Here is a 144179-nt window from a genome sequence, read left to right on the forward strand (position 1 = left end):
TATTGTATAAAATGTAGTGGTGAGTGTTGTAATTATCTCCTGTAATGAACCTGAGAGTGAATGCTAAACTGGATCTCAGGGCCTAAATGTGGAGACAGCATCATGTCTATAAAATCAACGTGATATCATGACTTCGTGTAAACATACACACCCACTTTCTTAAGCCAAGTGGCGTGTTATCTGTACGCATTTTGAGCTATCCACGTGTACTACGTGCGGACGTAAACATAAGTGGCATGTTATCATGTAAACATACACGCCACTTTCTAAAGCCAAGTGGCGTGTTATCTGCACGCATTTTGAGCGCTGTATACAGTGGATGGGTTGGGTTTAGGAAAAGAAGAAAGCGACGGTTGAGTTTAGGAAACGTGACACGTGGGACACAATCCTCGCTCTCCTGGGTGAAAGTCCTGTGTTTGACCCATCCACCACCTCGACTAACCTCCCTACGTGGATTTTCGCCCTTTCATACTACTCGCTACGGCGTAAATTCACATTCACGCAATCGCAAGGTAATGTAAGTCAATGGAGGCCAAACGGCGTTGATAAACACGCTAAAAAGCGAGTATGCGTCTCGATAACATGCCTATAATGGCATACGAATTGGTGTGTCATACATACGCCACTTCATGAGATCAGTCTGATAAAATTACCTTCTCATGAGACAGGATTGAGAGGAAAACTCTTTCAATAATCCTCTTCTTACAACTCAGAAGGAAGCTGCTTCTGTTTCTTTACATAAATGAATGAATGAATTTAAAAAGATATGTAAAAATGCCCTTATACCTCAAGGCTATAGGCTCAACAATGAGAAACCCTCTTGTCTTGTACCTTGAGCTTTAATAACTCTCTCATTACCACGTCTCTAAGTATACAGTATGTACATGTTGCCATTCCTTCAGACAGGTCAAAGGTCAGGGTCAGCCATGCTGTAGTGTCTCTGTAGCAGTAAGGGGGACAGGACCCAAAACATGTTAGAAATGTTGTGCAAATATATTTCTGAAATCACAATCCGCACCATTTCTCTATATCTCTGTATATGGAAAAATGCATAAATGTTGTTTTATTTGCATTAATTTACCATTTTAAGACTAATAAGAGCAACTTGCAGTGCTTTAGAGGAAAGTTGTACTTTTACAGTGTCTAATTGAATAGAACAGCAGTACAGTATAAAATAGTATAATCTGTATGTGTCCTTCTATAACCTCTTTTTGAATAGCTACAGTCATGTGAAAAAATTAGGACACCCATGCTAAAGTTGACTAAAAAGAGGAATAAAAAATCATCTTTTGGAAATTGATCTTAATGCCTTAATTAAAAAAAAATGAGGAAAAATCCAATCTTTAAGGACACCAATTTTCTTTGTGAATGAATAATGTATCGTAAATAAATAAATGTTCTTCCTTAAAATACAGGGGGCATAAGTAAGTACACCCCTATGTTAAATTCCCATAGAGGCAGGCAGATTTTTATTTTTAAAGTTATTTCATGGATCCAGGATACTATGCATCCTGATAAAGTTCCCTTGGCCTTTGGAATTAAAATAGCCCCACATCATCACATACCCTTCACCATACCTAGAGACTGGCATGGGGTACTTTCCATAAGATCAAACCAGCTATTAGGCTAACTGAAATAAAACCATGCCAGTCTCTAGGTATGGTGAAGGGTATGTGATGATGTGGGGCTATTTTAATTCCAAAGGCCAAGGGAACTTTATCAGGATGCATAGTATCCTGTATCCATGAAATAACTTTAAAAATAAAAATCTGCCTGCCTCTATGGGAATTTAACATAGGGGTGTACTTACTTATGCCCCCTGTATTTTAAGGAAGAACATTTATTTATTTACAATACATTATTCATTCACAAAGAAAATTGGTGTCCTTAAAGATTGGATTTTTTTAATTAAGGCATTAAGATCAATTTGCAAAAGATGATTTTTTTATTTCTCTTTTTAGTCAACTTTAGCATGGGTGTCCTAATTTTTTCACATGACTGTATCTTGTGTGGCCTGTGAGAAAGACAGGAATGTGGACTTTTAAATGTACAACCAGCATTCTGTATTGACTCTAAAACTATATGGTACAAAGTACATGGAGAGAAGTCAACTACAACTCCTAAGGAGCACCTCAACGAGAAACATCCAATCATCAAATTTAAACTCTGTTGCGTGCAGGCTGAAGCTAAGGATCTTAAAAATAATCCATTCAGCAGTTTACATCAGTGGTATTTTGGATTCTTTGTCAATGTAGGTGAATCCACCAACTATGATGCAGTGTTTTGTTACAGATATCAAAGTTTTCTACTGCTCTGATTCACAGCAGCTGAACCTTATTGGTGTTATATTGGGAACAATTTGCCATGCCAAAGTGATGGACAAAACCAGAGGAATATAGTTAATGTTGGATATTATTAAAAGAAAACAAAAAAATGTGGTTTAACACTTTTGCATGCACTATATATCCTTGTCACATTCTCATCAGGGGCTGAGCCCCCCTAACAAAGTCTGATCCTAGAATCGCCCCTGGTACCGGTATCGGTATTACGTTTTTTAAACGATACCCAGCCCTACCTACAGGCACATCTTTTGTGTTTTTAAGTGTGTTTATAGTTTGTAGTATTTAACGTGAATGTAGGCACAAGGCAGCCTAAGCTTTGGAGTGTACAGTTGACCAAGGGTGTCAGAGTGTGTGTTTAGCTGTGATTGGTGCATTGAGGGAAATAGGTGGTGCTTTGGAGGAACACTGCCTGGTGTCGATACATATATGCTGACAAACTTACTTTACACTACTTTTCTGACTACTGCTCTCGCTGTTGAAGTTCTCATGATTGGACAAATATGAAATCATTTCTCTCTGTGTTAAATCAAATAGATTGCTCAATACATTTGCCAATGCATTGCTAAATCAAGACCGGAGTAATAACAAGCTGTGCTGGATTTTCTTGCCTAGCACAGATTAGATCAGTGCCAGGGCCTGATGGTTTGGTCTTTCTTAGAGCTCCAAGTATTTGGCTTTTACCACTTGGACTACGTTTAGGCCCTCTCCCCAGGGAACAGTCCAGTTGAGGCCAAGCAGAGTGGAGGGCTGCAGGGAAAGTCCAAGTTCAACACACACACACACACACACACACACACACACACACACACACACACACACACACACACACACACACACACACACACAGGTCTGAGCACCAGGAAGTACAGACAGGAAATGACCTGGGCCTTTGGAAGTCATTAAACCCTTAATCTGATACCACAGGGATAGGACACACTTCAGCAGCTCCCATCACACACTTCTGTGCATATTTTATTCAATCTTTCCAGTGAATGTTTTCAGTTTGTAATTTATTTATTTTTTTGCTGCATAGCAGCCTATATTTGTTTGATTTCATTTATGATGATGTATTGTCTAAATAATTAAATCAATTTATGTGTTTTATCTTTTTAAAATCTAGTCCATCATAGCAAACTCAGATAAGAATGATCTTGTCAACATATTTCCAACAGAGAAATTATTATAATTATGACCATCAAATAAAAACATTTTCCATGTCTTGTCTTTTTATTTCTTTTTGGTTGTTCTGTTTGACAACAATGTTATTTCTGTCCACTTGAAGTCACTATATGACACATCCCCCCATCATGCACATCAAACTAGTAGGACAGTGAGAGGTGCAGTGCACAGGTAAGGCAAAAGGGGGGTGTTTGAATTTTTAAACATATGCCATTTTAGCACTTTAATTATTGAATGCTCCTACTGAGCCGTGAATAACTTGTGCATAATGCAGACCCAGAGAAATGTTTCAGCACCATATTTTCTGAGAGATTTTGCTCATGTCTGTACTCAGTGTAGTGCTCATTACAGTTTCCTGAATAAGAGCAAAAAAAACAGTCAGGGATTTGTGGCGTCACAGGTGTTTGAAAGTCAGCAAAATGTTTTGTCAACATAAAAATAAATTAATGGAAAAGATGACCTTGACTAAAAACTGACTGATTCATTCATAAGGACTCCTGTAGTTAAGAAAATACTCATACAAAAGCATGCTAGCACAGAATACAGACGACACACAGGAGAATCCAGATTCCATTGATGTCCTTTGCCTCACCTTAGACCCACAGATTCAAACAACATACTTCCCTACTGTAATGGAACATTTTATGAGAAAAAGTGCATGAGGCTGAAAACTTCATCACTGTATTTCAGGTTGGGGCAACTTAGACTCAAACATGTGAATGCCTCATTCTCAATCACTAGTTCAACAATAACGTGTACCTCCGCTGGCTTTGCCTTTAAAGGGTAACAGGGATCTGTTGGTACAGAGTGTCTGTGCATGCACTAAGTTCTTATAAACAGTCTGACACGAGCTAATGTTCAGTGTATCCTGGGGCACACATGCCTTCTGTAAATTGAACCAAATCTGTTTTGCTCTAAACAAAAGAGGAGTCAGACAAAGCTAATCATCTAGTACTAGGGAAATGCAAGTACAGCTTTGATCCAAGAAATTGAATTTTTGTAATTTTGTGCCTTCAACTATAGCAATGAAATCTAGGGTTTCGTGCTAAATTAAACACACGTGCTCTCACTGTGCCAACTTTAAATCTCTGTTTAAACAATGTCAATCAGAGAAATCCCTATTATCAACAAAGCACTGCATTTATAGTTTAATCCAATCAAATGCTTTTGTTGAGCTGCTGTTAACTGACAGTTTTATATTTGTGTCAATTTCCATGGCAATCTAGTAAACATATTTAGGGTTTGAGTACTTGACAGACTAAGAGAAAGTGACATGACACGTGAACATTAAGAAAACAAAGGAAAACGTGGGGAGGATAAAGTGCTCTGACAAACACAAGAAGTGTTTGCATTGTCACCGCCATCAGTTAAGTCTTAAATGTCTCCCTTTTCTGGGGTAGCACCTTGTGGGTTTTGGGGCTTGGAAATGCTTAGATTGTAGAAAATATGAATATGGAGAAAAATGCATTAAAAAAAAAAGCAAAGTTTGCTTTTTTACTCAGGGAGGAAATATGAATTTATAATAGAAAGGTGATTTACACACTCTGAGAGGTATAGGGCCTTGCACTTTCTTTTCTTTCAGTCCACCTCTACAGCACATCTGGATTTGTGAAGCTGATTATTAATTTTTTACTGCTACAGGCTTTAACTTATGAATGACATGATGTTTTGCTAGATATAGCTGCTTGGATCTCTGAAACTATAACAGGGTGTTAAGGTATTATCGAGTAAGACGTATTTCATTCCTGTGGTATGAGGTACATCTTTAAAATTCTAAACTTATAGCACATATTGTACTCTGCAGAGGCTCATGAGAGGCAAGGATCATGTACGATTTTTCCCTGATGTTTACAATGCTCAGGCTTAACCAAATGACAACTGTAAGCTGTTAGAGAGGTTTCTCAATTTTGTCAGTTTACTTAAGACAGCCTTTCCTCCATTAAATGACGTCAAACAGTCACTGGGAAGACTAAATAGGTATTTTAAAGTCTGTTGCCGTCTACACAACTGTCCTAACGCAGTTTTTAATGGGTCCTCCTCCCCAGTTGATGAAGAGAAAGAAGTGAAGGGGCGGATATGCTTTATATTCTCAATTTAAGAGGCAAAAACGTTGCCTTAAAAGTCTCTTTTCAGTTTATTAACCATGTAGGTGTTATTGATAGAGAAGGGAACAGGAGTGGAGAGTGAGAGTTTGTAAATGGAGGCCTCAATCTGCCTGCTTCCTCTTGAGAGACCACACACTTTTTAGATCACTTCCTCCTTCTCTCTGGTCCAAGGACAGCCTGACGTGTGCCGGCGCCAAGCTCTGTGATGGCAACCAGGATAAACGGTACAAACAGCGGGGGATACATGGCAGCTTAAAAGCCTCTGTCCCAAATAAAAGTTACAAAAAAACAGAAACAGGGAGAGGGGCTGTCAGAATCTAGAGATGAAGACCAGCCATGTGAGATGCGAGCTGATTGGACAAAGCCAGGATGAAGCTGAGTGTGCTTCTGCTGCTTCTCGGGGACAGGAAGTCTGCTGTGGTGTCCTGTCTTCTCTCTGTCTCTCACTCTGTTTAGGTGCCAGTCTGCTGTCTTTGTCTGAGACTGAGCGCCAACCCTCCATAGGTTAGCCAACATTGAGCTGAAATCTCATTCTCTCCTTTTCATCACAGAGCTAAATCGTGTTTTATGGTAAATCACCTGACAAGTGATTCCGAAAAACTGACTTTTAAGAATGTGTTAAGTTTGGAGGATTTGGCCCCAGGAGAGGAAAGTTGACTTGCATGCTTCACTGAAAGACCACAGCTGTTGGCTGATTCTGAGTGGTACCCTAAATTGTTCCGTAGGTTTTTATCCTTGATGATTGTTTGTGTCTGGCATTTGAAAGACCAATAGCATGTACTTCAGATTCCTCTGTGTATGAAGTCCTCCCTAAGCATTCTCCAATAGCATATTTACAGTATATCCCAGGAGAATAAAGTGGTCTGCCAGCCTGCAATGTTACTAAATTATTACATATAACTTGGAATCTGACTTTTTCTGTCCTAATTCTAATACCTAAATTTAGGGTGCTCACTTTTTTTTTCTTTTTTTATCTATAAACCTCACTGCCTGGAATTTATTTGGATAATTTATATGTAAGGTAACATAAGACTGTAACGTCAAAAGACAAACACTTCTCTAGAAATGGTGACGTTTGTACACCATACACCATCCTTTAAGCCTTGTCGATTATACAAGCAGCTCAGAACAACTGACAATTATGTTTCTTGTTAGGCTACCTCTTATGATAATGTCTTTTAGGTATGAGGATGGGTTGGTTTGTGTCCATGTGGCGAATACCAATATTCTTGATTCCTTTAGCTCTGTTTTTGTTCTCAGCCAACTCCTGAGGGAAATATTTGGCTCTTTAGCTACTAAATGCTCCATTGTGTTCACCAGCTAGTTGCTAACTTTCTTTGGTGCTGAGCAGGTAGAGTTTAGTTTTTTCCACTGAAAACAGTTACCTGCTGCTGCCTATAACAATGCTGAGAGCAGTGAAAGCGAACCAAAGCAGAAAAGTTGTCATGTGTTACATTGTTGATATAGAAAAAAATGCCTATTTGTTCTAGACAGTGATATTGTATACAGTATATTGTTATAATGCATGATTTTACCACATCCTGTAAACATTTGTGTGTTAACCAGGTCTCAGATAATCTATCAATCACGTTTTGTTGCCACGAAGTTAAAACGTGTGTCTCTAAAAGGTCAACAGCTCAAAGCCCAATAAAAGCATGCTTGTTTTTAGCTCGACAGTCATTTCAAGCTCAAAACAGTCAAAACAGTCAGACATCTTTGACTCCAGTTGGCTTGGAAATAGTTTCATCAGTCATGGGATTGTGTCATCCCATGAAGGTCCTTGTGATCTTTCAGTTGAAGTAAATCAACAAAACTTGGAGTTGCACAGTTTCTCCCGACAGTGATGATGGTTGTTCCCAGTAATTAGTTATTTAAACATACAGAACAAGGCAGAAGTATGTTGCAGTCAATAAGAATCTGTTTGATTGTTGTTTGTGATTATGCTCTTGGAAAAGGTTGTCCATTACCCTCATCCTTTTTTCCCGACTGGAAAGTTGCCGTGAAGCACTGTACCCATGACCCCCTGTTTCCCTAACAAGTGAATAGAGCCTAAGGATCTGTTTCTGGGCCTGAGCTCTCAGCAGCATTCCTCATGTTTAGGAAAACATGTAAACTGACGTCGAAAAAATAAAAGTGAGCAGTTAGCTCCCTTGGCCTTTCTCGGCTAGCCCAGATGCCCATATGAAAGCTGACTTTTGTATGCTGGACAACTCTCATACCAGGTGGACGGCCGGTGTTTTTCCTGGCATGTCTTGAACAAACACAGACCAATTACACTGGGCTGCCTGGTGTGTCAAACCATGATCTACAGTTTTATTTTGCATTATTTGAGAAGGCTTAGGAAGTAAATCTGTACTCCACCAAACAAGAGAGACAGAGATATATAACACAAGTTCCTGCAGTTTTCCTGGGTTAGCATAAATCCCAGGCTCAAGCAGATATCTAGTGTCTAAGACAAGCAGCACGTCCCACGCCAGCTAACTGCCACATGGTCTGAATGAGCTGCGGTGGCAGATCAGCTTTGAAAACTTTGATATGAAATATTCAAAACTCATACGTGCAACTTTCCTAACTCCCCTGAATATATATGCAATAAAATGTGTGGCGCCTTTCCCACTCAAACCTTGGAATTGCATTATTCATCTTAGGCAGTGTTTCAACTTTCTCTCTTTCTCTGCCCGCAGTGCTCCCACCCACACCAGTGAATTAAGTACCCGTCTTCTAATTCAATCCCAATATTCTTTCCCATCATTCTCCAAAAACTGAACCCTACTAGTGTGCACATGTTCTGTCTGTATGTGCACGATGGAGACATATACAGTAAAAAACATTTTATTTAAACATGCAAGCAGATTGAGATTATATAATGAGTTTGTCCATAACAAAATGTATAATTTTATGTTATGTTGTTGTAAAATACTGTCCTGCACCTCTGAATGTTATAATCTTATATATTATAATATTGGATTATTATTACCAACACATTAATTTGTAAGCAGCATTTGACTGTTGTAGTTGGTAGAGGTGGAGCTAATTTGAACTATTTTGTGAACTGTTGGGTAGTTTATTCTATACAATACATCACAGTTTATGAGCTCATTGTTTGTGTTTAGGTAAAATCTTAATTTGTAAGATAACTAGATACTATGGCTGTCACATAGCCTGTATGTAATGGTGTTGAATTCTAAAGTAGAATGAAATGAAAATTATCAAATAAAGTTCAAATACCTCATAATTGATCACAAGTACCATGGTGCATTACACCACTGACTTTTTGCATGCGTTATGATTATGGGCAGCCAATTTGACCTTTTTATAAAATAACAACCATCAATACATGAAGATTTTTTGTAATTGTTACTTTTATTATTAGTTTGTTTTCTTTAAAAGCCTCCTGTGGACAGGTGTAGAAAATTTGCATGTGTGCTAAAACACTCAAGCAATGCATCTGGTTCGTCGTGTAATTGTGATGTCCATGTCAAATAAAAATCTAATAATACAAATTCTCCTGAAGCAGTTTTGTGCACTTTATTTATTTAGTTGTTCAGTAATGTTTTATACAAGATTTGTATTTGAAGTCCGTTAAAGATGCAAAAAATGAGCAACGATTCAGCTCAGTGGTTCTGAATCAAAACCAAAACAACTATTGGCAGTCTCTGTACAAGCTTATTTTTTTATGGCGTCAGCTTTCAAAAATCCATCTGCTAAACCCCAGTATGTGTTTGTTTGTGTTAATGTGCATGTACTGTATACAGACTCACACTGTTTTGGTATGACATTTTAGTACCCTTCTTTTAGATACAGTATGTTACAGTCTGCCATGTCTAGAGCATCAGCAGTTTTATTTACCAACAAACACAGGAGGAAGGTGGCAGATAGAGCCTTTCCTCTTCAACAGTAGACAGTAGTGAACTGTAGGCAGTGGATTCTTTTCATTATTGATTAAAATGCAGATCAATTTCTCTATTAATCAAGACATTGTTTGGTCTTTAAAACATTAGAAAACTGTGAAAATCCTAAAGCCTTCCTAAAGGCCAAGGTGATGTCATCAGTTGTCTTGTTTTGTACGACTTACAGTCCAAATGCCAAAGATATTCAGTTTACCATCATGTACGACAAGGAAAAACAAGTCCACACATTTGATAAGCTGGGATAATCAAATGTTTGTCAAGTTTGCTTGAAAACTGACCAATCGGTCAGTCAAAAATTGGTGCAGATTAATCTCCTGGTGATGGATTAATCGCTGAATCATTACAGCAATAGATCACATATTCTTGTATTTGTCATATTACAGAGCGCAATTACTGTTTGCATTGATAATACTGACTTTGTCTCATCATCTTTGGCTTGAGTATTTTATGTCAGTAGATATATGATTTATAAAATTGTATCTAGGCATCTTAATCCTATAGCTCTCTTGTGCTAGTGAATCCCTTGATTGTACAGTACATGATTTGAATTGGAATATTGATGGGAACATTTTGGCGGATGTTGAAATGATTGACCCAGACTCATACATAATGTAGCTGGCTCTACTGCAGGTTCCTGCTCCATTTTTGCCCAGATTGTGTAATACAAGATAGTACGGACTAATTACAGTTTGAGTAACAATGTCAGGTCAGATCCATGTTTCTACAGAGAAAGGAAGCTTGTTGATTCCTCTGGGTGTCCAGCCTAGAAAGCCCCTATTCTGTGGACAACGGTGTGTGAACACACATGGGCAGATGAATGACTGTGTCAGGAAGTGTGTGCACGTGCATGTCTGTGTATATGGTGGCAGTGGCATATGTCTGTGTGGAGATGGGTGTCCACAGCTCCTCAGTGGAAACTTGGCCATGAGCCGACCATTGCCCATGAGGACTGGTAAACACGCTGCGATGGATCTCACTCTGCACACAAGTGCCAAACACAATGTAAACTTGTTTCCATCACTCCATTCAGCCACTCGCTCTTCTTTTTTCCTTCTGTTCCTTAGTCTTTCAACTCCGAATCACGCTGTATAACATTACAATGCCTGCCAAAGTGTGAACAGACAGCGAGCTGCTCTTGATGTTATAGTTCAATTTAAGATTATTGAAAGCTATTTACAACCAGATTTGCCTGAAGTGTAAATCAAGTGTAAGGTATGTGATCAGTTCATTTTCATATCAGATATGAGTAGAGCATAGGGGCTGCAGGCTGAAGTGGTTAAATGGTAAACAACTCTGTAGGACATTCACACTTCCTGAGTATACATCAGATCTGTCCGCCACACCCAGAGGCCAGCGTAGGTCTGAGCGAGGTCACATCAGATGACCCCCCCATGCAACATCCAAACCAGATGTCTGATGAATTGCTCCTCATAAAAGATTCCTCTTTTACAATGGACCATGACATTGCCAAATAGGGTAAGACGGTAACGTGCATTCCCCAGACGTTAAAATTCTTAAGGGTAATTCAGAATGGCCTCCAGTTGTGTTTGTGGAGACAACTGAAACATTATTTTTTTCACAGTGATCATGTCTGGAGGTGCTGTGTGCAGTGGCTGCTGAGGACTGCAATGATTTATTTACATCTGGACCATAAAGTGATGCTTTTCGTAAGGGGAAAGATGCCGGTTATGATGAGTTTCAGTCTTCCTGGCCATTGACAGTTTGCAGGAAAACAAGGACAGCTGTTGGCTTTCACAGCTGATAACACGGTGTTGTTTCAGACATTCCACATCTGGCAGAACTGTAATTTTTGTTTTGTTTTCCAGTTTATAACATAATCTGCATCATTTTATATTACATTACCACCAGGGGCGGACTGGGACAAAAATTCTGCCCTAGCAATTCCGTCCCTTACCGGCCCAATTTCAGACGGGGACGTTATTTGCTTTATAATCAGGCAAAAATCAGGCTCACGTGAGTCGTGAGATTATGGCACCAGCAGCATGAGGCGCATTTACAGGCTTTCATAATGAAATAATACACACACTGGAGCAATTCATAAAACCTTCAACTAAACTATCTTAGAATAAAATGGAAATGCTTGCATATTTAAAACATATTATTACATACTTAAACACCCAAAACACCAAAGTGCGAAGACTTTTATTTTGAAAGTAGAAGCCCGAGGGCACCAAATGGGAGGCTCCAGGCTGCAGCCGTACAGTCTTACATATTTTTGTCAAACCAGTGTGAAACGCCAGTGTTGCCACATTTTTCCAGTCAGTCCGCCTATAATTACCAGAACAGATATAGTAGTGAAAGTAAAAGAGGACCAACAATGTCACAACACGAGTGCACCACAGTATCCTACAAGACAAATGGATGCTTGCATATCCCTGTTTCCTGGCTGACTTCAACTCTTTCCTTTGTCTTGCACATATCTTCTGTTTGTAAAGAGGAAATGTTTCTGTTCTTGTCATCCATGAAATAAACCAGTCAGATGAAGCAGTATTTTTTCAACTCTTCCAAAGAAGTTACCCATGGGCTTTGATAAGGTGAAAAAAAAATTGCTCACACTTGGAGTTGGCAGCTGTCCTGTGTGATACACTGCATTGAAAGGGCTGTCTGGCACTCAGTAAGCATGTGCTGAAAGGTGACGGACAGGACCTGGCCTCCTCCTGCTCCTATCGCTCCCTGTTAACGCTTCTTCTCCTGCCGTGCTTCCCACTAATCACAACTGACAAGGGATACACAGGACTCTGTCTACACCAATGGATAGAAAGAGTCGTGCTGACCTGTCTCAGCCTGGGGGAATGAGCACAGGTAGGGAGAGGATTGAGGGGAGGGGCACAAAAAAGCCCAAGATTTCAAGTACATCAGCATTAGAGTGCAGAGACATGTGTCCTGCTAAATATGCTACTTCTTGGTTTTGAAGACTGCAGGATTTCCATAAATTAATGAAGGACGTGGGGCTGCAAAAACAAGATCATGGCATGACAGAGCATTCTCTATTACAAAGCCGTAGAAAGCTCTCATTTAGATGCTGTGAGAAGACCAGTGAAAAGCTTCAGAGTTGTTCAGAAATGTACAGTATAAAAGTGTGTGTGTGTGTGTGTGTGTGTGTGTGTGTGTGTGTGTGTGTGTGTGTGTGAGAGTGAGAAAGAGAAAGAGAAAAAGGAGTTACAGAGTCGAGAAAAGAACAGACTACATGCGCAGTATGTATGTCAGCTTTTTTGTGTGTGCATCAGCAAATGTGAGCGAGATTACATGTGCTTGTTTAGCTCTAGATGTCTACTGTATATATGTGGGTGTGATCCCATGAGAGCGTTACATCTGAGGGAACAAACGTGTGCACCCTGAACTGTGAACACATGTACTGTAGTCATGCACACGGAAGATCTGCATGCTGAAATATTGATGGAGACCTTCCACTGTTACGCAAAACATCATCAGTGACACTTAAAGTGGGATGAATATTTCAATGACCTGGTGGAGCGGGGACATTAGGAGTCAAGCTGGAGGGCAACCACAGGACTATTCTGGGAATTTTACAGCAAAACTGTTTGCATGAAGAGGTCCCATCAGCATCTAGACACTTCTCCCTAGTTAAAGATGTATTCATGTCAAGGAAGTTTAAAGCCCTCAGGTTGGCTTGGCCACCAGATGCACAAATCAAAATGCACCCATTAAGATAAAACATAGCCTAAAATGTACATATGTTACAAAATACACCACATTTATTCCATTCAGAGAGGAACTCACAGGGGAAATGTAGGTCAACCCCATTTTATACAAAGAACCTGTCTTTGCTGCTGTTTAAAAACAACATTAGAATACATATATGTTTACAAAAAAATAAGGTATTCAAGACAGGAAACAAATCTAAACATAAGATCTAATGAGGACAACGCCTGCTGGGCTGGGTGAGGAAATATTTAGGGGTTTCGCTGCTGCTGTAATGTCTTGCTCCCATTGTGGAATCGGAACTCGGGGGTGTGAATGAGCTGAGACTCGCGGCTGGTTGGAGAGCTGGTGACAAGCACTCCGGATTTGCCCCTCAAACGCCTAGCAATAACCTGACCGTGACTCGCTTAACTGCTTAAATTCCTCAGCAGCGTTTATCCTCGAAAGTAACAGAGGAGCCTATATTATTTCAGGAGAGACCGGAAAGTTGCCAAACAATGGACACGGAGAGCGCGTTTTATCGCTGAATGTACACGGACCGGGACTGATGTATTGCAAAGACTGCAGCTGCTGCTGCTGCTGCTGCACGGACCGGGCCGTGGAGTCACTAAGCGAAGGGAAGCGAGGACAGCAGAAGTCAAAGAGACGGCGCTCAACAAAGGAGAGCAAAGCAGGACGCGTGTGTGCAGAGAAGCAGTGCCCTAGATCTGAATAACATCTTCGTTACTCTGCCATTCAGGCTTCTTTCATGCTGTTTTGGACAGCTGTTTCTCAACCCGCACCTGGAAAAACAAAGGGAATGCATTCAGTGGCAGCACATCTCCATGCGTAAATGGAGACGCATCTGCGCGCATTTGCTGTACTTTTTCATTATGCGTACAATAAATTATATTTGTTTTGTCACTAACTCATGTCACGTCCCATGACAACACTGGTATATATGCGTTATAGACTTCCTCATACTTCATATCTGCCATGAGTGATGGCGATGCCTGCAGAATCTGACAGAACCGGTGCGCAGAGCAGCACTCATGAAAAAAACTTCAGCGCACCGGATCGCAATGGCTATGTAAAAACATGTGTCATCCCACTGTGCCGTGACCGAGATTACGAGTCGTGGGTGAGGCTAATGTTCACAAAAATATGGAGTTCCCAGAGACTCCGGAGTGCGGTGTGTGTGGGGTCGCTTTCGGTTTTTCTCGCTCTGCTGGTCAAATGTGCAGACTGGAAAGCTGCAGCCAGCAGCAGCGCTGACAACAGTCTCTCGCATTCATCGTCTCCACTTCACTTCGTTTCAGGCTGCGCTGCGGAGCTGTTGCAAACTTGCTGGAGTGTTGTTTCCCCATTGTTTACCCTCGTATGTGCCTTCTTTTGGGTCGGTGTCTACTTAATCCGCTGCGGAGCTCTAATCCAGACCGCCCTCTCCCTCCTAACCTTGTGCCACCTGGGCGAAGCAGCGGCGTGGTCTCTCCTGGACGGGACAGATGAGCAGCTGTTTTCATTCACGACAGCAGCCGTGGTCGTGCTCATCTGCGTGGCCACCGGCGCACTCATGGTAGCACGGCTGAATCAGGGCATATCTGTGATCGTTTTCATTAGCCTAGTCAGGACTATTTCACTCTTCTCACTGCAAAAAGTGCGGGCCACTTGGAGACCGTACGTAGCGTACCTGGTTGGAGTGCTGGGCATCCTGCTGGCGAGGTATGCTGACAAGCTCCTTCCCAACCAAGGGAGACACAAGGAGGGCTGCACCCCTGTGACTGGAGCCAGGGAAGAGATCCCTGTATTTAAAAGGCGCAGGAGGTCCAGTTCTGTGATAGCCTCAGACATGGCAAACAGTCAGTCCAATAGTAAGTCACATCGCCGGACCTCTCTGCCATGCATCCAGAGGGACCAGGTAAGAAGTTTCTGTCCCGTTCAACTTTTCTATTTCTGGCTTGTTTTTCTCTTCCAATGATGCATGTTGTGTTTGAGGCAAGGGGAAGGGAAGAATACAGGGTTAGTGTACTTAAATAAGGACTGTTGGCCTTTAATGACGCTTATTAGACTTTTCAGTCTCAGTTTCATTATTATTATTATTTTTATTATTATTATTATTATTATTATTATTGTTATTATTATTATTATTATTATTATTATTATTAGTAGTAGTAGTAGTAGTAGTAGTAGTAGTAGTATGGCAATGCATATACTATTGAGCGTTACACTTTTTTCATGTATGACATACCTGTAGTGTAACACATGCCAACAACAATAATAATACATACTTATAATTATTATTATTATTGTGTGTTTACATGTCACGCTCCTGTTTTACATTGCAGTGTGGATATTAGAGTTTGCTAGAGTGTGATTTCATCATTTCTTGGTTGTTGTTGCTCTTACCTGCACAGGACATCTTTGGGCTGATAGCTTGTTCTGTGGAGCCACTTGCAGCCATTGGCAGGCAAACATGGAATTATATTAATTTACAATATTTATTTACTCAGTAACATTGTTATATAATGCTTCATTAGAAGATTTTTAAAATAAAAAATATACATTATCTTCTACTAAAATTATCAATTAAGCCACATTTTCCTATTTAAACATTGCTCCTGTCAGACCAAGGGATGATTTATTCATGTTGATGTATACAGTATAGTCTCAAGTGTAGCTCTTGTCATTTGAAAATAAAGTACAAAATTTGGTATTTTGTTGCTGAAGTGATGCTATTTTAGAACAGCTTTCAAGTGCTGATGAGAAAGAGAAGCTGAGGACACAATGTCAATGATTCATCTCATCCCTAATTATTTATGTCAAACATTCTCGCAGTTGATCTCTGAGCCACTGCCACAAAACTGACAAATGCATTATTATCTTTCTGTCCTGGACTTTAATACCACTTGCTCCTCATCTCTTATTGGGGCTTGCTGTCCTTAAACTCCAGGAATGTCACAGCTCTGGCTTTTGAACTTCCTCTGATACTGATACACATGCATACCTGTGTTAAAAGGAGATGGTGGGGCTTCATTCAAGCGGACTTATATCAGCTCCTCAGCCCTCCTTTTGGAAAATCAATGAGCATGCTGAGCATGTGAATGGGAAACAGACTTTGGAGTGATCAAAGCTCTCGTTGTGACCTGTGAGTGCGGTGAGGTTGGGAGATGAGAGGCTGCACTGTCGGCCCAGCCACTTGAAAGATGCCCTCAGCTCTCAGGGCTAGTTAGCGTTGTAGTGTGCTTGTTTGTTTTTCTTTGTGGTGACACTCACACACTCCAGCACACACAAATCGGATATGAAAAGACTCTTTTACAGTTTATACAGTTTACACTTTATTCTGATTTAGGTTTGATGTCCCAGCTGAAGCTTATTAAAGTGTCAATCATTATTTATTTGATATGCAGCAGTTGGTTTGCTGCAGTGATGGAGTGAGGATGTACACTTTGTTTTTCGAATCAGTAATGAGCTAGAAAATGGCTGGCCTTATAGTTTACAGTGAATAGTTACTGTATGGCTATAAAAAGCATGTGCACAGATGGCAGATTATTTAATACTCATCTGTATTCTGAAGTGCAATGCTGCAAATGATGGAAATAACTTTTTTCTTATAAATATTATTTACATATACAAAGAGAACAATACATTTTGTTTATATATTTTTGCTGATGTTGCATTGGATAATGAAGTTATAACTTCTATCTAAAATCTCATACCAGTGATTATGCATTCAAAACAAGAAGGAAACTGAATATAGGTGAAAGAACAACATTTTTTCTCACTTCACACAGTAGTGTTTTCATTATGTTAAGAGTTAACATAGGCATAAGATAACAAGCTGTAATAAAGTCCCTTTTTTTCATTTGCAGCAATGCACTTTTTCAAAGACAGCAAATGTGAGAGGGGAATGCCATTATGCCGTTTGGATTCAGACTCTTCCACTTTAAGGGATTCAAGATGGAGTTACTCAGAGAACAATAAAAACAGCCCTAAAATCAAGACATTAATCGTAAACAGCTCCCATTGATGCAACTACGGCAATTTACACGTTTTTGTCTGTTTAGAATTTTTTTTTTCTTGCAGTAGTGTGCCAATAAAAGCTGAGTAGGATGGAACTACCCCACAAACAAAGTAGACAATATCATGCAAAGATGCAAACATTTACATCTCTGACTCTCCTCTGCTCTGTCACCTCGGCCAGGCTGGAGCCCTCTGCTGAGAGATGATCTCTATTACATGTTTCTGTTGTGGGACATGAAAACAGCAGTGTTCAGACTGTCCTGATAGTATGTGAAAATTAAGTTAAGATTATAATAGATTTTCTGTAACAAAGTGCTACGATTCGCTCCCATCACTGGCGTTGGTGCTAAGCAGTTGAACAGCCATGGCCTGCCTGTAATTGAGACACACATGGCGTACATATGCTGTCTTAACTGTGTCTTGTCTGTGTGGTCTCTAATGTGTAAACAAGCCAATGCTGACCCTCACTAGTCATCACCTTGCACACACGGGGCTCTGGCCTCCCTAAGGGGGGTCAGACACACGTTCGGGGGCCACAATGCAACCACCACATGGTGTCGGGAACAGCAGAGATGTCAGGCAGCATAAAGTGTCTACCTGACTCTGCCTGGAGGACAACATATAGGCTGACTGCATGGCAGTAACATAGCCATGATTTTCTAGTTACCGCTTCTCAGTTAGATGACCTAAAGAGGTAGAATGATGTTGACAGTTCTGCACTTTTTCTGTGTTCAAATAGAGTTATGATGTTTTAAAGAAGCTGTAAGAGCGCCATGGCAAGGAGCAGATCTGCACTTTGTTGACGTGACAATGTTTGCATTAGTGCTGTGGGTCTGAAGTGTTTGAAGAATAGTTTGAGGTTGGAAGAAGGATTACAGTTGATACTTAACTTTGTTTTTCTCAGGAAGCTTCTCCCACAGACCATAGATTCTTATATAAAGGCTCTTCAGATTGATAGTCACTGTGTAAAAACAGTTTATTCAGAAAATAAATAGAGCAAAGAGGAATCCCTCTTTCTCTTCTTCCTCACAAGCCTTAAAGCTGCCATGTTGCCCTCCACCGCTCTGCCAAAGCCATGCTCCGAGGCTAAGCTTCACTCTGCACAACTGTAGATTTCATAAACAGCCATTTCCCTCCTTTTGATTACAAATTGGCCGCCAGCATCTATCAGCTCACTAAGTAGGTGCATTTTGCAACGCTGGGGTCGTCCTTTCCATCATGAGCGTAATAAAAGAAAGTCATTATCAGCTGATCTGATAGCGGTTAGCGGGGGCCTCTGCGGGATAGTTCTTCTTCTTGGGTTAATACAACATGACAGGCAGGTCTTCTGTATTTCAGCTGGGGATATTGAACTGGAGGAAGAGGTGTGGACTTGTGGTGTGGATCGCTTTTCACTGTGTGTAAGGAAATTTGAGTCCAAGGCTCTCCTGCGGCAGACATCAGCACTGTCATAGAACTTCCTCTCCTCTCATGCAGAGGAAAGCAGTCTGCACTCATCAAATGTTTTTAACTCAACCTACCTGATCAAAGTTTGAGCAGAGCTGATTAGCCAGGAAGGGGAGTGGACATTAATGAAACACTTCTGCTTTTCAGATGAATATCTTTAGGAGGCGTCAGAAGCCACTCCCTTTTCTGTCAGTAACTCCACCCCTCTCCACAGCACTCTGCTCTCTGTCCTTTTACTGACACCAACACAAATATTATCCCAACCAGAGGAGGAAATTCTTTCGTAACTTGGATGATAAAGATATTCTTGAAATCTATGGTAATGACTTCCTGTGGAATGGGATCCAAACACAATTACTGTTGCTGTTGTAAATGTTTCCTGTTACTCTATTTTTGCTGCACCATCCATAATTGAATTGTGTTTTGGATGGAGGAGGTTGTTGATAGCCTGTATGGCAGTGATTTACCACTAGGCCACTGCACACTCATCCCAAACAGCTTGTTTGTATTCTAAACACATAGGCTCGTGGGATATGGGTATTTTTTGTACTTGTTTTTTGACTGGACTGGCCTCTGGGTTAGAAACGGTCTCATTGAAAGCCTCCCCCTGCGTTTGGAAAGGAAGCTGATATCCGCATGGGGTTGTGTGTCTTGTGATTGGGCGATTCACTTCACACTTTCAATCCCCATTCAGTCTCAGTGTATTAGCTGCGCTGTGCGTGTGAGGAGGCAAGGGGTGGAGGAATTGGGGTAGGAATAAAAGTAGGTCATTCAAGGGTTTGTTTAGTAGCCAGGCAAAACAGCAGGCTTACTCTTACCCCCCTGAATGGTGGAAGAGTCTTGCGTTTGAATGATGCAGTGTAGCCACTTTTATCGCGCTTGCGCTCCAGATTTGTATGTGTTACCTCTGTAATATGTTGCCTACACAGCATGAAGCCACATTACACTGGGTTTTGGTGTATGCCGGCATAAATAAGAGCTTCTTGCCCACATGTTTTTGTCTCTTCAAACAAACAAATTCTGCATGCCAGCTCCCAAATGTTTAAAGGATATTTTTTTATGTAATTTTTTACAGGCGAACATTTCAATCTGTTATGATAACATTGTACTCACCAAAGTAAATGTTAAGATTTGGTAACGAGGCAACATCACGACAGCAAAGTGTGATGGGGCAAGAAATGAGCGGTCAAATAATTGAGAGGTTGTAAAAAATGAACAGTTTAGCCAGATAATGTAAACCACTGTGAGAAAAAGTGAGCACACCTGAATTGCTGGAAATAATCTTAGTACGGTAGAACAAAGAAGTTGTCTGTAAACTGTGATAAATGTTTACAACGAACAATTTGGGTAATCATTTTACCATTAGCCTCTCTTCCAAAAAAAAATCTAAACTGGGGGTTTGTTTAAAGGAATAGTTTGACATGGGAAATACGGTTGTTAACTGTTTGGAAAACAGGTTACAGTAAATATGAAGCTACAGCCAGTGGCTGATTAGTTTAGCTTAGCATGAAGACTGGAACAGGGAGAAATGGTTAGCCTGGCTCTGTTCTAAATTATAAACACCTGACACTATATAACAATTAGCAGGCTAGCTGTTTCTCTATTTCCAGTCTTTATGCTAAGCTAAGCTAATCAGGGGCTGGCTGTAGCCTCATATTATCATGACAGAGGTATCGATCTTCCCATCTAACTCTTGGCAAGAACTCTAATAAGAGTATTTCCCAAAATGTAGAACTACTCCTTTAAAACCTGTATGATCATGTGACAGCTTACTGCCCTATCTGTACTCTTTTAGTGCTCTTGTTTTTTTCCTAGATCTCAGCAATTAACTGTGTGAGAGGCAAAACTATGAAAATAAGACCCAAGTCGTAATAAAGCAGAATTACCCTTTAAACTCTACATTATATGGCTCACCCATCTGTGTCCAATTCCTTCATTACCTTCATTTACAGCAAAAAGAGTAGCTTACATCCTGGTTCTTGCCCTGTGTCTCTGATCACCTAAGCCAACCAAACCAGAGGTCCAGGACTAAGCAGAGTGCCCCCCTTTCCTCCCTACCCCTGGCACGACCACGTTTTGGCTCCCTACTGATTACCATGGAAATTATGGAAGGACGTCTGTGTGAGCATGTGTGTGCATGTAAGTGTGTGTGTGTGTGTGTGTGTGTGTGTGTGTGTGTGTGTGTGTGTGTGTGTGTGTTGCCAGCAGCTTGATGGCTGCCAGCTGCTGCAGGCTGAGAGGTTGAATCCGCTCGTAGAAACAAGGAGGGCCTCAAACCACAGACACAACCCAACGCAGCTGGAACTGCTAGACAGGCACAGGCCTCCAGTCCTGACACACAGCACACATATTAACACCTCAGGATCCTAATAACTGCCTCACATTTGAATAGAATATTTGAATCTAAAGTGAATTATGGATTTTTTTGTGTGTGTTGAAGGGTAGATTACACGCTGTACTTTCTTCTTCTGCTGTCTGTTCTAGACTAAGACAATTATGTCACTCAAGTTTTCTGTGTTACCATAAGAGACCGACTATTTCAGTGATGGAGGTGAACAGAATGTTCCTGGCACAAATGTGTGTGTGCGTAGAGTATGTGTGTGTGTATGTGTATGTGTGTGTGTGTGTGTGTGTGTGTGTGTGTGTGTGTGTGTGTGTGAAATGTGTGTGTGCGTAGAGTGTGTGTGTGTGTGTGTGTGTGTGTGTGTGTGTGTGAGAGAGAGAGAGAGGCAAAGAGAGATAGAAGAGAGAGCGAGAGTATGTATGTGTTTGTGAATAACTGATGCATTTGCATATGTGCATATGTTAGGTGTATGCGTAAATAGGCCTGGGTATTGTTTGGATTTTTTTCAATACTATAGCCAATATGATTCATGAGTTTTGGCACCGTTACCAGAATGATACTTTTGTTGATGCATGTTTTCTACATAACTCTTTTTGTTTGTTTATTAGAAGCCAACATTCTCAAATGTTCAATGTTTTCAAAACCAAAGCAGAAAAATAGGTAGTAAACACATGAATAAACCAAAGCTATGTGCAGACGTGTGACATTTGAAAGTCCCCTACGACAAACAGTTCTGACTTTTGACTACTATTAATACTACTAAACTACTATTTACTATAAATAACTATAACAGCTTTATCAAATAAAATGTTTAAATGTTAATAATAATAATAATAATAATAATCCACACTTTGATATGAATGGTTCATAGGGCCCAGGTGCTGATAGAAGGCAGGAAAATGCAGTTTTCAGACAGTCAATTTTAGAAAAATTATAGAATTACACAGAAACTATTTGTCTGGACAAACAAGCAACACAGACAGGGACTGCAGGAACTCCCTACAAAAAGTTACATCCCTAGTGACAGAATATTCCGAATATCAGCTTCAAATTATGGTTGTGTATGTTGTGCAGCACCGGAGGAGGTGCTGTAGCTTGTCACAGGTGGTCTCTCCCCGCTGTTCTTCTCTCTGTCTTGATGCCTGTGGCTTCCTCATTTTCACTGGAAGCGCTTGACAAGGTTGTTTGATGATGAAATAATGCTTTTTCAGCTTGTTTCTAGTTTACTAAAACAAGTTGAATAATTTCATTCTTAAATAGGTACATCTTTAACTCGCCCAGGTAATTCTAGTGCAAATATGGGACCGGATCGGATAGAGAATAGGCGAAAAAGCTTTAAAAAAAGGTAATCAGACAGGATTTTGTATGTCAAACATCTCGCTCCAGCCTGTGCCACCTATGAGCAGCCATACAAGAGGCTTGCTAAAATAAAATAAAATTGGTAAAATGAACCAATGTTTTTTTTTTTGGTATGACTCATATTGGTCAATACCAAAATGGACTGAAGTTCAATTCCCAGCTCTTTGTGTAAAACAAGCACTTGTGTTTGCAATGTTGAAGCAATGTTTCTGCTCTTTAAAGGATGTGCAGTTTAATGGGTGCCAGTACATATCCGGTAGGACAGCACATCACTTTGGGGAACTGAACGCAGCACGTTTGGCTTTCATCTCTATTTATCCTCTTGAAGGCCCTTTTCAATCACACGAGGAGCCCACCTTTAAGACAGTGATCCCTCACATGAGGGGACATTCCTGTGCTTGCCCCGGCGCTAAATGAACTGGAATGTGCAGGTTGAGCAGACCCTGAAGGACAGGCCTGTGGGCCCATTCACCTAGCCCTCCCCTTCCCAGCCCTCCTCTCCCCGCACACCCTGACCTGAGCCAACACCACCATCCTGGGCTGTCACCAGGTGTGCAGCTGGCCTCTGCCGAATGAATAGACACTCTCACATCGCCCCGGGAAGTGTGTGCTCGAGTGTGTATGTGTGCATGTTTGTGAGAGGGAGGTAGAAGGAGAGAGGGGGGAGAGTAGTTCTAGATGTAAATAGCTGCAGTCAGTAGAATGTGTGAAAAACAAATGGAAGAAACAACTGTTAATTTCCCCTCTTAGAGTGTTCATGTGCACATTTGGGCGGTGTCCCAAAAATTGATTTCATGGCCTTTGATTGGTGTCAGGGTTCAGAGAGGAAGTGCAGCGAATCCCTCAGGTCCAGTCTGGCCATTGTGTCTCCACTAGAAACAGACCAGGCCACAGTCCCTGCTGCTGCTGCCATCATTCATTTAACAAGCAGGAACATTTTGAACCCTCTGACTGGGGCTGTCCAATAAATCCAAACATGGTCAGCTATTAATTGATTATATATTTCAGGAGCATGACAATGTAGGCTGTTTTCACTGATGCATGATTGTATTTATTAATCCACTGCCTGGTTGGTTACTTATGGCTTTAACTGGACAGGCTATTGCATACATTTTATATAGTATACATTTATAGACACTCACAAAGCATGTTATATCTCATCAAGGTCAAGCTCATTTGACCACTTATTATTAAGCTTATTTAATACGTCACAATGCATTATATTTTATAAACTGATCGTTTGTTTTGTATAAAAGCTTGATCTGTAAAGTAACAAAAGTAGCTCTAAATTAAACATAGTGGGGTAAAAAGTACAATATTTCCCTCTGTCAGCAGGCTGCATGTCTGTCTAGCTCCATGGCGTGGTGCGAGGAAATGTGTTATTGTAACCTCTGCCTGGTAAGCCCTCCCCGTCCGTCCAGCCCGCTGCCTCACTGGCTCGCCATGGGCCTGTCTGTCCCTGCAGCCAACAAGGCTTCTGCTGTTCCCTGCTCAATGCCATGTTTTACTCTCTAAATATGTTAGAGAAAAAAAAAAATCTGTCTGTACATCTGTCTGTCAGTCGGGTTATTTCACCCCTTGCAGCGGCGAGAGTCTAAGGCTTTGGGTTAAGGGCTGTTTTCACACAGTCACTTTAAATAAGTCCGATATTAAAAGTGGAATGTATAGCTGTAGTGCTGTGCTGAATTTGCATGATGGTATACAGTGTCTATATGATTTAGATTTTTATGAACACACCATGGCGTGTACGAACAAATACCAATGTTGGAATGCTGGTTATGATGCTCAGTTTAACAGTGTGGAGCTATTTCTGTACCACTTCGGTCACATTTCTTAATCCACTCTGCAAACAGAAACAGCTTATGGTCAGCTCAAGTAAATTAGTTATTTTTAATTGAAAATAGCAATACATGGGGAAAGAAGTAAAAAATGAAATAGCAGTCAGTTGGTTTTAAAAACATTTTTGATCTGCCATTCTAGTGTTGCCTATTTATCGGTATTTGTTAGCACCATTCTTCGTAGAAAGATGCATGTGTGTTGGAAGTTTGCGCATTATCACTCATTAATGTGGGACACAAGAAAAAGTTTGGAAGAACTTTTTTTCCCTTCAATTTGCAAAGCACAATGAATATTTCATTTCATTTTTTTAAATGGCGTCTCAAGTTGACATGCACTTGTAAGGTACATGGTTAGGACAAGAAATCAAGAGAGTCCCGAAATATTCCCACACTTGCGAGAGTTTAACACACTGTATTATTCAGTTTGAAAGTGTCCATCCCTGCTCAGTTGTTAGAGAATTGGTGAGATGAAGGCAGGAGCCATGGCTAGTCCTCAGTCCTTTCTCCCAAAACTTAGGCCCTTGGCTTTTTGTCCGTGAGGAGTATGATGAAGTGGTGACCCCGTCCAGTACGTCTTTTCTATACACTGTAACCACTTGCTGACACACGCACACACACACACACACACACACACACACACACACACACACACACACACACACACACACACACACACACACACACACACACACACACACACACACTTTCCTGCCTTCTATCAGCACCTGGGCCCTATGAATCATTCCTATCAAAGTGTGGATTATTATTATTAACTTTTAAACATTTTATTTGATAAAGCTGCTATTGTTATTTATAGTAAATAGTAGTTTACTAGTATTAATAGTAGTCAAAAGTCAAAACTGTTTGTAGTAGGGGACTTTCAAATGTCTGCACATAGCTTTGGTTTATTCATGTGTTTACTACCTATTTTTCTGCTTTGGTTTTGAAAACATCGAACATTTGAGAATGTTGGTGTTAAGGTTCAGTTCTGACCCAAAACACAGAGATAAACATACAGGACAAGTAATTCAGTTTTAAAGGAGTCTTTAATGACCAGATTATACTAATATACCAATGACGGTTGAGTCAGGGCAGGGAAGCTCCTGGGCTGGTCCGAGGCTCGAGGCGGGCTGACAGAGGATAATCCAGGTAGGTCCGGGACACGAGGCGAGCAGGCAGAGGTGAGTACACTCAAGTACACAGGGGGAATCCCAGCGTGGATGACGAGACTGGATGGTGTGAACTGGAAGCACAACAGGAACAGCGGGGAAGGCAGCAGGTCTAGAGCGGAATCTAGATGGAGAACACAAAGTAAGTAGGAGCAAGTATAAGAATACTTCAGGACTGCCAGGAAACACTGCACCAAGTTACCATATGGATTGTTGTAACGAACTGGCGCTGATGAGGTGATCAGCCCGGGTATATGTACTGCTGGGTTGAATCGTGGAATGCGCTGTAGCTGAGCAGGTAGTTGTGCAGAGATGAACGGCCACGCCCCTTGACCTACTTTCCTCAAACCACTCCTCCAGCAACCTCCAGGTGACAACCAACACAGAACAGACAGACACATAGGGAAAAGGGGAAAGAACAGACAAACGGGACGGGGGAAAAACAGCTGACCCATAACAGTTGGCTTCTAACAAACAAACAAAAAAAGAGTTCTGTAGAAAACATGCATTAACAAAAGTATCATTATGGTAACGGTGCCGAAACTCATGAATCATATTGGCTATAGTATTGAAAAAAAGGCCTATTCACGCATACACCTAACATATGCACATATGCAAATACTTTCAGTTATTCTAAAACACATAAATACTCTTTCTCTTCTATCTCTCTTTGCCTCACACACACACACACACACACACACACACACACACACACACACACACACACACACACACACACACACACACAAAGCAGATAGGCTAGTCAAGATCTCATTGATTTGTTACTGCTATACTCTGCATTGCCTAGAGACACTAAACAATGTCGGGGCTGACGTGTTTTTGTGTAGGTGACATCCGTTTATACTTGGCCACAATCGATGGCTATGAAGAGCAGGCTCTTCTATGCATATATGTGTGTGTGTGTGTGTGTGTGTGTGTGTGTGTGGTCAGACAAGTCTTGTGTGACAAGATAGTGGGCTGTTGGATCCAAGCACCCCTTCCTGCCCAAGATAGCTAAGCTCACCAGTTAATTACTTTATGTAGTACAAGCCCTAGACGCTAGCCTGACAAGCCAGACCCACATCAAGATGTTGGTTCTGGGAACTCACCATTGGCAGGGCTCAATCCAAGGGACGGGATAAACGGTTGTCTTTCAAATTCCCTCTGCACTCACAGCCAACCAGAACAACGCTAGTTGATAGATTAAACTTTTGCCGTATCCGGTCGGCAAAACTCCGAACACATCTTCCTTTTTTTAAGAATGACTTCAGTGTTTAACTCAAAGTCTTCCAGAGTTGCGGCCGAAGCCAATTCGAAAGGCCGCTGTTCGCCAGCAGCAGCAGCCATCTTCTTTGTTTTCAAGTAGCAGGGAATTCACGTGGAACCGTCGCAACTCTGGCGTCCTTATCTTAAGCCCGCCCACCGACTCTATACACAGTGTGATTGGCCTGACCAGAATTTGGTTTTTCCAGCTTGCAAGCCAACGGAGAGTTGCTAGACTGACCCTGTCTGAAAATTACATTTGACCTAGACGCTGGTTCAGGTCACATCTTTGCCTGGAAAACAAGACGTGAGAAAAGACGTGCCATATAGAATGAGCCTCGTTGATAACGTAATGACATTGTTTCAGAAAACTTCAAATGGAACCTCCTTTTGCAGCCCTTCATCCACCCAAATAACACATGTTCTTTAAGAGAGGGTGAATTCAAAATGGGACTCACAACAATGAGATTGAGGTTAGAATAGGCGTACTGAGCCTTTATTTTATTGGTTATGTGCCTGGGGCTGCCTCAGGTTTCTCTCTACCTCCATAATGTTTTCCATTAGCTGCTGTTCCATTCATACTGTCGCTGATCCCTGCGTCGTCTCCTCCGGGACCGGACAGCTTAAATGAAATCTGTAAACCTACTGTAGCACACACCTCTTCTCTTCTCTCTGTTTTTTTTTTCTTTTTCCCTGATCTGTTCTCTCCAAGGACAGTGGAAAGAGTGTCAGGTCTTTAGGCTCGAGGCAGTTTAGCAGCCTCAGATCCTGTATCACAATGATGGCTCTGAGACCACATTGCAGATTCAGTCTTTTGTAGAGCAGTGCTACCAACATTGTCTGTCTATAATTCTGCACTTCTCTTTTACCTCACTCTCTTATTGGTCTCCTTTTTGAGCTAATGTGAGATGGTTTGTTGACATTTTTTATCCAGTTTTTTCCCTCTGTGAATAATCATCCCTTTACCTTGTGTCTCGCCGTCACGGTCAGACCCACTTCAGTGTTAGGATTTAAGAATTGTGAGAGGTTTGGCAGGTGATTCATCAAGGCTTTTGCTGAGAGCATTTCCATTATAAGGACAAGGAATGGCATGTGGTGGTTTTGGCAATGCTCCACAAACTGGAGAGGCAGAAGGACTTTTGACGTCATCGGGAAACGTGACCCACTTCTCAAGAGGCAAGGAGCCTTGAGCTGGTTGAGCAGATGTTGCACAGATGAGCCTGCGCGCACTCACATACAAAACACACACACACACACACACACACACACACACACACACACACACACACACACACACATACATATGCACCTACCCTGTGTGCACACTTTATACTCTGCCTTCATTTAACACTAAAATACCTGCAGATAAAGAATCAATGGCACAGGATCTTTAGCCAGGTCTAATTTAGGTTTGTGGTTGTGCACAGGCGGGAAATGATGTGGTCGTCAGCATGACAAAAGGGAGGGTGTTAGTGGGTAATTCAGGTCATGTCAGGTGGGTTTTCTTTAAACGAGTCTCAGAGAGGTAGAAAGGAACCTGACGTAGCATCTACAGTATGACGTTCAGCTACATTGCTCCTGTTATATAAGGTGGATGTAGGAAAGACGAGGTGATGTTGGGCCCAAGAGAAATGCTAGTTCAGTTCTCCACTGGCTCCATCCTGCTCATCAGCCAGGGGCAATCTCCTCCTCCTCTCTGCCATCGCTCTGGTGCTTTCAGACGTTACATAATGGCTTTTCATTTTGGTTTGTCAGTTAGTTAGACGTGTTACAGTGCAATAGGCTCTCTTTATCTCTCTGCTATTTGCACCTTTTATTGAAAATGTAAAGGTGCCCGTCATATATTTGTTCCAAGAGATTGGGTAGATCGTGCAGCTCCAGGCTGTCAGGCCATTCCCACTGGAGCACCACAAAATGCAAACTAAAGCTTTCAGGGCTGTCTCTCTTGCTACTTTTCTATTATCTTAATTTTAAAGCAGCTGAAATCAATATTTTATTTTACTAACCAGGGATCACATGTATGTGAGACGTGTCCCTTGTTGTTATGAACCCACAGAAAATGATCCTTCAACTTTGCAGTTCCCTTCAGTTCCCCTCCGTGAAACGTTTTTGGTTTTATGACCCAATACTTTACTGTTTTGGGTCACTCTCACAGCTCTCACATTGTTGTTTTCAGCCGCAGCAGGCAACTGTTTTCATGGGGAAAGCCTTAAAAAAAACACTGTACATTACCTGCTCAGCACCAAACAGCAGACAGACAAAGTTAGCAACTAGCTGGTGAACACAGTGGAGCATTTAGCAGCTAAAGAACCAGATCTTTTCCTCTGGTGTTGATGGAGACCAAAACAGAGCTGAAAGAAAAGTGAATATTGGAATTACATTCTTCATTTGAACACAAACTGACTCCAATAAATGCTAATATTGCTCCTTGTCTGCTCAATGTTTAAAATAAATACACAACCTTTTCTAACAATTTGACATATCAATTTAAATAATGATAGGATGTCACTGCTGTATTTACAGCTAGTTTCTGCTGCCCCAAGTGGCCAAAAACATAGCAACTGCAGGACTTTTTCCCCCTGCTTTGTTCCTCGGCTTTCCTACTGTCAGTTCATTGGTTTTTCATGTTCCACCATGTGAGTCTAAACTCGGTCCCCTGTGGGACATAATAATGTTTCATCTAATCTGATTTCACCTCCTATACCGTAAACCTGATACACACATCACAGTTTGTGGTGTAACCAATCCTCTACATAATTTGTGGTAATGAAGGAAAAAAAACTGGCATTTCACAAATTTCAGTTGATTAAATCAAATCGTGGATACAGTTCACATATGTTCACAATGCTTGCAGCAATTCTTCGTTGGAGAAAGTAGTGGCCTGAACGGACCACACCTGCAAAATGAAAGTTCATGTGATTTGTTTATGAACATCACAGGTTTGACTTATACTCTATATAAACAACTCATTTTAGGGTATTTTCCCTTGGATTTTTCTTTGTAATCATTTGGAGCGCTTTTGATAGATATTTTAGGATTTCATCTCTGTTGCATATAAGTCTCTCTGTCCATAATGTGGTCAGAGCATTTCTCCATTTAAAAAATTTGCATTTCCGCGCTATATGCCAAACTGCAGCTGGCAATCACATCCCAATTTCTGAGAGAAAATCTGCAGAATGTCCCGGATTTATGGAAAAGGGAAACATCATTGACTATTGATTTCAATCATAAGCTTGGCTGTGTGGTATTTATATGTTGATATTGTTTAGTTTTTAATCTAGCTTCGTTTTGGCAGCCGTGTCCTCTTCCTTTGTTATTTTTTCCCCAGGGACGAGTCAGAGGCTATATCGCTTCAGGCAGATGTTGGGTCGGGCTTATTTTCTGTGTTCAGAATTCAGCCAAAGTCCAGAAATCAAAATGGTGGCTCCTCCAGTGAGAGACTGCTCATGCTCTCTATGATGAGCTTATTATTTCTGAAATGTCAGTGGTAATGAAGATTGGTCACCTTCAAGAAGCAACCCAATTTACTGTGACTGAGGTCTTTACGTTTCTCGTCACGCCCTGCTCTTCGCATTTGTATACTCTGTTGCTGAGGCACAGTGAGCTGAGAGCAGACCAGACAACATGCTTATAAAGATTATTCCTGCTTGATTTCACATGTGCCGATATTGTTGCTTGACAGCAGGAATGCAAGTGAAACACACATTCATGAAACACACACACCTGCGCAAAAGGGAGCCGGCGCCTGTGATGTTGCCACAGATGTAATAAGCACTCATTCATTTCCACGTTGGCGAATGTTAAGACTGATTCAGGGGCTGGTAGATGAAAAGGTCAGCGGGCTTGTTTTGAGTGAGTGTAAGATTTCCATCATCACGCCGCACGCTCTGCCAGGCCCAGTCCAAACTACACAAACAGTGTCTCTGAAGCCCTTGACAGCCCCGATTCCGCCATTAAGTCAATAATCTGCCCTCACTCTCTCCTTCTCCTCCTCCTCTCTCCTCCCCTCAGGACTGACCTGCTGTTAGTTTACATCCTTCCTTTTTTACTTACCCTCAACAACGCTTGTCCAAACAGCAGCAGAATTTTCCCCCTTATGTGTTTCCCTTTCTCCCACTGTGCCATTTTCTACAATTCTTCCGCTTTTTCTCCACTCCGCACTTCTCATCACCGAGCACCTTTCATTGTTTCCAGACAGTGGTGAAACATATTGAAGAAAATGTGTGGAACGTTAGACTCTGTGCACACACACACACACACACACACACACACACACACACACACACACACACACACACACACACACACACACACACACACACACACACAGACAGAAGTAATTGTTCCAGGAAAGTGGCATCTGTGCAGCCCATTAGACAGGGTTTCAGTGGACCTGTGCGGGCCTTTTACATATGGTGGTCAGCTGCTGGAAAGGAACTGGAACCAGGGGTCACATTTGAGAGAAAACATTAGGGGAGATGATGTATCATGTTGGACACACACACACACACACACACACACACACACACACACACACACACACACACACACACACACACACACACACACACACACACACACACACACACACACACACACACTTTTCAAAGTCCTGTAGTGTCCTTCACCACTTTCCTGGTAGCAGTGCTTTGGCCAAGGCGCAGGGCCTGGCTGCAGGTTGGAGCAGATAGCTACCCTGCAGGCTGCAAATAAACCCTCACTCTCACATATTTGGAGCCTCAACAAATTCTAACACTCTTCTCCTCCTGGGTCACTCCTTGAATCATAAGCCCTGAAAAGTTTGACATTTGTTCATGAGTAAAGGGTGTGGGAGAGAGTGAACTCTGAGAGGCCTCATCAGTAGCAACACGGTTATTATTGCAGAAAAAGTCAACCCTACTGTGATGGCTGCTGAAATGGTTCTCTAGAGTGCAGGTCTACTTGACTTTAGTGAGAGAAGAGGAGAGACTGAGGAAGACAAGAGTAGAGTGGGAGAGTGGGAGAGTGTTATGCAACGATTTTTTGGGAATTAAAGTAAGGAGGGGTTCTTCTCTTTAGCCCCTGCAGCTGTGATTCATTAGTATATTTGTGTTGCTAGATCTGAGTTGACTTGACCATGGATGGACCCAGGCCAGGCCAGGCCAGAATACTTCCTAATGGGACAACTGTTCTGCCCCCGTATCTTTGAACTTTTCTAACTGTTTTTATACCAGAGTGCATAGAGACATTCCAATTAAATATGTAATGAATAAAGCGTGATTGTATTGCACTGTATTTATGACTTATAGTTGGTTTTCATTTTCTTATCTATTGAACATGAAGCTCCTATACGTTTTATGTATATTTTGCTATATATTTTATTTGACATATTTTACTGCACCGGCAAACTGGTGAATATGAAGAAGGTTTTTGGCACTCAGCTGAGTTTTGTTTAGGTGATTTGATGTGGTGTTGGTGTCAGAAAACGTGCCCCTTGGGGCAAATTTTGATTTGTAATAATGGGCTATATGAATTAAATTGACTTGATTTCCTATGAGGCCATGAGTTACCAATGGTGATATTACAGTATTTAGCTGAGCAGATAATTTTAGATTGGTTAATATGGTAAAAGACTAACAATAGACATATAACAATAAACACAAGAATCCTCATTCAGTGTTAACGTAGCCAACATTTTATTCATTGCTGCCCGTGATCATGATGATAATAATTACAGCTTTCCCTCTCTGGGGATTAATGTGGGGTGAAAAATGTACAAAAATATTCCCCACAGTTAGGGGGGCTTAATATTATGGGGGCACTGGCTCCCCCTTAGAACCGCCATTGAGACACAACATTTGACATAACTTCACATAAATTCAGTTAGGTTGAGTAGTGGTAGTTTGAGTACCTTGAATCATTTTAATGCCATGAAATTAGAATAGATTGACCATTTAACTTAATATGCTACATTTATAAATGCAGTTGAAAGCAATATGATCACATGCTATGTGGTTATACTTTAAAGAAGTTAGTCAGCAATAAATTACATTTGGAAATGTAACTCAATCACCGTTTCCAATAATTTTTAGAGAGTCTCCCACGTTTTAAAAGTTATAGTCAGATAATATTATTAGAGCAAAGTTTTAAAGAAACCTGTTCCTTCTGGGTGGTATGCTGTTGGTCACGGTGATATTACCAGAGAGGTATGGCCCTTTGGAAGGATCCTACTTAGGTTGTTTGAATAAGTGTCAGAGCACCTGGTCAGAGCCTCAGGCAGCGGATGTGGCTGCGCTTGCTGCATGAATACGAGACTCATTAAGTTCACTGGCCTGCCAGGTGGACTACAGCTTCTTTTAGCACATACACACATTGATGTATACATGTGTGCTTTCTAATTGTTGCACAAATAAGACACGTTCACACACTTTGCAGGGACAGACAGAGGGAGGGAGAGCTATTGGGCTTGTAATCAGATTAACTAAGATATGGTATCATTGTAACCAAATTAGTGATGCTGCAGAGTGTAGTATATCAGGTTTTAGCCGGAGCTCCGTCACATTTGTGGCAGAGAAGTGACATGGTGCAATTGTGCCAAATGCAATAACTGAACTTGCGTCATGCACATTAAGGACAGTCGAAAATATAGATACTGCAGAAGAAGATAGACTAACGCTGGATGAAGCTCACACTTGTAACTTCATGTACAAACAGAGAGAGACATATACTTCTAACTGGAGCTGCAGTTACAATCCGCCTTTTGATCAGTGCTAATCTGTCCCACTCACTGCAGACCCTTTTTTTTAAAAGAAAAAACAACAATGAAGAGTGTCATTACAAAGAGAGGCATCAGTTATTTTATGTGTTTTTACAGTAAAAATGAAACTCAAAGTTGGAATAATATTGATATTCTGGCAAGATATTTGCTTGTAATTATCATATTTAATATTTTTTATCTCTGTGTTTATTATGAGCATTGTATTTAAAAGACGAGTTACTTGAAGGCCGTCACATTAATGTGAAGGCCACAGCATTGATGTGGTTGAGCTTAAATATGCATCTTGTTCGCCTTATTGAGAGCACTGTAATACATTGGTTTGGAGGTGGGATTGTTTTGTTCCCCTCTCAGTCCAGGACAAAAGAGGTAAAACAAAATGGTACAACCACAATAACCAGCAGCCTCCCTCAATTTTCAATTATAAATTGTATTAGGGAATTCACTAGTGAGAAGCAGGGTTGAGCATCCCACGCCTAGATGGTCATTTAACGAGCTTTCAACAGCAAAATATGTTTTAAAAACCATCAGTGACACAGCATATGAGAAAATCATTACTTTTCAACAGCAGTAAGTTTATGTCCGGAAAAAAACTTTACATAGCCATTTATCAAGATATCATACATGTGCAGCTGTTTTAATTTTGTGCACTGTGCATCAGAAAACATTATTTTTCTTGACACCAGAGATACACAGTAGACATTTGGGGTGAAAACTAAAATATGATCACAGCTGAAACTACTGGAGCTGGGCTTTATGAGATCTGGGGACTCTCGCCCTCTGTCTGGACCTATCTAATGGTCTTTGTGGTGGGAATGCGTACGGCCCTAGTATTGAAGTCTGGATCACGTTTCTCTCGGCATAGCCTATTCTTCTCTGAGAGGCCCGTGGTTCTTAATTTCCAGAGTGACTGTTTATCCACACTGTTTGCCTGGATCCTTATCAGCCCTAACAGTGTTTTAACTCCCAGTGGAGAATGTGTGGGAGATGGCGAAAGGAAGTGTGTGTTGTGACGCACAATATTGTACATGTCAGCGTGCATGTTTGATGTACTCTGTCAGACATGGGTCAGAGTGTGTGCAGAACATGCAGATTCTGCCAGCGATATCCTGGTTGTGGTTGTGCCGATGAGGTTGTGTTTGCGCTCCACATTGTCAAGAGTCAGACTTGTGGTCTGCAGTCATCCAGGGGACACTCGCGTTGAAGTTTAAGTGCTGAGCAATGAGTGTTCAGGTTATTGCTTCATTCCTCAGCACCAACGTTATCAAGCAAATTGCATGTTTTGCATTCCAAATCAGGAGCCGAATTTACTGAGTCTAGATTGTAAAAATGTTCATGCAGTTTATCATAAGACTGCCTTTTATTTAAGGTGGGGCTGCTACAATGAGTTGGAAGTTTGTGTGTGTATACGAGTGTGTTTCCATATGCTTTTATTTGTGTGTCTAGTGTATGCGTGTGTGAGTGCGTGTGCATATGCAAGCATGTGTGTAACCTGAGCTCTGGCCATCTCCCTGTGTGTGAGTAATGGTCCCTGTTTTATTGGCCCGCTCCTCAACAGACTCTATGAGTAATCACATAATGCCTGCTCTGACGTCAGAGCTGTTTCCATGGTAACACAGTGCTCCCCACTCTTGGGAGGTACGTTCAGTTTTTTTCTTTCCCCCACATCTTGTCCTATGTGCGCTCAAAGCTCCGGCTCCGGATGAAGACATTACTCCTCGAGCTAAAATCGCCTCCCCCTAATCTATAGTTTCACAATGTGCTCGTATGATTAGAGGCACACACTTTGCTCTCTTTTACCTTCCACTTCTTTATTTCATCCCCATCTCTCTGTGTCTCACTATGAGCCTCTCCCTCTCTTACTTCACTGTCTCTATTTTAGTCATCCTCTCTTCTTGCCTCCCAGCTCTGTCTCTTTCATGATTAGCCCCCATTTTGCTCCATGTCTTCTTCCTTCCCCTATCCTTTCTTCTCTTCTCCAAACTCTGTAATGTCCGACAAACCACCTCTCCTCTTTCTATGCCAGAGTATTCATTTTTCTCCCTGCCTTTCATGCACTGTTGAATTTCACTGAATGGCCGACCCCTCTCTTTTCTACAGGCTCTTCCTATTCACAGTTTTACCTTTTCCTTTTTCGTTCCTCGCTCTGGTGAGAGGACAGGCTCGGAAACGTACTTCCTTGTGTATCCATGCCTACATAAGATTAATGCAGCTCCCGCCATCCCCCAGGGGGCCAGAGGACAATAAAGCAAGTTCAGGTTTAGTTTATTACTGAACAGAAAAAGGTTTATCGTGACAAATTATCACTTGTCTAATTTTATGGTTGCTGGAGTACACAGATAATCTATTCATTTGTTTGTAATAAGTTTCACATTAAGTCAGATATGTTTGGATGTACCAACCAGTGTATATCTGTAATTGAAAGTTTATCAAAAGCTTTTGAAGCATCAGAGTTCTTTAGAGACTGACTTTTTTTCAAGCCTGAAAACCATCAAAGTGTCAATAATCAGGCCAGCCTCAATCTCTAGCTAGCAGTGACTGTCTGGCTAGCCAAACACTCACACAGTGAAGCCGTTAATGGCTCTGTGTTATGTCTGTTGTCATTGCTCAGAGAGACCGGGGCTGAAAGCATTACACTGCCCATTTCCAACCCATTTCCTTCCCGTATTGAAAGTGGTGTATCGCAGCTCAGGAAAGAGGTATTGCTGTCTCCCAAACCAGCGGTGATCTACCACCGCCGCTTTTTCATGTGGATACTCGTCTCCGTCACTCATCCAGTCAGGAGTGTGATTGGTGGCTAATAATGAAGACTGGCTGGTTGTCTGGGTGATGTGTTTGAGTCTGAAGCAGAACCACTATAATAGACTGTGTCTCTTGATAATCAACAGGGCTTGCCTCACACAGGCGCCCGTCTTCATTTTCCTATCAATTAGACCCCAGTGGAAAACAGGCCGTCTGACACAGGTGCGTGTATGTGTGTGAAGTTTCTGTGGCTGTGTGTGAGAGAGGAAAAAGAGGCAGGCAGAGGAAACACGAGGGGTAGTTCATGAGTGTGTGTGATTCTGTGCGGTTTGCCAGAAAGGCAGCCTTACCAGATGACGGCCATAAAAAAGTGCTGCCTTACAGCTCAGCCCCGAGTCATGGCTGGGTTTCTGGCTGACTTGCCCTTGACTTGTTTCTGAGGCCCAGGGACAGTCAGAGCCATAGCCATTAGTGCATTGTTGCATGTGACTGGAGTTTTGACCCGAGAGCCTGGCAGCACTATCGAACCATAACCCAATGAGGCACAGTTGAGGGCATTATTGCCTGGGGCGAGGCCCATTCTGCCAACACAGGTCCCTGGTTTTGCACAGTTTACTGTAGCACTGACAGCTTAGCAGAGGGATCGAATCCAGCCAAGGACGAGGACAAGGTGAGCATAAGAGCCAGGTGGGGTGGATTTACGCACTGCAAAAATGATTGGAAAGTGGGAGAATCATTGTCAAAGAAATGGTAGTCTTGCATTGATTGATCATTGTGTCAGCACTGGAATATGGTCTGGCTACACTGCATATCTATTCTGGGATAGGGGGAAAAACGCTTTGGCTTGTTTCCTTCAATCACAACTGTGGGCAACTGGGCGGCATTAACCCTCGATAACAGATATAGCGAGAGGGGAGGAGCATCTGGCGCATGAGAGGTGCGCCAGATGTCATGCTTTATCTCAGCAATGTACATCCATCGAGCCAGACTAAAGAAATAGTTTGAGTGTGGGAAATAAAGTTATCCGCTTCCTTGCCAAGGGTTAGATCAAAACGTCAATACCACTCTTGTATTTGTCTGTTAAATATGAAACTACAGCAAGGAGACAGTTAGCTTAGCGTAGCATAAAGACTGGTAAGGTGAAAAGGCTAGGCTCTGTCTGCCTACCAGCATCTCCTAACTCACCTATTAACATGTTATATCTCCAGTCTTTATGCTAAGCTAAGCTAACGTCGACTGACTGCAACTTTATATTCAACGGACAGATATGAGAGTGGTTCTAATTTAACTCTCTGGAAGAAGGCAAAAAAAAAAAAGTGTCTCCCAAAATACTGAACTATTCCTTTAAGAGAATCCCTCTAATCAGTAATGCTGTTGTGTCACAGCCCATCAGTGTTAATCTACCAGTTGGTATAACAGTGTATAAATAATTGGAATGAAATGTGACACATGGAAAATGCACTTTTCTACTAAATCAATCTCTCTTCGACCTGACAGGAGTCATTTCACCATTGGCTTCCAACTTCTGACAGCTCATTATTGTTGCTGTGATTAGTTCTGGAATGTTGTAATCACTGACAGTGAATGTTTTGGATGTGGGTGCAGGTTGGGTTGAGGTCTATCTGCGGTTTTATTCCTTCATTCTTGTCCTCAGTGTTTTACAGTGTTACAGTAGCAGTGACGGCCAGATCTGAAAGCCCTCCGTTCACACACACACACCCCCAACCCCTCCTCTTTATCCCCGCTGGTTGTTGCACAGATCCATTTGCTTCAGGCTAGAGCAGCTGTACTAATCAGGTTATATGGGGAGAACAAATTTGTTTTGGGGTCTGTTCTCCATTAGATTATTGTGCACATGCAGATATTAAACATGCAGATTTTTCAGATGGAAAAAAATTACCATTTGCCCAAATTTCCACAGTTCTTAACTCCAAGGTGGCCATTTTGTATTTACAAGTCTTGCACAGTACAGCCTTATCAACCATGCAGATGAAGCTGTTTATGGCTCAGTTTTATGATACCTCTCTTCTCGTCTACCTCCCAAATTAATTGAACTACTTCCCATTATACTGGATTATCCTTTCCAATTGGGCATTTTTTTGAGCCAACATTGTGAAAACAATCTTGGCTGATGGTCATCATTTATCCAGACATTATTTGTTTCTACTTTTACATGGTCCTTGGAAAGTGCAATTACAGCAATTACAGATGAGAAACCATAGCTTCAGGCTACAGACCCACTTTGTCAGACTTTTACGGGATGTGAACCTCTGCTGAACACAATCTTAAAACCAGAATTAATCTTTCTTTTCATTGTTTGATTAATTGTCCTGCCACTATTACTGATTGGCCAATTAAGAGAATAACAAATGAGAATTTGGACAGTGTAATGCCTGAGTGAGGTTAAACACAGCCTCCATCATGTTTTCTCTGCTTCTTCAGATGGTAGCAAGATGAGCCTGCTGTTGTGCGGTGTCTTTGGACCATGTCGTGGGGAGCAGAATGTGAAAGGCAAAGGTCTCAGCAAATTGTTTCCTCAGCTGTGCTGTAGAGGGGACTGTTTAGAAGAGACTACGAATTTCAAAGACCTTTTAGAGTTATGTTGTCTTAAACTTTCTCTGTTATGAGAGTTTTTGTGGCTTTCAGCAACAGAATGCATGACGCCACCATTTTATCCAGGAAAGAAAATAGTGTTTTCCTGACAAAAAACAAAGTTACACTGGTGTTTCCTGTATTCATATCCATGATCAAAATGATTGTACACATATTACACAAATGAAAGAAATTACCTTTATGTGTTACTAATGTGTTGTCCCAGTTATGTGTTAAAGGAAACCTGATTGCTGCTGTGTCTTGTTCTTCAACTCGCTACAATTGCAAGAGCGGAAAATGACATTGTATGGGAACATTTGCTAATATGTTAAGAACATTTTGTGCTTCTCTGTAGTTTGGGAAATCAGGAAGCAATGCAGAAGTAACGTTGTGCATGGCTAGAGAAACAAACCTCCTTGAGCAGAAATTGTTAAAGAAAAGGGTCTTTTAAATGGCAAGTTCAGTTTTAAAGCTTCAAATTTAGTAGAAGGGGATGTTTTGTGGGCCTTTATTTTCCTATATGTGAGGTTAAACACAATTACATTGGTTACATTACATTGTTACATTTAGCTGACCAAAGTACCTGTACAGTGTGTCTGTATCTGTACTGCACAAGGTCCATTGTTTTGTTTTGAGCTGCTTAAAAAATGGGATGTTTAGTGTAAAGTGGGACAGTACATTGTGTTTGTATTACCAAGTAATGTTGCATTCAGGTCAATATACCCATCTGTTGTTGCTTGATGGGCTTGAGTTTGCCATATTATGCTTTCAGCATATTTTTTGAGCATACAATACCTTTGTTTGTTTTTTTAAAGATTTTTTTTGGCCATTTTAGGCCTTTATTTACAGGACAGCTGAAGACATGAAAGGGGAGAGAGAGGGGGGGAATGACATGCAGCAAAGGGCCACAGGTTAGAGTCGAACCCACGGCCACTACGTCGAGTAGTAAACCTCTATATATGGGCGTGCGCTCTACCAGGTGAGCTACCCAGGCGCCCCAAGCATACAGTACCTTTGAGGTTATTCTGGAGAATATTGTAGACAGTATTCGTTATTGTTTCGGATTGTTGCAATAATAATAAACATTTGCATAAAGCAAGCATATTTGTCCGCTCCCATGCTGATAAGAACATTAAAAACTTGAAAATTTACCCTTTAAAAAGTACATCTAGAACAGATAGAAAATGTGTGATTATTTTGTGATTAATTGCGAGTTAACTATGGACAATTAATTGCGATAAAATATTAGACGAGACAGGGTTGTAATGAGCAGAAAGTACAAAGCTAACATAACGTCAAATCCTATTGATTAGTACATGCCGTTCTGTAACTACTAAATTATTCACATTAGGCCGACATACATGCATTGAGGAATCAATGTTTTTGGTCATAGCTAGACTATATTGTAGTCCAAAAGCAACCAGAAAGCCTTTTCTTTAATGTCAGCCATGTTTCTGGCACGTGGTGAGTAGCTGTAACTGTTTAAAAAGTTAAATTTCCCACTTGCTTTGGCAGTCTGGGCAGCCTTTTAGCCCACACCTTGGCAAAACCCATACATCAAACAGATAATTTAACACCATTTTTCACACTGTAGTTTAATCTAATAACTACATGCTGTAATGCTAGTACAGATTTAAACGATTCATTCACATACTGTATATTTACATTAACATACATACCGTAAACTGTAGGATCATCATTTCCACTGTTGTCCCCTACTATACAAGAGAGAAAAATACAATACAATAAGCCACAGACACGACACCAAACAATACATACTGTAGTTTAAAACTGAAGTATTCATGCATATTTATGTAGTGAGTTGTTTGTTCCCTGTATCCATCTCCTGACAGCAGTTTTGCAATTATTTATGGATTCTATGTTTTAAGTGGAACAGGAAGACTATTTCAGGGAATAGCAGTTCATGAGCGCACAACTGCTTATGAAAACAGATGGCAGACACAACGTAGTGCTTATTTATTTTATCACGAAAAGATAAATATAGCAAACACAGGCCCAGTGAATGATTGCTGCTTTTATAATGTATGATCTCTGCTCCCTCTGTTCCGCAGCATCTGAGACAGTATCAGTGAGAACTGAGACTGATGAATGTGAGGAATGTGAGCTGACGTCACTGGATGTACCGTAGCTTCAGTCACGTGGCTAGGTAAACACAAGTAGCCGTTTGGCCTGTTTATGTGTGTGTGTGTGTGTGTGTGTGTGTGTGTGTGCGTGTGTGTGGGTGTGGGTGGCACCAGTGGCTCTGATCAAGAGGAACCAGGAGCAAAGTGTTCCTTCAAGAGAGTTTTTGCTCTGTATTGTTGAATGTTGCTTTGTGTATTTTTACTAGGATTCCTTCCATGTTTAAACAGCAGACTAACAACGTTTTTTAACAATGTTTTTCTAGCTTGTGGTTTGCCTTAATGCTGTTCCAGCGCCTGAGCACACATGCATACATGGACACTATTACACATCTGAATGCCCAAAACTGAGCCATGCACAAACATATATACAGGGATATACTGTATGATTACTGTACGCCTATACATGGATAAACCCACAGACATACAGTGTAAACACACAAAAATGTACTGTAACTCACAAACTCACTCATGTGCTTGCACCAGTTGTACAATGTAACTTAGTACATTTACTTTAGTATTTACATGTTATGCTACTTTATATACCTTCTCTGCTACATTTCATGGGGATATATTGTACTTTTTACTTCACTACATTTATCTGACACCTACAGTTATTAGCTACTATGAAGATCAGGATTGTACATACAAAACCTATATTGACCCATTTTTATGGGTCAATATTTTTTTTGATTACCCATTTTAATGTAAGAGGCACATAGTTATAATTAGCTTTGCCTTATCTAAGGTACAATATTAGAAAACAGTTTATACATTAATGCAAAGATATTTTACAACGATGGCGAGTTAAACCGCTGGAGAGGGCTGCATTTTTTCTGCAGAGCAGAAGTCGGTCTAAACATGGCTTCAGTGCATTGTGCTGGTAATACTTACTTTTACTTAAAGCTGCACTAGTTCATATTTTTATATTGACAATATATCCAATGACTACATGCAATGTGAAAGATCCCACAGAGTTAATTATCACCTGCAGTTCATCTCTGTTTTAGTTTATTCTCGCCGCACTTATCACCCTCTAGACATACAGTAGCAGGAAGCTGTTTTCAGGAAACAAGCATTGAGAAACCCACTGTACGCTACTTGCTCACAAATGGCAGACAAGTTAGTGACAAGCTGGTGGACGTAGTGGAGCATTTAGAAGCTAAAGAGACAGATATCTTCTCCAAAGGTTGGGGAAACCCAAAACAGAGCTCAAAGAAGAGTGAATTTTGGACTTACATTGGCCCGGTGGCCAAAAACATTTAAAAGTTTTGCTAACATGCTGCGTACTGTATCTGCTTTGCTAATACATTTGTCAGCAACTTTATAATATGTTAATATACCAGTGTTGTGTTTACAGTCTGTTGTGCTCCCAAGTGGTGAAAAAAACAAGCTGCTTTAATTAAAATTTGTAATGCACTTTTTATTAATGCAACATTTTGGTATTACCACTTTTACTTTTACTTTCATTACTGGCTTACAAAACATATAAACGCATATAAAGCACGTATCCATTCACAAATTCACAGTTTGAAATAAATGTGCCTCTGCAGCAGGCTTGCTAACAATTGCTGTGGGTGGTCTAGTAACAGAGCTGTTGTCACTTTTCAGTAGTACTCAACTGAAACCATACATCATGATATACCTTTGCCAAAGGCATAACTGCCACAGGACACAGTGACAACATATTATTACTGTATCTTTGGTTATTATCACATTATACATCACTGAGGGTAGCAGGACAGAGAGCTTTAATATACTATATATTGTGTACTGCTTGCTAAGCCTCAGTGAGCCCCAGTGAGGGTGTGATCGAAGAAGATGGCTTTCTGTCACTTATGGAGCCTGCAGCCTATATCCCCAGAGGACAACCAGCATCTCCTATATCTTATATCTTTGCTCTAAGCCAGATTTTCAGGGTTGCTTTCAGCATGATGGTCCATTCCTAATGGCTCTATGCTTTGCTTCATATAGTAAAGCCCACCAGAGTGTGTCAGGGAAGGCCGTCTCTTGTTCCTCTGTACCTTCATGGTCCCCACAGACCCCTGCATTCCTTCTACATGGGGAACTAGAACCCTCTGGGAATTCAACTGACAAAGCAAGCATTTTTGTGTTAATGGTGGAAAACCTGCCCATGGGGCTGACCTGAGCCTCTTCTAGAGGAAGAGGCTCTGTAATGCAAATCCTTCCACCTGCAAAAAGAGGAAGCAGAGATTTATACCCCCACACAGGTACACACATGCTGTTTATTAGCGGCTGGCATTCACACACTTTCATGCACTTTCATACATCAGTCAGTATATAGGTGCTGTCCTCACTGTATGTTTATATTTCTACAGCAGTGATTTATAAAGGATGTAGGAATGTGATTGAAAGGCATATGCTTGAGCGGGCAGTCGCTGTCTGTTTGTTTACTGAGTCCTGTGGGAATATTGACGGGATTGTAAATGTTCTATGTGCAGCTGAAATAGTGGGGGAGGTGTGTGTGTGTGTGTGTGTGTGTGTGTGTGTGTGTGTGTGTGTGTGTGTGTGTGTGTGTGTGTGTGTGGTCCTCTCTCTGATGAGCACAGACACAACACAGAACACAGACGTAGCTGAGTCAGGCCTGTGAATAAAAGATGAAATAATGTATGCACTAGAAGCATCATGCATGCATAAATTCCCATAGTGCTTTCATGACATTGCCGTTGACTGAACTCTGTGTTCTCAGATTCTCATTCTCTGTTCCCTGCATTATCTCATAGCAAAGCTTAAGTTGAATACTGAAGCTAGAATGGTTTCAAATCAAATAATGGATTTCCACACGTAATTATTACGCTAAAACTAAGTTGATTCAAAAGTTCAGTGTGTTTGCTTTAGTTCTCATGTCAAGGTCAGGTCCAACTTGATTTGTATTTAACTGTTGATTACCTTTGAAATCCCCTCTTGACATAGATCTCAATGACACATAAAGCACATAAAAAAAGAATGTGTTGATTCCTTGATGGGTATGTAATTAGCCAATCAACAGGTGCAGTCACCAGGGGGAAATGTATTGACCACAGAATTAGTGACAGCGCAAGCTTAATGTCTGTATTTTACAGAGGAAGACAAGTTAGCTTAGATTTAATAAAGGAATTGCAGGGTCATTCTACCACAATTCTTCGAAACAAGTGTGCTGTGTGGCCATAGAGTAGTTGTCACACTGTGCACCATTTGAATCAACTGTGAATTAAACCACACAAAGCCCACTGGCACCTTGCAGACTGAACAGAGCAGAGGCTTGTAAAACAAACAAACAAGTGAGTGCTGTGTTCCCTTCTCAGCTCTCCAGGCCCCAGCAGTAATCCTGACTGGACCATTATACACTAATGGCGTTGGCATGCTGTTTTGAGGTGGGCTGCCAGGTCTACCCAGCCAGATCCCGTCTTTTTCACCCAGCTGAATGTGCAGAGCTGGGAACCTAACTGCTTGAGAAGGAGTCGGCCAGAGCGCACACAAATAATGTAACAAAAAAATAAAAAATGATGCATAATCATGAAGCCACATGGTTGAGGTTTAAAAAAAATATTGTTATATCCGTATAGGCTTTTGAGGAGATTTTCGTCAGTGACACATTTCATGTCGTCGTGTTTGATAGATTTTGAGGTCAGAATATGGGGTACTCCCATTGAGGTTTTCTCTGGGCCACGACATCCTTATGTCCTGTGCTTTCACCCTGGGAGACTGACAGATCTATCTCTGGTAGTGACTCAAACACAGGGTTTCTTTAAGGATCAGGCTAAGCCTCTCCCAGGAAACGTAAAGAATGATAAATCCCATATGTCACACTTCAGAAATTAGTAGACTCTGAGTAAGAAAGTGTGAAGAGTATGGGAGGGGTAAACAGTGTGCAGATGCAGTGCTAATGTGTGAAATATAACATGGGGTCATATTTGTGCATGTGAGTGTCGTTAATGCACATGCAAGTGTGGTTTTGTTCATTAAGTGTACGTGTTTGCTTTGCAGGCTGGTGCATATGACAGAGAATGTGAGAGCCAAACCGCTTTTAGGTGAGCGTGTGCTAATAATCATTGCATACACACAAGTGTGTTCCTCATTCCCTGCACACAGCCCCCTCCGCTTTGGCAGCCCACCTTGATAGTTCCCTTCCCTCCAGCGATGACGCAAATGACCCACGATGACTGACCCCCACGGTAAAACCTGTAAAACATTAGCCAGCTTGAATAGGAATGACTCTCCATACTCTCTGCTCAACAGGCAGTCAGTGAAGGATTTATAATTGTCCTCCCACTCAACGGCTGCTGTGCTCGGGGTGGATGTGGCAGAGGAGAAGGTGTGGCAAGGTTTTTGGAGTCACCTGGATAAAGAGCCAGACAGTTTGGGTCAGAAATTTGTGTCTGCCTGTACCCAAGCCTTTCCACACTCTTTTCCTGCAGTTTTACTGTATACTGTACACACCCCTATTAAATCTTAGCGCTTTAATGTCTATTTTCCTTTGCCTTCTGGCATTACTATTGCCTTGTGTCCAATTAAATTCAGGACAGCTTATGAAGAGATTTTCCAAGGAGGATGATAGTTTATTTAATGAAAATGCAAGAATGGAAAATACAAAGACTGACAAAGTAAGTACATTATGGATAGAAAGAAGATAAAGACTCACACATATTAACATACTATGTTTTTTAGTTAGTTTTTGATTAGTTGTAATGTCAGTCAAATGTATATACTTGGCATATGCTGTTTCAGTCCAAATACTTAATTTAGAAATCTGTAAGGCTGACAGTTATAAAAAAAAGTCTGTATCTACCAGGTAGACAAGAGGGTTCAATTATCAAAGCTTCCTGCACCCAAAGCTTAGGTAGCAATTCATGAAGATGTTTGGAAATGTAGTAATATATAATATACTGCAATATATAATATATACTAGTATTATATTTCAGTATTATACTACTTTTGATCCTTTAAAAATACATTGTCATAATTCTCTTTAAAAAAACTGTCAATAAACAAAAAGGACAGTTTCCCAAAGACGCTCCCAAGAAAACATAGCTATATGACACTAATCATGAGAATACCTCCACCTGTGGGTGCAAAAGAAGATTACACCTCATTTTCAAAGCAATAATGTAAGGGTTAATGCCCGACGAGGTGTCAGACGCCTTCACTGAAATCAATTATTACCTGATAAGAGATACCTCGAAGGGCATTAACCCGCTTATACCATGGTCACTTACCAAATAACATTTTTTCATTTTAATGTGTTTTACAATCACAATCTCAAGTTTCCCTGGTAACACCTGAGGGTTTTACTAATACCCGGAACAAGAGAGAGATATTTATAGTCCACTCAGCTCATAGAACCCTTTGGCTCAGACAGCTAACAGAACGTGTCAGAAAGCTAACATTATGCAAGATTTAAATTCAATAACATGACATGTGTACAGTTGACAATCAGTAAATATAACTTGACAGTATGTATAACAACAAGACAAGCTAGCTATCCAGCCATGTCATTGTGCCCAAATCAATATCAAGACTTTCATGAACAAATGATCCGCCATGTGTACTGTCGGCTACAGCCTGAAGTAGCGAGTTGATCAGCGAATGGGATGTGAGAGGGTCAGTTCAGAGGGGCAGTGTAACTTACTTCTTGCAGCTTGTGTACAGTCGCCATCCTGTGGTGTTCAGAGGACGAGGCACTGAAGGACTACACTCAGTGTTGTTAATAACATTCAGATTTTGTTTTTCATTTAGAACAGTAAACAGTCACTTTCACCAGATGTGGTTAGTAGTAGAGATGAGCCGATACCGATACCAGTATCAGTATCGGCTCCGATACTGCCTAAAACGCTGGTATCGGTATCAGGAAGTACTGGAGTTTATGCACCGATCCGATACCATGTAATAAAGCCCTAAAGAAAATCTACGTTAAAATAGTTTATTTATGTTCTTTTTCCGTTATAATGGACTCTCAAACTGGAGAATAAAAGAAAGTTCTGGGGCGTTCATTGTTTGTGTTTGTTCATGTTTCACAAAGAGTTTAACCTGAGCCAGACCGACAACAAAGATAGAAATCATATCACATCCATACAGGGATAGTAGTATACAGTTGTTAAAACATAAGAAAATATATAACACACTGGTATCGGATCGGTAGTTGGTATCGGGCCCGATACGCAAGTTCAGAGTATCAGAATCGGTATCGGGAAGCAAAAAATGGTATCGGGCCATCTCTAGTTAGTAGGTGTCCTATATCATTTTTGAATGGACATCTTGCAGCCAATCAGAATTTGACCATGGTATAAGAGCAATATAGAGTTTACTGTGGCTCTAACAGCCATGAAAGTGAGTCCAAGGATCTTTGATTGTTGCCTTGATGTTGTCCTCACGGCTAAGCCGCTGTCATTTCTGAAGCCCTTCATACAGTATAGAATCTGACCTACTTTCTTTTTGTCGGCTGAAATGAAAAATGAGTGTGGGACACTCTCCGAGTCAAGCAATTCAGACGTCAGAATATCTTTGACAGATGCAGTGATAAAAGAACAAAGGAGGAATAAGCAAGAAAAAGAGAGACCTCGAGCCAGCGAGTGTGAGTCTGAGTGCATGTGTGTTTGCATTACGTAAGTAGGCATATGTGTGAAGTCATGACTTTGCAGACCTGATTGTAAGTGAGAGCAGAGTGAGTTTAATTGGACAAAGAGGTGGTGCATTAAACCCTTGGGTCAAGCTGTTTGGAAATTCTGCAGACTGATTTGCTGGCCCTTCAACACCGCCTTAATTAACTCAACCATACTGTAAGATCAGCACTCTTTTCTTATTTCCTTCCCTTCCCCCAACCAGGAGGTCTCTAGTTGGCAGTTATCGTAGCTGTGTCCTCAACGGACACTGAATTTGGGTCCCAGTAAATCCAGTGCACTAACAAGATAATACAGCTACTGAAGATCTAAGTAGACACACATCAACTCCACTCATATGAAGCCAGTAATGAGGGACAAAATAGGACACGGGAGGCAGAGAGAGAAAGAGGGAGGCAGAGAAGAATGAAAGCCCGATCATGAATGAATGATTAAGAAACACTGCTAGCAGTTATCTTGCACTGAGCTATAATAGGACGAGGCAGTTTCCGGTTTCCTTTCAGACCGATTTTGAAAAGTGCTCAGTAGTAAGTAGATGACAGTGGATCAGGCTCATTACGAGGCGTCAGGTGAAAGTGGAGCTTCACTGTGGGTGCTGTAGCTGTAGCTCCTGCCACTTCACACCCACAGCGAAGTGGTTCTCAACTGGTTACTGGCGGGAGCAAGTCAAACAACAAGCATATTCCAGTAGTTTGTTTGTGCTTTGACACCATGATGTTTACCCAGCACCTCAGAGGCACGGCAGCTTGCTGTGGGCTGTGGCTTGGAGCCATGGTGGTAGACAGGGCTTGGCTGCATACTGGCATCCATGCTGCTGCCCTCTTAACACTCTGGGTGAGAGGAAGGCTGGGAGTTTACTTGGCTGGCACTGTTTTGAGTCATGAGAAAGCAGCTCATTTACAGAGGGCAGCAGGTCGGGCATATTTTGGCTGGCTGCTTTCTTTGTATGTCTGACATTTTCATATAATCTACTAAGGAGTATCCTTTTTATTTACATTTATGCATATAAATCTAAACAAACTGTCATCAAGCTGGATGGTAAAAGACAGGATTTCTCGTACCAAGACACAGGTTAAGTGATTTCATCTTAGAGTGAACACTGTTAGAAATCGGGGACAAGATCCACAGTCCTTGTTTTAGGCAAAAAGGCATACTAACATTACTTACTACATTCAGCCGAGGCTAATATGAGGTTTCATCAATCTGAGTAACCCAAATTCACTCTGTATCTTAATCCTGGTAGACGTGTGAAGGTTATTGCTAGTGTTATCTGCATCAAACGAAAAGAGATTTCTGCCTCCATCCCAATACAGTGACGTTGAATGGAATTTTGTTTTTGGTGCTCACACCATTGATGTGTAAAAATTCAACAGCAACAGCTCTTTCCAGGAACAATGTCTCGGTGACTCACTGTGTACAAGCTTTACAGGTACAAAATAGTTCCAAAGAAAACTGTTGACAGTGAGGTCTGTGGTCTATCCACAGTAACCGGGTCTGGGACATTGTTGGAAAGACACATTGGTGTTGACGTTTTTAAATATTATTCTCTAGTCTTGTGGGCACCGTACTGGGGTGGAAGCAATAATTCCCAACCAGGGGATCTCGAGTTAGCAAGTAGAAACAGTAGTTGAAAAAAATGTTGAAATTTCCAGTCACTGCTACTCCTAATAGTATGAATGATAACTTGAACAAACCCACTTATTTTTTGTAATCAGTGTTAAATAATATCCTGGGGGTTTTTTTAAGATAATTTTTTTGTTGCATAGGCCTTTATTTGACAGGACAGCTTAGACTTGAAAGGGGGAATGACATGCAGCAGAAGGTTGCAGGTTGGAGTTGAACCAGCAGCTGCTGCTGCAGTGAGGACCAAGCCTCTGTACATGGGGTGCACGCTCTACCAAGTGAGCTACCCAGGCTCCCAATAATATCCTGTTTAATATCAACATTCTAATTGACACATTTGGAACATGACGGGTGGTGCAGATGAGAGGGCACGTGAGCTCAGTATAATTTTATCATGTCTAATTTTAACTTGGCTGCACATATGACAGTATTAACATGAAGCTGAACTACACTGTGATCATTGTTTCTTGAGAGTATTATTCTGGATCATGAAAGTACAGCAAATCTCCAGAATGTGTTTACAATGGAGCCAGAGTCCCATAACAATGCGTCAGACCTTTTTGAGTGTGTTGTGTTACTCTGGTAGCTTTTGCGCGATGATTGAAGGACATTCTTCTACTTTCATAGACACAAAGCATTTTTTTCTCATTTCAGTCACTTATAAATCACCGACATTGCTATAAGTGATGGAAAGCCACTGCTAGACCTGACTTCTTCTGAGTTATTGGGTGGCATAATGAATCTAGTAGCAGAGGGTGAAACAAAGGGCATAACTTCTACAAAGTTGTTATTTTTCCCAGTAGGTGCACTGGAGGTTTAGGACAAAAACAAATCCATTTGGAAATTTTACTGCTTCGGCTATGCTATGCTGCCTGGAGGGTTTCCATGGAAAACCAGGAGATATCTAAGAAATCATTCATGTGTGGTTTTACCTCTTTAGACATAATATTGGCAGTGAACTATCATATGTTTTAAGTAGCCTATACTCTACTCCGTCCTCCTGAAGCAAAACAAGGTAATAAAGTTTAAACAAGACTTTTTGTTTTAGCCATTATTGTTTGTAAATGATTAACTGGCTTGAAAAGAAGACGTATCGCCTCTTTGTATTCAGTCACATTCTTTTTTTTGCAGTGATATAGACATATTTTAGCCTGTGTGAGGTTATTGTCTAGTTCTACTGGGTTTCTTTTGACTCTCGTGACTGATATTGTTCCTTGTTGTCTTTAAAAAATAGATGATGTTTGTGCTACAGTAAATTATTGTTTATTCTAACGCTAGTGGTTTGAAGCTTGAAAGCATATTGTGTTTACTGATTTTCAAGCACTGGTAAAAACAAAAACATTCAAACACATTGGCACCAGACTGCATCTATTGTTTGATTTAGCAAGTGAGTAGCACACCATCCACATGTATTTGTTGATCAAATTGTTTTGAGCCACTCAAATTTTATGCTTAGCTTTGATTTTGTGTGGTTCTTTTTGTTTTGGCACATCAAGGGCGCATGTAGACTTCTGTGTAGTCTGGGTCTGTCTCTCAGAGCATGGAGATGAAAGGTTGGGTTACATAAGACCGAAAAGGCTGTTTATGTGTGTGCGCCTGGAGAGCCTCAATGATACTAGGACCTTCTAATGGAGCAGGACTCCGCCGTGACCATGGAGGAGCTGCTGCCAGATCTGATACTGTAAAAGCAAAACCTGCTGTCAGAGCAGTAAAGAATAAGACAAACAGCTCACTGGCTGGCTAATACTATCATTCTCAGTAATTTACATCTCATACATTGGCCTTTTACACAGTTGATTGCTTGTTAACTTCTTTTTCCATCTAGTATGGTTATTTTAATGCATGAGAAGGTACTGTACGTGCATGCTTGATAGAGCTTTAAAGTGACTCACAGATATCATGCTGACGATCGGAGAATCTAGGCTCTTCATAGCTGCAGTCCTCGGGCTAGAAAATGGAGAATGAGTGATGTTTGTTGAGAAAGGGCAAACCCCTCATACTGCAACTCAGTAAAAAGAAAAAGTGTCAAACTGTGGGAAAACGCCGTTGTACTTTATGAATGCATGTTGTATGTGTGATTGTTATGATGGTGACCTTGTTTGTCAGGGTCACCACAGATTTGTGGAGCCATTACCAAAATTCAAAACATAGGATTTAAACCTGCTATGACTCCCAACTTCATTTACAGTACAGGGCTTTAAAGGGCCTGAAAACTCTCAATTCTCAAGCAGCATCTTACTCTGACCGATTCAGTATACAGTACAAATATACCTGTGTTTTTTTACAGTCAAAAATATACAAACTAAACGTCTTTATAATGAGGCAGTTAACAGTTACTTAACTATTTGTTTAGAACTAAGCAGCACTGTTGGAAAAAACTTTTACCACTGGCGACCGAAACTCTTAATGTTTTCACTCACAGCATGACACAACTCAATGACCTCCTCTGACACAGTAAATTACACCAGAGTTATCAATTTGGCTCTTATACTGAGCCCCTTGCCTCAGTGTGTGCAGCAGCAATTTGTCACAGCGACATGCTGCGTTTCTCAGGGCTTCTCAGTTCTGGGGCAGAAAGCCCCAACAGAGGCAGGGGGGTTTAATGTTGACTTGGCTCTCCTGCAACGTGTTCACCAAAAATCAGTGACAGAGCTGCACTGATGCATTTGGTGACTCCCAAGAAAGTGGAAAACGGGTTTACGAGGCCTGTGGGAGGACACAGTGGCTGGTAATTAAACAGCGTAAAAATCCTCAGCCTCCACCAGGCCTTTAGGCACTGAATAGGAGCTAAAGTAAACCAAACCTGACTGTGAAATTGCATTAGACGTCTGCGCTTAAAGGTCCCATGACATGCTGCTCTTTGGATGCTTTTATATAGACCTTAGTTGTCCCCTAATACTGTATCTGAAGTCTCTTTCCCAAAATTCTGCCTTGGTGCAGAATTACAGCCACTAGAGCCAGTCCCACAATGAGCTTTCCTTAGTATGTGCCATTTCTGTGTCTGTAGTGATTGAGGAGGAGAGAGGGGGGGCAAGGTGGAGAGTGGGGGTGTGGCCTTCAATACTTTCGTTTGAAAGCCATGATGCCTCTCTCTCATGGGTGGGCCAAATTCTCTGGGTGGGCAAAGCAGAGAAAGGGGAGGTAACCTTGCGCCTTATGACCTCATAAGGAGCAAGATTCCAGATCAGCCCATGTGAGGTTTCATTTTCTCAAAGGCAGAGCAGGATACCCAGGGCTTGGTTTATACCTATCACCATTTCTAGCCACTGGGGGACCATAGGCAGCCTAGGGGAATGCATATTAATGTTAAAAACCTCATTAAGTGAAATTTTCATGCCATGGGACCTTTAATGGAAAGTGAAAAAAATAGACAAAACCCATTTTTGCATTTATGAGCGTTTCCATTCCCCCCACACTTCCTTGACTCTTTGCATCGACTTTTTTGCATCACCACTGCTGCTCCTCCTCTTTTCTGATACAGCACAGTATATCTCCATTATGGTGTTGCCTTTGTGAGGGGACAATGTTCTGTTGTAGGACGCTAACAGGAACATGATGTGCAGGACTGTGGCTTGAACATGTCTCTTTTTTCCCACAGATGCTCCCCCGCTCGGATTGGGACCACAAGAGAGGCTCCCGAGGATCACAGGTTAGCACTGTCCACACAAAAAGAGACACACTAGTAATGACAATAATGATAAACAGCTGACAGGAAAACACACACACAGGAACTAGCTCCCTGATCTCCGTCACTCGCCTACACACACCTTATAAATGACGCAAATAGCAGAAATTCTACCACTAACAGGCCTGTTTACACACTCATTTTGGCTCTGATTAAACAGCATGTCCAGAGGTGTCACTTCCCACCAGAGTCCTTGTCGAACTCTGTTAGTCTAAAGGATGCAGGTCTGTGATTTGGCTTTAAGGTGCTGCACAAGCCATTAAAGGCCAGGGAATTGAAACTAGACGGACTCGGACACAAGGCGGCACAGCTTGTAGAGAGCAGACACACACAGCCACATCCTTGAGATTACCTTGAGATTAGGATGTGTGTGTGCGTACGGGAATTTATGCATTGAGCTGCTACAGAGCCACAGGGCAGGGCTCTGGAGTACAGAACAAACAATGCCCTTGGTGTTGACAGGGCCATATACAGTATTTGTTCTGTACTACATGTTCTGCTATCAGGAGGATGTCCTTTAGAAATGAATAGACAATGTGTCTGTGCTGACACTGTATGCTTGGGTTGCAATAAATGCCAAAGAAATTGTGGTTGGTGGGGAAATTAGGGGATTTTTCATGAAAAGCGCAGGATTGGGCTTGAAATCAAATTGCACACTGTGTAATTTCCTAGAGATGCTAAGACTCACATCGTGGTATACCCAAAATCAGCCTTACATTATTATCCCTTTTGAGCGGAGACATTTTTAATATTGTCCAAGGCTCATATCACTTTGTAATGTGGGGTTAGTAGGCAAGCACATATTTTTTGATTGATGCATTCCCTAAGCTGCCATTTAGATTCAGTGGTCAGTTCAGTCTTTTTTTGAATTTGGATTGGTGCTCTGCGTTCGTCAGTAGAATCCTGTAATAGTCCAGAGACTGAGAAGACGTGTAAGAAGTCGAGGCTTATGTTGGCATCTCTCTCCATCTCGTGGCTATTTTCCCTTGGCTCTACTCTCTTGGACCAGGCTGTTGGTCAGAGAGGCTGGTAGCACTTCACTATGCCATGGCACCTAGTAGAGTGTGTAAATCACACACTCCGCTCTTTAGCTGGTGACCAGAGCATTTGAGTGATCTCCACTGTGTCATAGTCGCCAACATGCACACATTAGCAGGCTCATTTTCCAAACCACGTCTTTTTTCTATTTATTTCCCCCCGTCCAAAGCTTGCGGTGGATGTTTTAGCTTAGGAATTGACAGTGAAGTTATGTATGGAAAGAGCTACTTAAATATATGTATTCCACTTGAAAACACATTGGTTTTGGAACTTTACCTATGGAGATTATCGGAGAAACGAGTGTTTGTAGGCCCGGATCTTGTGACTGTTATTGTAAATTACAAAATGGCTGGAAGAGTGGTCTGTGAGGCAGACAAGCCATGACATTGCAGTCATGTTGAAGTTTTCTCAAAATCACTGTGAGCACTTCAAACACTTGAGATCACCGTTTCCTTTACTGCGGGTTTGGGAGTTGAAAAAGGTCACTGCCCTTTTTCTGGTTGGTCCCATCATGTCAGCCTAGTAGAGTAGTGCTCTTGGGTCCTGTGGCAAGACTACATTTAAGGCTGAAAGACAAAATATACTACCTGCGTTTTTTAATGTCCTCTGCCTGGGAAATAATTGGATCTGCCACAAATGATACAGAAGCATAAACATTTTTAAGCTCCTACATTTTATGACGTGCAGCAGTAAAACACCTCTGAGTTGGTGCCATTTCTCAGAGAGAAAGTGAGGAATAGAATGACATTTTAACTTGGTTCTATTTATAGCATACCTATTCAGTTGGCAAGATTTTAAGAAACTCGTGACTTTGCCCACTGCAGTGCTGATGATGGTTATATGTTTGCACTTGTATCATGCGGTAAATCTTTGCTCACTCATTGCCCAGCATAAGCCATCTGTTTTACCTCATGCATCTCTTTTGTTTGCCCTGTCTTTTATGCCGGCATTTCTTGCTTCTGCCTCTACCAATCTGTCTGTCTCTTTAGCTTTTTGTTATCTTTGTTGGCTCCTTTGTTGGAATCAAACACCCTGAAATATGTGGAAGGAAAAACAAACCTGTCCTCAGAGATGAGATGGCATGTTAGGGGTCAATTGGCTTGATCTTTCCCAGTAAATCTTTAATGAGGCAGTTATTATTTTTATTTTTAAATGATTATTGTGCAGTCAGCGATGCCGCTCCGACTTCGCTTACGTCCGCCATTGTTATTTTTTTAACGAGCCGGCAAAGGATTGTGGGTGATTTGGGAGCGCGAACTGTGCTCCAAAACGTAAGTGCTGATTGGCCGAAGAGAAGTCCTGTGTATCTGCGCCACTGAACTCTATCTATCAATCGGCACTTGATTGCTCTTCCTTCATCCTTCAACTACCCGGATGTCTGTCACAGTAACTTGAAATTGAATTGTGAGAACTGAATGTGAAGATATATAGAGAGTTGAATTTTCAGTGAGGATCCCATTTTATTGGTCTTCAGTTCCAAACGAATACATTCAATTTTAAATTATACTATTCAGATTCAGTTTTCCAATGCAATGATTCAAATTAAACAATACAATTTCAAATTATGTGATTGCAATTATTCAAGTTTAGCAATTCAAATTCAAATTCTGGTGGCACATATTTTAGCCCATACTAGAGTACTCTCAGGCCGGGCCGGGCCGATATTTTCCGCGGCTATCCTCGGGCCTTGATCAAGCATTTGTGTTTTTTTAATCATTATTTTATTAGACTTATTCGGTAGGGAGAAAGCTATGCCTCTGCAGCTTCTCCCGTAGCTCTGGGTATATGTCCTGCACTGACTTGAGTGTGAGGTAAACTGCTGTGTCTCCCCCCTCTGCAGCACTGTTGACGGCCAGTGCGTCAGCATGCAGACCGTGCCGAAGGACAGTATTAATTAGGTGATCGAGACAAGAAAGTCTCCTATATGGCTCCAGGGCTTTGATTATGTTGCTGCCTTGATCTGTTACCCACACTATTCGGCTGAGGGAGCTAGGGTCGAGTTTTCTTTTTACGTTTCTTCATTCGGATCCATTTGCGATCCATTCCATTCTGAATAAACAAACAGCGCAGTTTAAGTGCTTCGTCCTTGTTGCATTACCGGTATTTATTAAGATAATTCTACGTCCCACGTATTAAAACATTTTCGGGTTTAAATCGGGCTCGGGCTCATAATTACAGTTAATGTGTCGGGCCGGGCCGGGTTCGGACGCAACGTGCACGGGCTCGGGTTGGGTCGGGCTTGATTTTTTGGGCCCGATCTAAGCTCTAGCCCATACACCCCTTTTTAATAAAATATGTAATAGGGTGTAATTGTATCATGGCTTCATCTGAGGACCTGGCTCAGCACATCGGTCTGAGCTGACAGAGGGGTTGTAAGGGGAGTTAGGTCGCGGTGGTGGTGTGGGTTTGGTTAGGAAGTGGAAAGGGCAGTGCTGCTGGGTGTAGTTTTGGCTGTAGGAGCTGAGGCAGGGAGCGGACAGTGTCTCAGTGGAGGTTTTTGTTACCGTTCTTCTGTGATTCACACTGTATCACTGCTCTGTTATTTTAAGTAGAGAACATCACCATCTCCCAGGCTCCTTTTCAAGTAATCCATCTCGACTGATGCAATCAGGGCCATTACACTAACTGCACTGCCACTGGAGTAGAAAACTACACGGTAATGATTTTTCAAACATGCAGAGAGTTAAATTAGATCAATCTACTAAAAAAAATTGAATGCACTTAAGTATTTTTTTACTATATCCCCCAAAGTTTTGCTCAGCACATTCCTGTTTTTTTGGTGTGAGGAGTTTTGCGAGGGGTTAATTGCAAAATAATCACCGCAGTACGTGTATCTGTTTGTGCTTTATAAAGAGCCAGAGTTGCTTATATTATTGAAATGTGTTTACTAAGAGAATCAAATATCTTTCATTCTCCAGTAGGCCCCTGAGGCATTTGTCCAGTATCTAGCTTTCCTGTGGGATACATTATATTCTCATCATTGCACAATTTTAAGAAGCCCACATATCACTGGTATTTTCCAAGCGGCTAAGAGGACTGTATGTTTAGATGAGGGAGCCAAGGGGTTAAAAGTGCAGAAAGTGGACCATCTCAAAAATTGCAAAAATGTGACCTCTTTGTCTGTCTATCCCATTAATAATCATCATTAGACAGAAGGATCAACGTTTTGTTTGTTGCACCAAATGCACTTCATCTGTCTTCTGCAGTTATTGGCAAAAACATGTGGACACAGCAGGAACACCAACAGTCATATTTCCATCGCTCAGTGTTGTTGCAATGTCAATGTTGATGGTGTTGATTGTAATGTGTGATGTTTCACATGAAAAAGGTACATTTTGTGCATACATATATCCAAAGTTTATGGTTCACAAGTTTAAATATTGTAGATGCATGTATGCACACCAGCATTGAGCAAGTAATTCTCAGCATTTTTTGTCATGTATTTTTTGATATCATATCATGGGCAATTGTGGTTTGAGTTAGTCATCAAAAACACATTTTACAATACAATTTCCACACTAAACCAGCCCTAAGAGTTATTTGCAAATATTATTTGGTCAATCTTTAGTGCACATTACTGCAACTAAAACTACACATACAGCAGAGTAGGGCCTTGAGTACAGAGAAGCTGTGTGGACAAACAGCTTTTCACTCTTCAGGAGTGATTGCTGGTTTGTTTTGACTGGCCCTTGCTTTGGTTTACATGAACTGCTGCACGGGTGATAATCTATGGCATGTCTATTGACGTACTGTTCTGAACTGTGTTCACACAGGTAATTAAGACCATTGATCATGTACACTGTTGTTATTCATAGTAAAATGTCATAACAGAATGTTCATGCATGTTTTAGTATATGGCTTGGCTTGTTAAGGAGCCATAAAAACTGTTTATTGGTGCTGGTAGTTGTTTTTTATCAAATGCAGCATGTCAACAAAACCTGGGGGCTTGTGACCAAATATCACACAGATTTGTGGTAAATTTGTAACCAGAGGTGCTTGCACAGGGGCCGGATTAGAAGGATCAGTGGGTGTGTCACTGGCATTAGTTGAAACAGAACTTTCCTACCTTTTCAAATCAGTGTGCCTCATGCCAGTTAAATGCAAAAGAGTGGCCAGCCACAAAAATACCAAATAGCTGCAAGCAGGAAAGAATTCACATGCTCCAAAAATAATGCTTCTTGGATAGCACAAAGTCACAACAGTTAATCCACAGTAGCGCAAAAATAGGCTCCTAAGTATTACAAATAGAATGCATTTATCTCTAATTGACCCAACTGTAAAGGTGCCCTTGAGCGATGTATTTAACTGCTATGAAATTGTAATCTTCATTCACTTTTCCTTCCCTTAAAGCACCGGCCCACAGACTAAAGTGCAGCATATTGAGTTGTGTGACTGCTTCATTAAAGCAAAAGTTCAACATTTTTCGAATGACCCTTATAAGGGTTTCTTGCTGAGAGTTAAATGTGAAGCTCAATACCACTCTTATGTCTGTAAGGTAAAAATGAATCTAGAGCCGGTTATTTAACAGCTTGCTGCCTACAGCTAGCCTACCTTTGTCTAAAGGTACAAAGTAAACAAACAAGATATGACATGTTAATTGGTGAGCTTTAGAGGTGCTAGTAGGCAGTTGTTGCCTTTGGACAGAGCCAGGCAATCTAGGCAGTCTTTGTGCTAAACTAATCGGCTACTGGTGGTAGCTTCATATTTACCGTAGAGACATGAGAGTGGTATTAATCCTCTGCAAGAAAGCGAATAAGTGTATTTCCCCAAATGTCAAACTATACTTTTAACACCTTCTTAGTGTTGCTTGATCAGGACGGTAGGTCATAGTTGTTTTCAGTGAAAACTACTATGACATACTGTGACTGACAGTGAAAACTTTTTACAGTCCAAAAGGCAAACATGAAATCAAATCTCATGGTCATCCAAAATCAAAAGCCAGTGTAAATTGCTGGTGAGCAGCTCATCCAATGGACCAATGTATTAATCTGTCAGTTTGTCACTTTCCCAACGTGCAGCCTGCCATCTGTTTTTCAAGGCCACAGACGTTGTTGTTTCGATGATCAAAGAGACATTTCCCAGATGTGAATGTGTGTTACTATGAATGTTGTGTATGTCAGCAGTTAAAAAGAGCATACATGCTTTGAGATCTATTCAGAAAAAGAAGTCATTAAACTCATACAGTATACAGGCTCACTGGAAGGTTAAAATATATTGATTTTAACGACAGCGTTTAATGGAATTTACAAACATTGCAGATGTGTCCAATGACAGAACATCAACCGTGGTGCTTTCAGAAAAATATATTAATAATTTTGAAAAGCTTCATCATAACATCTGTCCAAAAGCTTTTTTCTATGATGCTCACAGTGCTTTTTTCTCAGACAGGGGTCACTGTGTGGGGATCCTATGTGAGCTGTCCTCTGTGGCTGACGAATGAAACTGATCATTTAACCTGACAGGAAATGCTTATAATACCTTTTGATGTTATATATTATAGTCCCAATCTGATCTTTACAGGCTGTCCATTATTGATTCTTAAGTTTTAGGTTGCAGATTGTTGGTAGATTAGGAACATCAGGACATACTTTTAAGGGATACATAAAAGCTTGGGCCAGGGATGGTCAGGACTTCACATTCTTTATATTTCCCTGCAGTCAGCTTTGTTTAATAGCTCAAAGCTATTACTCCTCGTCTCACAAACATTCTGTAGGGAGGTTCAGAGACAGGAATTTCAAAGGTAGATATATTTTAACAGCACATTCTTTCTAGTGCAACAAGTTGTTGGCTTGTTTTTGTAACCGAGCAGGTATTGCCATTTTTTCAGGTCAATAAGAATAGTACAAATTCAGTGGAAGCAAGATCCCCACTGTGTCCCCAAATTTCAAATGCTACCCTTGCACCTGGAGCCTTTCACCACACTTTATTTTTCATGTCAGGTTTTGGGCATTAAGTGGCTTGCTCCTGGTGTAAAATCAAACCCAACACATTCATCATTCCCTCCCCTTTTATGGCTCCTCAGGTCCAATTTTTTAGGTATTTTAGCTTAGTGACACAATGCTCATCCTCCTAGCACAATGTGTTTATCTGTGTGCACATGTGTGCCTCTGTGCTGCATTCTCAGGATGATGCCCTTTGTATGCCAATGTCACTGTGTATTTGAATGTCAGTCTTAGCATATGTTGCTTAGGTTTTCAATTGACTTTTGTATTGGCTGTGATGTCAGAACTAGGGGTTAAGTTTGTAGAAGTTTCACATGAGTTGTTTGTGTATGCACATGTTTGGAGATGCTGAGACCAGACAGATGTTCTCCAGCAGCTATATTCTTCTTAAACCCCCTCTTTAGCAAAGTCTTAAATCAGTCTGTAAATGAGCTGAGAGACATGTGTTTACATCTTGTCCTCACAGCATGCATTAGAGCAGAGTATAGGAAAGAGGAGAGGAAGGAGAAGATGTAGAGGAGAGGAGGGATGAGGGGAGCACAATAGTCGTCTGTCTAGAAACGTCCCATCAGCCGTCCCATAGGACGTCCCCTTGTCTTTAAAAGAGATTAGCTTGGTCCCAGTGCTGACCATGTGTCAGATTTATCAATAAATGTGTGTCATCATCATGTGTGGAGGAATGCCCTCACACCCGTTGAACACACAGCTTTTGTCCTTTTGCAGACCAATAGGAAAATTGCATAAATACAGTGACTTATCTGATATGACTAGGAAAATAAAATATGAAACCTTCACTTTTGTGGAGACGAATGAAAGGTGTTCACACATGTGTTGTTCAGGTCAACCACTTGTCACTTAGCCAGTGTAAACACAATAATTCTGGGTGCCTGGCAGCTGGTATCAAAGTGAACGGGACATTGGGGGAGAAAAATCTGATAACATTCTTTGGGGAAAAAGGGAAAGGGATTTTCTTTTTTAGTTTATTAGATACAATGGTTGGCAGCCAAGACTGACCTGTGTTTAGTTGTGGTTGTTCAACTGCTCTAGACATAGCAATTAATAGTGGCTTGTGAACTTTTCACTTTACCCTTCAAAAACAAAGCTGGCTCACAATACTCTGGTGCAAAGCAGTGGGGCAGACAGGGCAGAAACAGACGATGGCTGTTTGTCATCTGAGGGATCAGGAGTGAGGAAGTCAAAGGTCAGGTTCTAGCTGACACATTGCTAATGTGTCCATTCATTAAGCATCAAGTATTGCACAGCTGTGCTAAACATGTTATGACCTAATGTTGTTCAGATGTCTAAAAGGCTGCAAGTATGTCAACTCCTACAACTGTGAAGTACCACTCCCTGCTCCTCCTCACGATTTTGCTTTTTCTGAGTTAAAAGGAGCCATATAAGGTACAGAATAAAGCCTTTGATGTGTGAGTCGATGTAAGTGTGCTCAGGCATGTGATACCACAATTATTATACACTTTGCAAAACTTTGCAGGACCTAAGTCCAGACACTGTGATTGAATATGTCCTATCATAGTGGTTCAACTGCAATTGTCTATTGTTTTATTACTTTAATATTGTTGTGTTTGGGTATTGTTTATAGGTAAAATTTGTTTTATTTTGTGCCATGTTGTTTTTTCCCTGAGCTAAGTGCACTTTTGAAACATGATTTGGTTATGGCTGTGTGCGCCGTCATTGTCTCTAGAAACATGGGACAAAGCTTCTGACGAATGTGAATGCTTGCTGCTGGACAATTGGCCTCCCTCATTATTTTTGAATGCAGACTGTGATAGTTTTCAAATCAGTCTTTGTTCAACACATTCTCATGAACGGGTTCGAATGATATTGTACGAAAAGTTACGCACACTAAAACGGATGATATTATACGAAAACTATGGAGACCTCCGACTGGTCATGTGACTTTGGCTACAGAGCTCAGTGCTACAGAGCGGCAGTTGCTAGCTGTTTAAGCCGCTACAGAGCTTCGTGCCGCCGGCTACAGTGCTCCGCATTGTGCTCTGCATTGTGCTCCGCATTGTCCTCCGCATTGTGCTCTGCATTGTGCTCCGCATTGTGCTCCGCATTGTGCTCCGCCAGGTCAGCGGTAGTTGGTGGTTCAGTTAACCGAGAATAGAACTGTGAGCCAGGTACAGAGCACCGCGAGCTGCCGGTCTTGGTGCTCCGTCAGGTCAGCGGTAGCTGGTGGTTCAGTTACACCAGAATAGGTGACTGAGCTGCTGGTCATTTCGGCGGAGATTAGGGTTAAATTGGCAAGAAAAAGTGAGTGTTATGCGGCGACGAAAGTTACGTTTAGGCACCAAAACAAATAGTTAAGTTTAGGAAAAGATCTTGTTTGTATTAAAACACTCCCAAGGAACACACATTTCCCAGATGAAAGTCTTTTGTTTTCCCCGGGAAGCGAACTCTGCTCCCTTGCTTTTAAGTCCTGTACACGCTCACCCATCAGGGTACTAAGTATAATCCATTTTTTGTTTTAAGCACTGAAATTTGTATGCTTTACACGTTGTTTTTCCTGTGTGCGCCACATTAACTGCTACTGTATAAGAACGTGGCTGGCTCATGGATGTATTTGTTTTTCCAATGTCCATAAAAACAAAAATTAACTGGAAAACTGCTTGTTTTTCATCTGTTGATTTTTTGTTATTCATGTTTCTGTTTTAAACATAACGTGCATAATAATTGAAAATCCGATGGAACACAGGTCTCTTTATAATGTTATTTTTGGTCTTATGTGTTAAAGATCAAAGGTGACTAAAACCAATGCGCTCTGGACCGGATGTAACATTAACTTGTCAAAATAAAAAGTATGAGAATTGTAATAACTGGCAGAAGAACGAGATACTTTATGAATACATTGTTTGCCTATAGCTTGTCAGATTAGGCTAAAGTTAGCTATTTAGGGTTATATAAAGTATTTAATTATTTAATAATAATTTTAAAATCACATTTTAAATGAAAGTAAAAAGGCATCTAAACCCTTGTGTTGTCTTCGGGTTAAATGTGTCGTGTTTTCAAAGTTTTTTATAAGAAATATGGGTTTCTTTCAACAAAGTTAACCAAAAATAACATGCATTGTTCCCTTTCATGCTCTTCGCAAGTAAAAATTATATTCACAACTGTCATAGAATTTTGGGTGTTTTATTCAATTTTATAGCATTTATGGTCTACCCGGGTGAATTTTGACCTGGTAGTGCAATAGGGCACTATTGTGCTTTACAGAAGATAAACACACACATGCACACACATGCATGCACGTGCCCAGACACACACACACACACACACACACACACACACACACACACCATGTTGCAATCGGGTAATGTATCATTGTGCTTTACAGCAGATGAATACGCACGCACGCACACACACACACACACGCACACACACACGCACACACACACGTGCACACACACATGCGCACGTGTGAGTGTGCACACATCTTCAAAGCTACAGCTTTGTAAACTTGTTCTTATAACACCTTCGATGTGTCTTTTCCTAAATGGAGACAATACATACATACAACACATACACGTCGGCTCTCTGTTGTTTGTGAATAAAATTGCATCAGTTCATTTTGATCTTGGCTATCCTGGCTATTAATTGCCATATACCAGTCTGTTATAATCTAAAACAACTAATCATATATCCTTATTTTACTCAGAAATTAGGTATAATTCATGTAAATGAGGTCTGTTGACCATGAATTCAAAATATAAGTGTAAAACTAATGAGCTGGAATGAAGTTGGATAAAAGGGGTAACACAGAATTGAGTGATAAATTACGTCATGCTTTATGAACTGGTCAATTTTGTTATGCCAGTAACATTTATAATGACAAACAATCAAAACGGGGCACCACCCTGGAAATCAGGGACCAATAATCAAACTGTGAAACAGTCTCATTTCTGTGGTGTTCCCTTTAAAAATACCAATCTGGATTAATTTCATTAATTTATCTAGTATATTTTAAAGGAACAAAAGGAATCATGAATTAGAGCACTACCTGTTTCAACAAGCAATTATTACGACAAAATACACAAAACAATCACAGACAACTGCTATTTAAAATATAGTGGAATTTATTAACTTCAAAATCATCAATGGCCAATCAATAATCCTTTGATCAATTAAAACCAATATACCCTTTTTAAACTACAACAAAAAGCAAACAAGACATGTCTCTGTGTGGGTGCTGTGTGTGTGTGTGTGTGTGTGTGTGTGTGTGTGTGTGTGTGTGTGTGTGTGTGTGTGAGTGAGAAAAAGGGGGGGGGGAGGTGAGGAGATGTAGTCTAGCCCAAAGACTACAAAAATGGCTACTCCTGTGAGCTGCACAAAACTATTTAGCCTCACGAGGGCGGTAGTGGTGCTAGGTTATAGCTAGGGGGATAGCTAGGTCTAGCTGGTTAGCTTTCGGGCTAACGTCTTACAGACCCCAGGAACACACTAGCTACTTCTCTATGTGCTAGCTGTGTAGCTATTCGACGCACGTGTCTTTGTGTGTGTATTAGTGTGTGTGTCGAGAGGGAGAGAAAGAGAGAGAGAAAAATGGAGGGAAAACACACTTGGAATAAAGAAAAGGCACTTTGAGTCTTGATTTTTCAGGTTATGACAGTGATCACCCTCTCATTCAGCACAGTAGCTAACTTCTTCCCAGCGGGAGAAAAGCAATGTATAATTTACAGTTTTAAGCCAGGCTACATTAGTCAAAAACAACATATATCAACAGTATCGTGATCAAATGATACATTCACAGAAAATAATGGGACACGCGGTCCCGATCACAGATTAATAATCAGACGTGCACCCGTAGCACATTATTAATCGAACACCTTAATGGTAAACAATGGCCAACATTAGCCTTTACACATTAATAAACATACTATGTTCTATCTCTGCCCAGAACACTAAGCCTTACTGTATGTTGTCGTCCATCAGTTCATAGGTTTCCACGTTAAAATGTAACAAAGTTAATCACTTGTCAATGATTAACTAGAAATTCCTGCTTGGGGCAGTGGAGGGAAAAACAGTTCAGGTCGACTGTTTACGAAAACGGTGTCTCTGTTGTCCGATTTTCTTCTAGAGCATGGTGTCCTCTCCTGCAGTTTTGAACGCACGAGGTGTGTGTTTCAAATACAAGAAATCTGCCTTTTCTCTGGAAAATGGACCAATTTGGCACAAGCTTGTCGTGCTGACCTGTTTTCAACCGGAGTTGAGGTGGAAAGCAAAGATTCAGTGGTGATTGAGGCTTTTGTTCCATTGGTCAGCTGGTCGGACCCCTGTTGTGTCCAGTGACCGTTGACCAATAGGAATTCACAGTTTAGACTTCCATCAGTTTGAAACCCCCTTTCCCTGTGGAGTTCTCATATAGGTGTGACATTCCAGAATGCTACAGCTACATGCAGATCTTTCTTTATTTAAGAAAGGCCCATGTTTCTCAGAGGTCAGAGAGCCTTCAGGCTGTGGCTTTTTACATGTAGCCTTAGTGTTTAAGATCATAATGTTTAACTCTTACTTTCTGATGGTCCCAACACAACACAATGGCTAAACCACTTGACCACTTAAATGAAAGGACTTCTTTTTTATTGCAACTCTGCAGAATATTCATGTGACATGGTTGACCAACTTAACTGCCATTAATTTGAGTGTGATGAAGAACTCCTGCAGATAAAATTGGGCCATATAGCAAAACTCTCATCATATTAGTGAGGAAGCTGCAATGTTGCTTCTCTCATCCTGGTATCCTCAGGCCCTGCAGACTGGACCACACTTGGGGTTTACTGCTAGAATATTACAGTAGGCCACTTTGCTGATTCAGATTTGCCACTTGAGTCCACAGCACCATACAATATATGATAAACATGCACCAGACTGTGTGAAAGTGTATGTTCTGTAACCAAAACAGAGAGAGAGAGAGAGAGAGAGAGAGAGAGAGAGAGAGAGACTAAATGTTCTCAGTTGTAACATTCAACGCTTGCATGATTCTGTGCCATCAGTACAATGGCAGTAAATATTTATATTGCTTACCAGGAGATGTCAGTTATCTTGATCAGAAAAAATAATACATTGCAAAGTCAGGACTCGTACCAATTATTTTATTTACAACACACACATGCACACAAGCACACAGCAGCACATAGTTTTTGTTATTTAGTTCTTTGAGCTTTATGTTGTTTTGGTGTTATGTTCTAAGCCTTATGTGCTTTAGTTCACTTGTTCATTCCATTCCATTACAGTACATTAAATGACATGTCATTTAGCTGGCGCTTTTATCCAAAGCAACTTACAATTAAGTGAAAGGGAGGGGAACATGTTTTTTTTTAGTGGAGAGGGAAACCGGAGCACCTGGAGAAAACCCCATGCAGACACGGGAAGAACATGCAAACTCCATGCAGAAAGGCCCCGGGCCACCAGGGTTCCTGTGAGGCCACAGTGCTTAACATTGACCATTCCTTATTGTAATTCAACCACACAATACCTATCATGTATTATATTTTATTATCCAATATTGGTCAACTACTGTTTCAAGGGCTTAGTATGAGCAGTGAACATCTAACGAGCTGGGTGATCCAGGCACAGGCCCAGCAGTGAGGAGGTCTACCATGCTCACCATGAACTCTGGTCTAGTCTGCAGGGCCTGAGGAGACCAGACGTGAATGAGAGAGTCTCCAGTACTCTTTAAATTGTTTATTTAAAAAATGTCTTCATCACTTTGACATGTTCAGTGGCAGCTAATGTGGTCAACCATGTCACATACAATATTGTGCAGAGCAATTAAAAAAAGCCCTTATATTCTTTGCCTTTTTTTACTGGCTGGTGTAAGATTAAAGTAAAAGTAGTCAATAACGCCACACATAATGTTAGGGGAATGCAGATTTTATTTAAAATGTGATTTTAAAATTATTATAATCCTATTTTAAAACAATATCCATTCTTACTCCCTTTGTGGCTATTAATGAATGTTACTCAATTAAATACTTTATATAACCCTAAATAATTAACTTTAGCTTAATCTGACAAGCTACAGACAAAAGCTAAAGTATCTTGTTTTTCTGCCAGTTATTACAGTTCTCATACTTTTATTTTGACACGTTAATGTTACTTCCGGTCCAGAGCGCATTGGTTTTTGTCACCTTTGATCTTTAACACGTAAGACCAAAATAACATTATAAACGAGACCTGTGTTCCATCGGATTTTCAATAACTATGCACGTTATAAATATGAGCCTGTATTCTCACTGTTGGTTTAAAACGGAAACATGAATAACAAAAAATCAACAGATGAAAAATGAGCAGTTTTCCAGTTAATTTTAGTTTTTATGAACATTGATAAAATGGCAAAACGGAGCTCATAGTTAAGTTTTTTTGTTTTTGGTTTGAAACGAAAAACGAAACATCGACCCGTTTTTTGTTTTTTTTGTTTTTGGTTTAAAACGAAAAATGGATTATATTTTAGTACCCTGACCCTCCCCGACCCCCTCCCATCGCGGACAGTTCTCTTAAATACATCCATGAGCCAGCCACGTTCTTATACAGTAACAGTCAATGTGGTGCACACAGGAAAAACAACGTGTAAATCATACGAATTTCAATGCTTAGCTTTTCGTAGATTTTCGAAAGCATGGTTCATGAGAACAGGCTGCTTTGTTCTATCAGCCTAGCTGTTGCTGTGATATATGTTATGAGTAAATACAGACCAGCAGTAAAAGTATTCAGATCCTTTACTACTAGCAATACAGCAATGTTATAATACCCCATTACTAAGTAAAAGTATTTAGTAAAGACAAGTATGTTTATTATCAGCAAAATGTCATTATACTCATATCAAAAGAAAAAGTATTTATTCTGCAGGCAGAATGTCCTCAATTCAAATATTATTTTATAAAACAAGTAGCTGAAATCAAGCAATGATTGCTTCATAGCCATAATATAATAACTACATATCCTGGCTATGACATCTAATTCCTTTACACAATACGTATCACTCCCATGATCCATTGTTTCTAAAAAATATTGATTAGTGGAACTTTAATTACAAGTACCTTAGAATTGTACTTAACATTAGTATTTGAGTAAATACACTTTGTCAGTTTCCACCACAGCCACAACAGCAATGGTGTTTATTTTCCACTTTCTCTGTCTTTCTGTCGCCCTGCAGTCATCAGGCACCACTGTCATGGTGGACATAGCAGTGATGGGAGAAGCCCACGGACTAATCACAGACCTGCTGGCTGACCCCTCACTGCCCCCTAACACCTGCACCTCACTGCGGGCCGTCAGCAACCTGCTAACCACCCAGCTCACCTTCCAGCCGCTGCACAGGCCACGCCCTACTTCCCTGCTTAACCCCAGCGATACCTACACCTTCTCCGACTCAGAGGAGGGACCTGAGAAAGGAGAGAAGACGTCCATCCATAAGGTACTGTAAGGACATACATGAAGTGTCCTGATTTACACTTTACTGGTAAGATATGCAGTACTAGTGAGTCGAGATGAAAGTGAGGATGTTTCACCCAATATCAAAAGTTACAACTGTTAATCAAAAGTAGTCATAAAACATTGTAATCATTTTTTGTGGAAACGGCTGAAATAATCCTTAGATGGAAATGCAGGCCACTTTATTAGGGCCAAATGATTTATACACCACACACATGTTAATCTTTTAGTCCATGTTTCAGCTAATGAGTGCTTCCTGCTCTCAGAGATTTTAGCATCAAATGAAGGAGTGTATTTTCATAGAGTTGAGTGAAGAAAAATAGAACACGTCTACTGCTCCGAGCACTGTTCTCCCTTTCATAGCCACAGCTGTGTCAACATGACAGATGTGCAGAGCCAGACTGTGTGTGTGTGTGTGTGTGTGTGTGTGTGTGTGTGTGTGTGTGTGTGTGTGTGTGTGTGTGTGTGTGTGTGTGTGTGTGTGTGTGGGAGAGGCAGCATGAAGGTGAACGCATCTCTCAAAAAGGTAAAAAAGAGGGATGGGTATGTGTCAATGAAACTGGACCCCCCCCCACCACAATTATGGATCCAGTTATTAATCTGAGGAAGATACCTGTCCTGGCTGTCTTGTAAGCTGGCGTGTGGTCGATGGCTGCCATGCCGTCAAGCCAATTGTATGGTTGACAGGTGTTTTTTTTTTTTACATTGTCTGAACTTTGTAAAGTAGTTAAGACAAAATATGCCTGTTGAGTGGCCAGTGAGGCTGCACTCATTAAGACTCTGCTTCCCAGAGAGAACGTGCCCGGTTCTATCTGCCCGGGAGGTTAATAGCAGGAGGAGTGAAGGTGGTTAGTGTGGGAGTGGAAAGCCCTACGCTTGCTTTTTTGCCTCCTGGCTAACAGTTTAAAGTCCATCATGGTGCATACTGATGCCTTTCAAGCATTTTTCCAAAGGCCATTTTCTGCCCAACACAGGGCATGATCTCCGTGCTGTAAAAAAGCCACTGCATTAGAAGCACATACTGTACAAAAATCAAAAAACATGAATGACAAAACACACAACTAATTATAAAAGGTTACACCGATCTCACTTTTCTCACCTAAACAGTTATGGAGATAAGTCCAGGTATAGACTTAAATTAACAGTGACAGCAGCAGGAATGAGCTGTATTTTTATTTTTCTTTACTTTTGTTTTTTTCTGAGGATAGCCTGGTTTTTGCCATGCTGCTGCCGATGATGATGTGTGTGTGTTTCTGTTATGTGTGTTTCTGCTTTTGATGCGTGTCTGCAGGAATTTTATTAGAATCGAACTATGGTGCTGCAAAATCACACCATAGCATCATTAATCCACTTTTAAAATCCAGAATTAAACACATAATTTAATGCAATTGTAGTATGCACTATACAAAAGACATTAGTAATAGCATATATGCTATTTTGTGTGCATAAATGTGTCAGTGTGTGTACATATAGTACGCTCTGATTGTGCATGGCTCTTTTGTAGGTGTGTGTTATTTTTGTAGTATAAATTTGCGTACATAACACAGAGTACATAGAAGTCAGTAAAATGTCCACTAAACTGACCTATACCAACGGTGTGTATGAGTGTGTGTGTGTGTGTGTGTGTGTGTGTGTGTGTGTGTGTGTGTGTGTGTGTGTGTGTGTGTGTGTGTGTGTGTGTGCTTGCACTCAATGTATGACGCCTTGCTGTGAATGGGCTCATTCAGGATTCTGAGGCGATCTTTACTAGGTCACCCTGCAGAAGACTGAGAGAGAGAGAGAGAGACTGCCATGTTTAGCGCTGCTGTCCCAAGCTGCTGCATGGCACCGAACAGATGGAGGCATCAAAAGGGCACAGATCATTGGGAATCCCAGAGAAAAGAAAGAAAAGAAATAAAGAAAGAGCAAAAAGAAGGCAGATAAAGGAAGAGACTGAGAGAGCGAGACAAAAGAGACTTACAGAGAGAATGAGAAGCAGAGAGGCTGTGTCTGTGCAATGTTATACTGACGTATCTAATAATGTACCATGTGCGGCATCGTTGGTACAGCTGCCTGTCAATATTCTCCAGTCAGTGATAACTGTGTTGATTCTCTTTGGATGCAATGAAGGAAAAAATGAATGTGCTTCAAATCATGAAAGATTTTCCAGGTTATATCAGCTGCTTAATTTGTTTCATCCAGGGCACATTCAGGGAAAAAAAACTGTCTCATCTAGATGATCAATTTGACTGCAGACAGAGCGAATAAGCATTAACCTTATCTCACAGAGAGTACTTTTAGAGCCAACACAATTACAGTTTTTTTATATTCCTGCAGTTAGTTATGGGTGAGGATTTAATCATTTATAAAAAAAATAATAAGAAGGGTGTGTGTGTGTGTGTGTGTGTGTGTGTGTGTGTATTTTCCTGTGTGTGCAGCGTCTGAGGCGGAGTCTCCACCCTGGTCTTTTGAGGAGGATCTCTTCCACGTGGACCACCACCACCTCCGCCACAGGCCTGCCCAGCATCGAGCCTGGGCCCGTCCGAAGGGACCGCAGCGCCAGTATCAAGCCCTACCATGAAGCACTCACCTGCAGGTACCTAACACCTAGCAGGAGCTACAGCTGAATGACTGACATTTATTTGTTCTTTCTCAGCATCCACCTCTCCTATACTCAGAAACGAAAGATTTAAGAAAGATTTAGCAAATGTAGTCTCGTTTTTACATTATTCCTTGCTTTCTTTATTATTTCTTTCTTCCCCAGGAGTTATACTGTATGAAAAAAAAGTTTGCTATGTTTGAAGCAAAGCCCTAGAATTTTGTTGTATACAGTATACTAATTAGGTCCTACTGTGCAACATTGTACTATAGATATACACAACCATGTTACAAATGCTTTAAGGAGGACTTCTACAATGGCTACCACAATATGACAAATGTCTCTGAAGGTTTAGAGGTTTATTCCCAGCAGTGTGGCTGTAGTTATATCAAAGACAGCGTGAGTGAACAGTAATGGCGCAGCAGTTCGGAAGAGGATGTGTGTGCTATGGGAGCCAGAATGGAAATATGCCCCACAGGAAAACACATTAACCTGAATAACTAAGACACACATCAACTCTCTGCACAGTAGTGCTGAAGATAGCATGAGAAAGAGGCTACAAAGAAATAGCATGGCTCAGAAGGAGATGTATGCATGTGATATTAATGGTATTCTTTATTTTTATTTTATGTAATTCTTGGGGGAAGCTGTTGTGGGATAGAGAAGGTTGCAGGATATGTATGAGTGTTTGTGTGCATTAATGGGTCTGTGTGCATGAAAACATGTATTTGTGTGGTGCGGTTTGTGCCTGGATGCACTTTGCTTTGCAAAAGCTGTTGAGAAAATATGGCCTGGTTATTCTATTGTGCTCAGACAGGACTAGTACACATGCAGTGAATCAGTAGAAATGTCAAGACACGACAGTCCCATATTGTTGAAAACACAACAAATAACTGTGTTTCTTTCTGCTGTTTTTTATTTCACTACTAAATCACATTGATTCAGTAAATCTAGAATAAACACAGGTTCTTGATTTATTATAGTAAGTATGATTACTAAGTGAAATTTCAGCATCATTTACTATGATAAGCGCAGAGATTGCATTCCTTACAATTACTTTGTGATTACTGTGACGTTGTGTTTGGATTATCTCAGAATGGCTTGTGTTTTTTTTAATGAATTTCAATGAAGAAAAAATGGAGATTCAGATTTGAAAATGTTCAACTGTGCATGTTTGCGAGTACTTGAATATGAGTTACTGTGCATGCAATGTTTTTATGATGTGGATGCACAAGCAGTAGTCGACAGCACACGCTCCCTGTCTTTAAAATATTAACTATGTCTGAACAAGAAAGAGTCTCTTTGTACTATCAACCTTATTCAGTTTGTCCCCTGTCAAGTTTGTGTCACGGGCATGAAAGTCCTCTGATGGAAATTCTCTGCAAATACAGAAGCTTCTCTAGTATAGGTTTGTGTATATATGTGTACGTGTTGTTGTATAAAGATAATTTAAATTTCAGAAGAACTTTAATCAGATCTCTTAACTGAAGCTGCAGCTTAATTATTAATGTGTAGAAGAACTTCAGAAAGCCATGTCTGATGTCAATGACATGCTGAAAACAGCCTGTATTAATTCAAACAATACAGTTTCAACTGATGGTAATTGTTGTGTTATTCAGTTGCATTTGTTTGGAAGTTTATGTGCAGACATACAGAACAGATGTTGGGTTTTTCCTTCTCTTTATTTAAGGCTATATATGAAGATTTATTTTCAAAATAAAAGAAAGTGCAACCTGTCAATAAAGACAGAATACATCTAATGAGCTTAGTTTTCTGGAACTTGAGATTTAAATCAGCTCGCACATGTACTTACTGGAACAGTCAGTTAGATAAAAACTAACTCACTGCTGTAAAATGAGGGATGACTGCAACTACATGGCCTATTTCCTTCCTCAGATTAATTTAGAAATTAATTTTATGTGGATCATTTTGGCTGAAATTAGATGTTTCCAAAAGAGTTGCAATGTTTTTAAGTTTGGGAATTAGAAGCAAAGTCCAATCACAGGTGGTCAGCTTGTCCGATCAGTTGTACTGAGTATAGTTGGTACTGCTTGTGTATATACTTATACACAGCTTAATTCATCCAGGTTGTTGCCAGCCTATCTTTATTTGTTTAGTATTTTTTGTTGTGAGGAGATTTGTTTCATGGAGCTGTTAACTGATTATGGCTGTACTGTTCCTGTAAACATGTGGCTCCTGTCTTCCAAGCTAATTATTTAAGCCGAGCTGTCTGGAGTAACACGCTAACTAGCCAGCCAGACCATGCCTGCAGCTTATGATAGATAGACACACCTACAATATTTGCTCAGTTTATGGCCATTATCTGATACTCATGTAGATTAAATTATTAGGTGCAATAATATTCCATTTTACCTCTCTGGCACATACAGCAGTTCTTTCTAAGTGTTTAAAGAGCAGATCAGTGTTCTGTTGCGTCCATTGAGACGCATCAAGTGACACAAAAACTGCATAACGTATTCATCTTTACTATTGTTAAAATAAATAATGTGTATGAAACATGAATTGACTTTTCTGCAAAAATGTGACCAATAACTACTGCAATGTGTTGTAATATACAAAATACTGCTACCATGAAAACACCATGAGGCCAAAAGTAAAGAAATGGTTTTTGCAGAGGAGTTCTGGGTTTCCCTGCAGAGCCCTGATCTTAGATGTATAATATACAGTGCTTTCCTCAAAAAACAATGTATAGACTAATACAAAATGAATCCCTCTCAATCATCACGTATGCCCTGCTAGAAGTGTGTGGTGTGGCAGAGACCCTGCCCTCTGCTTGGATTTTCTCTTTTCTTCCTATATTGGTGAAAGCGGGACGTTTGTGGGCACCAACAAATAGCCTTTGGGCCCCACGTTGGTGTGTAACCCCCAGCCAATAACAGCGTGCAGGTTGTGCCCGTTTTCATTCCCAACCGCTGCTTTGCCCATCGCATCTCATATTGACACACAAGTCTAACTGACACAGACACACAGAAACAGACAGGATGAAGCTTTGCATTCACTCATAATCCGACAATGCCCATTTCTGCATATATATAATCTGGGCTGAACAGAATTCAGTGTGCCTGTGTCCATGTAGTCTGCTGTAGGGGGTGATTTACCCGGCACATTTTTGCACATATCAGTGTGTGCATTGAGTACATTCTTTTCTGACCACTAGGAAAGAACATTACTTGCTGATTCCTGTGTAACCACTCACATTTAAGAGTTAAGAGGATTTATAAGCACTCAACACTTTCCAGACATTATTCTTTGAAGGGTAGAAATACTTATGAAAGAGCTCTTTGTGACGTGTGACATCCTCATACTAATACAAACTCATACTAGTGGTATTGTTTAAGGTGAGTTAGCACTTAAAGAAAGACTACCCTCCTACTCACTTGTAGGACAAATTCTGAGGTAGCATTTTTGTTTTTAGTGATTTATTCAAATCTGTTAGTGAACAATTATAAATATAAAGGTAAAATATGTAAAGAAAATAAGATTTCATCATAGTGTTACAAATTTCTTTGGAGCTTTGGTCAGGGAGGAGTCTTCAATACAAATTATGTATCTGTGGACAACATAACTGTCACATTGTGTATCTGCTTGTTGATAAAAAGCAGTCATAAACAATCAATACATAACACATTTGTTAAAATATTTACACAACAAAAAAGAAGAAAGTAAATACAAAAAACACAAAATGAATTCAACACAAATAAAAAAATTAATTAAATAAAACAAAATGTTACCGCACTGAGTAAAAACAAAATCTGCAAACATTTTTGTGTTGTGTCTTGAGCCCTCTCAAGAACTGTGTGGGCTGCGTCCGTTAGTGACTTGTTTGGGTCTGTTTGCACAATGGCAGTGTGATACTCGAACAAGTTCTGTAAATGTAAGCACACTGAGCAGCTTCTGTACACAAAGCCGTGTCGCCTGGTCATAAAGCTCAGCCCAGCCCAGCAGCAGGCCCCAGCTATGGCCACTTATGGCGGTGTGAGTATAAACAAACACCTGGGCCTCTCCCCAGCACCAGAACCTCACAATTAACACACACACACACACACACACACACACACACACACACACACACACACACACACACACACACACACTTAGACACAGTCACAGCTTCTTCTTCTTCTGGCAGAGGTTATACAGACACAATTGGAGAGTACAGAGAGTCTCTGGGTTTAATTTACTGCAGGTGAGAGGGCTCTTTTCGGAGTAACACTTGTTTCAGGCATCTTATTCAGATGTTTAAAGTGAAAAAGAGAACTGTTTAAGGCTTCAGTGTCGAGCTAAAATACACGTAAACAGGACCCATGCCTAATGACAACTACTTGCTGTTGTTGGGGTTAAACCTGTGATAGTTTCTTAGCAAACAGCAACCTGCCAACACAGCATCTCTCAAGTGGGCTTTAACACAACAATCACGTTTTGGGGAGTGTTTTTGTAAAATATGTACTGTAACCTGTATTTATTATCCCTTTTGAGAGCTAGCCAAGACATAGTAACATAAGAATTTATTTACAGATCAAACAAAACATCAATAATCATTCCTGATATGTAATGAGTCCTCAGAAAAGTGAAAGGCAGAAATGGTTGGGGAAGAGGGAAGGAGAGAAAGAACACATTGAGGGGAGAAAATGAACACATGGCTTCAATTGCCTTCTCTCTGCTCCATCATCAAATCTGTAGAATCTTAATTAGGACATTAGGCTTCTTTTTTTCTCCCTCCTTTTTCCATCATGTCAGCTTTCAGTGACGTACATTGTTCAGAAGGAATAACACCAACTTCAAAGCTACAATATCGCCTTTTTTATCACACAGACCCGGCAAAAAGGGGGCGATTGAATGCCTTCCATTTCCCTCAGCCCCGGCCACTGTGCTGTTATCTTCGTCACGTCATCTGGCTTGAGAGTAGGTAGATTACTGGAAGCAGAAATAATGGCTGCTGTGTTTATCGTGGCTTGGACACTGTCCTTTTGGGCTCTGAACCAAAGGTAATCTGTCAACCTGCTGTGAGTAGTTGAGTATAAAAACTGGGAGTAAACTGCAGTGGAGAGGGGAGCAGGCAGAGGCCAGTCAGAGCTCATTGCATGGCTCGATACTATTAAGATAAGCAACATGGATGGAGAAGGCTGTTCTCAGAAAAAGCAGACAATGTTGCAATTTATACAGTAGTTCCTATTGCAGGATAATTAACTTGATGAAGGTTTATTCTGGAGAATGCCAAGGTGCTTTGGTATGAGCACAGGAGTCATTTTCAACTTCACAGACTCCCAATTGACTGTTGACAATTCACTTTGGCTGTATTTAAATTTGTTAAAATGATGTGTAAAGCAAGAAACCAATTTTGACCTTTCACCTTTGTATGACTATTCTTGTTTAAAAAAGCACACGTTTGAAAAAAAGTTCATTATGCATAAAACATTTATTTTACTAAATAAAAGTACTGTATCTGCAAAGTCACAAAATTATTATACAGAACTTCTAGAGCTGAAGAGATGAATTGATTAATTGACAGAGAATTCATCCACAAATATTTTGATGATCGATTAATAAAAAGTCATTTTATAAAGCAAAAATACCAACATTTTACTGTTTTTTTTGTCTTCTATGAGGGAGATGTACGATTTTTGGCTCAGTTGAACGCACAAAACAAGCAATTTAAAAAAATCGTGAGAGAGTGGATAAAGAGAAGGAGCGCTGTGAATCAGAGGAATAAAACACTATTTTTGAATTGTTTTCACTGCGGTTATGATTGTTTCAGATTGTTTATGTTCTAAAGCACAAATAAACACACACCTCAGCAGGAAAGTGCAGCATTGTTGGATAATGAATGTGTGAATGGAGAGCTTCATCCTGTTTGTTTCTCTGTGTCTGTGTCAGTTAAACTTGTGAAAAAGTAAACATCCCAAACTCACGAAAATAAAAAGAAAAGAGAAAATCCAGGCAGAGGGCAGGGTCTCTGTAGAAACAGACAACACCACTTCTAGTGGATCATAAGTGTGAGAGAGAGAAAGAGAGAGGGATTCATTTTGTATTAGTCTATACATGTACCTTTAATGTTGGAGAAACATTGTTGTTTTGGTTAAAGAATTAAAAAAACTCCACTCTGACTTGAAGCACTAGACAGGATGGGTTATTTTTTCAATACCTAACTGAACCCATGCTCTTTTCCTAACCTTAACCAACGTGTTTTTGTTGCCTAAATCCAACCTGACCACACAACTGAACAAACATATTTGCAGGCAGTAGTTACATTCTTCCCAAAGGTATCAGGCAAAACAAATCTTTAGTATATCAACACCATTTCTTTGAGACAGTGTTGAAACAAAAACATACAGGAAAGTGTATTTTGTCTTCGTACTGTAGGTATATCTCACTGGGACAGTTAAATTACTGTAACTACAATGCTAACTACTTTAACTACACTTAAGAAGCTTTTTGTGATAAAAGCAGAGTCACTTGATACGTGACTGACAGATTCCTTGAGTGAAACTGGTCGGCCTTCTTATTTACATTCAGAGCTGAAGGCTCAATGTCAGTAGCTGAGGCTATTCTGCTGCATGAGCAGAATAGGAAGATTGTCTGCCAGTTCTTCAACTTTCATTAAAAGTAAACCTTTTAAGCCAAGCACTGCTGCCTGCCCAGACCCCCCTGACAATAATGTACTAACTGTTCACCCGCCAAACTATCAAACTATTTTATATTCCACACCTGCTAGGCATTACTCACAGTGGTCCAACCTGGCCATGCAAACACAACAGAACTCCCTTTGTTGGGGCCTCAGGACCATTAGGCAGGGTGGGTACAGCTCAAAAGTGTTCAAGAAATAATTTATCAGAAGAAGATAGACACACTACAGGGCTTTGTGCTCCCTGTGACACCATGCTCTAACGGCAGGCATTTCCTGCCCTGAGAAGGCAGGTTTTACAACATTTAGGGAGAGGTATTTTAATTGGAACCATCTACAGTCTGACAGTGGCCTCAATGGAGAAACATGGAAAAGCTGTTGAGAGCAGCTCGGGAGGCTCCCCATGGTGTCACACAGCTAACTAACGAGCACAGGCCAGCTCAAGGCTCTTTCCGTAAAAGATAATATTTGCTATTTGATATATAAACCAGTCAGTAAATGTGGATATTTCCACATATATCTGTCTCTCAGATTGTGGCTTGCAGTAAGCCGTTCCAGTGGCTGATCCTGATTTGTCGTTAAGCTCAAAAAGGGTGGACTCAATTTCTAATGAGTCATTTATAACAGTGCCAATACCAGCAACTGTTTCAAATGTGTTTTGTTTTTTATTCTCATTGCATTGTGTTAATGTGTGCATCCATTAAATTCATTAATGAGTATTTTTCTTGAAGCATCTGTACGTCTGTTTCATGTTGGGACAGCACAGTAGGAATCCCATTATGTTTTTTTTCTTCTTGACAAGTTCTGTTTGACATCAAAGACAGATGAAGTGAATGGCATTATTCCCAATTCTTTGGCACAGCTACAGACAGAAAAGGCTTGCACATCTCGCTTTCTACAAACAAACACATGTAGTATTCTGTATTTGTCCCCCAGTGATTCTTCATTTGAACATTTTCTGTTGATTTTGGTTTTTAACACTGTTCTGCCAAACAAAATCAACTACGTAGAATTCTGATAAACACCTTTTTTCTTACAAGAGTAATTAAAATATCTTCACCTACACAAACTACAAAACAGATTCTGGCATTTGATTAGCAGATGTTTTAACACTCATGTACGTAAATGTCTGAGCAGAGGATACAATTGACCCTAATAACCCTAATGTTTTTTGACATTTGGCTTTCAGTATGTAGTCTCTAGCATCGAGGCAGGATCTTCTTTAAGAAATCATTGAAATTGATAGATTTTGACAAACATATGCAGTAGTCGAAGATGCAACAGCACCAGCCGCAAATATCACAGCATTACAACACGGAACGTCACACGCTATGGAGTTAAATTCAACATTTCTCTTTAATGCACTTTATCTCTAACCTGTTAATCCCCTCTTGTCCACAGCTGTGGGAGACCATACATCAGACTGGGCCATGGGGAGGGTTCTATAGACAAGGGAGACAGGATACCACGGTCAGGTATACTCTCAGTCTTTTTTCTTCTTATCATTACCGGTACCTCCAAAAAGCATATGATGAGTGCATGAAGAGGGCATACGTATATACTATATCATAGTGTTTATTTATAGGTAACGATATAGAAGCCTAATACAGTAGATATTCAAAACAAAAAAAAATCAAAATGCATGTCCCATAGTGTACAGCTGCATAAAAACCTGAATAAACAAATTACTTTTGTAGCTGTGTTACAGAAAAAATGGAAACACACATTTCCAACATCTTGTGTCTGAATCATTTTCTTTGGTTCTCCATACAAAACAACTAACTTAGATGTTGTGAAGACAAATCAATATCATTTCAACATAATAATCATTTTCAGCTTAAGCTTAAATTTTTAAATTCTCAGTCACTTATAGTCAGGGTAAGAAAAACATTCACTGTGTTGCACCAGTATTCAACAACCAATCAGTTAGAAATCCAGCATTGAAAAAGCAGTTTTTCTGATGATACAAACTCAGACTACTGTATAAAGCACTGCTGCCGCCAGACACACTGTAAGATATGTTTTGAGTAAGGGTGTGGCAGCAATCACTAACATGAACCACTGTTAATGAACAGGAGTTATCACCCTCTCTGGGACTTTGACATAGCAGACAATTGGCTATAACAATTTACAGAGAAGTAAATTCAAAAACCTGACTAGATCAGTTTATCAGTTCCTTTTAGGCTGCAGTGTGACATCTCTTTGTTTTTACTTTTACTAGCAGAGGACCAAGTGTTGGTGTCATCAGACTATGAGAGCACCCACGAAGCCAACCACAGTGACAGCAGTGATGTAGCACACACAGAGGAGGACACAGAGGAAGGAAAAAACCCAGCCCAGAATGTCATCCTCCATCCAATAATACCTCCTGAGGTAAAGCGAGGCAGAATTACTGCTCATACAATAAACAAACCTACATACATTATTAACATTGTATTTGCCTTACCACTTTTCATTATGTGTCACAGGACAAACCAATGCTGGCTCCAGAGCCGTTAGTAATGGAGGACTTAGAGCCTTTAATGAGTCAGCTAAATAATTGGAACTTCCCCATCTTCAGTTTGATGGAAAAGACCAACGGGAAATGTGGACGGATCCTTAGTCAGGTGAGCACATCCAGAGCACCAATGATTAAGCTCAGAGGTCAGCCAAAGTGCCAATAAAACTTTATTATTTGCATAATGATACTATGATTTGGACACAGACTCAATTAGATTTTTGTCTTTCAGGTCTCCTACAGGCTCTTTGAAGACACTGGCCTGTTTGCAACCTTCAAGATTCCTTTACATGAATTCATGAACTACTTCCATGCCCTTGAGAATGGTTACAGAGACATACCATGTAAGCTTGAACATCTCGCTCTGTCTCATGTTTTTTAATTTTGCTTCAGTTTAGTTATAACCTTGTTTGCAGCTGTAACACTGAAATCAGCCACTAGAGGGTAGTATCACACCGTCATATATGACTGTATGCAGCCTTTACGTTGTTAAAAGAAACATAAGCAGTCTAACAGTGCACCCTGGTGGAGAAGATTGCACACACTGAGCAGACTTGTTTCTTTCCTGACCCAGATCACAACAGGGTCCATGCCACAGATGTGCTGCACGCAGTCTGGTACCTCACCACACAGGCTGTGCCTGGTCTGCCCAGCCTTTTTACTGACCATGGCTCTGCCAGTGACTCAGGTGTGTCCATAAATGCAGACATTTGCTTGTCCTGGTGGGGGTGCTAGTGTGTATGTGACTCTATTAGTCCATAAAAGTATGATGGAAGTTGTCACATAAGAACACATAAGCTCCCAATACCTTTTTGTTCACTTTTTATAACTTTTGTTAAGCCATTTATTACCATAAAGATCCATATGTAGGCCAGACTTTTTTATTTAGATATTTCCATCTGCCTGTAGCTTTACTGTGAGCCATCTCTAAATGTCGGAGCATCAAACCTGCAGGAGTGTGTGTTCTTATCCTACTCACAGTTTGTATTATCTTACTCAGGGTTTTGGCACTTGCATTTACGTACCAAACACTATTTGAAGTCTAGAACAGCATGAAATTGCAGGCAGATTAGAGTTCCCTCTCACCCATATTTCCATAACCTCATTTGTATGCCTTACTAGGGCCATCCCTTTGATCCACATATAAGTGGATTTGAATGTTCAAGAGTTGTGTTTCTGCGCGTGTGTACTCTAGAAGAGTGTGTGTGTTAAGGCATATGCACATGAAAGTACATCATGTGTAAATTTTGCCACCCTGCTCTTCACCCTGCTCACTTTGTCTGTTCCCCTGTGGCTAGACTCTGACAGTGGAATAACACACAGTCATATGGGCTTCCTGGTTTCAAAGACCTACACTGTGTCAGAAGATGGTTACGGCTGTCTGTCAGGCCTCATACCTGCTCTGGAGCTCATGGCCCTTTATGTGGCTGCCGCAATGCACGATTACGACCACCCCGGGAGGACCAATGCTTTCCTCGTGGCCACCAGCGCCCCACAGGTACTCGTGCTATTCAGCCTATAGTAGAGAACAACTTTTGATTAGGATCAAAGTCAGTGAAAGTTCGGGCGCCTGGGTAGCTCACCTTGTAGAACATGCGCCCATATATAGAGGTTTACTCCTAGACACAGCGGCCACAGGTTCAACTCTGACCTGCAGCCCTTTGCTGCATGTCATTTCCCCTCTCTCTCCCCTTTCATGTCTCCAGCTGTCTTATAAAAATAAAGGCCTAAAATGCCCAAAAAATAATCTTTAAAAAACAAAAATCAGTTTTTCTTTGTAATCAACAAGATGATCATTTGATTGGTGATTTTCATCCACTTTTTCATTGCCAAACTGCACTGGCAAAGCTGAAGCGAATCATCAGTCTGACAGCATAATCAAACAATCACCAGTTACAGTAGCTTCTTGTTGCTTGTCAGAAATTGACAGGTGTTGAGGTTGGATTTGTAAAGTTCTGTTTTATGGAGTATTTTCTGTCTAGACATATCTCTTCAATGTAGATATGTAGTCATAATACTGAAAGAGATCAGAAAGTAGCACACAGTACAGTGGCTCTAATTTTCTTGATCATACTTTGGAAGCATGATGTGGTTTTCTCATTTCTTTCAGTGTTGTAGTGAATCTTCTACATCACCCAGTCTCTCTTTTTTAGTACTGCATGTGCAGGATTGCTGACTTCATATATAGGCATTTCTGTACTTGTTTATGTAAATGTGAAGTGCTTGTGTGTTTGCAGGCAGTGCTCTACAATGATCGATCCGTTCTCGAAAACCACCACGCTGCCTCAGCCTGGAACCTCTTCATGTCGCGGCCAGAGTACAACTTCCTCGTCAACCTGGATCACGGGGAGTTCAAGCGTTTCCGTTTCCTGGTCATTGAGGCCATATTGGCCACTGATCTGAAGAAGCACTTTGACTTCCTGGCTGAGTTCAATGCCAAGGTACTTCTAAAAACATAACTGTTTTACATTAAATATTGAAAAGATGTAAATTTTAGATCTGAAGAGTTTATGGATATGGTGATTAAATCCGTTGATAATGTTAATTTGACAACATCATGAACTTAAACTTCTCAGATTGTTTGTTGAACATTAATTTAAGTATTTTTGGGGGCTTGAAATTATAGGTCAATGCACTGGCTTATGAATACCTATCCTCAGATATGAAGTGAAATGTTTACATATGAATAGTTTTTTTATTCTGTTGTCTTCAGAAACTTGATTGGCTGAATAATGAGTTGTCTGGTAAACTTTAAATGGTAGCAGTATTCTTTAGTTTTATGAGTCAAGTATGTTCTGTGGAGGTGCTTGCCTCATACAGTCACACCTCAGCTCTTTTAATACTGAAAAACAGCTTTATTGAACGGGAAATGTCCAGTGTTTTTTGAAGAACAGGTCTGTTTGTGCAGAACATTAGTATATTCAGCTCACATCAACAACACAAAGCACCCAGCAGCTTCTTAAGAACTTGTTTAAGCAGAATGTTGGCTTTAGATTTGAGGTTCTTGTGTTTTTCCCATTGTGAGTATGAGTACAATGGTGGTGCTCGATGGCCAGGGCCTGTCAACTAGCATTGAGCTCGCTGGCTTGGCAGCAAACGTAAAAGCAATGTCTGTCACTGTAGTGCACCCTGCTCTGCTCTTCCTGGAAGGAAATTAGCTTTCTCTGAAGTTCCCATCAAGTTTCGCACTTGATCTCTAAAGTTTCCTGAATTATTAGGTTAGAATGATAGGACTCTGGGAGTCAGTGGTGCTCCTTTTCAAGATCTGAAGCTCATTAAGCATTACTAGAAATAAAAAAAAACATTTAAACAGTGTAGAATAGTAGAATATATCTTACACAAACTTTATGTGATCATAACATATTTAAAGCATAGTAATTAAAACCTCTACATACAGGTAAATAAAGCACATTTTACCAGGAAAATGTCTGCTCATGTATGTATTAAAAGGCTTTAAGTTCTCATTGCTTTTGTCTCATCGACAGTGCATTCCAGTGTTGCTGTCTTCTCCCTGATTAATTAACCCTCTAGACATTAATATAAATACACAATATTTGAACAACAGATCTATGGCATCACATTTACATAATATCTACATATCACACGCTGTGCCTGCCAACATAATTGAATATGTTAAAAGTCAACATGTCTGTTTGTTGATCCCCTAGGTGGGTGATGATCCATCCACAGGTATTGATTGGTCTAATGAGAATGACAGGTTGCTGGTCTGCCAGATGTGCATTAAACTGGCTGACATCAATGGGCCTCTGAAGTGCAAGGACCTGCATCTGCAGTGGACAGAGGGCATTGTCAACGAGTTCTACGAACAGGTGTGTGAACCCACTCTGATCGGAGCTTGTTTTTATTTGCTAAACTAAAGATCAGTGTTCTGTCATGTTTACATGCAGGGGGAACACACCAACACAAACACCTGTGCAGTATAACATACTATCCAATACAATACTTACTTAATACAATAAACCTTGTTGAGGGTTTGGTTGAGGAGAATGTTAAGGTGTCAGTGTCATTGTATTTTCTGAGGACATGATTTTATCATTTTGATTTTAGTTTATTTATTCATATAACATATATGTTATTGTGTCTTTCAGTTAGCCCCACCCCACCCTCCTCATCATTGGCAAGAAGAATGTAACACTTTAAAAACCTATCCTCTGGCCAATGACCTATGACCTATTTTATTCTAAAATAGTTTAGGGTCAGCATACAAGTAAACATTTTAACAGCTTTAAATGTAACACAATTTCAAGTCCTGATAGCTGCAGTGTAGACATGACATGACCTGTGATACCACAGACAGACAGACAATAGATGTATTGCAGCAGACAATAGTCCCCAAAAAAGACTTTCTCCTGTTTAAGTTACATTTGTTGTTTGTTGTTGGCCGTTTAAATTTTTTTTTTTATTTAGCTTTACTTTTAAATAAAAGTGTTTATTTGTGATTTAAAAAAAAAAAAGATTTACATATTAAAGAAACAAATGAGCTCAATGTTAGGAGCATTTTTGGTTTTGATCTTTTCATGGGATTAGTTCAACAAAAATATAGAGTAAATAAATTGTATGTATTGTATGCCAAACTTATCCTTTCAGCACCACAACTACATGCCTTATCTTAAACTTAACATGCCTAGCCTAACCATAACCATTACATTAATGCAATTCAAACCTTTATCCTGGAGTTAGTGAGAACCAGCCAGAACGTCCTTACTATGCAAAATGTCCTAATTCTTCATATCCAAAACTCTAACTGGTGACACGCACACACGCACACACACACACACACACACACACCCACACACACACACACACACACACACCCACACACACACACACACATATGCACGCACGTGCGCGCACACACACACTCGCACACACAGGTGGTGAATATATTTAATCTACTTAAATTTCTCACAATGTTTTCTCTCAAAATAAAAGAGTAGAGGAGCAGAACAGAATGACTCCTAGCAACATGCTGTGTGTTTCAGACAAATTCATTCTATTTTGTCTCAGACCCCATAGAAGCAAGTACATAAACTGAAATACAGTCCTCCCTTTCTCTCTTTGTCTCTCCACATAGACTTTGGACTTCAAGCTTGATTGATTTTCCTCCCTCTAATTAATTTTTCATTCTTTTTTTTCTGACATATTGAGATAGTAATGGCAGTGCAGTGCTCCCTCTGAGAGCTGTTATTGTATGAGGAGCTGTCATAATTCCATGACAAGACTTATGCGTCTGTTGTGTATGTATTCTACTTTTACATTTTAAATTGATATGGTATTTATATAAGCCAAGGGAACAGTAACGATAGTAAAGATATCTGGTATTCACATGTGTAACGTGAGTGTTCGGTATGTGGTGGTGGATCACTCTTTATGAGAATAAACAGCAGGATGGAGACGGATGACTTTCTCAAGCGGTACTTTATTGAACACTACTCACAACAACAACACTTCCTTGTTCGGACCTTCCACGTGACTGAACTAACCAATCAGAAGCGAGAACTTAGACTGAGGTAAACGTGAGGGAATCAGAGAGGCAGATTCAACAGAATATCCTGACTGTGTGAAATATGTAAACATGTAAATATGTAACTAATAATTGTGTAACATAAATATGTAAATGATTAACTGACTAAACATTGTAAATACATTTCTAGTAAATTAACTCAAATATAAATTATATTAAATTCTGAGCCTTACACCTTTCAAATATGAATTAACTCCACTTCTAAACCTTACACATGTATGCTTTATATGTGTGGCTTTAATGTCAATTTAATATAATCAATCATGTGTAATCGTGGCCTTATTTTCAATACATACTCCATGGTCCCTGACTGAAGGATAAAGTCATGGTTAAAGATGATTTTGGTGGCCGGGTCAGACTTTATAGCAGAACAGTTGGATTGCATTAGATTTTACAGGTATACCTAATGAAGTGGCCACTGAATGTACAGTGCTGCCCCTATCAAACAGAATCTAGTCATGCCTTCAACCTAATTTCAGCCTAATGCCACCCTCAGTGACCTTTGTTACAGTATGTCCCCTTGGCACTGAATGGCTGCTAATCTCTGCTAATTGCATCTAGGTCACCCCTATGCACCCAGCTACTTCAGATAGGTGACACAACCAGCTTGTTACAAGCCACTGTGAGTTCCTAGAGGGGAAATGAGAAATGCTCTTTAATGACAATAGTTTTAGGGCTGCTAGATGTGGTGATACAGACAGGGTGCCCAGGCACAGTCTGTCTCTGACAGCCTTGTGAGTCCAACAACCTTAAAAAAAGAAGAAAAGCAATACAACTCCTCCTCTATACAGAACACGTTCAGGCATGTATGCAAAGCATACACCATCATACACAAACACTTTGTCATGGAGCACAAGCAAACATGTCGACAGAGCCTTGAGGATAACATTTGTTTTCCATGCTGACAGGCTTTCTGAAATTGAGTATGATGTGTGAACCAGGATCTGGGTGTCTTGAAACTGTATTGCAATAACGGATGAATCTCTGGACTCACAGAGGCTTACACTTAACATTTATTGTAAGTCCTACTGCCAAATATGAACAGTCTTGTATTTATTTGGATAGCTACATTAGAATACACCTGGCAGGGTATTCATAACACTGTTTCTTAAACATATCTCAAAGAAATGAGACATTTGGGAAAGCTAACCATTCAATGCCTCTGAACTCTACCCATCTGTTTAGGATGTAGCCATGGTGACAGCTGGATCACAGAGCTCCTCCTCCACTAGTTTTATGTCCGCTTACCTCCTGTCAAGAATTTCCAACAAGTTGCAGATCCATCACAGATCCCATCTTTTGATTACTCTTATTGTGCTTTACATTAGCAGCTCGCTGTTCTGCAGGAAGAAAGGCATGTTACTGTAAAGTGTATGGGATGACACTTAGGTTCAGTTACCAAGACTGTTTTTAAATGCCGTTTATAGAGAAGTCATAGACAGCACACATGCTGCTGCCCCACAGCCTTCCACAGCCATATATTCTATATTCCTATATTCTTTGGGCCTTTGTGTAAAATACTTTCATGGATGCTTTGGACACATTTCTATGCCCAGCTTTAAAGGGGTGATAGAATGCAAAACCGATTTTACCTTGTCATAGTTGAATAACGACAGTTTGGTGGGTAAATAGGACATACATAGAAGCTCAAAATCCCATTGATACCCCTATCCTCTGCAAATCTCACATTTTGAAACTGCCGCTGAAAACGGGCGAATCTCAACAAAGCTAAAAGTTGATGTCAACATCTCAACTCCTAGTCTTTGTCACGCCCCAACATTTGCATAGGCTACACCACTGACCTGAGGTCAGCTTAGTCTTCTGAATCTAGCTAGGTCATGCAGATCTCCAGAGGTCCGCTATTTAATTACTAAATTCACTTCTGAGACTTTTTTATGCAAGAAATATGCATAAAAATGTGTATACTATGTAGAGGTCAAATATGGGGCATTTTACAAAAATTGATGGCTAATTGCAAATTTTGTCCGACTGTGTGTCGCAGTTCAGCAGGAGCTCAGCAGGCTACGTGACAGCGGCCGGTGCTGCCTCGCCGCCCTGTGTCCTACTTCATAGACTCCGGCTCGCTGTGAGCTAGCTGGATCTCCGTCACAAAGGGAAGCCCGCGGCGCTCCATACCTGCGCAAAGTCACCGTTTCTGGGTTACTGGACTACAAAATGCCAAGGCCCTGATGGAACTCCAGGGCCTGCAGCTAGCCGCGATCTTTACCCATAGGATTGAAGGGACAGTAGCAGCTAACGAAATCTAATGTTCACAAAAATGCATTAAATTGAAATCGGACACCATTGTTAGCTTTGTAAGACCTTGGGGTAGATGTTATATAAGTGGTGTGATGAAATTCAAACTGCAAATATACTCTAATTATGCCGAAAGTGAAGCTAACTAGCCGCAACCTGTACACATAGGATTGAAGGGACAGTAGCAGCTAACGAAATCCCTAATGTTCACAAAAATGCATTAAATTGAAATCGGACACCATTGTTAGCTTTATAAGACCTTAGGGTAGATGTTATATAAGTGGCGTGACGAAATTCAAACTGCAAATACACTCTAGTTATGCCGGCAGCTGGCAGTCAGCCCCGAGCCCCGGTAGTCCAGTAACCGAGAAACGGTGTGGAGCTCCTAAAGTCCGACACGTCTTACCAAATTTGCAATTAGCCATCAATTTTCGTAAGACGGCCTATATTTGAGCTTTATATAGTTGATTTATTGCTTAAAAAAGTCTCAGAAGTGAATTTAATAACAAAATAGCCCGACAAACAATGTATAACTTTGCAGTGTCTGAAATATGAGACCTGCTGTCTCGTCTCCAATGTGTTTCTATGGGGTTCGCTCAAACCAATCAGCGCGCAGCTCATCTAAATATTCATGAGCATACCATATTTGGAAATAAAGCTCTTGTTCCAAATACAGCCATATTCACAGGGTAGTTAAGGGCCTAATAAAATAGCATTCGGGCAATTTTCAGCCCAACCAATGTTACATACCCTATTAGGAGACCTTAAGGAACAGTGTGAAATACCCTATATAATCATTCTATCACCCCTTTAAGCTTCCCTCTTTTGTTCTCCCTGTTACACCATATATTTTGAGTTCTGACAGTATCTCAAATAATTTTCTTTGGTTTCATCTCTCTGTGCAGTCGACACCAACCTTTACATTCTTACACTATTAAGACTCAAACCTATCCATAATTGTGAAACAATCAACTTGATGGACGTAGGCTTGACATCAATCCGACGTCTGTTCTTGTGGAATCTTATGTGGGTTGAAATTTTAATCATACCATGTCTGCACTAATGTGGGTCATGCTTAATGTAGGGTGATGAGGAGTCCAGCCAGGGCCTTCCCATCAGCCCCTTCATGGACCGAGCGGCACCACAGTTGGCCAAACTCCAAGAATCGTTCATCACACACATCGTGGGACCACTGTGCAACTCCTACGACTCAGCCAACCTCATGCCTGGACGTTGGGTGGAACCCAACCTAGAGGCAGAGGAGCCAGAGATCACGGAGAATGAGGATGATGAGGATACTACAGAGGAAGACACGTCCACCAGCTCAGAAGCATCACGTAAGCACTATGGTCTAAAACAAAGCTATAACCCTGAAGTAGTGCTGCAATCATCAACTGGAGGTGATCAGAAACATGTAGCCTAGAATGCCTGCTTTTGTATGAAATTGTTTGTTGTTATCATTTATTCATTCTGAATATGGATTTGATTATACAATATAATATACTGCAAGACATCAGACAGTGGTTTCTCCTCTGAACGATGGGAAATAAATTAGTTTAGCAGATTTATGTAGCTGTAGTGTGTATTTATGTATTTGTACAACATAATCAAGCTTTTTTTTTTCTCTCCAGAGAAAGGAACTTCCAAGAAGAGAAGGAAAGTCTTCTGCCAGATCACCCACCACCTGCTGGAGAACCACGAGATGTGGAAGAAGGTAATTGCAGAAGAGGAGGCCCAGAAACATGGCCAAGTAGCAGAATCTGTCCATTTAAACAATGTAGCTGAGCCAATTCTGGCAATTCACGAGGAGGAAGAAGAGCCAGGCAGCAAAGAGGAGCTAGTTGAAGGAGAGGATCCAGAAGAGGGAGTGGAAGAACCAGAGTGGCCTGTGTCTCCGCAGGAAAACTCTAAACCTCCAGAGGAACTAGCGGAGGGGGACCCACACTGAAACAGCCCATGGGAAATATGGCATCAGTCAGGGCAAGGACATGAAGAAGTATATCTTGCTTTCGTATCCTTTCAACTGACTCCTGTCTCCTGCCAGCACATCACTTAGACACAACACTGTAGATGTTTGGGAAATGTGTGCCTATACAGAAAAAAACAGGGTGGGAAAATTTGTGCTTTACACATTTTATCTGAATATCTTGTTTCACCAAACATTTAAAGGAGCTTTCCATATTGCAATACAGGATTATTTGTGTACTTTGGGATACAGACTCTTTTGCTACTGTCAAGAGAAGAGGAAGACTGCTTGCACAGACCTCAACCCAATGTGGTAACACAGGACTGCAGAAATTTGCTGCCAATTTATACATAATTATTTTCTGAATGCAATTATAATATATATAGATCACAGTTACTTGTACTTGTGTTTCAATTTTAGCAAGAGTTTTTGAGGTCTCACATGGGCCATAATGTTTTATATAATATAAATATAAAAATATATATATATATATATATATATATATAAAAATATATATATATATATATATATATATGGATTATAAAGGGAGTCAATCAAATGAGGAACATTGGCGTATCTTTTGTTCCTTTCAACTTTTGCCAAAATGAATCACTGACCCATAGGCTTTAGCATATGAAATTATTATTAAAAAAATGTGTCGCCATATTAAGTACTTTATACCTTTAGGTGTAGCCATATTACTTTAAGGAAGAAGATTCAAGGCTTCTTACACTCTGTATTTATGTGTGTGGCCGTGTGTCTGCATGTTTAAATTAGTGCGCCTACATGCACAGTTCTTCTGCAGAGGACATAGATAGATTCAGCAGATTTATTTTTGCCATCTCTCCTCAAGGTAAATATAGTGGTCATTACAGTGTTACACTGTCCCATGTTGCAGCACTGACAAAGCAGCAGAGGGTTGTTGGAAATGAATCTGTGCTGAATACAAGACCAAAAAGGGAATACCAGTACAGAGAACATACACTAACACTACCAAAGTGTTAAGGGAAAATATGAGGGGAAAAACAACAAAACATGTAACCCTGCATTCATAAACATACAGAACCAGAAAGCATAATCTATTCAACAGAAAATTATTAACATCTATAATCCTACAAAGTTCTTTGAAAATGCCCATAGGTAGATTAACTAATACACTTTTTTCTTTGTCTTTTCTATCAATTTTTGACTCTCTGACTATGTATTTGGACTCAGTGTACTGTATTATTATTACTCACTGGTCCTCATTGTGTAAAAACCTGCAAATGATGCTGACCTTTAACCCTCAGGAACACCTCAACTGTTTAAATTCAAAGTAAACACCTGTATCACCTGTGAGGACAGTAAGTTACAAATGTGCAGATATAGTAAGCTAGTTTATAATGCGTTCATAAAAGGCTTAGAACAAGGCTGAAGCTTAAGTCACAACCCCTCGCTTTTCTGCGTTGACTATTATACTGTAACATCTTTGCAGATAAATACAGTGAATCTGCTGTCAGGACTTCAGAGTGCATCATTTGGATGGAGTTCTGCAAGTGAAAGTCCAATCTGATAAGACTTTGAGAGCCGAAACAATAATCTCTGAGGCTAACTACTGTAGCAGTTTTTATGCTAGTAAAAAAGATGCTTTTCTTTAATGTAAAGGATATGCATTGCAGTAAAGGTTAGCTTTTCAGTAATGGCCAAGATGACTACGATGACAGCATGTGGTATTTAATCACTTTTACTCTTTGAAACATCAAATTTGTGTGTGAGTGTGAGTAGAACGGACATTTAAAGAGAAAATGCCGATTATTGTTAGTTGTTATGGTAATGTGTGTCACACTCATGTATGTATAGAGAGACATACATTTTCATGATGACTTACCAATAGAAATATGAAGCAATTAAATCCAAAATTCTCAATTCCTCTCTAGCAGCAAGGCAACGGACATAGTGCCCAAAAGACGCCTCATCATGCTTTGTGCTACTCCAGTGCTTATTTGTTGCAAAACCTCACCTCAGTGAGTCTCGACTTTCTGCAAGTTGGTTTATAAGGAAGTTTATGTGGAAGTTAGCCCGCTACAATGATTACAGTTCTTTGCAATGGCAAGAGTACACATAAAAATGGCTGCCACTCTGACCATCCTGCTATGTTGATTTGAATGGGAATGTCTGTTCTACTCTCATTCTATTTCTATGGTTCTGACATTTATCTCCTTGTGAATTTTGGCCCACATTGGCCCTTAAAATTTGTGTAGCCCCTACTTTCAAAACACCATGACGTAAACCAATTACATAACAAACTGCACAGTAGCTTGAGCAGGATGCAAAATGTCTCTAAAGAATATCCCACTTTGCTTCAATAATTCACATTTAAATAGAAAACGTGTTTGAGAGAGCATAAGTAGATCTTGAGTTAAAGAAGTAAAGTGCTCTACACTGAGTTTGAATCTTCTGTCACACACGAGTGCAGTGAGGTAATATCTCATGAATGATCCACTGCTAATCTTGATGAGTTTTCATGATCTACATGCACCTGAATCTTTTATGCACTGGTATCACTGCTCTTTATAATCTCATTTCTTTAAAGTGATCTTCAAAAAAACTGCACAGCACACAAGCCAACCTGTAGACAGGATATGATAGAGCTTTCCTGTGATTGAAATTGCATTGGGTATAGAACACCATGTCCTTGTATCCTTGCAGATCCTCTGATACTCTATTACCACACAATGTTCCTGGCTGTGGTGAATGGTGCACTACTCCCGTAATGGCCTGTTAACTGCTGCCCTGACTCTGCTACAGTGTGGAGGGGGGGGAGGACTCAGGAACTGCAGCTGAGGTCACACAAGTTGAAGATAATTAGTTGAACCACTGATTAGACAGATAATCATGTATATCAGGCCAAACTTGTTAGCAGCTACAGAATCAGATTTTTTTTCTGGCCTCTAATGATCGTGTGTTGCCTCACTCTTTGTATCCTATATACAAAATGCCTGCTGTTTTCTGTATGTTGTCTGCAATTCATACCTAATGAGCTATATAATCATCATTACAGACACAATGAATACATTTTATTCAGCTTATGAAAAACCTGATAACATATTACCAGTGTTATGCCAAGCTATTCAATACAACACAGACAGCTTAACCAAAGTGGTCCAGATTTAGAATAAAAACATCTATCATATGTGTGTAACTTCCACTTCTAGTTCTATTTCAAGCCTCCAGGTTGTACAATTATATAATTACTTATTATTAACTCAAACTCTCCAATGCTCCTGCTTTGTGAATGTATAAATACAGTATGCAGTGTGCGTGAGAGAGCAAGATATTGTGTTTATGTGTCTGTGTCTATTTACATTCTTTCATTGGCATCTCTAATGTTACTCTGTTTTGTATTTAGAGGCTGCTTTTACTCAAGTACAGTAGAGGTGGTGAAATAATGAAGGGTAAGGTGATGCAGTAAATTGTGTTTCAATTCTTCTCAGATACTCAGATGAAATTGTTATTCGCAGAAGGTCCTATAGCATATTTCTCCTTGCGCTTCCTCTTTGATCTGTCAGGTGCTTTGCCTGCAGATCAGAGATGCTCACTTGCAACAGTAGTAGAGCATTCATCACACAACGTATCTCATCTTTAAAGGTGATGGGATTCTGTCTACTGGGTTATTTTGTTGATGATCTTTTTATTTTATTTTTGGAGTGGACTATGTATGCATTTTGCCCCAGTCACATCAGTCTTAAGTCATTACTTGCATTTGAGCTGATACAGTATATCAGCTTTGATAGTGTATTTTTATTTCTTAATTGGTTTTATTTGATTGTCATAGTTATTCACACATGTAGCATACGTAACTCTCAGAACCAAACAAGCTTTACAATTATGTAAAAAAAAAAAAATGAGATGAGTATTTTTATATAGTTGACACATGATTAAATAATTGCTTTCTTCTCACTAGTACCTTGCACTTACCACATGTACTAATACATACACAAGGAAGAAATTGTCCAAATACACAGTATTTGTGAAAGTAAAACCATTAATTTTCTTGCAGGTTGATGCTCCATTTTGTACAATATACGTATATGCTGTACAGTAAAGACATTTTAAAACTACAAAAACTCTTTTAGATATACATTATTTATTTTTACCATTTTGTAATTTAGACACTATACTGTAGCTTCAATATTGCCAGACTTACTGGAAGTGCCTATATTGGTATTATGTATCATACAGTGAATATATTTGAAGATCATTAGAAGTTGTCACAAACTGAACCATGTGGATGTTGTAATGTGAATACATTGAATTACAAGACTATAATTTCTGTGGTATCACCGTGTCTGTGTGATTATTTTTCATCTTTCGATTTATATTTAGAATCTGCTTTATATTAAAATCTACAAGGTACATCATGACAAGTTTTAGGTGCTTCATAAAGACCATACTTGAACTAGACAGTCTTATCCATTTTCTAATAATTTTAAAGTGTCATTTAAGTGCAATTCTCAAATTTGCCTAAATTAAATTGGTTAGCAGACCACAGATACTCCCCTCTCTGAGCACAGATGGAGTATGTCTGTCCATGTATAATACATTGAAGAGGAGGGTATGAATAGAAGATGATGAAGACCAAAAATCACATTTTCTCCGTTGAGATGTGTCATTGTGTGTGAGAGCAATGTGCATAAGGTTTTGCTCAGAATATTGTTTTATATTATGTGAGAAGCTGTTAACACTTCGTAGAGAGAGTGGGGCTAATGTATCCATGCATGTTGTTTGAGCAAAATAATACAGTCCCCCCTTAAATCAATGTCGCAACATGCTGCACGTTTAATAGATTCATAATTGCGAACATTTGAATCATGGCTTCGCGTGAAGGGTTTATACCGACACATTTCAGACGTTTGCTACAACATTTCACCGCTTAAAAGCGTATTAGAGCTCAGTGAAAATGTGGGACATGTCTGGCAAGTAGTTTTTTCGCAGCTCTCTTTAATGCATCACGTGTGTACTCAGTGGGCTATATCCACCCTGCCGCTTCCAATGAAACACAACACTGTTCTCCGCTGCCGAGGAGCATGTATCCTTCAGTATGAGTACACTTGATTAGAAGAGGGTCATTTTATGCCGGTGAAGCCTTTTGTCTCTTCTACTTCAATTTGTATTTTAAAATAAGAAGTTAGAGACGTCGTGAAGTGACACGGTTGAGGGTCCGAGTTGGGTAAGTATGATGCTTTTTATCGTGAATATTGTTTGTCACTGAATAATCATGCGCGTATATTTGTTTGTTTGACTAAATGCAAATGCAGTTGCAGCGATAGGAGTTGAGATAGTTTAAACAGAAACTATCCCAGTGCAGCAGGTGCGTTAATTTCCATCCACCTGTTTTTATGTACATTTTCAAATTTGCGCATAAAAAAATACCTGAGTGAAAAACTCGGAAAATTCGAGAAGAACAAAAAATGTCGCAACAAACGTTTTTGACTTATCGATAGATAAAAGCAAAATGCGAGAAAGTGCAACAGACTTGGCGTACATGAAACATGTGACTTTAACGCCACAAGCATGTGACTTAACGTCACCGATGAGACGAAAAAGGCGGCAGACGAAAACGAGTGGAATTTGTATTCATAAAAACTCCCTCCTGTGTGGACTTCAACAGTATCAATTGTCTGAATCCCATACTGACCTTGGAGAGAAGGTAGCACTTGCAAAGTAGCTTTTTGAATTGTAAATGGGACACTATGGCATAAAACAAATCAAATTGCAAAAAAGCACTCAACAGAACTTATCAAGGAAACCTCTGACTGACATGAATCATGTCGTATGATTAAAGCCATACAGCTCTTTGCACATTTTTCTGTCAGTCATCAATAAATTCTGTTATTCCTAAGCCTTTTCTAAAAAAAAAAATCTCAGTATCATCAATGCTACTGAGGGAAAAATGTGCCTTCCAACCACGACAACATTTTCTTTAGTTACGTGTTCAACATAGCTGTCATACATAGCTACTAGCACAGCCGAGAATCACCTGGGTTTAGAGGTTTGACACATCCTGAAACTTCATGAGGACAAGACTAGATGCTGTGTGCAGTCACTGCACTGTAGGGCACTACAGTAAATTGCTCCATTTCCCAAGATACTGTAACGACACTGTCTTATGTTTTAAATACACAGGATACAGTGTGCATATGACATTGTTGGAGTTGATGGAAGGCACCTTGAAGGAGCAAGGCTAGCCATTTATCCTTGCTTCCAGTGTTTTAAGCTAAACTATACACATCTTGGACTTACAGTAGGCTATCTATTGTTAATGCAGATGTGAAAGTGATATTGACTTTGCTTATGTGTTTGTTAACCTTATTGTAGTCCAAGGAACATGCTATTCCTAATACATACCATAGTGTCTGTGAATAATAGTGCTGTTTTAAATAAAGTATAATTGCTGTTTAGAAAAATGGGCGTGACAGATTTCGAAATCTAAATTCCTTCCAATAGGTGTCCGTGAGGACAACCACGGTGAATATTCTAAAGAGAAACCTCAGCTCAGTCAAAGTGCAGTTGGAGGCAACCATGAAAAAAATGGAGGATACAGCCACAGGCAGCTGGACTCTAGCCAACAACCCTACCTCCTCCACAGTGAAGAACTCCTGCCACCCCAATCTAAAGGTGTGTGTGTGTGTGTGTGTGTGTGTGTGTGTGTGTGTGTGTGTGTGTGTGTGTGTGTGTGTGAGAGACACACCTGTCAAGCCCTTGTTTGTCATCGCCGTTTTGAAGGGGAAAATGTAATCCACGTGAATCGTGTAGATCCGAAGAGTTTTTTATTTGGGGGTGGTGCTAATACGGTGCTTAACGACCGTTATCTACCGGACCGACTAGCAATGCGGATTTCGGTGCCTTATTTAGGTGCCACTTAAATGCCTGCGCTTCTCTCTGATACTCCGAAAACAGACGTTAGAGGGAACTGAAACATCGCCGCACGGGACGCTAGTCAACACTACACTTAGCAGCAGCTAACGTTAATCTACTGTTAGCTAGCAGCTGGAGTAAACACTGTTAAAATGCTGACAGCGAAACGGTGTAAAGTGTGACTGTATTAAAGGAGAGGCTTCTAACACCAGACTGTAGCTGCCGTAGTTTTGAACATACAGAACAGACAAATACAGTCTGAACGCAAAAGGCTTGAAAGTAAAATAGAAGCACTTGAACAACAGCATAAAACTACGCACTCTCAATACATTTTAAAGTCCCTGATGGATACGCGCAGACTATTAGACGTTTTGCTTTCTGAAAAGGCAGAGAGGTGTTTGCGGTACACCAAACAAAGATACTACGAACACGGTGCAAGGGCAAGCCGTTTACTTGCATTTCAGTTAAGGAAACAACAATCCTCCAGAGTAGTAATGAAAATTAAAACTGGTAACCCCAATAAATTCTTGACAGAACCAGAGGAGATCTCAGAAGCCTTTGCCGACTTCTATAAGACTCTTTACACTAACTCAGGAGTCTCCACAAGTGAGAATGAGATAAAAACATTTTTAGACCATATTAATGTTAGACAATTACCTGATGGCGCAAAAGATGGCTTTTACTGGAAGCGTATAACTGTATATTAAAAACAGAAACACTTGCCCCATCATGGCGGGATGCCCCTATAACAGTCATACACAAAGAAGATAAAGATCCCTCTGACTGTAGCTCTTACAGGCCCATTTCCCTCCTTAATGGAGACCTGCGCCTGCTTACAGCTATTTTGTCTCGTAGGATAAATAAATATCTCCCACAAATAGTAAATCCGGACTAAACTGGGTTTATCCCAGGACGATACTCAGGGAACAATGTCCGCAGACTTTTGAATGTTATGACCTGTGCAGCTTCTCATGTCAAAACATTTGGGTACTACTCAGGCTACAAAATAAATGTCAATAAAACTGAGGCAATGGATATCAACAGGCAAATTCCAAAACAAATCAAAGACAATAGCGATTTTTGCTGGCCAACCAAAAGTATTAAGTACCTTGGCATTGTAATAACACCTACGCTAGATAAACTATACAATGCTAATTATGACAAAATAATTAATAAAATCAGACAGGATTTGGCCCGCTGGTCTTCTCTCCCCTGTCCCTGCTGGGACGTATAGAATCTATCCGTATGAATGTTCTTCCGAGGTTGCTGTACCCATTTCAGATGCTCCCCATTCCCATACCAAAACCAATATTTTGTATGTTGGACCGTTTGATATCCCGTTTTATATGGCAGGGCAAGAATACGATTTAAAACCCTGCAGCTCCCTAAACCTGATGGGGGTCTTTCTTTACCATGCCTACAATTATATTTTTGGGCTGCGCAACTAAAGCCCATGGTCGCCTGGATCATTAACGATATCTCAACCAGGTGGTTAAATATAGAAATATCACAATGTGAGTATACACTTCAACAGATATCTTTCTCCAACATATCACTGAAATCATGTAGGATAAATATGTGGACAAAAAACACGGCCCTAATCTGGAGAGAAATACAGAAAACATATAAGCTACCAAGCTCCATATCTTCTTATCTACAATAAAATTCACTCCTAATTTTATGCCACTACGATTGGATGCAGGCTTCAAATACTGGGCTAGATATGGACTTATTTATATCCACCAGCTAGTTCAGTCAAATAACGTAAAGTCCTTTTCCCAGATTGCAGAGGAGTTTGGGCTTCCAAACACGGATTTCTTCAGGTTCCTTCAAATCCGACAGTTCCTTAATAAGCAGGAGGAGTTTGAGAAAATTCGCTCACCATCTGCGGTAGAGCAGTATCTCATCAGGGTTCAATTAGGTGAAAGTGGGAGGAAAATTATTTCTTGTCTTTATAACTGCCTCCAGAATATGGAAGCACACAATACTTTGTATATCAAAGCAAAATGGGAGGCAGCATTTAGGTAAGATATATTTCCTTGGAATCCTGGGTTAAAATCTGTTCCGAGGCGCACAGAGTAACTTCCTCCAATAGCTGGAGAGAATTCAAATGGAAAATGGTAGCAAGATACTTTAGAACGCCGCACATAACAGGAAAGTATAGTTCTGCAACAACAAGTTGCTGCTTGAGGAACTGTGGAGAAACCGACTCAAACTTCGTCCACACCTTTTGGTCTTGTGGGAAACTTAAGAAATATTGGGAAGATATCTATTCGGCATTGGCCAATATTTTTAACATAGAAGTCAATAGGGACTCGTTGGTTGCTTTGTTGGGAGCCACCCCTTATGGTTTTGATCAAAGGGATGATGATATACCTTCTGCAAATCCTTCTTGCTGCAGCCATTAAGGGTATCACTGTAAATTTGCTTAAGCCCACTGTACCAACATTTCAGTTGTGGAACGAGCGGGTGTGGGAGCTTTACAGAATGGAAGAAATAACTCACAATCTGAGGCTCCAGAGGGACACATTTTTGAAGAGATGGATCCCTGTTGTGCTTAAAATGTTTTGAAGAGGAGAGGGTCCACCCCCCCCCCCTTTTCTTTAATTAATTTTTCTTTTTTTTCTTTTAAATAAACTTTATTTATTTTTTATGTTTTCACTTTATTTTATTCTATTTATTTACTTATTTATTTCTAAATTTTGGTCTGATCAGATACCTCTTTATGTTATTATGTACGTCTAAGCTGACTGTTTACGATAAATAAAAAATGAGTAAAAAAAAAAAAAAGAACAGACAAATACAATTGAACAAGGTGCTTGTTTTTTATATATATATGCATATATAATCTAATAATATATGCATATATAATCTCTTTCGGTTCAGGCACCGTTTTAAAAGTATCGTTGTATCATGTTGATAAGAGTATTAAAATGAGAAGAAATAATGGGACAAAAAGAAATCAAGGGACATTTAGAATAGAGAAAAATGTGCGATTAATTGCGAGTTAACTAAGACATTAATGCGATTAATATTTAAATATTTGAATCGTTTGACAGCACTAATATATATATATATATATATATATATATATATATATATATATATATACATATATTGCTTGCCGATTGCTTGGCCTGTGGTATTGCTGCTTGTTGAATTCATCAAAACCAAATTGTACCCCAAAATTACTTAGAGAAGGACCCCAAACCACTTCATATGCAACTCCCCTGTATACCCTACTACTAACTTACTGATTTACCTGACAGAGAACGTTGCAGATTCAAAATGTAATCACAAAATATCACAATGACAATGTGGAGTAATCAGACATTAGCATCATGGACTTTTTGATTCGCGGGGGTATTTTGGCGACGGTAATCTTATTAGTTAGCAGTATACTTAATTAACCCGGGGTGAGTCTGATGAAAAGTGCTGTGTCTGCCTGGTTCAGCTCTGAGATTTTATAGTATTTATATAGATATAGTGTCTATAGATATTTAGTGTTGGCAAATGGCTTTTTGTTGAGTTTCCTCTTAGCGAAGAAATAGACACGGAAAAGCGTAGCGCCTTTTTTTCCACACAACAGTCACGATGTTCCTTTCACTTATCCGCTCGTGCTCCAGGAAAGGATGCCCCCTGTGCGCCTCCCAAGTTAGGTGTTAGGAAGACCCAGGACTAGGTGGAGGGATTATATCTCCAACCTGGCCTGGGAACGCCTCGGGATCTCCCAGTTGGAGCTGGTTAATGTGGCTTGGGAAAGGGAAGTTTGGGGTCCCCTGCTGGAGCTGCTGCCCCCGCGGCACCCCGGATAAGCGGACGAAGATGGATGGATGGAAGGCTGCACGATATGACCTAAAATTAATTGCACATTTTACCTCAATAACGATAAATGAACGATAATAAAAAAATAGTGATTTGGCTATGCTTTTTAAAAAAATGTTTATTAAGTTTAAAAAAATGTCTTTTGCACTATACAAATGTAAATAGGCTATACAATCTATTTTTTAACCGCTAATTAACTTGCTGGTCCTAACTTTGAACCAGCAAGTTGCGTTTTAAGCTCCTCCTTTTTTTTGCTTGTGAAGAGCTATGTGACACATAAATAAATCACGATTTTCTGCGCATAGAAGTATTGGTGGAAATGGGCGTGGCCTATATCAGGTGATGCAGCTGAATTCAGGGAACGCGTGGATATGTGTATTTTTAATGTACGATGTCCGGTTTGGGAGTTATAAGGCCAAACGCATATTCTCTGCTATAGCGCCACCTAAGTGATGGAAGTGGGTCCTTGCAGGGATCTGGACCAGTCCTGAAAACAGCACCCCCTCCCCTACCATGTACGGTTTAGGCTGTAGCATCACTTATAGGCTGAGAAAAATAATAAACCTTAGGAAAACAATAGGGTTCCACAGAACACATCTGTTCCCAGCCCCTCACTCGCTGAGTGAACAGAAAAGGTAGCCTGGTCCTACCAGACTCTCGTACATTTCATTTGTACAGAGAGTCTGGCCACTCTCCATTGACAAGACTTGTTAACTTCCTTGAAGGCGGGTACTCTGTTGAAGTTTAAAACTACTGGCTCTTCCCAGAGCCACTCTGGATCTGCCATAACCAACGTTTGGTCATGACGTATGTCATGCGCATGTACAACAAGAGGGGAGACCGACAACTATCGGCTTATATTTAGCATTAGCATCGCTGGCGTTACCCTTAGCCAACTCCTTCACCACTAACGGAGCGAGCTGGAAAATCAAACTTTTCCCGAAGCCCGTAGGGAGGAGGGCCACAACATCATGGCCACCAACACAACTCAGCAAATATTGTTCTTGTTCGGGCTTTAACTTCTGGATATTCGGCAGCGTTGCCAGTGTGCCACAACTAGGGCTGAACGATTTTTGAAAATAATCTAATTGCGATTTTTTTCAAAAATATTGCGATTCAATATGCAATTATTTTTTAAGCTCTTTGTCTTCTGTATTATTCAACAAAGACAAGCAATAAATCATTGTATAGTATGAACAATACAAGATTAGATAGATTAAACAAACTGTTCTTTCCTGGAGGCCAGGCCTGTATGTGATGATGAAATTATTATCTATGGATGGAAATATTTGTGCTGTAGCCTGAACTATTTTGCACTTCCGAATTATAACCATGCACACACAGGTGGAATCGTTTTTTCTTCATATTTTTGCATTAATGTCACTAGGAAGCATACCAGTAGAAATATATGTATTCATATTTGTAAGTGGGTTATATATATATATATATATATATATATATATATATAGTTTACATGAGAATACATTATAATTTTGGCCCTTTGGCTGAGTCTCTTATCTGTCAGAGGAAAAACAGGAGTGCGGTTGTGAAGAAGATGGTAATTTCATGGCGCAAATTAACACTTTTGCATGCACTATATCCGTGTCAGGTTCTCATTAGGGGCTGAGCCCCCCTAAAGGTCTGATCCTAGATTCGCCCCTGCTGCTACTTCATAAGTACTCCACTACACCTCAGAGGGAAATGTTGTCATGTTTACTGCACTACATTTATCGGACAGCTTTTGCTTTATTGCTTCAGGCTGGGCTTGTTTCTGCAACAGCTCATTGAGTATCAGATACAATTAAAACTATTGAGGAAATATTTTCCTTTGACATTGGTCCAGTATTAAATGAGATTGCTGCAGTCGGCAATGGTGAAACAAGCTACAGTGTAAGTTAATAGGACGTCAATTGTCCAGCTTGTATTTACGTTCATAAAAGTGCTCGTTTTGCCACTGAAAGGCTCAGATTAATCTTCTAAGTGTCTGACAACATTATGGAAAGGATTTCTAAGGAGATCGATCTTTCTGTTAGAGAGTAAGATCCTTTTTTTAAACATAAAAAGTCTGCGAAATTGCATTCGCTAAACCCACCAGACTCCATGTAAATAAACAGTCATTTTATGGGCATTCTAGAACATCTCTGAGCTCTGAGGCTTGCTCTGGTTGTCTTGAGCCTGTGCGTGTAGGGTGCACGACTATTTCATTCCAATTTCGGGACTGTCAGTCACAGTGAAAACCAGGGACATTTCCGGGGACAGTTCCAGCCTGGGACAGGTCACTGAAACCGGGGACGTCTGGTCACCCTACTGTGATATATATGTATGGCTATAATTATCGTTTTAGGCTAATGTAACAGCCAATGTTAGCAGCAGGGTTACCCCTGAGTGTACCCCTATGGTTGGTTTATGCCTTAAAATAATGGCCAGGATTTCCGGGAAAAGTTACGAAATGTGTGTCCCCATTTCAAAACATCACTGCAATTGACTGTTTTTAGCAGCAGAGGTTGATTGTGGGGGGGGGGGCGCCAACACTGTCGGCAAACTCTACTGCAGCTGTCTCGGCAACGTTAGCTAATGTCTGCTAGCATACGTACAGGCTAACTATAGCCAGTTAGCTTTGTGTGTAACGTAATAAAAACCCACCCTTCTCGTAGGAGCGAAGCTTAAAATTTCATTCAATAAAATTATGGTACAAAAGGAGCACTAACGCCACAGGTCTTATGTTGACAACGTGGACGCAGATATAAGAAACTCCGAAGGCAGTCGTAATATTTACAGCAAAACATCGGCATAGCTTTAGCTAGCAGTCTAAACTTATCTCGAGTCCGGACCTTTAACTGTCTATGGTCCGGACTCGAGTACTACAGCCCTCACAGGTAGATTTCACTTGGCTGAGCAACTGAACAAGCTGCAACTTTTCTGATTGATACAATGGGAGCCTGACTCTTGCATATGACCCCAATCTGCCCTTCTTATGGCTTGAAGCGCGTAGCGTTAGCATGCTAAGTTGATGCTTTCTCTGCGGGTGCAGACTGATTTGCTCTTGCGAGTCATGTGACCAAATCGCAGCCTTTGCGATTAGGAAATTGCGTCTTTACATATTGCGATATTATCGCAAATGCAATAATCGTTCAGCCCTAGCCACAACGGACCAAATGGCTTCGCTCGCATCTAGCGCACAACCTCAATGTCATAGTTCTCAGTCACTCCCTCTGTTCACTGATTGTCCGCGAAATATTTGGCTGGAGAAAACCCAAGAATATACCGCAAACCCAGACGGATGAAGGGAAATTAAAATTGAGCTGAAGTATGTAGAAGGGCGGAGCCAGGCTACAGAAAAGGCCCCAGGATTAATAAATCCTGGCTGTTAGCCTGGTCAGGAGCAGGCTAGCTGCACAGAATAAATCACCATGGTAACTTAGGTGCCTCTGCTTTTGTGAAACCGAGTCAAGGCTAAATTGAGCCTGGATAACTTGGAAATCCCGGCTTAATCCGCTATCTAGGTTTTGTGAAATATCCCTCTGGTCTGCGGCCAGTGTTTGTGTGCGTGCGTCTGTCGGCCCGCCCCCGCGAAGCTCCGATGAAGACTGAAAAACAGAACTACTGTATATAGCAGGCGCGTAGTCAGTAATGGGCCAGGGCGGCACTGGCCCGTCCTGCCAAGTTTGATCAAAATACATTTTGTTATGAAAAATATTCAAATGTATGTAAAAAAAGAAATAGTAACAGATCTAGTTGTGTGTGTTTAATGTGTATTTTCTTCTGATTAAAATGAAACGGTTTAAACCATATAAGGATCAAACAATTAGAACGCTTTCGTAACGTGGTTGGTTGCTATGGTAACAACAGCTGCTAACGTTAGCTAGCTGGCTTTTTAGACAATGCGCCATGGATGTGTTAAGCAATGTACTGTTTAAAGTTACCGCGACAACAATAGCTTGTCTTTAAAGTGGTATGGACAGTTTTCTTGTATGGAATACAGTGTAAATAAGGACGAGCTTTTCTGCAGCATGTGCAGACATTTCCTCAGCGGAGCTGACAGCCCATCAGCGAGAGAGGAGTTTGTTTGAGTGCTGGCCCTCACAGAGAGTAACAATAAGTAAAACGTGTTTCATGCTTCTTGCGTTATTAATTAAGTAACCTAATAACCTTCCTTTTTAGTAAGAAATTGTGAACACTGATGATGGCTTCTAGCTTTGTGTTTTGCCCACATTAAATAAGAAGATAACTTATCTGTGAGTGACGTAGTTTTTAGTTTTCTTTGATCCTGTCACTATCGTGGACTCGATACACTGTCTAAGATTTGGTGCCTTGCTGGCTATCTTTCATAATTAAAACAATGCTTGGCTGAAAGTTTTCATTCTTTGATTTTCTTTTACTGCTGGTAGCGCATTTGCTGCTCATGATCTGACCATAGTCCTGAAGCAACAATGCTGTTATGAATGCACAAAGGATATGTTACATGTGCGATTTCTGTCTGATGTAGGCTATTCTATGTCATGCAGTATGTAAACGCCTTCTCTGCTATTTGGGTTCATGTTTAGTTGCCACTTTGTGCAATAAAATGGTTAATTTTATAACAGTGCTGTGCAGAGCCAGTGCTGCTGGTTCTGCCGGTGCAAATATATTTTAGCCTGAATAGGTTAAAATCGACAGGTTTTTGTCTATATTGTTGTGTACAAACTTTTTAGACTGGTTGGTTGAGCATGTTGTAGACAGTACTGCTATTGCCGTTGTAATGCAGTATATCTTGGAAGGTAAAATTGTTGCTGTTTTTTTCAGTTTGTCCTTTTTGTTACGTCTACGTCTTTTTGAAAATGGCCCACTCACTTTTCTGTTGGCATTTCTCCTGTGCCTTGATTTCTTATATTCTGAATAAAACATGTCTTTTGTGTGTTGGTGTTGTTTAAATCCATTAATTATTTGAACATCTACTGTTATCACATCATAGTGTCATACTCCTTTTGAAAGATCTTTCTATTCCAGTGCTTGAACCATGTAACCTGACAAGCCAGATGGTTTGTTAGAGCGAACAATCTAAGAAGCCGTCATTGGAAACTGTTTGGGAAATGATTTTCAAAAAAATAACCTGGCAGGTGATTGGATAAACCATCTGTCTATCATATCCTCCATTGTTGTTTTAAATGAACAGTCACGGCCGTGTTATTATGGATCCCACCTAACTTCTAGGCAATTCCCACCATACGAAGCAGCTCGATTGGTTGGGGTTAGGCATTGACCTTGAGTGGTTAAGGTTAGGATAGCCGATTGGTCAGGGGATAGGACCTGAACAAATTGGGTTACATTAACGCCTGGCCAATAGCAGTGTGTGAATGCTATTGAAAGCCGGGCCTTGCCTCGAAGTTGCGTGGGTTCCATAAAAATGCATCATGGCCGTCACAAACACCTAAACCACGCCCGTAGCTACCAGTAGTTCCTCACCGGACGCTGATTGGTTCGGTGGTCTGGTAGCTCAGACACAAACGCATTACTTGAAGCCTGACAAGATGGATTTTTGTGTGGTATGTAATCTTGCGATTTTTGCGTGATATCGCAATAATCAAGCTGCTGTGCAAGGTAATGAACCATGTGGACATCTGAGATTTATATCCAGGTTTTAAAAAGTGAATAAAAAATAAAACTAAAGCATTTGTAAATGTGGCCCTTTGTTTTTATTTTTTGGGGCTTTTCTGCCTTTTAATTTTTTGACAGGACAGCTACGTGAGAAAGGGGAGAGAGAGGGGGAAGACATGCAGAAAATTGTCACATGTTGGATTTGAACCCTGGACCTCTGCGTTGAGGCATAAACCTCTCAGTATTTGTGCACCTGCTCTACCCACTGAGCCAACCTGGCCACAATGGGGCCCTTTTTAACAAGAGCTTTTGATGAATGTATCTTATATAAGTTCATTCTAAAAGAACAATTTTGGTGCAAACCAGATTTAAAAGCAGGAAGACAATGTAATGTAAACATTAATCATAGCAGGTATAGATAATGGATGGATTAATGCATACTCTATATAGTCATAGAGTGATGCCAATAGCAGCAAATTAAGCCAAAATGATATTAGACATGGCAAGAAGAATGTTTTAAGAAGAGATCTGAAATGATTTTGCCTACACACCTCACTATTCCCATTTCAAAAAGTAGTGAAGGTTCCTTTTTACATTATGGCAAACTACCGACACTTTATTATCATCCTTCACCACGTTAATGCTGCAGAAAGTGAGACTTTTTTATTAAATTTTATTTTTCTTTGGCTGTATGCACATTATAAGCAATCTGAGTTGCACTCAACACTGTGTTGGTTACTTAATCTATATACATGAACTGTTAAATAAATGCTGAGAAAAGTCATTACGTACTTATTTTTTAGGTTGGACTAGTTCATTACCCATGTTGTAACAATGTAGGATCTACATGTTCTTAGCCAATATTACATGTGATATGCCCTAAGGCAGGGGTCATCAACTACATTTTTCCAAGGGCCAGAATGTTTCTAAGCAGACGCTACAGGGGCTGGACTTTCAAATAAAGAAAATAAAATGAATTTATGCGAAATACGCCTATTCTTGTTTGAAATTTTCACTTTCTTACTGAATTAAGGCTACATTTTTATTTATTTTTTTTACATGTATTAGTGTGAGCAAACTCCTAAATAACATGGAAACTCCATAATGATAACTGGCTCTTTAACTAGAAAAAGATCTCAGGAGGCAGTTCACTGAGGAGTGATGGTTAAAGTCTGTGATTAGGGAAACATGTTTGTAGTATGCAGCGTCCTGATTGGTGGAAAATGCTTACAGAAAGAAATGGCTGTTGTCAGGTAAAAATGTCACTGTCAAAGAGGCTGAAGCGAAAAGTTGATGTGGAAAAGCCCAGCTTTAATGATGAATGGACTGATAAGCAGGCTATGCATTTGTCATGTATGCCCCATTTGCAATGAAACGATGCTGTTGCAAAATAATACAACCAGCATCATCATCAAAAATGAAGAACGCGAACGATCGCGTCATTCACGTGCATATTAAGTAGCCACATGCATCTGTTTTGGTCTTATAATAAATCCATAGGTTTAGCGCTCCAGCGGTGAGGATGGCTCGTTCAGTCAGCGGTTAAATTTAAGAATTTGTCCAAATATCAAGATTCCCAAGATAAACAGTTACACTACAAACCGACAGCTTTTGTTTTAACTTGTTTGTAAAAATTTGCTATTTTTCAGAGTAGAGCTGTGTTCGCGTAAAACAGCGCGGTGGACAAGAGTGGACTGAGCAGACAGAGCAGATTGAAATATCGCTTTCTACATGTTTATGCCTGTTTATACAGGTGCGTGCATTGATAAGTATTGACTTTTTACTCACAAAGGTTTTATTGTAGCCTACTTACAGTAACGAGACTAGCGTGAGTTCATCTGCCCCAGCGGCCATTGGTAATCCTCTTTGTATCGTTCCCAGTCAGGTACTTCGTGTTTTAACGCACACACATCTCGGCTCAGCTGTGTGTGTGGAGCGCAGGCATCGCTGTACAGAATCCTGGCATGTGAATAGAGATGCAAATACAGGTGCTGGGTTTGTGCTCTACCTGTATAATGTTACCTGCTGTAAATGCTTGAAATGCTAAATAACAGAACGCATTTTTTCCTCTTCACATTTTCTGAATTCATGATTATTCTGCGGGCCAGACTAAATGCTTTGGTGGGCCGGATGTGGCCCGCGGGCCGCCAGTTGATGATGGCTGCCCTAAGGCTTAATACCTCACCATCTACTATTTTATTTGTGCTTTCACTTGGAGCCATGACCTGAATATAACATCTGTTTTCAGTGTTATGTGACTGCCACAAAACCTCTGTCTGTTACTGCAGCTGATTTATAGATCATCATCATAAAATGCTCATCAATCACTGTTGATATTTTGAGACTTATCTGTGAATTGTATTGAACATTATGGAATGCTAATAACGCCATTATTGTCAAGACCAGTGGTATGTGAATTCAGAGGTGCTTTCAAATGAGATTGAAATAAATTCAGCTGACTGAAAAATTTGTGAAAAACTGGAGCATGTATGCTTCTCTTTGGAGCTTGGAATAATGTCACCCCTAAGATTGCAGGCTATGGTTACCTCTCACCTGTTTCCAATTATGCTGCATGTCAGTCGGTCTGTTGGCTCATAGCGCAGTGGATGAGTCTGTGTCCTCATAGGTTTGGCTTCTCTAATCCTCCCTTTGTTACTGACTATCAGTGTCCACAGGTGGCTTAGCTCAATACACTGGTCCAAGCTTTAACAGCCAGCTTTCCTTTTGCAAATGTGTATTAGCACTGCACATTTATGTCATACATAGACACACACTCACTCAGAGAAATACATGCACAAAGTCACAAGCTAGTGCTTAGTAAGATGTACTTTTTTTCATTTGTTTTTAAGTTACAAAATGTATATGTTCCTCTTTCCCCAGCCTTTAGAGTTTGACTTTCTTCATTTTTGTGTCGCCTTTCCACTGTGGCTGTGAGATGTTCAAACTGTCTTACCACTAATACTAGTAATAATAATTTTAAGATTACAATACAGGTTGATAAATTCTTTTGAAATTAAAATGTAGGGGACTTCAGGACAACATTGTTTGACACAGTGTGGTGTCTTCTCTTTCTGTATCTCTGTAGATGTTCGTTGCAGCCCTGTCCTTTGCCTACTTTGCCAAGGCTTTATCTGGCAGCTACATGAAGAGCACAATTACACAACTAGAACGGCGATTTGACATCCCCAGTTATCTGATCGGCATCATAGACGGGAGCTTTGAAATGGGTGAGTTTCTTAATTCCTTTTTGTCTGTGTCCCTCTATGTACAGGCTAAATAGTTTTGAAGCATTTATATGCTAATGCAAGTAAGCCAAAAATATGTTCTCAGCATGCACGCAAGCTTGACACTGTAGAATATATGCATCCCCTTGAGCTTTGTTTCGTCACAATAGTCACGTACCTTTTTGACTCTTAATAAGCGAAACATTTTTTCAAGAGTACAGCATGTAGGCTTGGAATAAGGATATATTCCAAGCCTATGTATGGAATACAGCCTTTGTAGAACACTATACTAATTGAAATTCTCTCAACAGTAGGTCTCATAGTTTTGGCCTTGACTCATCTCCATCTCCTTTTCTGAATATCTCAACCTTGTAGGGAATTTGTTGGTCATTGCCTTCGTGAGCTATTTTGGTGCCAAACTCCATCGACCCAAGATCATAGCAATCGGATGCATCCTGATGTCTTTTGGGACCTTCTTGATTGCCATGCCTCATTTTATCATTGGCCGGTAGGCAAAGTGTTGTGTCTGTCTGCATGCATTGGAGTTCACACATTCCATTCATGTATTTATTTGATTTAAAGTGCTCATATTATGCTCATTTTCAGGTTCATAATTGTATTTAGAGGTTGTACCAGAATAGGTTTATGTGGTTTAATTGAAAAATTAATTGCTGCAGCTCCTCTTTTCACCCTGTGTGTTGAGCTCTCTGTTTTAGCTACCGAGTGAGGCATCTCACTTCTGTTCCATCTTTGCTGGGAGTCGCACATGCGCAGTAGCTAGGTAATTAAGCTAAGCTAGGTATTTTGGAAAATAATCTATTCGCGATTTAATATGCGATTATTTTTTTAAGCTCTAAAGACAAGCAATACATCATTGTATAGTATGAACAACACAAGGTTAGATAGATTAAACAAATTGTTCTTTCCTGGAGGTCAGGCCTGTATGTGATGATGAAATTAGGTGATGCATGAATTTATATGAATGACATCTTTTATTTAACTACTTCAGTCACAGTAGTATATTGAGCACTGACCAAGCCTGGTGTAAACATTCATATGAAATTCAGAAACAAATCACACAAACTAAAGTGCAGATTGCAGAAATATAAAAACAAATATGTGGCTTTACCACACTTAGTAGTATTTAGATTATATAATTGATTGCACTTTTTAAAAACTGTCTTTGAACTTTACTAGACAGTTAAATAAGTAAAAAAATATATATACAACAGTGTATTTTCTTTACAGCGCACACAGAGGAGCTGCCTCCAGCCCCTCCCCCTCATGAAGTTGCGTGCCGTGTGCATGACAGCGTCAACGTTGCACTTGATCAGAGAGGCTATCGTTACGTTCGTAGTAGCATGCTGCTGGTGGTCTTGCTGTGGAATTAACTGTACTAATAAAACTGTTGAAACAACGCAGCCGTGCTGCTGTGAAAGCTCCCTGAACGTCATTTATCAGAGTCTGGTTGTTACCCCTCCCCGTGGCAGTCTCCTCCACTCCATATCTTTATAACGGAGCTAGCTAACTGGAGCTAACTGCTAATCGTTGCTAACCGAGCCTTCAGTTCTGCGTGCCCGTATTCATGCATTCAACTGCATGTATGGACTCGAGCCGAATAAAACCCTTCATTTTATTAAAATGGCTGTAAAAGTTTTAAATTACAATTCAGAGATGTTTGAATGACAGAAATCTGCTTAAGGTACGGCGTAGCGTTAGTGTGCCAAGTTGATGCTTTCTCTGCGGCGTGCAGACTGATTTGCTCTCGTGAGTCATTCAGCCCTACTAGCTAGTCAGTTGCAGTTGAGTATGAGGGCGTGCCACGCTAGCAGCTAGGCGAGCATTATAACGTGTTACAAAGTGACGCCTGTTTGTCACGGAAGTAAAGGCTGGACTACAATAGAGCTGTTTGGAGCAATTTGTGAACAGTGTTTTCTGTTTTCTTTGGGGTGGACTTTGGGCTTTTTTACTTTTTAAACCTATAACGTACACAAAAAGATATAAAACACAATAAAGGAAAGGGAAAAAGCCAAAAAGCATAATATGAGCACTTTAAGTCTTCAAGCACCATAACACAATGTAGTGACAGTATTCCTTGCACTTTGAAAAAGATGTATGTATTCGTGCTTCACATTGTGAGTATCTAACGATACCTGATGCTTTCTCCCTTCCCTTGTTTAACAGTCACATTGGTATTTTGTACGCAGCTATACGATCGAAACATCAGTTAGATGGTCAGTGAATTCAACCAATAACCTCTCTCCATGTCCAGCAAGCTCTGAGTCCACCAGGGCAGGTGACAGACCCTCTATACTGCCCTCTAGAGGTAAGAGGTGAAGTAGTGTGCTTAGTCAAAGAAACGCATTGCTTATTTCTTTATTTACAACTTGTGAATATGGTCAAATCATTTTTTGCCAATACTATTTTCTGTATTGTTTGTTCCGTCTTGGGACCCACGTGTGTGTTTTACATCTGAGGACATTGTCAGACATCCCGAAAATTTTGACAATCGCCGTAAACTATTCTACTTTGACATTGCAGGAGTTGTCTCAGTGTGACGTGGTACACCAAAACCAGTCTCATTATGGTTAATACGAGTAACAAGAATATAGTAAAAGCAAGTGTGGTTTTTCAATTATTCCCAATGAGGACAAAGCATATGCCGCCGCCCAGTGAAAAGGCGCTTCACCCAGCAGCTTTTTCAGAGCGCGCCGCTTTTTTTGTGCGGCTGCTCCGAGCACTTCTAGTTGAAAATCTCTGAACTTTTCAGAAAAAAGCGCTGGTGTCATCACTGTTGCTCCCTTGACAGAAAAGCCCAATAGTGGGAACAGGATATTGCTGATTGCGCTTTTGTCACTATACGTGTCGTAAGCTTGTTGTTAGTTGTGTAGTCAACCCTCTGTTAACTTAGCATTAAGTTAGCTACCTATGTACCAACGTTAATGTCGTCATAGAAACAAAACCCAACGGCAGAACTCCCCAGCGCCTTTCTGCCAGAGAAAAACATTATATGGATACAGGCCCTGAGTTCTTTGTAGTTTTTTGTTAATGTGTTGTCAAATTTTAAGGGTTTAAATTATACATTGTCAAATCATTTTTATGCCTCCGAGCCGGCGACAGCTATGGCCGGGGTTTTTGGCCATAACTTGAGAATTGGAGAGGGCTTCAGTGTTGTGAGCCCAGTCCCATTTTTTTATTGATTTAGACTTGATGATGTATTTACCCTTTTCACTTCCTCTCCCTGGATGACAACCAGGACAGGGGGTCTCCTGTTCATCTGGTAGTCCCCTACAAGCTCATTGATTTTGCTGATGCACCATGTGACGAAGCTTTTATCAGTCCTCTGTACTCCTCTCTAAAAATAGTCTAAGTAAAGCCAGCATGTTTCTCACTGGAAATTATTCACTGGAATCATACATGTCAATATACATAGTGCTACCTTCCATTTGGCCAAAAATACACTTAATACCTTATTAAATTCCTTCAAAATCTATTAGTATGGACAGACATGGATGTAAACTGAACTTGACTGGTTGGTGGAGTCATACAACCACAAGGCGGTAATTCTAGTTCCTATTTCATTTTTAACTGTAGGCTGTGAGCAGGACTCCAGTGTTTCAATGTGGATCTATGTGTTTCTGGGAAATGTCCTGCGTGGGATTGGAGAGACTCCAGTACAGCCTTTGGGAATCTCCTATATTGATGATTATGCACAGTCAGAGAATGCTGCCCTCTATATTGGTAATGCACCTTACTCACTGGCTATGTTAGTAGCTTTGCACAATACCAATATTAAGGTCACTTCATTTCCAATGTAATTCATTCAAGTAGATTTTCTTTAGATTTGTATAATTGAATAAAATCGGTTTATATAATGGCAACCAAGAAATCTTTTGTTGTTGTTGTTGTATGTATTGGCAGGGATAGGATTACTAAGGATTAATTGGGAGTAGGTGACTACATGTTTAATTCATACGTGACTACATGTTTAATTCATACAGGCTTTTTCTAAAAGAAAAATATACTTGAATTGACTGTGTTATATAATGAAATGTATTGCAGTACAAATACTAACTAAAATTAATCTTAAAAATGTAATCATTGCTGAATTGAGCCCAAACATAGGATGTTGTGTGTGTATGATAGTAAGTGTTGGATGTGGTTAAATGAAAATACAATTCTTTGTTGTATATTCTAGGATGTGTCCAAACTATATCAATTATTGGTCCTGTCTTTGGGTACCTGCTGGGGTCGCTTTGTGCCAAGATCTACGTTGACATTGGCTATGTGGACATGGGTGAGTAAACCATCATCTGACTGATAAACTATGACTGATTTAAATAACACTGTTGTGCTTGGTAAATTGCTGTTGCGGATTATCTTTTGTTACCAATGCAGAAATGCACTCACACTCCTCTGTGGAGAGTTGGATTTAGAAATTGGTTATTGTACATGACACAACACACCTGCCAAGTGGAAATGAATCATGGCAGAGTAAATCCTGTAATACAGTGTAATCAGACCATTGTAAATACAATTCAAGTCCGGAGACGACATGTTCTGAAATGTTTCCTTTGAACATTTACCACAGGCCGAGATTTTAAGTGTATTTAAAAACCTTTGAAACTGACTCTGTATATACATTGTACTTTATAAATAACCTTGCCTTGCTGTAGAAATGAAAGTGTAACCATAGTAAATGAGAAGCAAATTAAGATAAATGAATTCACATACTGTACTAAGGTTGTTGTTTTTTTTATCTCTTCACAGAGACGGTGACTTTTACCCCTGGTGATGCCCGCTGGGTGGGGGCATGGTGGCTGGGCTACCTTATCGCTGGTACCATCACTCTCATGTCTGCCGTTCCTTTCTGGTTCCTGCCTAAATCCCTGCCCATGCCTGTAGATAAACACGATACCAGTTGCACTCCAGAGCACACCAGGTTTATCAAAGATTCCCCAACCATGGAGCACAAGTTCAGACCTGAGGAGCCGGCTAATTTCCATCAGATGGCCAAAAGTATGATAATAGTCACAGCAAGTTGTAATGTTAGAAAATTGGAATGTTGTGCAATGGCATCGTAATTGTAATTCGGAGTCTTTAAGGATGTTAAAACTTTCTATTTTACTGCTATCACTGTGTTTTTCACTGGAGTCTCATTTACAACTACTTCCTTTATTTCCTTTATTAACCCCTGTGATGCCAATTTAGCAATCATGTTGCTAGATTTAGCAACTTTTAAACTATAATTGTTCAGAATGTTTAGTTTTACTAGGTAATAAGAAAATAAAGCAAAATATCTATACACCTTGTTTAAGCTTGATAGCTCTAGTCATTCAATAATCATACACCTTGTTGGTTTTTATATCTTGGTCTGTTTGTTGTTTTGGTAATAAGCCACACAAAAGAGCCAACTACAATTGTTCATGTGTGGTTTTATCGTAGGTTTTACTATGGATCAAGACAAATATGAATAAAACAAAGATGTATAAAAAATATCTGATCATAAATCTAAACTAACAAATCATATTTTTCTCCGAGATGGCCAGTAAATTTCAGTAATGTCGTCACAATGTCATTTAGCAACAAATTGACCTGCCTGTTGCAACTCCCCCTGAAAATTAGTTGGCAACACTGATTAACTCACAGTATTCTAACTTTTCAATCACAACTGCAAGCTGATTTTCTTAAAAACTTCAAATTGTCTTCAGATTCATGAACAATCCAAATATACAAAGGTTGTAATTTTAAACATGTTTGTGGGTCTAGTTTTGAACACCATATGCTTGTTATAAATGCAATAGTAATCTGTAAATTATGAAAAGGTTAAGAAAAGCATAAAGCGTTTTAAGTGGTTTTCATAAACTTTTCCACACAGAATTTGTGCCCACATTAAGGAGTCTCCTTGGAAATCCTGTGTACATCACTTTTTTATGCGTGACCATCATTCAGTTCAACTCCCTCATCGGGATGGTCACCTACAAACCCAAATACATTGAGCAACACTATGGCCAGTCCACATCAAAAGCCAATTTTGTCATGGGTAAGCTGACTGTTTTGATAATTCATAATGTTTACCTTGATTGGATGTTTTTTGTCTGGTCATTTTATCTTTGTAGATGAATTGTAGAGACTTGTTCAAAGCCTGTGCTTCTTCACTGAAATAAAAGTATTTAAGGATGGTCATCTTAAGAGTTTCATGAGCCAGCTTTTGATGAATTTTTTAAAGCTCCAACTCCCACATCCCTCTTAAATAAACGCTGCAGCTTCCAGATGACAGCCAGGTTTACAAAAATCGTTGGGACATTCTGAAATGACAGTTTGGCTTTCATTTAAAAAAGCACACAAATTGATGAGACCATCAACCTGTTGGAATTGGAGTAATTGTAATAACAGCTCTTTTCCTCCACATTCTGCATTTCTTATCCTCTCTGCCATCAAAAGTAATTTTCATCTTTCACAACATGGACTTCAGTACACTTTGCATGAAATATGTATGAGACTACTTTCATATGGATGAGTGCTCTGACTTTGATCCCGTTTGGAGAGCGATGTTGCTGCCTGATGTTGCTTGTTCTCGTTGTGTCCTACTGTAATCCTTTATCCCTTTGAGAATCCCTTGTATTCTGTGCTTTGGCTAGGCATGATCAACATCCCGGCTGTTGCCCTTGGGATATTCTCTGGAGGGGTTGTCATGAAGAAGTTCAAGTTGGGTATCATGGGAGCAGCTAAATTTGCCTTTGGGACCTCACTGCTGGGCTACTTCCTGTCACTTTTTTTCTTCGCCATGGGCTGTGAGAACACCAATGTGGCAGGCATCACAGTCTCATATACCGGGTATGTGATGTCTGGATACATTTCCCTCATGTCTTAGTGGAATAGGTAACATTCAGGAGGAGGAGCTAGGTTTGGATTTCGGGAAATTCTCAATTATAGAGTTCTTTTTGTGTTGTGTTGCCTTTTTCGTCTATTTTTATATTGCATGCACAGTACTGGTTGTGGCTTCTTATTTGATAAATGTTGAGCTGTAAATAATATATGCATTTTATTAATGTTGTCACATGCAGAGTGGAAGACTTGTCTTATCAGGACCAGTCTCTCTTCTCTGACTGTAATTTGGGTTGCTTGTGCTCAAGACGGGAGTGGGATCCAGTGTGTGGCGAGAACGGGATCACCTACGTGTCCCCCTGCTTGGCTGGATGCACCGCCTCCTCTGGCTCCGGCAGAAATACGGTCAGCCACACACCACTGACTTCATGACACATCCATATTTCTCAGTATAACTGCTGACTAACATATACAGCCTAATATTTAGGCTTAATCCCTGTGATGCCTACAGAGTAGTACATGACATTTAAGTTGATTGCCATGACCATTTACCTACAGGACAAGTGTTTTCTGCTGTGCTGCAGCTCATCTATCATTCATGAACTTTTCTTCATTGTTAGGTGTTTGACAATTGCAGGTGTGTAGCACTGGTTGACACCCAACCCAGCAACCTGACAGCCGCTCTAGGCCAGTGTCCACGCAGAGACAGCTGTGACAAAATCTTTCCTTACTTCCTGGCTCTGTCTGTCCTTAGCTCCTTTATCATTTCTCTTGGGGGAACACCTGGCTTCATGCTGCTTGTCAGGTACGTCGACAACCTCCTTGTGGAATCACTTGACTCATTCAACATGCAGCCTATTGTTCAATAGCAATACATCATGTTGTCATTCTTGAACATATTACACTTCCTGCTGTTATCAGAAACATTTGATCACTTACATATGATACAGTATCATCAGTGGAGATATTTCCTAAATAATTAAACTGTCAGAAATGAGAAGTTTGCATGAAATATTATTTTCTACTTTTGCACCTTAAAGCATCTTGTAATGCTGATTCATAGCGTTTTGTTACATCTTCTAGTACAAAGAGTGTAAATCATTGTCCTTCTTTAAGTGTTGCAGGGTTTAAAATCCGAGTCTCCTTTAACCCCTCAGTCTTGTCTCTGCAGGTGCATTAAGCCTGAGCTGAAATCCCTTGCTCTTGGAATCTACATATTGGCCACTCGCACCCTCGGTGAGAACCGTCGTTGGTATTTTGTACATTACTGTCTACTTAGCGTGAATTTAAAACACACAGAAATCTCCCTAAGATCTACACTACAAATTGTTACTTGAAGCTCATTATATCTAAGAATGTTAAGGATCCTATGCAAATATGCAAAGTATGTTATGCAGCCTTAAAGTTAACTTAAACATTATGAATATCTTATCTTGAAGCAACCCTTCATGTGGTCTTTGTTTGAAGTAACAAGTTATTTTGAATTGCACAACAGCTGGAATACCAGCCCCTATATACTTTGGAGCCATTATCGACACAACATGCCTCAAATGGGGAAACAAGATGTGTGGAGGAAGAGGAGCATGCAGAATATATAATACCTCAGCTTACAGGTAATTTGATCTGTGGGGCATTTGTTATGAAACGCTGTTTGTAATATCCACTAGGATGCCTTCTAAAACTCGAAAGGGTTTACTTTGAAACAAGAAAAAATGTCTGTTAGCTGCCCTGTGAGGCTGCAATGCTAATTAACAAAATGGAAGAAAAACAGAGAGACAGTGTTGCTAATATTAGACCCTTACCACTAGTGGTAACTAGTCTGCCACTGGTAGCTTGACTCTGTCCTAGTTTGTCTCCTAACATTATGTTTTTTTCCCCTGTTTTTTGCAGGATAGTGTACCTGGGCCTGACACTGGGCCTAAGGACAGTCTCCTTCCTCCTTTGTATATCAGGCTTTGCTCTACTCAAAAGACATATTAAGAGGGAGGAGAAAAATGCTCAGACCAATGGGAGTGCAGAGTTGGAAAGAGGAGAACAGCTCCATACACTGTGAGCAGTTTATTACGGCCTTGGACTGCAATTCTGACAGAGTCTCTCTTGTGAGCCTTAGCACAACCTCTTCTCTTCTGACTCAGCTCCATGGAGCACCTCAGATGTACAGAGGAATACACTGTGGACACTTTTCATAGCACACAGTGTATATTTGTACAGGGTTTTTGTAGATGACAAGTCAAAAAAACATATGCTATTTCTGGAATGTATAAATGTATGCGTTTCTTGTGCTAAAAAAAATTAAACTTGAAAAAAATGAAAAAATCAGTTCTTGTATTAAGCATTGATCTCAGCATGACAATGAGGAACACACTATCTGGGGTTTTATGTGTTTATTTGTCCTGCATTTGTCATACACCAATCAAACTGTCAACTAATTACAAAATGTCAAGAATAGTCGAGCGAACTCTAAATTTTGTCAAGTTATATGTATTGGGTTTGATTGTAGATCTACCATTCCAGGATGCTGAGAACTTTTTTAAGAATTTGAACAGAGATGTTGATCATCAACACATCAAGTCAAGTGCACTCTCTCATTGAACAAATGAAACTACTTTTGTGTGGCTTTTGCTTTTGTCTGTTTAAATCCGACCTATGGCCATTTGCTGCATGTCATCCCCTTTCTTTCTCCCCACTTTCTATCTTTACTATCCGAAAAAATGCATATAAAGTAAATGCATATAAATGATTTAATGTACAGCATGTATGCATTAGTCATTATGTGCTTACAGGAAGACTATTGTGGTGGTCTGGTGTATGCAAATATTGCATTTTGCAGTGACATAAAATAATACATTTCTGGGTTGTTGGGTATTAATATTAAATGTTAGATTTCAATTCATTTGTACACTTTAACTAATAATAGAGTAACATGCACATTTTGTTTTTTGTTCATGACAAAGACTTTAGTAAGAAGATGTCAGCATGCTCCTGTTTATCAGATATACTGTAGCCTACTGTTTGTTTAATCTCATCAATTAAAAAAACGTGCCTCAGTTCAAACTTCAAAAGAAAATGAAAGTTGTAAAATATAATACAAACATTGCCTCTGGTGGCATACTGCATACAGCACACAGTTGTAGTGTAATAAGAAGAAAAGGTATCCATGTACAGAAGAAATGTGTTCTTGTGGTTATTGATCCTTTTTGTCTGCAGGACTCTGGAGATTCTGTGGATCAAGTAAAAGATTAAAAACGAATGCACTCCAGTATTAGTAGGGTTAATATACAGTATTGTATGTGTATGATGCACATATAAATTACATATGTGTGTGTGACGGTGTGTGTTTACCTGGAGTTGATGGTGTTCCCTCAATAGTCTGTCATACTCATGTGCCAGACCTTTGGCCTGCCTCCTCATGGCCTCCACTTCAGCATGAGACTTGCGCACAACTACACACACAAACAGTACTACATCTATACATTTCTCTATATATCACCAGTGCATCTTAAAGTTAGCTTCTATCATAATACCACAGTTCGCGTTTGTATCCAAGAAGTGACCTGTGATGGTCCTTGCTCTGCAAATGTTTAATAGTGTTTTCTTATAAACCTAGTTTGTCCTGAACATTTTATTATAAGAACAGTTCTTTGGTTTTAAAAAGGTATAACTGCAGATCATCCTGTAAGTGATGATTACTCACCCTCCTCAGCAGCTTTCACTTGATCCGCCAACTTGTCAGCCTCCAGCTTCATTTGCTGGGTTTTTGCTGACATGGATTGTTCCTCTTCCAAGAGAGCCTGCGCACAAATGATTCTCCTTAATTACCAACACCAGACAACCGTGCACATTCAAAATACAAATCACAGAAACAGTACTCTGTGAAGAATACAGTATGTATTAATGCCTACAAACTTTTTGAAAATGCAAAGTAATGTTATATTGAGGGTAAACTGCAGTAGATATTACATATTGGGGAAGAAAAAGAAACAGACTATAAGACAAAAGTATTAGTTCTGTCATCAGACTCTGATTAAGTCTCACTTGTTTGAGCATCAAGTTGTCATCCTGATGCAGCTTGGCTGCTTTGACAGCACTGTCCATTTGTGCCTGAAGACCTGAACTGTTCTCCACGGTGATAGCAACCTGGTTTAGCAAGGTGACAATCCGACGCATGATACTGTCATGAGTTCACAGGACAGGAAAAGATAATAACCGGAAGGGGGAAAAAAAGACAGGACGTTAGAAAGTGAAGTGGACAGTTGTGTGGAATGGTAAAGTAATGTTTGTTTTTGACCAAGGTCCCAAACACATTATGTTACTCTAAATAAATGTGGAAGAAAATAATACGAACAGCCAGAGGAAGAGAGAGAAGCCAGATATGTAGAGGTTCCTCTGGGCTCTGAACAGCTTCATGTGGACATTGTCATACAAATTTGGGTTCACCTTGGCGTCGTGCATGGGCTCAGGACCTGAGTACTTCTGCACCTCACGGACAGCATCTGAGAGTGGGCAGGGGGTGCAGAACCATGACTGAATGTAATGACTGATGCTTGCTGTGCAGGACTGACCATGTCGTCGGTCTACTCAGTGTTATTCAATCTCTGTTGCTCACAGCAGGTTGCTTACCAAGGAAAAGAACAATAAGAACCATGATCATAGTAACGAAGCACTTGTTCCAATATGGAGATAACCAGTTCCATATTCTCCAGCTGAAAACCGAACGCCATCTACGAAGTAGGTCAAAATGACACTGTGAGTGTAACATAAAATAGGCTACAGTAGAACTAACCAGAAAGGACATGCATGCACTCTGCTGGTGATTTGTGTGAAGTGTCTTTTTTATTTTTCTCACTTACAATCAAACTCTTGCATAGAATTTGTTTTTGTGATTGATTGAGAAAATGGGCCTCTGCACAGGAAGCTAAGCATGAGTGCTGAATGAACTTCTGATTGTTTTGGGTTTGTGCGTTGTATTGCTGTACCTTCGTGCTGATATGAAGGGTATACACAAGATAAGATTGACTACTATCTCTGCATAGAGGAAGAAAGCCACAGCTGTCCACTGGAGAGTCATTGTTACTGTGGTTTCCTGAAAAGAAGAACAGGTTTAATTACCTCCATGTATAGTCAAGTCAAGTCATTTAATTTGTATAGCACATTTAAACGAACAATAGTTGACCCAAAGTGTCATGCAGCATGCCTTAAAGATACATAATCAAGTGTGCAAGATTCCATGAATGTAGTTAGGCAAAGGTAAAATGAAATAATGTAACATAGACATACAGTATAATAGAATATAAAAAAACAGAACTGAAATATAAAGATTTGAACAGTAAGTATATTCTTCTATTATCAAACATATTTCACCATTGAATAAAATAATCACATACAACTATAATAATCATTCCCACCAAATAAGTGGCTGTGGAAGTCAATGAACACTTACCAAATTACAGTGTATAGCATACTGTATGTACTATGCTATTCTTATATTGTTGAGTGACTTTTTGAGCATACACATAAGTGTTTCTGTAGGTCTAATACATAAAACAGGCATTCTGCAGCAAACATCCATAACCCATTTGCTATTTATAGGCTTTTACCTCTAAATCTATTCCTACTTCCAAGCATTAGTATCATCGGCTCATTGTGTTTAAGAGCGGGAGGTGGTCAATCTATTCCAAGCAATAAACAGAGTTGTTGGCTTACCAGACAAAGTTGTACGGTCAGAAGAATGGGAAAGTCCAGACACGCATGCGCTCACACACATTCACAACAGCTGCTGGTGAGTATCTGAGGAGCTACAGCCGTAAATAAAACTCTACTGGCTTGTTGACATCATCGGTCAGCCGCTTTGGAATTGTATAAGATCACAACCTGACTGACCAAACTAACCAAAAGATTTGTTTTCAGTCTACTGAATGAGTGCAAGATTTTTTTATTTCCTTCTGCACCCCATTTTATTCCTGGTGTGTGGCATGTGAGCTTGTTTGCTGATGTCTTCTCAAATTTCATGTCATGGTATAAAAATAGTCATTTGAGGGAGGGACACTCAGTTTCTCTATTTGAATAATAATTACGCCTTGGTGTTTGTTATTCATCCCAAAACCTCTAACCAGATTCAATATCTCTTTAGATATGCAAGCTGACTTTTGTGACAGGGCATTTTCTCCACAAAAGAAACCAAACAAATGTCCACAAGGGGGCAATGTTATCTAATGACATAATATAGCTTTTGCACAGGGCAGGAAGTCCTGTATGATTTGCAGTTAGGAGATAAAACAGCCGTCAGTGTGAATAAAGGGCTCAGTTTACACACCAGCTGAATATAAATATTTACTAAAAATAGCAGATATAGCTCATTACAAAAGCTCATTCATTACAAAAGAACTGCTCTTTTTGTGTCTTTGTGCACCTGTTAAAAAGGAACACAAACTGCTATTGGTTTGCTCATCTTGCTCATGAACACAAATTGCATGGGTGTTGCACATCATCAACAGAGACTAAGGGAATTCTGCAGCGCAGCCTTCAGTACACTCTCCTTCCTTTTGAATACAGAGGGTTTTCTTCAGCTCCAATGACTATTCTGTGTATTTTCTCCCTCTCCACTGTATTCAGCTTGCAGAGTGCATTCACACAGGCTTCCTCTGTGAAAGAGATTGATAGCTGCTATCCTCTTTAACTGCATGTCTCAGGAGTGCTAAGGGAGCAAAATGTTTACAGCTGCACCCTGTGATAGCTTTTTGAGAGTGGCCAAATGACTGTAGCAGAACTGAATATGCTTTGATTGCTCTCCTCTCCTCACCATTTCAGAGTCACAGCTCAGGAGACTGAAGAGTCATTACAGCAAAATGCCTGCAATAAGCAGACGGTCAGGCTACAGTGATAGTGTGCTTCATGGAGTGTGGTAACCTGAGAGCTCCATCCATTTTATGTATCATCTGTCTATACACATTTGACAGGTACAGTAGTCAGTGACAATGCATATGGACTTCATAAATGCTATCTCAAATATTATGTAAGATTTTTTCATATGATTTAGTTTTTTTTGAGCCAGGGAAGTTTGCACAAACTCCTGTCTGCTTTGTGATCCCAGGACATTACTTCAGTCACAACCTAAACTTGTGACCGTAGCTGAAGGTTGAAATGACTGCCTTCAAGCTCAGGTGCTTTTGTCACTTTAATGGCCCAGCATCCACCACTTTTAAGCAATTTGGTACACCTACTTGCCTGTCTCGGCCTCCATGTTGCCCTCACTTGTGAACAACTCAAATCAGATCAGGACCACGTGGGTTAGGACCATCATGAGCTCCATATTGGTTACTAATGTTGCCAAAAGTGGAGTACATAGATAGCAAACACCCCCAGGTGCCACAAAGGCATCTTGTTCTGTTCACTTTGTTCTGTTTCTTTATTTAACCATTATTTATTCAGGTATGTCGATTGAGAACAAATTCTCATTTGCAACGACAACCTATGAAATTCACACAGTTACACATTTATACTTGTCAAAAATTAAAGGTGGGAAACCCCTGAAAAAAATAATAATGCTTGAGCAAAGGCCTGCAACTGCAGAGTTTGTATTTTTTCTGGCACGTAGGGTGACAGGGCACTGAGCTGGGGTGCACAAGAAGCTAAATTCACGCATACCTTACACACAGGAGTGACACCCATACACGTAGAGGGAGAAGGAGACAAGGACATCATTCACACACAGAGACAAAAACAAGACGTGAGGTTGAGTCTCCTGGAGGAAGAATATTCAGATCCCAAATGTCTAGCATGAGGCACTGCCAAGGGCAAGACACTTGGGCATACTGGAGGTGTTTGTTATGTATGGAAGGCCCCATCTTCTAGGGCTGTGCAATTAACCGAAATTTAATCGGGATTATGATCGGCTCCCAATGATCACAAAAACAGAATAATCAAGAAAATCAATTATTTAGCTCATTACGTTTTGCATGTAAACTCTTATTTTCTCTTGTGTTCTGAATGAAGAAAAAACTGTTTTAAGGCAAATTTCACAGTTGTAGGTGTTTTTTTTACTGCTGATTTATTTAACTTTTTCCACTGTTTTTTTAAGTTCAATAATGGCAACATCTTTCCAGAAGTCAACGAGTAATAGTGTTAAATTATCGTGATTTTAATATTGACCGAAATAATCGTGATTCAGTTTTTCCCCATAATCGAGCAGCCCTATCCTCCCTGGACAAGGCGAGGTAGCTGACTTTATGTTTGGCCTTTTTGAAAGAGTCAGGATTTCTCTTTGCGTGGCCTTTTTGCATGCAACACATTTTACAAGACCCCACCGAGCTTTACACAAACATTTAAATTAGTTGCTTAAAGATAAAATAATTTAAAAGCAGCTTTATTTTTACATCTGCAAGTAGGCTATAAGCTGCAATTCCTTTCCAGCCTGCAGTTTGGTGAACAGAGCTTCTCTGGCATTATCTCTCATCCACGTTACAGGCTTTACAGCATACAGCCCTCGGATGTATCGTAAAATAAGTGTTAAATCCTAATCCCACATCAGCTCTTAGGGACATAAGAAATTACGTTAACATTAGTTACCTAACTAGCTCCATTATTTAGCTTGACCTGCATTCTGCTTTTTTAGCTTTTGCAATAAACCACTAAACCAGGTTGAGTGATAGTGACACTGTATTTAAGTTACAAACAACATGTTCCTTATTTTAAAACTAATTATCTTAATTTAAGATTAATACTGAAACTTTCACTCATTGTTTTGTTAAATTGCAATAACTTTTCTCTTTTCTTTTCACAGACAACTCCAACCTTGGGAGTGCAGTTATCATCTATTCATCCATCACCTATCTTCCAGCTGCATGACATCTATGAAAATATTTTATCTGGGATTCTTGTGTGCAATATACAATAACCTATACCTCACAATGAATGGACGGGGCGGCCTCTAGCTCACCCAGTGGGAGCGTTCGCCCCGCGTTGGCTGAGGCTTGCAGCAGCACAGGGTTCAGGTCTGACCTGCTGCCCTTTGCTGCGTGTCATCCCCCATCTCTCTCCCCCTTTCATATCGATCCACTTTCAAATAAAGCCCCAAAAATAATCTTTAAAAAAAACAACATAATATAGGACAAACAAAATCTACATCCAACGTGGGGAAGAAAGACAAAATAAAAAATGCAAAACACGTGGGTGAGGCTGGGGAAGATGAGTGGAGGAAAGAGAGAAAAAGGCAGGGAGAAATAAAGGCAAGAGGGAGAGGAAGAACACATAATGTGAGTGAACAGAATGATTAACAAAAAAATAAAATATATATATATAATCTAAAATTTAAAACATTTACATAAATAGGTGGAGACATATCCTTACACAAAGAGGGCTGCCCTGGATATTGACAAGTTTTTATTGTAAAATGCAATCCTGTTGAGGCTACAATCTAGTATGGATTGTAGCCTCAAGGGACTGTACGATGCTATTTAAAAAAAATAATTTCCCAAATTTGTGAAATGAACTCCGTCTCTTATAAATATGCCAGGACAGTCAAACTTTATGCAAGGATGCCTTACACTGTCTCCACCCAATTCCCTGACAAATTTGCCCATCTCTCTGTTCACCCACATTCTGGTCTTGTTGATCTTTCCCAGATCTGCTTTCCTCCAGTGACATCTCTCATTGATGGAAGAGAGAATGATCTTCGTCTCAGGAAAGATGCAATGGAGGTGCAGCAGGTCCTGCTTCATCACTATGACAAGCTCCACACCTTTGATGTTGCCAAGGTCGTTGCCCCACAGTGAATCAGCAGGACATCCGGGACTGTTCTTCCTCTCAAAGACCGTGGTCTGAGATGGAGGAACCATCTCAGACCACCCTAGCCAAACCACCACACACGGCCATCTAGTCCCAGGTTCCTCCCTGCTCTCTCTTCCCCATGTCGGATGTAGCTGTCTCCTATCAGCCACACTTTCAGACCTAGATATTATTAAATATATTGGATTTTAAAAAAAGTACTTTGTGCTCTTCTTTACACAAAAATGGTTTATTAAGCTCTCATATACATTTTATATTGTGTAAAGGACTAGCATTACAGGTACTAATCATACCCTAAAAAAATTCAAATACTTATTGTATATAGCCAGTCATTGACATCAACAGTCAACGACAATGTTCATTATAATACTTCACTTTGCCATGTATTAATTAGTAATGCTTATCAAAATAAACGATGGATGTTTTGAGAAAACCAAGGCGATGTAATCACTATGTCTGTAATGTTATCTATGTACAGTGTTACCGTTCTCCCATGCTAGCTACCGCTGATGTTAGCTACTAGCCGATTGCCCTGGCAGTTTTGGGAAATGCTAATGACGTTACATCCACGTAACAGGCTTTACAGCATACATACATACATCCATACATCCCTCGGATATATCATAAGATAATACCATGGATGTATTAATAGAACACATGGTGAATTACAGCCATTAGCTGCTGGAGCTACATCCATTAGATTATTACAGCTACAGGACTCAAAACAGTCATATGAGCATGTGCAGTGCAGACGATGCGGGTGGGCGCAGTCCCACAGCTCTGCTCGCGCCCATTATGGGCGTTCATCATGCCAAATTTAATAATTCTGGATTTGCTTCTAGTGAATGTTAAAAATGTTAAAAACGTGACCTTTTAAACAAGGACCCTTTACTTGTTCAGGCTGGTAAGTTGATATACCCCTAAACAAATTATCCGCTGAAATATAGACGTTTCTTTCGCCATGCAAAGTCTATGTGAAAAGTCTTTCTGGGCCATGGGGTGCAGTACCACCTTTATCCTTTAAGCCCATGGTGGCTTTTAGACTTGGTGCTCTTCCTGGGGGCTTGGGCCATGCCCTATGATGAAAAGTTTTTTTTTAATAACTTCATCTTTAACGTCTTAAGATGGTACGGACCAAATTTGAAGTTGATCGGATGAAATCTCTAGGAGGAGTTCGTTAAAGTACGACGTGGAAATAGCCAAAATCGCACTATTTTCGAACTTTCAATTCAAAATGGCGGACTTCCTGTTGGGTTTAAGGTATGGCTCCAATGACGTTTATTGTACGTCTTGACATGCTACATATGTCTACCAAGTTTTGTTAGTCTACGTTAAACGTACTGCAGGAGCTCAATTTTTAAAGTTTTGTAGGGGGCGCTAGCGAGTCATTTTTGTGCGCCTATGCCCAAAACCATTAAAATAATAAAAGTATGTTAAGCCCCTCAAAAAGGCGATTCATTTGCCGGAGGAAAGGAAAGGAAGAATTCCTTCAGTTTCAATAGGGCCTTCGCCACTCGGGCCCTAACTACTAGGGGCGTCGAAATTAATCATTGCATCGTGATGCAGACCTTGACGATTCTGCATCGATGCAGGGACATACCATAATTGATTATTGCCTACTGATGTTACTTGTTGATTTTCAGCTCGCTGCTTTTTTTGTTTCTGCCTAACTGTGTGTAAAATGAGCGGTGACGTTAAATCTGTTTCAGGTAACGGCACCCAGGGTACCGTCTGTTTGCTGGATCTGCCGAGGTAACCATCGGTAGCTAACATTAGCAGATAAGCCCGTTGACAGCAACGGTATTGTTCATATTTATGCAGAATGACAAATAAAGCAAACTTGCTAAAAAAAAAACTACACGCTGTTTTCAGGTAATGTTACTGTTGACGTTCAAATCGCTGAGAGGGACATAAAGCACTAGCCTACCTGTCTAGCTAATCCACAATGCGTTTTCGTTCAGATCCAGAGTCATGTGACTGAAACCAGCTGAGAAGGAGATCAGTGAGAGGTGTTTGTCACTGCCCCGGAAAACCCAAAATTGGAAGACATGTTGTCATAGCTTCTTGGTACTGGCTACCTTAATTGCAACACACGTTTGAAAAAGCGAGGCACTAGATAGCACTATGCAAAAATACAATTTAACCGCTAGATGGGAGAAATTCCTACACAGTGTACCTTTTTAAAAATAAAAAGGAAACTTGTTTCGGGGAGAATAAAAGTACTCTGGGCTGAGTTTTCCTAGTAACCTTACCAAAAAGGCTCAGGATGCTGCAAATGTTAGTATAATATGAAAATGGCTGGTGGATTTAGCACAAAAATGATTATTAAATAATAATTTATTGAATTAATCAAATTTGAACATGTCTGTCAGTGGCTTGTTGATCTTTACATTGTTATTTCCTATCCTGGCCTGAGACACACATTCATACAGTTTGATAAAGTACTTATTAGACTTATCTTATCATTATCATTGCACTTACAACAACAAGCGTAGCTGTCTTTAATTTAGGTCATCTTGTACGTCTCATCTCCGTTTTTTCCTGCATCCACCATGTGTGTTTGTGCGCACATCAGTCGCAGGGGGAAATGAGAAGCAGGCCCGCCCACTGCAGAGAGCCGTCAGGATTGAAACCACAGCAGCTTTCAGCGACTTTAGAGTGAAAAAGCGTTACAGCATACATTGATGTTAAAATGTATACAGGTTGGCAAGACGGTCTGAAATGTTTTTCACGGTCTTTTGCTGTATGTTTGGTTGGTAAATGTGAGATGTTTGAGTCACACACGTCTCATCTTCATATCTTTTATTTTTATTGACAAAATGCAATATACAAAGAATCAGGTAAATAGTAATAGCACATCAAGTGTACAAATTTACGAAGATATAAAAAAAAAAACAATGAAATTCTCGTCTTCATATCAGAAACAAGGAAATGAATTTGCCGACGCACGTGTGTTACGTCAACCCGTTCTCACTCGTGCTCGGTCAGTGGCTCTCAGGAGTCACATACTGACTCAAAGTCTGGCATGTGGGACTGCTGTGATTGGTGAAGTCGCGGGAAACTCCGGTTATTGGACAAATTTGCGGTAAAGTTGCGGTGATTGGTCAAAATTGTGAGTCGCACCGAATTCACGCTGATTGGTTAAATTCGTGTGAATTGTTGCGATCGCGACATTGCGAAATCCTGGAGGGACTGAATGAGTTTTAAGTCCATCCAACCCACAGACACGGGACTGGCCCTCCAGCCATGTCTGACTTCTTTTTGTCCTTCACATTTTTGGTTCAGTGCAATAGACTTTTTGTTTTTGTTGAGCAACATTTCCTCAAGGACAATTTTAACAATATAATGGCACATTTCATCAAATGTAAAATTCTTACGCACTAAACAATCTCTATAACCAGGCTTGATAACATAAGCATTTATTGTACTATTGCCAATTTTCTCTTCATATAAAATCCAGGATTCTATTTTTTCTATTTTTAATTTATAATACTGCAATAATCTATTTTCTACATTAGCATGCATTTGAAGTTGTTTTTCCCTGTTTACGCCCCAGGATTCATGTGATGTAGACTGGATAATAAAGGAGATCACTTCATGTGTCACTAAACGGCTGCTCTCTACTGATACTGACAGGGAACAGTAATCTACATAGCAACGATTTAAAGGTAGACTGGTGTTATTTTTTGTCCAATACCACCATTAAGGTCATAGCTAGTAGAGGTCATACTCCATTGTCTACCTTTGATTCCTGGTTTCGATCTGAGCCATAGATTTTCTTGTTGAGAGATTAAAGGTTTATATCAGAGTCATATATCTTCCAGCTCTATAAAGTGTCCTTCCAGCTCTTTAAATGTGGCTTGGTGAGAGTAACATTTGGAAAATGACCACATGCAACAATTTTTCAAGCAGTGCTGGCTGGTGTGCTCAATTCATTTTCTTCTTCTCTACGATAGCAGACTTAGAGTTGAGTGTTTGCTGACCTAATGCAATAGAGCCTCCATACGGACAGAGTAATATGATTTCCTAGGCTTTTATTCTGTGTCTGTGGCTGGATAGAGAGGAGCCCTAAAGAGATGGCATCTGAATTGGGCATAGCTGCATAAGAGAAGCAGCCATTGAGTGAGAGAGGGAGGGACATGTATGTGATCACAGTCAAGTGATTCTGAAAGCTCACAGTGAACCTCTGCTAGTGTGGTAGTGTATTGACTTATGTTTTTTTCTCTGCAGGTCACCTCGGCTTAGAGGTGTCTTGACGATTTGCTAACCTAGCCAATATGCTAACCAGCAATGCTGACCTTGAGATGGCAGACATTTGTAAATGTCTATATGAAAGTGGTCCCATGTGGGCAATTACATGAAACTACGTACAGTCAATATAGTAGCAATCATAACAATAAGGGTAGATTCAGAGTTTAAATAAACAATAAAGTAAATGCTTACCCCTCACAATATTGGATTATTTGGAATTATATACAGAAGAAAAGGGGAAAAATAAGACACATGATATGAGACTTACAGTGTAAATTGGACAGCATTTTTGTAAGTCAGTCACATGCTAAACTGAGCATTTATTTATTTATTTGAAGTCCTTAATAAGATAAGTACCTTGAAAAGCAAGGTATGTCCAGGTTCTGTTGCTTTTTCTTTGCCTTGGGTGATCAAAAATTGCTTAATGCAGCTTAAAAGTTATATTAGATTTCATCGCGATAATGAGATTAATACAAAATTGAGGTCACTGTCATTGCCTGATGTCCTACACAACATTTTACAATCCACCCCAAAGCTCTGAAAAATGTTTTTGGTACAGATCTAGTATTTAAGATGAATATTTCAAGAGTATACCGGAGCACATTTTGCAACTATTTGACAGAAATATGCTATTTTAGGTATAAGTGCATCCATTCTGATCTTGAGTCAGTGTTATTTGTGGCGTTTCAGAGTTCTGTTGTTGCACTCCTAATTGGGTTTTTACCCCAGTTTGATAAACTACTGGGCCAATCTGTGCCTTTTATAGGTTGGACCAAGGTTAGGAAGTTCATCTAACTGTGCCAGAGCCAGAATCCAAACAAATACAGCAGTAAGTGTTGATTAAAAAAAAAAAAAGGTGGAGCTATGGAGCCTGAAAATGAAGCTGACTAAAAACAGAACACCACCATGTATTGAAGGCATTTTTTTAAAATAAAGACATTTTTTTGCAATTCTCCCAAAAGTTTTTCTACAAAAGATTCAATACTTATTGTTGTTTCTCCTTTGATGGCCTCAGTGTGTGACAGTGGGACTGAAATAATTAATAGTTAAATGAACATTGCTCTATATGTTACAAAAACAGCATCTAACATCAATGAACATGATCAACTTGAAGCCAACTGCTGCTGTCCAGTACTCACACAGCTTCAGTTTCGGATAAAAATGACATCAAGAGAACAGATACATCAGTCTCAGTAATTAGTGAGAGCAAAATACCCCCCTCCCAAACAGAAAATGACAAGAAACAAGAAGTGAATGTCAGACTGAATAATGAAGTGGTAACAAAATGGCAATTCAGTCAGAACATCAGGCTATTTTGGTTGTGCTTGAAAGGCCTTTTTGCTTAGCCACTGTGGCTGCACCTCAGGATGGAAAACAAATGATGACCTCAAAGTCTAGTTACTGTAAATAGTATTGGTCTTTGAGAGGTTATTTTAGAATGTAATCAATACAAATGTTTTTTTTTCAGTAACACTGATGAGGTTTGGAACAGTACCTGACATTTGACATTTGAGCAGAGGTCTATATTCAGATTTAGAACTTGGTAACAGGAATAAGTCTTTGCATTTGTATACTGATACCTCATCTTTTAGGTTTTCCTTCAAGAAGTCTGACTCATATACATATGTTTGTTAAATGTATCCTCTGGCTCAGTGTTTCATCTCATAGGTCATCATTTTCCCTCCCCTGTCGGCTAATCTGTTGCTGGCTGTGATCCCATTTCCACTCTCCATCACAGACATGCCCTCAAGGTAGTAGTACTGTGACATCCAGACTGCCTTTTTACAGCAGGGTCATAAAGAACCTTGCCTGCATCAATATTCCCATATCAGACCTTTCTGTTGTGCTGCAAACCACATGCTGGCAGCCAGAGAGCATCTGATGGAGGTTGTGTAATCGCTCTGGTAGCCAATAGTCCTGTGCTCTCAGGATCTAAAGGGCTCTTCAATTTTCTACTATACCTGAGACAGCAAAGGCATGATAAGCTCATTACTAAGATATACTGTGAAGTACAGTTTGTGCGTGTGTGTACCTTTATGATTACATGTGAATTAGGCCTGCACGATATTGGAAAAAAACTGACATTGGGATATATTTTTTTTCATGCAATATAAAAAAATGACAAATTTTTACAAGATGACGTAAATAGCTCTATTTGGAAATAATAAATAATTACTACTGATTATCACTACTGGGGTGATTTTGTAGGGGAATGCATCTAAATAGAAAATAAAAATGAAAAAGGAACTTTTCTTATGTGAACCATTCTTTGTTGAACTTCAATGCTTTACAAACACCAAAGCAAGTAAGCGCTGTGACTACTATTCTGAAGTGATTTTGGAGAGGGAAATTACATGGTTAAATACACTGGTTGACTGAAATGACACCATTGTATTCATATAATACTATTAATCCAGGCTAAAATGAATCATAGTAATAATGCATGCATGTTTCTTCCTCTAAATTTCAGGTTGTGGTCGACTAGTGGCCTGCTTGTTTGTTAGATAGATTAATCAACATTGATTGTGATTGGTGGTATGCTGTGCATGCAGACCTGCATGTCACACACTAGCAACAAACTGTGTATCCAAGAACACTTAAATCAGTGTAAATTACGTTATATCAAAAACAGACTGCTGTTGTAGATTAGTTTTACGTTTCCAGCTTCGCAGTTCCGAACTGTAACGTTAGTTGGGGCAGACGCCTTGTTTCTTTGGGCTAACTATATTAGCTTTAGCATGGCTGGTAGCAGCTTTATGCGGTGAAAAAAGGCCGGGAGACGTCGTGATAACGTTGCATTAATCAGGTGATTTATTTTGTCTTTGCAGCGAACATAAAACACTGACTACTGTAGCTTCACTACCCATGGAAAAATATGTGCATCACTGTGTCAGCAGCAGCTGCCGCAGTACACACAGAGAGCCTCACTTACCATAACAATAAACCCCGTTGGACGGTACGTCACATACACACGCTGCCCACATGGTTACCTGTCTTAGGGTCGCCGGTAATGAGCAAGTAAAAGGAGAACGGTGAAAGTTTACTTTTCTATCAAGCAGCAAAAACGTTTTAGCGTCAACATCGCAACTTCCTGCAATGTGACTATCGCGCATGTGCACATCACGATGTAGACAATGAAACAAAATATCGTGCAGCCCTAATGTGAATGCATTGTACGGTGTAGAAATGTTAGAAAGAATGTAATCTTAGACTCAGGGACCGGAGCATGGCTTTATATGCTAATTGTAACTGCATCTAGATTTAGCATGAGGGCGCAGACTGAATGTAATTAATTGAGGTTCTTGTAGATTATTACTACTGAAATCCTTCTGCAGCTATATGAATAAATGATTTCTACTTATTTAAGGCAAACTTGGTTCATAGACAAATTGAGCCAAAAATACAAGGCTGGCTGAATTATAGTTTACAAGCAGCAGCTGGGAAACACAACTTCACTATGTTATTGATAAACAAAGGAGGAAATGCACTATGGGTAGACATACACAGGCAGGGAAGAATAATTTCATTATATGTTATTTGTGGATTGTAAACAGAATTTTCTATTAAGCTTTAAGATTTGTGCAGTAGTTCTTTATTGCAGTTATGGATTTGCTTATTTGGAGAGCATTGTTTTTCGGCTAGTATTATTAAAAACAGACAATTTGATAATACAACCATTTTCAACATTTTCTTTTAGTTTGATTAAATAATGTCTTTATGAAAACAGCATCTGAGGATTCTAGTCACTTTTAGAATTTGTTATATTTTTTTCGTTGTGTTCAATATGTGCTCTCCTTGTCACAGTCCCTGTCCCACCATAAACTCATGCTCAATTCATTAAAACCAAAATAAGGCAACTGTAGATTTTCCATTAGGCTCAAATATGTGACCGTTAAAGGGAAACAGACTAGGCTTTGATTACATCTGGTTTATGTCAAACAAGGTGATGAGAACCATGGTCTTCTGTTGTGTCTGTGGAATGCAACTGATCTTGCTCTAAAAGCAGTGATTGTGAACAGTACACCCATAGCTTTTCGGCCATTGCAACATAACATACACTACTTTTGCTACTTCCTTTCCATGCTTGTCTCTTCATGTTTGACCTGTCGTCTACCTTCCCTCAGAGGGCTTGCAGGCAATAAGGTCAGTGGTCACTGGGGACCAAGTGGCATAGTGATGAATGGGAGTAATCTCACAGTTGTTACAGAATCACAAACACTTTACTTGGGGGAGGGGAGAATTGGAGGCCTTTTGCTGCGTTAGGTGACTGAACACAAAATGTATTATAAATGTACATATATATATATATATATATATATATATATATATATATATATATATATATATATATATATATATAATTCCTACTTCTCTCTATTTATATACCCTATGCTGTACATATATTATGTATGTACACAATGCACTGCATGTTGCTACCGTTACAAAAAGCCATGCAATATCTACAGTACAGTATATGATGTATATATGAAACCTACATTTGTTCTCAATAAATAGTAATAAATTATCCACCTCTTGATTTTGTACATTCTATTGAACATATTTACATTACTGCTTTGGATTAACATTTTCCCTTTTTCATCATGACCTGATGTCAGTTTTAGCTGCTTTTATTGACTGTAGACCTTAAAGATGAGGAGTTCTTTCATTCCACGTCCTCAGAAGACAGACATTTTTGTCGGGCATCTTTGTCCTCAAATGTCACCTTTTTGTTCCTCTTTGGGTCGATCCAGGAGTTGTGGATAATGGCATTATTAGGGGTAGGATCTGCCTCAATGATCGACACCACTCGCTTCTTCATCTTGCTTTTCAAGACTTTCTGAAACTTCTGCCTAGTAAAGGCATAGAGTAGAGGGTGAAAGATAGTGGTCCCATATGCCATGACCAGGAAGCCCAGTCTCAACTTGACCATTAGGTCACTGGGGCCCACACTCAGGATAACTGTGTTGAGCACTGTGATGGGCGTCCAGCACAGCAGGAAGGTAGAAACAATCAGTAGGGACATCCTGAAAACCCTCTTTTGGCGCTCTCGCCTTTCTCTGTGGCGCTTAACAGCCCTACGCAGGGCGATGATGACCGAGACAGAAGTACGCATTCCCAGTGTGGGGTTGCGACTGCTCTGGGATGCATCTGTGGCCTCTTGCTGCGTTGTCATGGCTGTCATGGATGGCCGCTTTTTCCTGCGAGCCTTCTTCTTCTGTGAAGCGTGGAAACGCGTGCCAATGCGAATATTGAGTGCCTGCAGGATCTTTGAGTAGGTGATGAGCATGACAACAACAGTAAAGAAGAAAATAGGAATCTGAGCAAGCAGGTGGTAATAGAGGCCAAGTTCTGTATAGTACTGGTTAGTGTGGACGACATTCTCCACCATTGTCTGGTTCAGATCAGCATGGCCCTGGGCGAAGAAGCCCACCTCAATAAAGGGGACGAGGAAACTAACAAAGGATAGTACCCAAATGGCAGCCAGCAGGGTCAGGGCACGGCCCATTGTCAGCACCCTGTTGGCTGGTTTGACCGAGATGTCGTAGCGATCAAGGGTGATGGCAAGCACATTAGCAGCTGTGGCAACACTAGCAAAGGAGACGCAGGCTTCATGGAAGCAGCAGACGAGGGCAGTGTCTCCCTCCAAAGAGAGCAGCACCACCACAATTGTGAGGGGGATGCAGCACACACAAACTAGCACATCCAACACATGGAGGTTCATAGTAACGATGTTACTGACAGAACTAATGAGGTTCGACTTCATACAGTAGAGGGCAAGCACAGTGAGGTTAGAGCTCATTCCCAGGAGGATTTCCAGCATGAGGAAGCCAGTCAGGGAGACCTGGAAACTGACAGGATAGGGATACGGGCTGGGGGTTGCCGGACTCATGGTGCGACTGATGGGTTCAGTGTTGTCGGTGACCGTGACGTTGCTCATGGTGGCTTCTTGTTTCGGGCAGGGAAGGATATGCATTATCCTGCGTGTAGGGAGAAGAGAAAAAGAGAATTCATGAAGAGGAAAAGGAAAGAAGAGGTTCATGTTTGTGGATCTCTAGAAAGTTGTAATTAACACTCATCTGAGAAATCTTGTCAGACTAATGCGGTGTAGTGCAATGTAATGCAGTTATAAATATATAAGGAAGCCTTTTAAGTTTTAAATGAGAAGTTTCAAATAAAAATGCTGAGAGCAGAAGCTTTAATAGTGCCTAAACCTTCTTCCTTGCAGATTAGATTGTCTCCCTATGTGCATGACATGACTAACTAGTAACTATCTTGCATCAATCAGCTTCTACTTTTGTTATCACCATCCTCAATCAGACAGTTGCATCCACAGAGAAGGCACATAACAGAAACACCTTGGAACAAATTCAATTCTAATAACCTCACAGCCCTAATGGCTTAGTATGTTGAGGCTTTCTAGTGGCTTAGTTGTGGCTTAGTGTTCTTTCGAGCCTCTGCTGAACAGCACATTCAAGCTGACATATGTACTCATCATTTCTGGCAGCATTTTAGTCATGGCCAAATTACAGGAGTTGGTTCATAACTGACAAGAATATTCTGTCAGAAGATTATTTTTTAATTTTAAATTTACTTCATCACCAGCAGGCTTCCAACTCTCAGAGATGCTCTTTAAAATACAAGATGTTTGTTCGGACAGGACTTCAATAATTGAAGGAGTACTGAGTGCACCAAAAACAGTTATAGCTAATTAATATTGGTTTTGATACACATGCCTTCCAAGATAAATTGAAATGACTGCAATAGCACATACAATATTAAAATCATCCACCCTCCTAAATAAATCAATCTAATCTGTACGGGGTTCTAGATTACAAGGAGAAAAACAAATGTTTTTGTTTTATGTTTACCCTTCCCTCCAGCACTATCTGAATACCAAGGCTGTGTAATCAGGCCATAGAGTCCATGTTGTATCCACAGAGACAAGCATCACATCTAAACATAGCCAGTGGAAAAGTGTTTCCGCTCCAGCAGAGCCCCCCCAGCGAGGCTTTTCCTTTCACTGTTAGTCCCTCCCAGAGAGGCTGACAGCCAGAAAAGCACCTGTCCGTCTCGCTAAAGACTGTCTGTAGGCTGCCAGCTTTTTTTCACGACCTTAATGGTAAGGAAGCTAAAGAATCAGCCACATGCACCCAGTGGATTTTAGAGAATAATTCTAACGCTAATGTCCTCTACAGACTTTTTCTACGATTTCTGGTCCGTTTTCTTTGGCGATGTTGGGAGCGCTGATGGATAAGTGGAACAGGGATAAGATGTTGGGGCCACCTCCTGTTTATAATCTCATGATATTCCCAGGCAGGAGAGACCCATCCAACCAAGAAAACAAAGAAACACAGACTCTTTCCCCTGTGCAGGGCTGGAATGTACTGCTCATAGTACAATGATCCAAATCCTTGCTTTTTACTTATTTGTCCTCCGTGAAAAGAGAGTCAGATCTGTAAATACAAAAAAACAGTTACATCCATTAGCTTGTACTCCAAGAGGCAGAGTTTGTCAACCGGCCGTGTATATTCTTTAGTGTACACCATAGTAATGTCCAGAATCTTTCCAGGAGAGGTCAGTGTGTCCAGGCAGAGTTTAGGCACATGTCCCCGCTGGGAGCACTAATGGAACAGGCCTTCACTTTCCACCTTTCTCATCAGTCTCTGTACACCTGGTTCCAGCTGCCATTGACATGAAAATCGAGCAGAGGTCTCCAGTTTGCCCCTCGACATGCTGAACCCTCAATGGAAATGGCGTGAGTAGAGCAGATTATTAGAGTCCATGTGTGTCCAATCACCATGACATGTGATCACTGAGACATTTGTGATCACCAGTTTTTATGTTTGCATGGAACGGGGGTTGATTCAGTGATTCAGGAGAAGGTCATCCTCATGAGGTAGTGCAGTATGAGTGAGTTCATCAGAGAGCCTGCGGTAGATTTGCAAAAAGATCCCAGACAAGAATTGGTCTTTAGGTAGCAGGAGTTGCATACATTATCTGTCTGTCCTTCAATGCCACATCTTTCTGTCTCAGTGACCTGAGGAGAGAAAGGATAGAGTAATGGATGAGAGAGAGAGAGAGAGAGAGAGAGAGAGAGAGAGAGAGAGAGAGAGAGAGTGAGAGTAGGAAGAGTAGGACAAGGAAGTGTGGGGGATGCGTTGGTGAAAATAAACATATCCTCAGCAGAGAGGCGACAAGGAAACTCTCATTAGCATAGCAACAAGCCTCTGATGTCTTATCATGTTCCTATGTATCGCCTGATTCACTTTACATCTTTGTTATTGCATTTACATAACACTAGCACTTTTAAAGGGCTTGCACAAAAGTAACTGGTATTTGACATCCCAGCCTCCTGTTTTCGGGTTAAAGATTAACTTCAGTAATATTTATCTTTTCTTGTTGTTTTTGTGTAAATGATTACAGGAAAATGCTTTGTGTTAATTACTGTATGCCACTTGCGTACAGCCACAGTGGTGCTAAAATGGTCATACAATTTTAATGATAGGCCAGACTTGCTTAGAGCCTTAGCGCAGTGTGATTTCTTGGGGATACATACAGACATGGATGCCCCCTCGTGTATGTGATCCATGTAATCTCTTCAGAGAAAAATGTCGGTCATTCTTCAAGGTTATTTCATTGAGAGATGTCATACTTTACTGTGCCACAATGTCAGCAGAAATGATCAATGTGCCATCACGTTTTAGTACCAGGCAAGACAGAGGATCATGCATGTTATTAAGATCCACAGTTTGAAAGTGTACAATTGCATATCAAGTTTCTCATATCATTCAGCCTGACAGTTTGGAATGTGTGTGTAGCAGCTACTTGGAATTACAAGTTTAAGACTGAACATATTTTAATCAGTTATTACTAGGTTTCACTAACTATAACCATATATTTCTAAATAAGTCAACAATACATTATAACTGAAGTAATTCAGGAAATGATGTTGATAGTTTCTAATCCCATGCATTTGTTGTGGTGACAGATGTGTGGCATTGAGCTTTCTTTGCTGTCACATACATTCTACTCACCTTAGTGTTGTAAATCAAACCAATAAGTAAAGTGCCCCATCAAGACAGAGCAGAGCTCACCATGCATGGTAAACACTGATGCTTTGGAGCTGGTCCATACACCACGCTGTCCCCTCTCCTTGCAGCTCTGCAACAATCTAGGTCGACCGATTGAAATGGCTGGTTTATATTCTGCTCCCTCCAGCAGCAATCCAAGAATTGGGATTGAATATTGATAAACATACAACGGTCACACAACTGACAGATGTTCTTTCCCTCCCAGACAGAAAAAGTCCACAGAGATTAGTCCTGACAGGGATGTTGGTGAGTTTTTTCTTCTCCGTTTGTCCCACTTTTTTTCTTATCCATCCATATGGACAGGTTTGTGAATACTCACCTCACCAACTCTCTGTTGCGCTCCCTCCCAGCCTAACTGTCTAGATAGGAGTACGAACCATCACACTCCAAGTATCTCTCTATATCCCGCTCTGTTCTCCTCTCTCTCTCTCTCTCTCTTGTTCTGTCTCTCTCTCTCGCTCTCTCTCTCTCTCTCTCTCTCTCTCTCTCTCTCTCTCTCTCTCTCACTGCAGAGGTTTGCAGTGCTCCCCCAGTCCTGATTGGTCTTCTGTAATAGGCTTAACCCTTTCCTCTCCAGCAAGGGGAGGTATATCCTTTTGTTCTAACTCTATCCTCTCTTCCCTGACAGTGGCGGTGACATCCCGTGTGGGGCTGTAGTGATTTGGAAAACAGCTTCTTCTTTGCTTTTACACAGGGACTTTAGATGACACTGCACTAAACACACAACCTGCTGCATAGTCGTAGAGGCAGACCTGTTAAAGGAAAAAACGCAGAAAATGCAGGCTTGATGTATTAATTAGCTCTGTCATGATGTAATGAACAAGTAATGTGTTTGTGCACTGTAGGGGGTGGGGATGATGAGGATGGAGAGCCAGCAGAGAGAAGCAATATTTTTTGTACGGATTTTGCGCACATACATGCCGTGTGCAAGTGAGCATGACAGGCAGCGAAACTGACAGAGAGGAGATACATTCTTGCAGCTGTGAGTGGGAGAAATGGATTATGCAGGAAAGAATGAAAGTCAGAAAGGAAGAGATAGATAGTGGCTCTCTGATTGATAGTTTCAATTAAGTTGCACCGTCAGATCAGTAAGAGGCTGACCACCCTCCATTCCTTTGTCAAGACTCATTTGTCAGGTGCAATTATTGCCAGAGGGCATCTTGGTACCTGACAGCCTCCAGTAAAGAAGAGGGGGGGCATCTGTTGTGCTGGCATGGCTAACTGATAAACGAATGATTAAAGCCCACAGAAAATACATCAGGTGTCTGATGGTGACAGTTAAAAATAGGACTTTACCAGGCAGGCACATGTTCCAATTTGTTTTCAGGGCATTTAAAGTTGACTTGCTACACTGGAACAGGGATCAAAGGATAGAATGGGTTGTGAGCTGTTACCTTGGTAGTAAGGAAACAATTTGTCTGCTAATAAATTGGTTGATTGACAGAAAATAAATCGACTAGTTTGATAATCGATTTATCATTTAAGTACGTTTTTAAGTGAAAATCTAAAGAATTTCCTACTTTCAGGTTCTCAAGTGTGAGGAATGATGTCATTTTGTGCTTTGACGAATTGTGATTGACTTTTTTGGCAACATTTTGTTGACTAAACAACTGTTAAATCAAAAATATATTCCACACATATATACATGTATAATTGATACACGTTGCTGAATGTTGACAATAGGATGTCTACATTACTCGCATATAATGTTGCCTTTGGATCGTGCATGTCGGAAGCGACATGATAAGCCTGTACCAATATAGAACAAATTGGAGGTTAAGGGGAAAACCTCAATTACAATATGGCATTATTGAGGGCATCGGATGCATCGGATGATCATAGAGAAATATGTATTTCCCTAACATTTTACACATGTAAAGCAGCACTTATTTACTTAGGATTAAGAAGATCAAATACTTGCATGTTTTTAAGCCTCTCATCAACACTAACTTTCACTGGATCTTCACATTGCATGATACGGAGATTGGGACACGTGTCAAGAGGAATTGTACATGTGTGGAGGAAAGATGTGAAGATTGATGGAAGGCGGGGAAAGAGAGCTTTCATTCACGGTGGTTGGTGTGTAGTTGTTGGGTAGTGTGCGCGGGGCTTTTGTACAGAATGTATCTATTTGTAAGGTTCATATTCATACAGTATGAGTTCTTCGGACAACATGTTTGTGTACCTCGATGTATGCACCCAACATCAAGTACCTGCTTCTTACACGGTATCCATCTGAACTACTCTGGCTGTCAGACCATAATTACACAGCAAATCAGTGCAAAACAGCTTCTCTGTCACTGCCTGCAACTCTATGCACTGTGTTTCATAAGAAGCATCCTGATGAGAGTGGAAATTGGACATGTATTTGAAAAGACAGGACTGACCACTTGACAGCCTTCTCACGGCTCTTCAGGAATCCTCCTAGTTTAAAGAGGGGTAAATATGCTGGTGCAAAAACACTGCATTCCCAAAACTTTAGAGTTCAATAGAAGAGTGATAAATATTTAATTCCCATTAATATTTCATCCAGCTTTTTCTCTCTGTCCCTACACTCCGCTGTCTAATATTCACTACAGTTTTTACACCCTTTCACTCTGAGTGCCTGTAGACATCCATGGTTATGCTGTGTGCATGTGCCTATCAATACCCAAGTGTGTGCTATTTCTTTTCTTATCCCACACTTACTGCACATGCACACCCTCCTTAGCACTGTGTGTGTGGCGTGTCTGTCAAGAGGACCCTCTCTGGCCTGAGCTCATCAGATAAAGAAGTTGCAGATGTGCCTTCAGTGGCCGTCTTATTTCAAGCCCATGCTTTGCATTCCAAACATCAGCAGGCCATCGTGCAATAGTGGGATGAAAGCTGGCAGGCCCAGAGGACCCAGCACACAGACTTTTATCCTGTCCCTGCAGCAGGCATCCTGCAGTTCCATTTGGTGCCACTGTGATTTGCTCCAGATTGCACCAGTACAGAGGTAGTCCAGCGCTAATGGAGTGGCTGGTTTCAAATTTTGAAGCAGTCTGCTGTCATCTGATCTATTTAAATTGTCCTTTTCCCCAACCCTGAAGGACTCCTGGCCCAAACTCACATGGGCCTGGGTGGTCATACAGAAATGGAGAAAGATTTTTTTTTTTTTTTCTTATTGGTAAAATACAGAAAATAGATCAAATTAATTTGGTAACACAATAGATTACAGCTCTCTGCTTATTGTGTAATTACTTCTCAATTATGTTTTAATTGTCGTGCACTTGAAAAATAATTATGTGGTACAATGTTATTAAAAAGGGAAACAAAACAGGAAAATATAGGAATGAAGGTATAAAGATTTGTAAAGAGCAAATATTGCGTTGGGGAAAACGGACTGATTTGTGTGCCTGTGGTCGTCAGCAGTTTGTTAGTAGCCTATAGTAGTTGTTGAATTGAGGCCTACTGAATTTGTGGAAGTTCAGTTTAGGAAATATTCACCAGAAAATGAGAATAAATTGTATTTCTCATTTTAAAGTAGAGAGTACCTTAACAAATGGTGACAACGTGCCTTTTGTACACCCTGAGTACCTGTGGTGTACCATGGCACTATAGTAACAAGCTACATCACAGTTGGGTGTGGTATGAGTAGAACAGAGCACATAATATGCCCAGCTATGATTTTCTATGTGGTCAGAGGTATAACAGACCTAGCCTATACATTTCAACCCATAGAGGCTGCGGTGCTGCTATGTTTCTCCTCCTTCCCATATCTAGTGTGGACTTACTTTAAAAAATAAAAATAATACTGTTATTGAATTTTTCCCATAAAGTGCTCTTTACACATATAATTGGCTGCAATATTTTTGTTTCTGTCATTTAGGTTTTTTTTATTGTCATAATCCTACAACTGTTACTTAAATGTTGATAATAGTAGGTGCCAAAATGTCTCTCTATAATTGTGTCTCCCTCTCTCGTTTTCTCATCCTTCCCTCTGCTTTAGTTAGATATGAGCTCTGTGTTCTGCCATTCAATTACAGTCTGGGTGGTATTGTGGGTCAGTAAGGTTATAGCCATAAAGTTGAACTAGCTGTAGTCAGCTGTTTAACCCTGACCATGGGGTTAGAAATTGTAAATACAGCCTCTTCAATCCCCACCCCCAACCTACACACACCCACTCGTCTGGGACATTTTCTTTGCTGTTTCCTGCTGTACTGTGACCTCCTAACTGTTCTCTGTCACGGAGACGAACAGCTTCTTTTCCATTAGCCCCTCAGAAGTCATCCACTTCCTGTCCGGGCGCAACATCTGTTTACGTTTGTCATGTCAGAGAGCATCGGCCAAGGCGTGGGAACACAAGGCAGTGCATGGGGGACACCACACTCACCCACGGGGAGGTGCGATTGCAGTAGAGGGCTGAATCTTGGGGGAGCACATAGAGGACAACCACTCACACTCTGCAGATAAACACAAATGCACAACTTCATGCTCCTCCCTACAGGCACTCAGCAATTGGAGCACTCAGTGTTTGTCATCTCATTTCATCTGTTCATGTTGCTACCCCTGGGAGTTCATGTTACTGGAAAATGCAGTTTTCTTAAAATAGCCACTCTCCTTCAACTACTAGTTTAAGGACTTCAATATCCATTTTGTTTTCATTGACTCACTTGAGGGTAACTGGGACAGTAGACACCCCGGAGGCTGTATATCTGTGTGTTTGTCTTAGTGCGTTTGTGTTAATAAGAGCTGAGACTGCCATGTTGTCTGTGGTCTAAGCCCATTGGCTTTTCTGACTGACTGTCTACTAATACAATGCCTTATCCCTGTGTTCAATACTCTTAGGGGACCCGGCAGAGAGGGAATTCCCTTCTTGAAATTGACAAAGGACTTGCACAATGCACAATGACATGATTATGGAGTCATGGTTGGCATTTCCTTCAAGTCATTTCTCCCTGTTGGGTTAGTTCACTACTAAAAAGTTGAAAATAGAGCTTAATTTGAAGTTATCTCTGCTATATCTAGTTAAGGA

At 40.3% G+C, this 144179-nt stretch overlaps 4 protein-coding genes across 6 annotated transcripts; 2 read left to right on the forward strand and 2 right to left on the reverse strand.

Annotated features, from left to right (window-relative positions):
- The first annotated feature begins 13519 nt into the window (after positions 1–13519).
- Positions 13520–90177, forward strand: LOC144522311 (cGMP-inhibited 3',5'-cyclic phosphodiesterase 3A-like). 3 transcript variants are annotated; one of them, XM_078257278.1, is made up of 14 exons: positions 13520–15118; positions 52707–52757; positions 67947–68207; positions 70642–70799; positions 78847–78920; positions 79667–79818; positions 79914–80051; positions 80175–80286; positions 80517–80630; positions 81241–81440; positions 82180–82383; positions 83611–83772; positions 88828–89080; positions 89375–90177. In XM_078257278.1, exons 1-14 carry the CDS (start codon positions 14204–14206, stop codon positions 89689–89691), a joined length of 3111 nt encoding a protein of 1036 aa, XP_078113404.1. In that variant the 5' UTR covers positions 13520–14203; the 3' UTR covers positions 89692–90177. The 3 variants fall into 3 exon arrangements, with proteins under 3 accessions (XP_078113404.1, XP_078113405.1, XP_078113406.1); XM_078257279.1 differs by having other exon boundaries at positions 79670–79818; XM_078257280.1 differs by lacking the exon at positions 13520–15118 and adding an exon at positions 40807–40894.
- Positions 90178–94774: 4597 nt separating this feature from the next.
- LOC144522307 (solute carrier organic anion transporter family member 1C1-like) lies at positions 94775–119076 on the forward strand. The gene is made up of 15 exons (XM_078257271.1): positions 94775–94918; positions 96196–96366; positions 109091–109232; positions 109605–109737; positions 111437–111555; positions 112824–112970; positions 113428–113526; positions 114000–114248; positions 115108–115272; positions 115871–116066; positions 116297–116462; positions 116678–116862; positions 117229–117293; positions 117553–117670; positions 117948–119076. The coding sequence occupies exons 2-15, from the start codon at positions 96271–96273 to the stop codon at positions 118108–118110; spliced, it is 2043 nt and encodes a 680-aa protein (XP_078113397.1). The 5' UTR covers positions 94775–94918; positions 96196–96270; the 3' UTR covers positions 118111–119076.
- A 165-nt stretch (positions 119077–119241) lies between these two features.
- On the reverse strand, positions 119242–121125 carry LOC144521544 (B-cell receptor-associated protein 29-like). Its single transcript, XM_078256093.1, has 7 exons — positions 121034–121125; positions 120678–120778; positions 120403–120550; positions 120093–120228; positions 119752–119848; positions 119400–119500; positions 119242–119277 (listed from the first exon to the last, which is right to left on the reverse strand). The coding sequence occupies exons 1-7, from the start codon at positions 121123–121125 to the stop codon at positions 119242–119244; spliced, it is 711 nt and encodes a 236-aa protein (XP_078112219.1).
- A 13498-nt stretch (positions 121126–134623) lies between these two features.
- LOC144521545 (G-protein coupled receptor 22-like) lies at positions 134624–137080 on the reverse strand. Its single transcript, XM_078256094.1, has 2 exons — positions 136961–137080; positions 134624–136069 (listed from the first exon to the last, which is right to left on the reverse strand). Exon 2 carries the CDS (start codon positions 136063–136065, stop codon positions 134755–134757), a length of 1311 nt encoding a protein of 436 aa, XP_078112220.1. The 5' UTR covers positions 136066–136069; positions 136961–137080; the 3' UTR covers positions 134624–134754.
- Positions 137081–144179: the final 7099 nt, after the last annotated feature.

Source organism: Sander vitreus, chromosome 8 (genome assembly GCF_031162955.1).
Source record: "Sander vitreus isolate 19-12246 chromosome 8, sanVit1, whole genome shotgun sequence".
NCBI lineage: Eukaryota > Metazoa > Chordata > Actinopteri > Perciformes > Percidae > Sander > Sander vitreus.

Bases quoted from the DNA above. Each gene is read 5' to 3' on its own strand.
- LOC144521545 (XM_078256094.1), bottom strand. From the start codon at position 136,065: ATGCATATCCTTCCCTGCCCGAAACAAGAAGCCACCATGAGCAACGTC.
- LOC144522307 (XM_078257271.1), top strand. From the start codon at position 96,271: ATGAAAAAAATGGAGGATACAGCCACAGGCAGCTGGACTCTAGCCAAC. The intron at 115,273-115,870 runs GTAAGCTGACTG...TGCTTTGGCTAG, and splicing joins AAAAGCCAATTTTGTCATGG to GCATGATCAACATCCCGGCT. The intron at 116,463-116,677 runs GTCAGCCACACA...CTTCATTGTTAG, and splicing joins CTGGCTCCGGCAGAAATACG to GTGTTTGACAATTGCAGGTG.
- LOC144521544 (XM_078256093.1), bottom strand. From the start codon at position 121,125: ATGACTCTCCAGTGGACAGCTGTGGCTTTCTTCCTCTATGCAGAGATA. The intron at 120,779-121,033 runs GTACAGCAATAC...CCTACTTCGTAG, and splicing joins CCCTTCATATCAGCACGAAG to ATGGCGTTCGGTTTTCAGCT. The intron at 120,551-120,677 runs GTAAGCAACCTG...GCCCACTCTCAG, and splicing joins TCTTATTGTTCTTTTCCTTG to ATGCTGTCCGTGAGGTGCAG.
- LOC144522311 (XM_078257278.1), top strand. From the start codon at position 14,204: ATGGCGATGCCTGCAGAATCTGACAGAACCGGTGCGCAGAGCAGCACT. The intron at 78,921-79,666 runs GTATACTCTCAG...TACTTTTACTAG, and splicing joins AGACAGGATACCACGGTCAG to CAGAGGACCAAGTGTTGGTG. The intron at 81,441-82,179 runs GTACTCGTGCTA...GTGTGTTTGCAG, and splicing joins TGGCCACCAGCGCCCCACAG to GCAGTGCTCTACAATGATCG.